The sequence below is a fragment of the Arvicanthis niloticus genome, chromosome 5 (genome assembly GCF_011762505.2).
Source record: "Arvicanthis niloticus isolate mArvNil1 chromosome 5, mArvNil1.pat.X, whole genome shotgun sequence".
Classification (NCBI taxonomy): domain Eukaryota; kingdom Metazoa; phylum Chordata; class Mammalia; order Rodentia; family Muridae; genus Arvicanthis; species Arvicanthis niloticus.
This window is the reverse complement of record NC_047662.1, coordinates 16,190,242-16,333,744: the sequence shown is the minus strand read 5'-3', so window position 1 is coordinate 16,333,744 and position 143,503 is coordinate 16,190,242. Positions and strand designations below refer to the sequence as shown.

At 48.8% G+C, this 143,503-nt stretch overlaps 1 protein-coding gene and 1 long non-coding RNA gene across 2 annotated transcripts; one reads left to right on the top strand and one right to left on the bottom strand.

Moving 5' to 3' along the window:
- Nucleotides 1-25,079: 25,079 nt before the first annotated feature.
- Vwa5b1 (von Willebrand factor A domain containing 5B1) lies at nucleotides 25,080-87,794 on the bottom strand. The gene is made up of 22 exons (XM_076933890.1): nucleotides 87,674-87,794; nucleotides 66,078-66,239; nucleotides 64,058-64,201; nucleotides 62,120-62,375; nucleotides 59,783-59,928; nucleotides 58,769-58,900; nucleotides 58,088-58,212; nucleotides 54,108-54,284; nucleotides 48,569-48,679; nucleotides 46,380-46,582; nucleotides 45,831-45,945; nucleotides 45,328-45,513; nucleotides 42,939-43,110; nucleotides 41,458-41,648; nucleotides 36,480-36,681; nucleotides 35,812-36,132; nucleotides 33,075-33,212; nucleotides 31,506-31,631; nucleotides 28,728-28,802; nucleotides 28,038-28,107; nucleotides 27,128-27,245; nucleotides 25,080-25,734 (listed from the first exon to the last, which is right to left on the bottom strand). Exons 2-22 carry the CDS (start codon nucleotides 66,214-66,216, stop codon nucleotides 25,228-25,230), a joined length of 3,654 nt encoding a protein of 1,217 aa, XP_076790005.1. The 5' UTR covers nucleotides 66,217-66,239; nucleotides 87,674-87,794; the 3' UTR covers nucleotides 25,080-25,227.
- On the top strand, nucleotides 26,430-29,554 carry LOC117709025 (uncharacterized). The gene is made up of 3 exons (XR_004606865.2): nucleotides 26,430-26,538; nucleotides 27,697-27,782; nucleotides 29,456-29,554. It is a non-coding gene; the product is annotated as an uncharacterized LOC117709025 (long non-coding RNA).
- Nucleotides 87,795-143,503: the final 55,709 nt, after the last annotated feature.

The following is a 143,503-nucleotide window of genomic DNA, read 5'->3' as shown; positions in this document are numbered from 1 at the left end:
TTCTCTGTATGTCTCTCTCTCTGTGTGTGTATGTATGTGTGTGTGTGTGGGGAGAGAGGAGAGAGAGAGAGAGAGAGAGAGAGAGAGAGAGAGAGAGAGAGAGAGAATGGCACCAGGTAGATGAGGGAGAAGATGAGGCCCACAGAAGGGATGAGAGAGTCCTCGGGTCAGCCCTGGCCCTGAGAATCAGGAACACTGGGAGTCTGACTGCGGCTTGCACCCCTTATTCCAGTCCATTGGAGAATTCAGAATTTGAGTATAGTTTGGGAGCTGCTACATGGTAAGACTGTCTCAAAAGAGAGAAGGAAGGAAGGAAGGAAGGAAGGACAGAGAGGCAGGCAGGCAGGCCCTATACTGGTTATTCTTGATGAGTTACAGAAAGAACGATGCAGCCTGCAGCTGCTGAGGGAGGGGGCAGCAATCTTCCCACTTCTTTCCCATGCTTCAGGAGTTCAGTTGCTCTGAGACCTCCTGAGCTGTTTCTCGCCGTCCAGGGACACGATCAGTCGTGGCTATGAGAGTGATTTGTGTCTAGATTTGAGTCCTATTATTGCCACGTATGGGCAGGGTGATGTTAGGCAGGTGACACATCTCGAGACTCCGGTCCCCCATCTTTAAGGGGGAAGAATGTGGTTCCAGCATGATAGGGCTGCTCCAGACCAGTGCCTGCTCACACACTTGGTTTCTGCCGGGATGCCTGGTGCCTGGGAGGATCTTTGACCTAGCAGTTTCCTCTTCAGGGAAGCCTAATCTGTCAGAAGGAGGCTGGGCTTGATTCTGCTGGCCTCTGCATGGCTAGAGTGATGGGATGAGCTTTGTCATGGTCAGAATGTGGGTCTGGGTCCTAGTACCCAGCACGGGGCTCAGCACGGAACAAGAGCAAAAGGAAACCCACTTGAAAGAGTAGGTTGAGAAAATGAATAATAGAAATGAATTAATGAGGAGAGATAAAGAAAGAGGGAGGGAGCAGGAAGGAGAAAGAAAAAATGGAAGAAAAAGAGACAACAGGTGAGGTAAGATGGGGGAGGGAAACCTCAGCTCATGCTTTCATGGTGCCCCCTACTTCACAGTACCGACACCCCCTCAAGTCTGCCTCCTCCCCCCTTCCTGTTCTCCCTCCCTCCGACATCACCCTGCCAGGGCTTCAGAGCCTCTGGCTCTTACAAAATATTCACTGTTCTCTTGCCTGCTCTGCTCTGTGCTGTGTCGTAGGTGCCATGAACGGTGGAATCATCAGAGGTAAAGTATGTCTAACACCAGGCACAGCGGGGCTGACTCATCGAGAGATGCTCTTAGCCCCCAGGCTGGGGTGCAGAAGCGGGCTTAGCTGGGCTGAGTGTGCCCAGATGTTCCTGACTTTTGGCAGAGGGTGGTGGTGATCTGACCCAGAAAGTAGTGATGGGGGTCGGAGAAGCCTTGGCCAAGGTGGAGGGGACAGAGCTCCTGGATGCTGAGGGAGGTGAGAGGTGGTCCAGCTGCCAGAGCTCTGGCTCAATTGGGAATTCTGGAACCATCGATGGGCCCATCCTCAGGCAAGGTCCAGGGGGTCTGGGTTGGGGAGGATTGGTACAGCTGGTGGGGAGGGAGAGGCAGACATTCCAGGGGAGGGAGGGAAGGCTGGCCAGGAAAGAGGCACATAGACAGACATATACATAGAGACAGGGACAGACACACAGGAAGACACAGATAGAGCGAGACAAACAGACCAACACACACACATACACATACACATACACATACACATACACATACACATACACACACACACACACACACACACACACAGCATACTCACAGACAGGGGGAAAAAACTGGAAGGTAGATGCCGATCTCGCATGATGGCCACAAGGAATCAGCCAACAGCTGCTTTTTACTGCCTACCTACTGTGTGTCAGGGCCCGCGCTAGGTAGGTGTTCTAGGGACCTCGACATATTCCGTTTTCACACAAGCCTTCTGCCGCAGACATCAGTAGCATCTCCACATGAGCAGAGTGCAGGATGGAGAAGCTGAGGGAATCCTAAAGTTCGTGGCTGCAGAATCAGAGTCAGGATCCTCCCTCTCTGCGGCCTCTGGGGCCTTCTGTGCGGGCCTTACTGACTACTGTGAAATATAATGCATGCTGCCTTAAACTGTTAACCGGGAGCTGAAGAGACACCTCATCCTTTAAGAGTACCAGCTGCTCTTCCAGAGGGCCTGGCTTTAGTTCCCAGGACCCACATGGTGGCTCAGAAACATCTGTAATTACAGTTCTGAGGGGATCCACTGCCCTCTTCTGGCCTCCACAGGAACTAGGTACACATGTGGGCACACGTATATGTAGCAAAGCATCCAAGCGCATAAAGACAAAAACCTTAAATGATAGGAAGTAGAGTTCAGGAAGGAAAAGTAGTGTTTAAGTCATGTATTTTTCCCCAGACAAACATTTATGTTCAGATTTTATTTTTCTATAGTTTTGGGGTTCCTGGGCGCAGATACAGGCTAGTCAGAGCAGGGCTGGGTTGAGGAGGTGGTGGGGGCACAGAGGACTTGGCGTTCTGCCAGTCCATCCCACAGAGGATGGCATCCTTCATAGAAGGCTAGTTGATGATCTCGGCTTCTGGCAAAGGGTCTTGATCTAAATCAGAGTTTCTGAGATGGCCTGTTGACCCCCTACCCCATGCTCAGAAGGGAAGTGGTTCTGTTGACCCCGCCCCCAACCCCCATGCTCAGAAGGGAAGTGGTTCTGTTGACCCCGCCCCCAACCCCCATGCTCAGAAGGGAAGTAGTTCTGTTGACCCCACCCCCAGCCCCCATGCTTAGAAGGGAAGTAGTGCTGTTGACCACGCCCCTGCCCCCCACTTAGAAGGATGGTAGTGCTTGAGAGGCTCTTTCTGCTTGCACCCGGAGGCATCATTGACTCTAAGAATCTGCCTGGCAGTTAGGTCATCTAGGTCCCCCAAGTCTCAGCAGATGTGACATTTATCAGGTAGCATCTGTTAAGTCCCAGTAAAGATGGGGGACCTCTGTCTGAGTTCCTCTGTTTTGAGGACAACTCTGCTCTTTGCATAATGTCGGTTGCTTTGCGCGGTTTTTCGATTCCAGGTCATATAATTCTATCCCCTGAGCATAAATAATGAACAGCAATTGCTGCTACCACGGTCTCTATGGCAACATCATCCCCAAATTTCATCCTAGAGGGGTTAGAGAGGCCTGTGGTGAAGTGGGGGCTGGCCTGGATGGGGCTGGAGTTTACTGGGTTTAGGACGTTGGGATTATATTACCCAGATGCCCTTAAGGAAGCCCGAGGGCTCAGCTCAGAGCTTGAACTGTCACCAGTGACTCTCAGCTCTGTCCCTGGGCTGATGATCCCATATGAAGAGAGGCAGGATCCAGGCTGCTTCTTTTTTTTAACCTGAAGACATGAGGCAGAGCTGAGTCCTGTGCAGACTGAGCCACCTGACAGGGGGAGAGCAGCTGCAGAGAAATTGTGTCAGGCTCTTTTGAAGTTCCAGGCAGGGAGCAGGAGAGTGGAGGCTGCATGCTGTGGGTGACGGACGGGTTTGTTCCCAGCCAACGGCACAGAAAAGTATCTGGCAAGGAGCTGGACTGTAATTGGGCTAAGACTCCTATGCTCGTAGGCAGGACCAATCTCTGAGCCTGCCCCAGGTACCCCAGAAAAGCCCTGTGCTAACAGGGTCTCACCTGTTGCTAGGAAGGATACCCATTAGCTGCTCTAGGCTGGGAGGACAAAGCTGGGACAGAAGTGTCCTGTATGCAAGATGCTAGGAGAGGCCCCTTTTAATTTCCCTCTCTCTGATTTTGAAGAGGGCTGTGTGAATCAACATGTCTCCCTCTCTCTTTTCTTTTGTGTTTTGTCTCTTCTTTCTCTATGCTCCAGCTCTGCCCTCCCCACTTCTCCTCCACTCTTGTGGCCTCCCTCTCTCCTCTCCTTTCTCTTGCCCCCATCAGCTGACCAGATGCACAGCAGTTCTCCCCGTCACATGCCACAAAGTCAATCTTAATTAAAATTAATTAATTAGTTCAAAAAAAAAAACCCACAGGGCTCCTTCTACCTCCCAGCCACCATCTGGGCCTACCCCGATTTGTCCATAATCTAAACATCAACCCAAGGGAAAATTACAGGGAAAAAAATCCATTTGCTCAAAATACCCAGAGCTAAGCAGACATGCATTTAGACCAGTGCTTCCCACACTGGCTACTGTTCTCCAAGGCCTGGAGTTGGGAGAGGAAACTGAGCTGCAGGAGGCACAGACACTGGCGCTTACCTGACCAGGTTCATATCTTTGCTTTGTAGCACACTGATCGTGTGACTCTGGGCAAGTCTTTTGTTACCTTGTGCCTCAGTTTTCCTCGATGCAAAATGGGAATAGTGATAGTGCCCACTTTTTAGGAGAGTGACGGTGTCTGGCCCTTAAGGAACGTTCACCACATGTTATATATTCCTACAAATGTTCCATGGGAGGAAGATGGGAACACTGAATACTTCCCACTCGTGTTTCAGAAATAATAAACACAACGGCAGCACATCAGAGGGTCCAGCGGTCCTACAGGCAAAGACCCATTTGACTAAGTTTACCTCAACAATCCTAAGATTTACTTTGGCTGCAAATACCCCTGCTTCTTCTTTGTGTGCACTGGTCACAGGGTGCTCCTGTTGTGGAAGTCATAGTTTGAGATAGCTCACTTGTTTGAGAACCTGATGGGTGAGACCAATGGAGAAAGAAGCTTTGACTCACAGACATACCTGGGGCCAAATACCATGCCAGATTCCTCTTGCTGACCTCAGGGCCCCCATGGGTGTCACGGCTAGGCTCAGAGAAGGGAAATAGGAATGATTTTCCTAAGGTCTCACTGTCACCTAGATGGACAAGAGTGACTCTTGTCAAGAATGTTCTGTAGGATTTCCAGGCTGAGGCTAGCCCACCTTAACACTCTTCTATTCTTTGTTATTAAATAAACACAATTACCCCTCCCTTCCTTCAAAACTTGGGCCCAGAGAGGGATATGAGAAGCCTTTCCCTGTCTGTTGGTTTACTTATAATTGAATTAATTTTTTTCTGAGATAAGGTCTCATATAGCCCAGCTGGCCTTCAATGGACCATGTAGCTGAAGATGACTTTGAACTCCTGACTTTCCTGTCTCTTCCTCTCCGGTACTAGGGTTACAGGCGTGTGCCACCACACCTAGTTTATGTGGTTTTGGGGATCAAACCCGACACCTCTTGTGCAAGCTAGGCAAGCACAGTACTAACTGATCTATGTCCCCAGAACTAATTTTATTTTTTTAAGCGCCCCCCTGAGTTGCCAGAGTGATGGATTGACCCCACAAACAAGGCCTTCCCTCTGTCCATGGTGCTGAAACACCACAGTTCTCTAGGTAAGGGTCTCCAACCCCAACGCTCACTGAAACAGTTAAAGAATATTCAGGGATGGCTGGGCCTTTGGAGGAGGGGCATCTCACTTAATGGTATGCCTCCAAGACTTCAAGTCTCACCCTATGAATCAGAATCCCTGGGGTTCAGTGCTTGTCTCTGGATGTTGAAAGATCATCTTTTGGGGGTTGTGGTTTAAAACTCCACTACCTTGATGGGTGTTTGTGCCTCTCCACTCTCCCATGGATCCCATGGATCATGGTTTGCCAGGGACATTTATTCCATATGAGTGGCTAAAAGCACAGATCTGTGGGCTTTTCCTTTAGTTTTTACAATAGCGGAAACTAACTCACATCCTGGGAACGCTTCGTCCTATGAGTGTGGTCCTCTGAGGCCCACAGGAGCTAAGGGAGGCAACCCTGCTCCACTGCTCTCCTTGGTCTCCAGGCCTAGTGATTGACAGCTGGTCCTAATTTTTATTATGTGTTCCTGGTCCCCATTGTGCACTGCCCCACAGCTGTACAAGAAGGTGCTAAGTTGGTATTGACCATAGGCTCTCTTTCCCCTGGGACAAGGAGGGAAATACTCTTTCATGGAGAAGCTACTGTGAGCAGTCAACCAAAAAGTATACCATAAGACGGTGCTAGCAGGCTTCAAGATCCTGGGAGAAGTCTCCCCATCTCTAACGCTGCAGAGAGCAGTGGATTCCACCCTTGGGTCCTGTCTCAGCCTATTATTTGATATCCCAGTGCAGGTACCTTTGAGACCATGAAGAAGTATAGAGAAATGGTTACAGATCCAAGCATTGGAACCAGGCTGGGTTCAAACCCGGCCTCTACCTTTTGCTAACTCTGTGTGGTGGTTAGAATTGAAATGGCCCCAATGGTTTCAAATTTGAATGCTCTGTCCCTAATTGGCAGAACTGTTTGGGGGAAGGATTAGAAGGTGCTTTTGGAGTAGGTGTGCCACTAAGTGTGGGCTTTGATTTTCTAAAAATCCATATCACACCCAGTCTTTCTCTTTCTGACTCTAACTTTTGGATAACATGTAAGCTCCCAGCTGCTGCTCCAGCACCATGCCTGCCAGTGTGCTGCTTCCACCAAGTGTGCATGGACTCACCTTCTGAAACTGTAAGATCCCAAATAAAATGCTTTTTTTTTTTTCAAGTTGTCTCTGACATGGTGTCTCTTCACAGCAATAGAAAAATAACTAAGATTCTCTGTGAGCTTGGAGAATTGTGTCTACTTTCTGTGCCCCGATTGTCCGATGCATTCAATAAAGACAGCACTTTCCATGGCCCCAGAGGTTGATGCATAAGCAAAGACATGGGGAGACAAAAGAGTCTAAGGGGCTCAGGATGCAGAAGCTTAGGATTGGTTGTAGATTACGGTGGGGTTTTGACTCTGTTCCCTACTGCAGCTAGGAGCTTTGGTCCCCAAGAGCCTCTGAAACCAAGTAAGAAGGGTGACAGAAAATGATAAGCCACAAACCATCATAGCTGGTACGACCATCTAAGTGAACTTTTACAGGAAATTCTTGGAGTCGCGCAAACTTTTACTGCATTTTGATGAGAACAAAAATTGGGTTCTTAAGAATGAGCTGAAGGCGGTGTCTGATGGAGGGAGGGCAAGGCTGGACCAGAAAAGGGCATTGCTCACTGTCCTATTTATGGCACCTCCCCTGGGAGCCTCTAAGTGCAGCTCATTAAAGAAGTGAGAAGGAAACTATCCTAGGGCCAGAGGAGGTGCTGAGTCTCTTCTGGTCTTTGTTATAGGGACCCTGGTCCGGCATGGGCCTTGGAGTTGGCCTGAAGGAGTAGAAATGGCTCAGATAGAAAGATGGAGGCCCAGAGTGGTCAAAATACTTCGCTCAAGGCCACAGGGTTCATTGGCTGCAAAACTATGGGGTGCTTTCATTGCATCATAGAGCTTGCTAGATGCTTGTTACCAGTCCAGCACTGGCATTAAAAAAATAAGGCAAGGGAGATCAGGGTGTCTGAGAAATTGATTGGATGAATTCTGAGGGGCTCAGGATGCAGGTGCTCTGGCTTGGCCATAAATAACAATGGAATTTTGAGCCTGCTTCCTTTCACTGTTCCCAGCTAAGGCCCCCTAGAACCTCAGTTTCCCCACCATGCAGTGAGACTATTAAGAAACACCCTTTCTGTCAGACAGTCATGGTGATACCTGCAGTGACTAGACTCCAGTGCTGTGTCCCTTCCCAGGCTAAGCTGCTGAGTGAGGAAGTGCAGGGGTCACAGGGAGGCAGGCATTGGCAGATGATATGCAGAATTGGAATGTAGACCTCCAGTGGCAGGGTGGGGGGTGGGGGGAGCTGCCTGTGGGGCAGTGAGTTTCCTGTCACTGGGGGTAAGCAAGTCCCTGGTGAGGGTGTTGCTCCGAGGATTCGGGGTTTGCAGGAGAAACAGGCCAGCACCTGGATGTCCAACAATGCCCATCTTTCCTGTTTCAACACCCTGGCACCAGCTCACTGGGGGCCTCTGTTTTCCAAAGCAGTAGGCAGCCTGCCTGGTAATTACTTTTGGACTTATTAAGTATAATTATCCCCTAATCGCACACAACTAGTAATTACTATGGCTGTTACCAGGGGCCTACCCATGTAATGCTGCCTGCAGCACCGGGGTCCAAGTCCCAGCTGGGGCCTGAGGTGGAGTTGGGGCTCCATGCCCCAGGGTTGGGGGGGGGGTCCGTAGAGATGCAGAGGGCTCTCTGCAGCTAGGACACCAGGCTGGCTAAGGAATGCTTCACACACAGCCTCAAAACTATGTCTAGCTCTAGCCAGTGAGCATCCGTCCCAGCCTTGCTCACACTGGGCACTGACCTTGCCATGCCACCTGGCCCTTGCCCAGTGTTCCCCCCTGGGAATCTTTCTATCTCGTCACCCCCTCCCTCCAACCTCCATTCTTCCTTTCTCTCTTTCCTTCAAATTTGTAAAATGGGGCTATACTGTGATACCATCTGGGGAATGTTCCAGAGAGAGGGAGCACCCAGTGCTGGAGTGTTAGTGTGGGAACAGGCTTGGCATGTTTGAGGAACAGGGAGGATGTTAGGGGGGACTGGAGCCGGAGAGGGAGGTCAGGGTTGGAGGGAGGTGAGGGTGGATCCGGGGTCTGGCCATTCTAAGGACAGTGGTTTTCCCACTGCACTGACCCTCTGAATGGAGATGTAGGCTCCAGGCCTCTTGTTTGTATAGCTTCACAGAGAGTCCATGGGGGTGGTCAAGGTGGGAGCAGGGAGCCCGAGGAAGAGCTGTTGTGACTGAAAGAGCCTGGCTAATACCAGGAGACAGAGGAGAGGGGAAGACACTGGAAGCCTGTTCAAGGCAGAGACGGCTAGATGGTGTCTACATCACCTACAGGCATGATGAGAAGAGAGGCGTCAAGAATGATTTTAAGTTTGACATCAGGCGTAGAAAGTGAAAGCTGCCCATTTACTGAACCCAGAAGACCTGGGACGGGTTTGTTGGGGGCAGGAACTGTTCATAGCTTGCAGGATAAGATCTTAGGTTCCAAGGGAGGTGTTTCTCCTCACGTCAGAGGAGCTAGATCTGTCTGGAGGGGTCCATGGGAGTCTCTCAAGCCATGGCGTTTAAAGCAAGGAAACCTTTGATAGCTAGCTGTTGAGCAAGCTATGAGAGCAGCCAAAAGCCCTGAAGGCTGAGCCCTAAGCCTCCTTGTGTGGACACTTCCTGGGCAGATGTCAATCTAGAGAGAGGAGGAGACCCAGGCAGGGGGAGGGGGAGGGGAATGCACAGGCTAGACATCCTTGTCTCCTCCAGGTCTTCCTTCCACACCCCCTTGCATCAGTTTTTTCTATCTCCCCACCCCTATTCCCTCCCACAACCCCTGAGACAAGGTCTTACTATGTAGCTCTGGCTGTCATAGAACTTACTATGTAGACCAGGTCCACCTCTGCCTCCTGAGTACCGGGATTAAAGACATGAACCACTACACCCTGGCACATTCCATAATTTTTTCTTCTTTATCTCATTTTTTTCCTCTCTTGGCTTCAGTGTCCATCTCTGCTCAGCCCCTAGCTGTAGGTCTCAGGCTTCCAGGGTTTGGGGATCCCCACAGGCCTGTGCCATTCTCTGGAGGTGGAGGCGTCACCACCGGCCTGTGGGTCCTCGTGCCTCCTGCCCGAGTAAAGCGCGCTAATATTTATTTATATGCCTTTCTGACTATTATTTATTAAGGTGTCGCTGCCAACTGTGCGTGGTCTAATTGCTCTTAATGTACCCCCTTCTGGTTCCCACGGCGACGTCTTCCTGGCTACAGAGCCAGCACTGTTCTAAGCTGGGAAGCCAAGGACAGAGCATGGGACTGCTCAGGACAGGGTACAGGAGCTCTCAGAGGGCAAAGTCTGGGTGCAATCCATAGGGTGGGGGCCCGGACAGCATTGGATGGGAGTCTCAAAGCTAGTACTCCTGACTGGGGTGCGGCTTGCAGTCTTGGGAGAGGGGCTGCAAGTAAGCCTGGGGTGGGGGGTCTAGATCCCGTAGGAGACCTTGGGATCAGGAGTAGTATGGGGAATCAGGTTGGGTCCAGTAAGGGTCGAGTTTCTGAGGATCAAGAAGTGAACTAAAGAATCAGAATGGTGCCCTGTAGGGTTGGGGGATTTAGGGAGTCAGGAAGAAATGTAGGGGAATCAGGGCTGGGGAAGCTCAGGACCTTGGGGTGACACTGGGAGGTGGTGGGGATGTGGATGGCTCCTCTCTCATTAGCGCAATGCTGGAGGGAATAAGGTCCAGACAGCAGTGCTCAGGTCTGTGGGCGGACAGAGGGACAGCAACGCATCCCCATCCTTCATCCCAGGGGCAGGCGGCTGCGTCTCCCTGCTCCACCCACGTAGGCGGCTGCCTCTGCGTTCGTTTCTCCCAGCGTCAGCAGTGGCGCTGGAGCCGGAAGGAACTGTTTAATTGGCAGGATTTTGGGTTAAAGACAGCTGTGGATTCTCTGGGTTCCGAGAGGAGCACGCGCATCGGGGAGGGGGCAGGAGGAGGAGAAACAGATTGAAAAAGAAAACCCTGGCTTGCAGTATTTAGAACAGTGGTTCCCAACTTTCCTGATACTGTGACCCTTTACTACAATCATGTTGGGGTGACCCCCCCCCCCACCATCAAATTATTTTCATTACTCCTTCAAAACTGTAGTTTTGCTGCTGTTAGAAATCGCAATGTGCATATTTGTGTTTTCCGATGGTCTTAGGCGACTCCTGGGAAGGAGTTGTTCACTCCCAAAGGGTCACAACTATATGTTGAGAAGCATTGCGCTAGAGAGAGAACAAACGGGTGGGTGACAAACTGGGAGAGAGAAGCAGATGAAGAGGGACAGCACTGAACACATGGAGGCAGTGGGAGACTCTGGGAGTGGCTTGGGCAGGCTAGCTCCTGCCCAGATTTTGTCCACTCTGGCTGGAGGCCCTCCTGTGTGCTTCTTTTGCCAGGGTCACCTGTATCCCTGCAGTCACACACCTTGGTTGGAAGAGGACATAACCTGAGAGTAGATGGCCATTTAATTATGTTACTGGGCCTGTGGTTTAAGGTGTCTACCAGTTTCCAGGCATTATCAGTTTTACCCTGAAGTCCCTCCCTCAGCTGGGAACTATATATTAATAACACCCAGTAAACTGTGTCCCCATTCCACTCAATAAAGACTGGTTGAAAGTCAGCTGTGCAGGTCCTCTAGGACCTCCTCCCCATCATCCCAGACCAAGTCCTGGCCAGGGAGGTATGATTTTTAGGCTGGACCAACAAAGTCCCTGTGAAGGACCTGTCTTGTTAGAGAGAGTCAGATGCTGGCTGGCCTAGGAGTCCTTGTGCTCTTCCCTCCAGGGCAAACCCTCCGATGGATGGTGGTTGAATTTCATTCATCTTCTTGCCTAAGGAGAGGATTCTAAGCACCCGGCACCTAGCTGGACTCTAATCTTTCTGGAATGGAACCTGCTTGGTTAGCGATTGCTAGAACACAAGAACGCCATTTGCTTTCTACCACCTGGTTTTTTGGTGCGCAGTTCTTCATCCCTGGCCCAGATGCATCCAGGTTGGACTCTGGATTCTTAAAGCTGAAGACTTTGGTCCAAGGAGGGAAGGCTTGTCCTCAGGAGAGGTGACATCACCTTGGAAAACATGAGTTGAGGTTAGGATAATATTCATTACCTGTTTAATGACAGTTCAACGGTCTGGGATAAGATGCTGAACTCACAGCCTTGAGTCGGAGGGAGGCTCAAGTCCATATTCTTCTTTTAAAAAATAGGGAAACTGAGGCTCAGAGAAAGGAAGGGACTTGCCTGGGGCATGAAGTCTGTGTACCTGAAATGCTTCATACAATGACCCTAATGACCATTGGCAGGTAAGGATTGCACCTCATTTCTTACTGTGGCATGGTAAGAATTTCAGGGCCAAATCCCTGGTTCTAGCAGCTCAACAGACAGGGCTCAGCCATGATACACTAACCAACAAGTAACGGTGAGAAGCAGAGAGATTCAGTCAACGCATATTGAGAAGGGGGCAGGTAAAGGAAGAGATGAAGGGATGCAGGGGCCCCACTTTCATCATAAAGGTACTGATGAGAACTCTGGGTTCAAACAGAGGGAGACTTGGGACAAGGTTGAGAGGTATGCATAATTAAATGCATAATTAAGTGGTCATGGTTGTGCTCTTACCCATAATTCTTTAAGTCCCAGTCCTGTAAGGAGGTCTGAGGAGGCATCCTCTCATCTTTGCTGTAGTAGAGAGGCCTAGGGTTTAGTTTACAAGCTGATCTGCTCCAGGGTGTAGTCTTTCCATTACAGATGCTTGTTCTTAACTTGGGATGGTGGGCTGTATCCAGTCTGAAAGGCATTGCTGTCTCTTACGGGCCTGAGTGAGAGTCAATGCTTTAGGACCAAACCAATTTCGAAGTGAGTTACAGTATTGCGGGTGGGAGTGGAGCGTTCCACAATTGGGGGACCAACAGGATGTCTCTGTGTGCCCCAGCCTTTCTTTCACTAACTTCCAGTTCTTGGTCCCCTCTGGATCTTTCTACCCTGAGTGTCTTGCTTCTGCCATGGCTCCCCTGAAACACCAAACTTCTATGCGTGCATGCAGACCCTTCCAGATCCTCCAACAGTATCACCATAGGGTATCCTTGGTTCTTGGACTCCATGGGGATAGTCGTTTGGGAGGACTTGAGTACATTTGGTCCAGTCCCATCCTCCCTAGGACCTCAGTGTCTCCAGCTATAAAGTGCAGTGGTGTGGGCACCTGTGTATCACCTCCAATTCTGACAGCTTAAGGCTGCCCCAGTGGGAGCAGCTAGGTGCTGAGTTCCCCAGGCCAGGGACTGTCTGTGGCTTCCTTTGCTTGGGGTAGCAATGAGAGCAAGCGCTGGGCCCCAGGGAAACAGTATGGCTAGAGCAAAGAGAAATATCTGCCATGGCTTCTTCTGTCTTCTGAACCTCCTGGCCCCAGATGCCTCCTTGTTAGGGAATAGGACATGTTGGGCTCTGTTTGTCTTCCAGGGAGGTTGTAGGGAGCAGGACTTGGGCCACTTGCGACTGTGCCTGCAGTCCTAATAGCTGATCAGGAACGTATTTCCTTTAATTAAACTTCAGAGAAAACAAAAAGCTTAAGCTGAGTACAAAAGGCCCCCTTTCTAAGAATCTCACCAACCTCGGCCCATGTAGCTGAGCGGAGGGATGCTTGCACATGGACACTTTGGAGCCTTGGAGACTGAATAACCTTGGCTCATTTAGCTGAGCCAGTAGCACATAGGAGTCAACGAATGAACACCTTGGAGGACATGGACCCAGGGTTGGGCAGGCCTGGGTTTGAATCCATCCCACACAGATTTCAAACTGGATGGCCCTGGACATACATCTTTAAACTTCAGAGTCCTCATGCATAATACCAAAATGATACTTCCTAGAGTCCCGAGGAGCAAAGGAGATGAGTGTGGGGCCATGCCGGCCCTCCTGACGTTTACAGTCCTTCAAATGATAGCTTGATTATTGTTCTTTTTAAATTTTTAATGAAGAAAAGATCATTTGGTTGGCCTTGCACTTGGTCACTAAACAGCTCTGCCTTAGTGTCTGCCACCCGGTTCTTCCCTAACAGCACTTCACCGAGCTGCCCTGTAGCCTTTGTCCTGTGTTTGTAGCGGCATATTCCCCCCCCCCAACCCCGCAAGTTGGGAGAAGCTAAGGTGGGAGGAGTAAGGAGAGAAAGAGGGAAGGAAGAGGAGGAGCCAGGGGAGAGATGTTGGAGCCGTGGATGAACACGCATGTATCGCGAGAGCAGTCCTGGGTAACAACTTTTATCTAGGTTAGTTAATTGGTTAGCACTTCCAATTGTGTGGGCATCTTGATATTTGAGCATTACCAAATATATAAAGCTATTGGATAGTCTTTAACCATTAGAGTCTCATTTCTACTGGGTACCATGTGGATGGCGGGATGGTCTGGGCTCAGCCCAGACTGTGGGGGATTGGTAGAGCCATCTCCCATGCTGGCATCTAGTTAGTGCCAGGGTGGGTACTTGGGGCCTGCCTGAGCCAGGGCCTAAGCTGAGCAGCAGCAAGAACACACCGCTGCTTGTGGTCTCAGGCCTTGTCTAGTTGGGAAGATGGCGGCTGATTAAGAACAAACAAGATCGGGTGCTGCAGATTTTAACTATTTCCCACAACATGTGTTCTAGCTTGCTCTCTGTGCCTGTGACAAACACCATGACCAAAAGCAACTTGAGGAGGGAAGGGTTTATTTGGCTTACAGGTTGCAGTCTATAACCAGGAGAAGATGGGACAGGAGCTCAAGGCAAAACTCTATCTGAAGCCAGGAACTGAAGCAGAGATCAGGGCGGAACTCTGCCCACTGACTTGCCCACCCACATGGCTGGCTCAGTTTGCTTTCTTATACTACCCAGGACTACCTACCCAGGGATGGCACTGCCCAAGGTGGTCTGGGTCCTTCCATACCTATTGTTAATCAAGACAATGTTCTATAGGCTGGGCTGATGGGGCATTTTCTCAGACGACACTTGCTTGTGTTGAATTGACATACAAAACGAGACATGCACTTAACTAGGACACTTTGGTATGTATTTACTTGACTTTGTGTTGTTTGTCCATCTCTCTTTCCTAGAATATCTGTTTCTTGGAGACAGTGGACAGGTTCAAGGCTGCTCTCTTCGATTCTAACTTCCAGAATGAGACTTGATCTGGAGACATGATCTCTTTTTGTCTTCCATTTTATATTTTTGGGGGGAGGGGTTCATGTATGTAGTATGTATGTGTATGTATGATGGATGTGTGCATGTGTGTGTGAGTGTGAGCATATGGAGGTTCAAAGTTGATGTCAGGAAGCGTCCCCATTTGCTCTCCCACTTACAGATAGTTTGTCTCAATCAAACCCAATCTGATTGCTCTTGCCAATCTTAGTACCCAGATGGCTCTGGGAGCCCCCTGTTCCCATGGTCTGAGGCTGGAGGGCCCCCGTGTTCACTCAGTACTCACGTGGGTTCTGAGAACCCAAACTCTCTTTTGCCTGTTTGTGGAACAAGTACTTTAACCACTAAGCAATCGCCTCATCCCTGAGACGGGGTCTTTAAAGAGGTATTTTAGGGTCAGCAAGAGAGCTTGGTGGGTAAAGGTGCTTGTGACAACCTAAATTTCATTCCTGGAACTGGTGCTATGGCATGTGCATGCTCCCCCATCTCTCTCTCTCTCTCTCTCTCTCTCTCTCTCTCTCTCTCTCTCTCACACACACACACACACACACACACACACACATACACACTGGAGCGCACAAGCACACACATACACATTCACACACACGTGCACACCCACTCCCACACAAACTCACACACACACTCATACACAGATGAGCACACTCTCACACACACATGCACACACACGCACATGCATACATACATGAACACTCACACACCAACTCACACACACAAACACAACATGTACATACACATACTCTCACACACGCATATAAAATAATACTAACACATTTTTCATTTTATTCAAGATTTATTTTTTATTTATTCGAGCACACCGTAGCTGTCTTCAGACACACACCAGAAGAGGGCATCAGATCTCATTACAGATGGTTGTGAGCCACCATGTGATTGCTGGGAATTGAACTCAGGACCTCTGGAAGAGCAGTCAGTGTTCTTAACCCCTGAGCCAGCTCTCCAGCCCAACTAACACATTTTAAATGGGAAACTTAGCTACAGTGCAGTCATCTGGGTGGATCGTGACTCAGGGTAAGAAAGGAGTGCGGGAGATAAGAACGGCTGGGGAGGCTGCAGAGCAGCTGCCTGTATTAAACACTCCTGTGTGGTGTTTTGCCATGACAGCCTAGCATGGCAGTGCAGGCAGGGACTTTGTTTTGTTTCTAGGTTTAGTAGGCAACATGGCTGGTAGATGGAGGGAAAGAGTTTTGGTATGACATGTAAGAAGTGACCAGAAAGCAGGGCCCCTCTCAATCCAGGTGGGAGATCTTGTCTGTCGGGCTGAGTTCAGACTTTCCCTCTAGAGGCGGTGGGAGCCCTAGAGGGTCCTGGAGATTTCCCTGGTTGCAGAGTGGAGGCTGGGTATGAAACCATCAACTGCAGTCAGAGAGAACAGCTGGCATAGGACAGCAGGGATCTGAGCAGAGTCTGGGGTGATGGTGTGAATATGAGAGGGAAGAGTGAAGGGTGGTACACACAAGAAGTCAAGGCCTCTATTCTTATTTATCTACCTACTCATTCACTCATTCATTCATTCACTTTAAATCCCAATTGCAGCCTCTCCTCCAATCCCACACTCCCACCTCCATTCTCCCATTCCCGCCCCACCCTCTAATACCAATTTGCTATGCACGTCAGTTAAGGTGCATCAGGACTAAGCTTATACTCACTAAGTCCAGACAAGGCAGCCCAGCCAGGGGAAAGGGATCTAAAGGCTGAGTCAGGCTTCATCCAGCAACGGATGGAAACAGATGCAGAGACCCACAGCCAAACATTAGGCCGAGCTCAGAGAATCTTGTGGAAGAGTCAGGGGAAGGATTGAGGGAGCTGGAGGCCGTAAGGACAACACAAGACCTACAGGGACAACTAACCTGGCCCATAGGGGCACAGAGACTGAGCTACCAACCAAAGGTCTCCACTCTTAAAATTCCATCTGTTCCTTCCTTTTCTCTCCCTGGATTTCATGATGTTTGGTTTATCTAACGTTCTATACTTAGTGTGCAAAGCTCGTGGGGGCTTGAGTCATTTCAGGTCCCTTCTTGAGAGAATGACAGAAAGGATGTCCCCAAGCTGGTCACTGCCTGGAGCCAGTGCTTAAACAGGTGTTATGGGAGCAGCAGAAACTTTGCCTTGAAGTATGTCCTGGCCAATGAAGGAGACAGAGGGTTCTATTTGAGAACCCCCTGTCTGATGGAAAACATAAAATCCCTGACCTTGGAAGACCTCCAATCTGATGGGGGCAGGGTGGTACACAATACTGGGCAGGTACACCTGTTCTGAAGGAGCACTTGAAATACATACACACACACACACACACACACACACACACACACACACACACACAGAGAGAGAGAGAGAGAGAGAGAGAGAGAGAGAGAGAGAGACAGAGAGAGACAGAGAGAGACAGAGAGAGACAGAGAGAGAGAGACAGAGAGAGAGAGACAGAGAGAGACAGAGAGACAGAGAGAGTCAGAGACAGAAACAGAGACAGACAGAGCGGGGAGCTTCTAGTCTGGTGGAAGAGACAGACCATTCCCCCCACCCCTAGTAAAATGTGAAATTACTATTGAGAGGCAGTCTGGGCAGCTTGTCTGAAAGAAATAGGCACTGCCTGAGGTTGTGGGGGAGTGGTGCAGAAATATTGGAGGAGAGGAGGAAGAGTGGGCCAAGCAGGCGAGGACCATGTGGTTACTTTCCCGGTAAAGGTGAGTCAGCCTGGAGTCTGAACACACAGCTGTGTACAGGGCGCCTGTCAGCAGGCTTCTAGGCTGCTACAAAGTGCTTGTTTTTAGCAGAGAAGAAAGCTGGTTGGTGGGAACAGCTTGGGTCGCAGGGCTCCATCCCTATGCTTGCTCCTCAGTTCCCAGATCTAGGCTGTACACAGCCCTGGTCTGGGAAGGCAGTGAACACCCACAGTGCCCTCTGCTGGATGTCAAGATGACACTGCCAACTTGAGTGCAGAAGAGGTCTGGGAAGCAGCCCCTGCTTTCCTCCAGTGAGTCCTAGGTTCCGGTCACTCATGCTGGGTACACAGGGAAGGTGTCAATGCCTGGGAGAACGCATATCTGCCCTCTGAAAGGTCTGAGGCTTTTCTGGGACCAGCTTGTCTTAGGACCATTGAGAAATCTATATCGAACAACTTCCTTACTGTCGTCTGAGCTGATTTTTAAGTGGGGTCTAGCCCACAGTCTAGGTACCTGGGATAGGAAAGGACCCTTCACATCACATGTCACGAAGGTGATTCAGGGCTCATTGTACACTAGAGGATGTGTGGCTCTTTCTTCTTCCAAGGCCCTAGATTTGGGGTGGCTGGACTTTGGGTGTGCTCAGGCTGGGTGCTCCCAGAGTCGCAGTGAGTGAGTGAAGCTGGGACTCCCAGTAGAATGATGGAGTTTGGCAGGGTGGTGCTGAAATCCTCTTGATAGACCAGAGTGAGGGGGACCTGAGAGCTCAGGGGAGCTCAGGCTATGGCATTACAGTGACAGAGGCAACAGTGCCCTGTAGGGAACAGGCTGTTATCAGGCCCAGAATCCTGGGTGTGGTCACTTCGTGTCTTACAGAGATCCTGGAGTTAGCCCAGGAGCCCCTGTTATCCTTTAGCGTATCCTTACCAGTGTGAGGGGTGGGGGCATTCTTACTGTTATCCTGACCTGACCTTTACAGGAGGGTCAGTGGGAGATGAGGGTGAAGTGCCAGAAAGGGGCCGCTGACTGCTTTAGTGCTGCCTGCTGCCATCCCTCACTATCTGTGGGAACTGGTAATGCTTCATAGCGATGTTTTGGGAGCTGGTGGGAAATTCCTATTTCAGCCAACCGCTTCCCCTGCAATCTGCAAAGGGCTTGTATTGATCACGGTTCCTGTTGCTGTGACCAAAATCCCTGACAAGAAGCAACTTAAAGGGGTGGGGTTCTTACAGTTCAAGGGGATACAATTGATCATGGGGGGGGGAGTTGTCAGTGGGTCACATGACATTACATCTGTAGCCAGGATGCAGAGGCTGATGAAAGGTGGTGCTTAGCTTACTCGCTGTCTTTCAAGCAGCCTGGGACCTCAGTCTACGGGTGTCCTACCTGAAGTGAAGTGTCATACTTAAGCTAAGCCAGTCTAGAGATCCCCTCACAGACACGCCCAGAGATGCATTTCCTAGGTGGTTCCAGATCATGTCACATTGACAATCAATATTGATGACTGTGGGGGTGACCATTTGGGGGGAGGGGGGAAGGTGAGTTTGTGATGTCCAAAGGAGCCTTACGCTTGTCTGGGGAGACAAGTTTGGTAGCTTGTGGCCTGTTGAATCAACACATTTTATGACTACTGTTTAAGTAAACATGGATATGGGGAAGGAGCACGGAGGGAATCAGGTGTGTGTGTGTTGGTCGGACCTTGACAAAGCTGCAACACCACGTTTTACATCTATGTGTCTCTGTGTCTATGTGACTCCTCAGTCCCTGTATCAGACACACAAAAATCAATGTCAAAGTTCAGCATCCTAATTTTAAACTATGTCACACGTACAGGAAAATAAGTAGTCTATCCTCTGTAAGTTAGAAAGTCTCAGTTGTAAACAGCCTTCCTGGTAACTCTCCATTACAGAAGGCTTGGGATAGCCCGCAAGGCCGATGAACTCTGCTAAGAGACCATGTGCACATCTGGCTCTGGTCCTCCACTGGATAGTGCCAACATCTGTGTTGGTTTGACTGGCGGCTTTCTCAGGCTGTTGGGCCTGCTCAACTGGTACTTGTGACGGGTGATGGAATTGGTACCTCAGGGTGGTCTCTAGCTAATGTCTGAGTGGCGCTGGTACCCACATGCCCTGTTTCTTTTAAAAGAGGTTTTTATTGCTCTAGCTCCCAGAATTCCTGGTAGAACAAAGGTACATGTCCATAGTAGTTACCCAAGCTGGAACATCCCTTTACCAGTGGCCCTTAACAGCTCTGTCATGTGGCTGTGTCCTTTGGGTTGGATATGGCTGGAGTCTTGAAACCATAGCAAAAGTGACCACCCCCTCTCTCACGAGGGAGGGAGGTGGAGGCTCGGGATCTCTTGCTAAGGTCCTTCCTTCCCTGGGATTACACAAAAAGCAAACAGTGGCCTAGGGACCATTTAGGAGGTCAGATTTTTATGAGCTTTCTGGGTGCAGAGTGCGCTCTTAGGTGGATTAGTCCCCCCAAATCGCCCCTTTCTTTCTCTTTGAGTCACCAACACTCCTGTAAGTAACCTCCAAAAAACTCATTGGTTCACTGAACTGGACTTATAATGACTATTTTTCTCCCCTATCTGGGGTGAATAGATATTTCTGTACATCTCTCTAGAAAATACTTGTACTTCTCCCAGGGTTTCCTGGGCTATCCCAATTAAACTATCTATGTCCACATGGTTTATCTTTATCTCAAGCTCTACTTCTGGGGAAGCAACTGTGACCAACTTTTCAGTTTTAAAACATCCCCAAGACCTTTCAGTCCCCAGCAAACCATCAGTCACCTTAGGAGGAACCCTTACCAAGACAGGTGCAGCTCACTTAGGAAGGCCAACCGGACCCTGTCCTGCTAGTTTGGGCTCTGAGAACAAAAGGACCAGACACAAGTAAAATCTTGCCACACCGACAGTATTTATGAGCCGAAAGCCTGTAGGAGGAGCTACTGTGACAAAGCAGCCATCCTTTGAAAATCTATCCACACACAGTTCCAGGCTAAGCGATGGAATCAGACAGCCAGCCTCTAGGACTTCAGCAACATCAACGTAACTGGCTACACCAGGCAAGGTTCTGATGTCATTTTCCAAGAAGCAGGAAGTGTCTAGGCACTGTGAGGTCACTGGGGTGAGCAGAGAAAAATACAGGGCAGCACGTGATAGGTAGGCACTTGAGGCTCTGTCTGACAGGGACAAGCACCAGCCATGCTACTTGAGCCAAAGCCTCCTGAGCAAGTAGTTGCAGCTCTACCGGGTGTTACCGCACAAATGCATGGAGATAGCAGCTTTGCTTCAGAAGCAGCTGTAAGCCCAGGAGAGCTGGTCCAGAGTCTGAGAGGGCTGCAGTGTCCATGGGGGACATCTCACACAGGCATTGTTGCATGGGGAGGCAGTGCTGGTGTGAGGGGGGAGTCACCAGGCCAGGGCAGAGGTGGACACAGGGGTCAGGACACTCCCCAGTCATGAACTGCTGGATTGTCTGGGCATGATTACCAAGTTCCTGGCCTGAGGACAGATCTCTGTGGATCAGGTTGCCCAGCTGCACAATGCCACACATGCCCCTGTCCCAAGTATCTTCAGTGGCACTGTAGAGAGCGGTGTTAGAATGCAGGGGTGTGGCTCTCCCTTGCTGCCACTGTTCCTAGTTCCTGATGGTGGGAGCAGGGGGGGACTCCCCAGTGCAGTGGCAATGAACACATGCCCCAGTGCAGTGGCAATGAACACTCTGTCCCCCACCGCAGGGTACTAAGGATTTAGAATGCACTGTTGCCTGGGTTACTCTGAGATGTTACAGTATGTCAGAGTTGAAAAAGGACTTAGAACCCCAAATGACAAGTGCTGGGGTGTCAGGCAGATTCCAGCCAGGCAGGAGAATGGGGGTAGGCAATCTGTAAGGAGAGGGCCACCGTGGTCAGATGGAGCAGGTCCTTTCCTGTACTCTCTCCTTGTGAGGGTCCCTACCAAGGGCACTGGCCTATAGAGAAATTTTGTCTCTCAAATAAAGATGTCAGTGGGTGCAGGCAAGATTTAGAGGACACTTCTAGAAATCTTTATTGGCAGTGAACCAGCAAGCGGGGTGAGGGTGGGGTGGTAGCTTGCTTTCACACTCATCTGAAGAGCAGATGAAAATCACTAGGAGTTGGCTGGTATTGGGTGTGGCCACTCTATTCATGAGCCACGCCCAGGCAAGCCCAGGTCACGGAGAACACGCATTTGGCTTCAGACCGGGGATTGATTGGAAACCAATTGATTGGCCCCATATTTACAAGTGCAGTGTGAGCCAATGCTGGGCCTTACAGACAGAGTCCACCTAGGGCAGGAGACCCATAGAGCATCCTGATGTGGACATTTCCCTGCTCCACAGGAGACAGGACCCATGGTGGGCATTCCACTCTGGCTGCTAATCGTGGTCAGCTCTCCTCACACCAGAATGTCGGAGCACAATCAGATCAGCGCCTGCGGAACTCAGAGGGTGCTAGGCTGAGGCAATGCCCACGGAAGGCAAGACCATGGGGCTGGAGAATGGTCATTCAAGATAAACCCAGCCCTGGACCAAAGAGTGCCAGAAGTCACAGAAACTCTCCCAGGACCGCTTGCTAAACTCCAAAGGGACAGGGACAGCAGCTGGTGTGTCCACAGGCGGCTACTTCACAGGCCTTACGTACATACAGCGAGCACTCCACAAAGGCTATTTAGATGTTAGTGCTAACTCAGGGAAATGCCCAAAGACAAGCATTTTCGACTGGGTACCTTTAAGGGAGCTGCTTACTAGTTACCTCCTTGGACACTGGTGGTGCCATTAACCGATCAGCACCCTAGTCTGCTTACATCTGTTTTCTGGAGGGTGGGAGCTATTCCCCAGTATGTTTGTCACACAGAAGTTTCTGTGGGTGAGCAACAGGCTTGGAAGGGCACAGCTAATAGAGTCCTATCATTCTACAAAAGGTAAGAGAGCCTTGGAGGAAGCCGGCAATCTCCTGAAAGTCACACAGCACAAGGGCGGCTGGGTTGGGGCCACCCCATAGGCTCCTCAATGTTTTTAACCACTGAAGGCAGCACAGACTGGCTAGACAGTCTCAGTGGGTAGACAGTCTCCACACAGTGAGGATGTTCCTGTCCCTTTGACATGAGCTTGAAAGCAAAGTTGGCTTACCAAACTAAATGGGATGAATTCAAGTTCACCTAGACCGCAGGGTCAACAGTATGCCCCTTGAAGACCTTTGTCCCCGTTTTGTTTCTATACATGTGCTCACCACCTATGGATCCTATGTTTTCCTTAAGGCCCAACCTTTTGGTCATCTGCTTGGTGAGCCAGGCACTGAGTTACCGAGGCTGCAAGTCATCCCAACGCCACTGGAACAATTTCACAAATGTTTCCTGTCCGGACACTCCCTCTTCCCGCCCTTGGGTTATTGAAAACCAAGGGATGTATTTCTTGGTACTATGGACCTGGGAGGGTGAGTCCATGGCTACAGAGATCAACAATTACTTATGCATCAAACACATTGAGCTCTGGCAGCTGATGTGTGGGCAGATCTTTCTAGGGATCTTGTAGTGCTAACTCTACAGTGGGTGAGAGATTGACTGCCCTGAGCCATGACCATTGTCCTGTCCAGGATCAAGCTCATGGGCAGATGTTGTCTAGACAGTCCAACTTACTCATTGCTGGAGGAAGAGAGGGGCCCGGGATACACACACAACATGTTCAAAGTCACACAGAAGTACAGCGCATCCAGGCTTACTGAGAGGCATGTTAGCAGAAGGATGCTCACTAACTCTGGGATGAGAAGGGAAGCTCTTACTGTTTGGTGGAACATCAAGACAGAGGCCCAAGTCCTTACATTCTGATTCACGGCCTTGCCATTTTTTTCCACTCATAATGACCAGTCATAGACACTACCCTTGCCACCCTGAGGAAGCTTGGGCTGCTGGCTGAGTAGCGAATGTAGTGGGTTTTTTTTTTTTTTTTTTTTTTTTTTTTTTTTTAATTTTTTTTTTTTTCCCAGACAGGGTTTCTCTGTATAGCCTTGGCTGACCTGGAACTCACTCTGTAGACCAGGCTGGCCTCGAACTCAGAAATCCGCCTGCCTCTGCCTCCCAAGTGTTGGGATTAAAGGCGTGAGCCACCACTGCCCGGCTAGTGGGGGGTTTTGGTGGAGCAGGGGAGTTGGCAAGACTTTCCCCTTATCTCTTTGGGACCTTGGGCAAGACAGTCTTAATCCCTGTCCCTGTTGGTAACACTGGTATTAAGCCAATACCCAAGAATACTGCCCCATCTGACATCAGGGGCTATGAGGTGGCTTCTCCCCAGAGGGTGAATTGAAACAAAGGAACTCAGTGAATTAGGGAAGGGATTTTGTATCTTCCAAAGGAACCCTCTGGGAAGTTGCAGCTGTGTAGTCCGAGGGCCAGGGCAGGGCGTGAGGGCCGGGAGCAGAGTATCCACATCCTGTTGGGTCTGCCTCTTGTCTCTTCACTTAGCTGGTGTTCTATGGAACTCCCTCCACCATCCTACTCCAGCTCCTACTACAGACTGCATTTCCCTTAGAATCTTTGTTGGGGCTGTGCACTGGCTCAGAGAGCCCATAAGACCCCAATGGGTTGTTTTAACCAAGATTTGTCTAACCACAGAGGAAATGTTGTAGGGTTTCATGTCATGCTCTTAGGGACTACTTTTGGAGATAAAATATGAGAAGCTAAGATCTTAGGAGTAAGAGATTTATGGGGTCCATAGCTTCTGTTGAGGGATCTAGGCTAGTGTCCTTGCTGAATTCCAGATACACTTGTGAGGGGAGAGGGGCAATGCCACGGCAGTTTGACATAGTCCAGGGGTATCACATGGAGCTCTTAGATTAGGGAGGCCCCTCCTATCCTCAGTTCCTGCTTTGAGATTTCAAGATTCTTTTGTTCCCTTCCATGTCCAGACACATTGCAGCCAAACCTGTTTTTCTGCTGCAGAGAAGTTTTCTGTCTGCCAGACAATGTGGTGTGGTCACCTTGCTAGAGACTCCACTATCCCAGAATGCAATGCACACAGACGTGCTGCTCTAGCCCCTCAATACAAATGGAGGGCGTCACTTTATGCAACAACAGAAGGTGTGTAAGTTATTTAAGTCTGGTTTCCTCACTGACTCCTGTGAGCCTACCTATTCTAGACTAATTCTGCAGACCATAGCTACCATCTTCTGCTTTGGCTGGAAGGGAATCTATCTCCCGTGGTCCTGCTCACATCTTCCTAGACAGGAAGGCAGATGTCAGACCATGGATGTGTACTCAACTACTAGGAGGGATCTCTTGCAAAGTCTTGGGAATAATGGTTCTCTGGTTGGCTTGCTAGTGGGATTTGGAGCCTCTGACTGTTACCATGGAGACACAAGCCGATCCCACAATGCAACAGACAAAGGAGGTGTCTCAGTACCTGGAGCAAGCTTGTAGTTCTTGTCTTTGATGGGTTTTCTTATCTACCTTTTTTGCCCCTGGACTGGGACATTGCTGTCCCTAGTACATATCAACATGGTCTTTCTCCAGGGACTCCCTCCCCTTCCCCCCCCACCCCCGTGTGTGTGTGTGTGTGTGTGTGTGTGTGTGTGTGTGTGTGTGTGTGTTTCTCTTGCCAGACCCCAGGAGCAGCAAGGCCTGCAGCTACTTGAAGATCTGGATGGGAAAAATATTGGGTTCATTAAAAAAAAAAAAAAACAAAAAACAAAAAACAAAAAACCTACCTCACCCTCTTGTTTTGTAGAAGGGGAGATTGAGGCCCCGATGGAGCAGTGACTGATTTAAAGTTAGTAGGTGGTAGCAGGCTGGGATTAAATTCAGGCCCACCCACTGCCAGTCCAAGGCTCTTTCTAGCAATACTCTTATTAACTACGGCTTTCAAAAAGTTCCCCTATCAACCAAAACAGCCCCTCACCCCTCTCCCCGTCTCTTACATATAATTGGGGTTGTAACATAGCATATTGAACTCCAGGTTCTCATCCCAATGTCGCAGCAGCACGAAGAGCTGGCGAGCTGTGGCCTTGAGTGTGCTCAGTGTGCGGCCCTCAGGCACCGCCTGCTGCTCCATCCAGGAGCTGGCCTTGGCAGCCACCAGCTCCCACTCAATGATGTAGTTAGCGGAGCTGTGTTCCAGCCACGCCAGCGCCACCACAGTGGCCCACAGCTTTCCCGTGTGCTTCAGCAGTGCACTAGACTCCTGGTCTGAGCTGTCTTCAGTGTCAGACTTTAGGGAGATGTTGTCACAGGGTGGGGGTGAAGAGGAGAGACCGGTGCAGTCCTGTGGACTCTGGGTCTTCGAATCATGTCGGCGGGTGACGAGGGACATTCGGAGGCAGGAGAAGGGTGAGGTCCACTTGAGTTTCTCCATGGGGATTTGGATGGTCTTGCAGAAGGCTTCGTTGAGCATAAAGGCTCCCGAAGCCAGCTGCAGAGACACCTGAGGGCCGGGAAACATGTCAGTGAACCTCAAACTATCAGCCCATGGAGTAGCCGGCCACACAAAATCCAGGTCTACATAACCTACTTGCTCATCTCCTCCTGCCCACTCTGCCCATCTGGGGCATTTTAGGATACTCTAAGCCGATGGGGCATGCCCTCACTTGATCCTCCAGCATCGAGGGATAATCTCTCTCTAAGCCAAATTCACTCACTCTCCTGCCTCTAACCTGCCTCTTCCCCTATGCAGACCCTGCTTGGCCACTGGGGTTTTTTCAGGCCTGTCCATCAGACTCTGGTCAGCTCACCCCTGTCCCTGCATGCAGACTGATCACTCTCAACTCCTAAAAGGCCCCTGCCTGACCTCCTCACACTTTCCCTATCCCCTCTCTCTTTCCTCTCCTGCATCTGCTCCTCTGCCTCCCACTCAGAGGGACCTAGTCCAGCATGTGATTTATAAAGCCTTTCACCATCTGGCCCCAATTTCCCGTGCTCTCACCCCTTGACTCCATCCTCCAGACACCAAGCTGTGTCCTTTCTAGGCCTTTGGCCACTGACACCTCAAGATTCAGGTCTTGGCTCAGCCACTGCCTTCTTCCGGAAGTCATACATTATTCTGTCAACACTCAGGTCTCAGGGGCACACCATCAAAGCAAACCTCTCCTCTCACTGTTCCCAAGGGGTAGGATTGCCTGGTTCCTTGTCCGGCTTCTGTTGGATGCTTTGTCCGAAGAACTACGTTCATCTAATTCAATGTCATCTCCTCTGCATGGAGCCTGACTCACTGAACACTGGCAGAGTGACTGTAAGTTTAAGTGCGTGGCTGCCCGGGATATCTGGGGATTCCAAATGATGCCATGCACATACCCGGATGCGAGCGGATGGAGACATGAGGGGATGTACCCAGACAGTGCTTCTCTTTCATGGACCTATGAAGTCCAAGCTCAGGAACCCCGAGATGTGGCAGGACCTGCCTGCCTTGTTCTGTGACTCCAAACAGTGGGCTGTTAGAAACAGGGTCTCCTCCCCCCCATAGCATATGGGACCACCTTCAGAGCTACTTTTGAAGCCAGGGCATTTCCTTGAGATAGGACTTTTAACTTAGCCGTGAAGCATGTCAAGACTTATTTTTATGTACTGAAAAGACTCATGGGTATCGTAGGACAGTTCCAAGGCAAGGATAGTAGAGTGCAGAAGAGTTTCTTATGGTTAATACCCACGCTGCGTGTTGGGACACGTGACAGTTCCCTCTGCCTTGGTGGCTACTTGGGTGGGGAGTTGTAGGAAACTTAGGAGTGTTTTGGGTGCTAAGACAAGAGATCCTTCCCTGGTTAGAAGAGGGGGCATGGGCAGGGACTGAGCTGGGTGGGAGGTGGCTGGGTTCTGGAACTCACCAGTGGCATGTAGTCGGAGCTCTGGCTGCCTGCGGTTGCCTCTGGAGCCTTGGGTAATGATTTGGTGAGAAAGCCTTTGGTAGCTCGGGTCAGCAGCCTGGACTTGTTGAGATTCAACCTGTGCAGATAGAAACAGGGTCTCTGGTCATCCCAGACCTCTTGGGCCACCTACTCAGAAGCCACTGAAAGGTGGACCCAACAAGACAGTGTCCTCCAGTCTCCTCCCTTGACAGCCAGGGAAATGGAGGCCTGGAGAAAGTGAGAGGTGGCCATCTCTAATTTGTCTCTTAGCAACAACGGGGCAATGAATGGGCCAGTGTTTTTCTAGGCTGTCTATAGATACCATGTTCCTCCGAGTCCAGAGATGGAAAGACTCCTAAGATAGTTGTGATCGCTAATATTGTCAGATTGACAGGATCTAGTATCAATGAAAGGACAATTCTCTGGGCTGACTGAGGAGAGAAGATCTACCCTGAATGTGGGTGGTGCCATTCCATGGAGTGGAGCCCTGGACCGAATGGAGAAAGGAAGACGAACACCAACATCTGTCTCTCTCTTCCTGGCTGCAGATGCCATGTGACTAGCTGCCTCATACACCTGCCTCCAGGCCTTCCCGCCATGATAGACTGCACCCTCAAGCCATATAGACCCTTCTGTAAGTTGCTTTTGTTAGTTTTAATTTTTTTTAACAGAAAAGAAAAAAGTAACTATTTATTGGCTTTCCCAGGGGTATTTATGTTTAAAGAGACCTTGGAAATTGTGGGGGATAGTTTGTCAGCCTGAGACCCAGTACGCTATGGTATATCTAGGCCACAGGGCATTTTAGCATCCTCGAGGTGAGACTGGCCTTGCCTTTGACATCAGGAAAAGAAAAGAAAGCATCATGTTCTCAGGAGGAAATTCTACTTACTTAGATCCAAAGAGAGCCTCGGAGGTCTTCATGGAGGACAGAGGGCTGGCAGACAGGTTTTGAGGGGGACCTGGAGAGTCACAGAATGACAGACTGAGACGGGATAGGGGCCCTGTTCACTGAGTCGCCTCCCAGCTGGGGAAGCTGGTTCTGAGTGGGGCTAGAGCTTGACTCTGTATGGATGGCACTGGGATGTGAACTGGTTGCTAAGCAGCTACATCCTAGGTACAGTGGGTCAGGTGACATAGGTAAGGGGTAGGTGAGCCTCTAAGGTTCTTGCAGGCAGCCCTGGCATCTTCTGGGAGGTGACTAAAGAGGCTGTGACAGTTTCACATCAACCACCCCATCTCCAGATTAGACACTGAGTTGACAACCCTGCTAGAGGATGCTATGCTGGGTCGAAGGCCCTCCAGCTAGAAGTAGGGGACCCAACTCTGGGCCCAGCTCTATAATAAACCTGCTAAGTGGACTTTGGAAAATTGTTTCCCCTTTTAAGCCTCAACTTCTTCATCTTTAAACTGGGGGACAGTCCTCTCCACCTTCCCCTAACTGTTCTTAGACATCAGCAAAGGTCTGGGTACTGATGTCTCTGTTGATGTTGAGACACCTACCTCCCCCTCCCGCTCCCCCGTCCCCTTGTCTCACATTCCACCATCATAATAAGAGAGTCAGCCCCAGCAGACTGCTTACCTTCTGCCACAGTCTGCTTCTCATGGCCGGGGGATGGGGTTTTATTGAAGGTTGAAGTAGGGCTTTCTTGTAGGGCTGTAACAGAGGATTCGAGTGGGGCCTGGGCACCCCATACCCTTCCCTGCATCCCACCATGCAGGTTCGAAGTCCTAACACCTCTACTCATTAAGTCATAGGCCCTTAGTAATGTCACTTAAAGGTCTCCAAAGTAAACTAGAGTTAAGGACACCTGTTTTACAGAGTTACTGGAAAAAGTCAGTGCTTAGTACTTCACCAAGTACTTTACCGAGTACTAAGGGAAACCTCGAACTGCAGACCCCATAGGGGATATGAGGCAAATGAGGAAGGGCTTTGGGCTGGGAGGAGTCAGGGTCTGGGTACAGTGGGCATCTCCTCCCCAGGTCTGTGCCCACTGGGATGTTCATTCCACGTTTTCAGGAGGCTCCAGTACATGGCCCCAACTTGTTAGAAAGCTTTGAGCCTCAGTTTCCCTGTCTTTAAAATAGACATGAGCATGGTTCACAGCCATGATTATGGTGGTCTGAATGAGATGTGCCCCCATAGACTTGTTGAACACCGGGTCCCAGTTCGTGGGACAGTTTAGGGGAGATTTTGGAACCTTTAGGAGTCAAGTCTATTGGAGAAACTATGTCACTGGGGGCGGGCCTTGAGGTTTTGTCTTCTCACCCTACTTCCTGTTCTTTTTCTGCTTCCTGTGTGGATGAAAGCGTGACCAGCCAGCTTCCTGCCCCCACCACCATGTGAAAGCCTGGAAACCCTGCTCTTGTTACCATGATGGACCCCATTCCTCTAAAACCACCTACCACAATGGACTCTTTCCTCCCTAAGTTGCTATCTTCAGGCTATTTTATCACAGGAACAAAAACACCACCAAAGCAACGCTGCATCAAGCTGACAATCACTGGGATCGTCAGTCTGGTAGGACTGTCTGGCGGGACGGTGTGACATAAAGGAGGGTCTAGATTATAGAAAAGAGGCTCAGGTACTAACATCTCAGCAAAGCCTTTCTCTTCCCAAATGGGGGCGGCTGGGGGGAGCTCGTAGCCATGAAACTCAGCATGAGGACGAACTAGAGACAGAGAGATTGAATGACTGAGGTAACCGGGAGGTAAACACAGAGCCAGTTAAGCTCACAGTTCACAGCTAAACACTGAGTCCAAGCCCTGATTTCATCACATGCTGGCTGCATGAACCTGGGTGAGTCACTTGACTTCTCTGGGCCCCGTTCCTATTTATTTATTTATTTATTTATTTATTTATTTATTTATTTTTATTGGCCAATGTCCTGGCTGGTTTTGTGTGTCAGCTTGACACAGCTGGAGTTATCACAGAAAGGAACCTCCCTTGAGGAAATGCCTCCATGAGATCCAGCTGTAAGGCATTTTCTCAATTAGTGATCAAGTGGGGAGAGCACAGCCCATTGTGAGTGGTTCCATCCCTGGGCTGGTGGTCCTGGGTTCTGTAAGAAAGCAAGCTGAGCAAGCCAGGGGAAGTGAGCCAGTAAGCAGCACCGTCCATGGCCTCTGCATCAGCTTCTGGCTCCAAGCTCCTGCCCTGTGTGTGTTTCTGTCCTGACTTCTTTTGGTGATGAACAGCCATGTGGAAGTGTAAGCTGAATAAACCCTTTCCTCCCCAACTTTGGTCATGATGGTTTGTGCAATACAAACTCTAAGGCAGCCAAGGAACAGAAACTCTCTTAAGATGCGTGTGAGGGTTCTGAGTAGTGGGGATGGAGCTGAGCACAAGGAGACCTCTCAGGCGGGCCACCAGCAGCCTTTGGTAGGGGACAGGGAGAGAGAGGCACAGTAAGAGCTGAGGAGCTAAAGATGTGGGGCTTGAAGACACCATGCTAGAAAGGCAGGGCTCATGGTTTCAGTGGAAACCACAGCCTGCCAAGGGCTGAGTCGCAGGGAAGGAACAGTTAGACTGGAAAGTTTCTGTAAGCTCAATGGCCCAGGCTCAGCCGGGGGGGGGGGGGGCTGTGGCATGGGGCACAGAGACACAAGGCGTTGTCCTTAATTCTGCAGAACGGCTCTGGGCATCCAATGCTCTTATCTTTCTTTTGCTAACTCTCTCCTCTGAGGGAACATTCTGAGGTGGGTGTCTGACTAGGATCAGGGTGTGGCCTCTAGTGTCCTCCCCGTGTTCAGTAGAGAGCCCGATGTCCCCACTGTGCATGGAGGGTTGTAAGGAAGGGGTTGGGATGAGTACAGGCTATTTATGGAGAGCCGGAAGGACAGGCATGGACGAAAGATGCAGAGCAGTCAGCCTGTACATCAGCTCAAGGTCACACAAAGGTCACACCACAGCTCTCTGGGCACCAGGCAGTCAGGTGCAGAAAAGGCGGTGCTGGGAATACAGAAAGCAGCAGATGGTGGGGACGCCCCACCCCACCCCACCCCGGCAGCTGGAATGGCTTCCTCGGTCATCACTTTCTCCTGCTCATTAGGTTTCCCAGAACTTGGTGTCTGGGGAAGCCAGAGGCTGGAGGGCAGGCAGCTGAGGGTGACCGGGATGCTATGCAGGAAAGCCAGGCAGAGAAACTCTGCCTGCTGTTTCCTGTTTCCTGCCTCTGCACAATGCCCTGTGCTGGAGTTATGCCAATCCCCTGTGCCTATGGTTGTCCTCTGGAACCCAGAGGCCTGCCGTTGCCCTCCCCTTGTTTAGGGGTCTACGATTGCAGACTCAGGGAGCAGCCCCCGAGGCCTAGGATGCAGGGGTGCTCAGGCTTCTGAGCCACCATGAGATGGCGTTTACCTAGGGTCTGGAATTTGCTGTCTCCTGCGGCTGACGAGTGTTCTCTGAGCATAGTCTGGGGCCTTCCAAAGCCACCAGAGGAGCCTTTCCACTGTCGGGTCAGGTTCCGGAAGCTGAGCATGGCACCTTCGTGGAGGAGAAGGAAGGACAGGGGATCAGGTGGGTGTGAACCTGTTGGCTCCTGCCCTTTCCCAATGCCATCAGCAATAAAGGAATGGCTCTCCTGTCTTTCAATTAACCCAAGTCAGCCAAGCATGGCATAACATAAGACTATGGAGTTGGGGGCCAGAAAGAGCTGAGTTTGAGCTCTGGCCCCATCCCTCACTAGGTGGATGGGATGTGAACATCTCTGAGCCTCAGTTTCCCTATCTGAAGAATGGGTAAATATAACTGCTGACATACTGTGAGATGTCCCATGTCCCAGCCCCCTCCTCCTTCACAGGTCCGTGAAGCCCCAGGCATTGCCAACAGAAGGCAGGTGGATGAAGCTAACTCCCCAAAGAGGGTTCGGGAGGATTCATTCTCAGAGGACACCAGTCTGTGAGTTGTTCCTTAGATATAAGCTGTGTTGTTGGGAAGATGCTCAGTCAGTAAAGCCTGTAAGGACTTGAGTTTGAGTCCTGAAGTCCATGTGAAAAAGCTTGGTGTGGTGACATACTTATAATCCCAGTGCAGGGAGGCAGAGGCAGGAGGATGCCCAGGACTCACTGTCCAGCCAGCCAGCTAGCCTGCCCACTGAGCTTCCAGCCAACAAGGCTGTCTCAAAAAACAAAACAACAAAAACAACAAAAGCCCAGCACTTGAGAAACAACACTTGACCTCTGGCCTCCACTGATATGACCACATATACATGTATGTTGTACACACACACACACACACACACACACACACACAAACACACCCCTACAAATCCACAAATAAAAACAAAGTAATCGTCTCGCTGGGGAATATATCTGAAAAGCCACAGTCCCTTCCCCCAGCCTCTTGATGTGAATTAACAGTGTAAGGGCTCTGAGGCCTTCTGCAGCAGGGAAAGCTTCTAGCTTTATTTAACCAAGGGTCCTTGAATGCACTTCCTGACTTGAAAGTTTCTATTTTTTCGCACTAGACAGCTATTTACAGGCTAAGAAAAGAGGGGTTTGTTTCTTAGCTCACATATGGGGAGTGTTGGGGCTTTAGGATTTGGAGTAAGAAGTAGCCCGGGGTCCCCTGCCTCTGTTTCCCATCTGTAAAATGGGGCAATAATGAAGTTACTTTGCAGAACTGTTTCAAGGGTTGGATGATCTAAAATATGCACATGGACCAAGTGTAAAACACAAAAGAAAAGCCAGTTCTAGGGATTGACGCTAGAGCCCCCCACACCCCAGGCAAGCAATCTACTATTGAGTTATATCCCTGACTCTCCTTTTAACTTTTTATTTTGAGACAAGGCCTTGCTAAGTTGCCAAGGCTAGCCTTGAAAACTGAGTGTGTAGCCTGTTGGGAGTCTGCTAGTTCCTGTATCTCAACCCCTCCCCTCAGCCCGTGGGGGGAGGTGCGCCACCGGCTGCATGCACGGATGCGCCTTACCAGAGTTGGGGTACTTGACTACCGTGGGCAGGTACTGCCTCTTGTTTAAGTCCACAGGCACAAAGGCCGTGTACTTGCTGATCACGCTGCAGGCTTTGCTGGTGTGCACGGCGTTCACCTGGTATCGACGATTGGATCCTGTGGGAGGAAGAGCAAGGGTCATGTCTGGGATCAGAAAGTCATGCTTGGCATGGAGACTCTGGACGCTAAAAGGAAAGCTGGATTAGCAGTCTCTGTCTTTGAGATCAAGTAGGTCTTGAAGTCAGTGGCCTGCCAACAGGCTAATTAAAGACATTTAAGACAAAAACGAACCAACAACAACAACAACAAAAAACCAAAATAATGCCGGGCAGTGGTGGCGCACGCCTTTAATCCCAGCACTTGGGAGGCAGAGGCAGGTAGATTTCTGAGTTCGAGGCCAGCCTGGTCTACAGAGTGAGTCCAGGATAGCCAGGACTACACAGAGAAACCCTGTCTCGAAAAAAACAAAAACAAATAAAAAAAAAAAAAAAACAAAATAAAACACCATTTCACAAGATAAAGGATATATATGTTAATGTAAAAACTTAAGCCATTATCTTAGGTCATTATTAAAAAGATAGCTAATTTCTTTAAATAATGAGTGTTATTTAAAAGGTGTTCTATGTTGTCTGTATTGTATATTTGAATCTTGCAGGTGACTAATAGGGACCTTGTGACAGGGCTTCGTGGGTTCCCGGACTGATGGGACCTGCTACACTCTGAGAAGATTGAAAAGCTGTGGCCTGGGAGATGCCTTCATGGGCAAGAGTGCTTGCTAAGAAAGCACTGAGTTGTGTCCTCAGCGTACAGAGAAGCTGAGTGTGGCTATGGCCACCTGTAATCCAGTTCTGGAGATGCAGGGAACCGGGAGACAGGGGGATCCATGATGCTTGCTGGCCAGGCTTCAGGCTCAGTGAGAGAGTCTTGTCCCAAGGGAATAAGGTAGAGAATGAAAGGGACAAACCCAGAATCTTCCTCTGGCTTCTGTGTGTATCTATCTGCCCTACCTCCACAACTGGCACAACATACCTAAAACACACACACACACACATGTACACACACAGACACATACACAGACATACAGACACACAGAGACATACATAGACACAGACACACACATAGACATACATATACAGACATACATAGACACACAGGCACAGATATACACACAGAGACACACACACAGACATGCATACACACACACAGACATACATACACAGACACACAGAGATACATACACAGACACAGAGACACACAGAGATACATACAGAGACACACAGAGCACAGAGACATACATAGACAAAGAGACGCAGACAGGCACCAAAAGATTCATATTCTCTGTCTCTGTCTCTGTCTGTCTCTCTGTCTGTCTCTCTGTCTGTCTCTCTGTCTCTCTCTCTGTCTCTCTCTCTCTCTCTCTCTCTCTCTCTCTCTCTCTCTCTCTCTCTCAGTCTCTCATTCTCTCTCTCACACTGAAAACCAGAGAAAAGGAGTCAATGCTTGATCACACAGCAAGTTAGTCAGAACCTGAGATTAGGACTCAGAATGACTTGACCTGGAAGTTCATGCCCTTTCTACCAAATAGTAAGCCCTCTTGATGGCTTGCTGCCTTCTGAGGGCTGTTCAAGAAGCCAGGGCAATGAAAGGGGGAGGGGTATTCATGGGAAGAAAAGAGGATCATGCATTACCCCCAAATACAAATGAAATATGAACCACATAGTATGCAAATGAAGCATAAACTTAGAACAAAGGAATCCCATAATTCTCTCTGGCACTTATCTCTGTTCTCCAAGTGTGTCCTATTGAGATTTCACTAGTCAAGTTCTGGGGAAAGGCTGCCCCAGCTCCTGAACTAAATTAGCTCAAGACCCATCCCTGCCATACAGGGCTTGGAATTCATGCATCCGTGAACAGGACTTATTTAATTAGCTGTGTAATTGTTTGATTAATGCTGGTCTCTCTTAGCCAGTGTCAGGAGCTCCTGGGAAAGGATGTGCTTACTTTATTCTATGCTAACCAACCCTCCGAGGAATCTATGGGGCCAAGCACCTGGCCTGGTCCCCAGCTGACTGTGGTGAAGTCTTTGGGGCTGATGAGAGTGGGCAGGATCTAGGAAAACGTTCAGCCACAGAGGATCTCCTACCGCTGTTAGCTCTCCAGAACCAGACATGGGTTACTGAAGAGAAATGCTGGGTATGAAGGAGCATGGGGGTGGGCAAGTGTGGTAGGAGAGGAGGAGGCAGGAAGAGAAGAGGATGGGTCACCAGGAGAGTGGGAGAGATGGAGGAGGCCAGGGTTGAGGAAGCGAGGCTGAGGATGCAGTCCCAAGCTCCATTTAATGTGGGTGGAGACATGGTGGTGTGTAAGCTCAGGAAACAGCTAGTGGTGCAGAGATGGAGACTTGGCTTCAGCAGGGGTGTGTTAAGGGTCAGAGGCAGGAGAGGACCAGTACATAGTGTGGCGCTAGTTGGTGGGGCTAACCTAGGGCTAACCTTAGGTTACTGAGACAGAGTAAGGATTTGAGGGCTTTGGGTGTAGGTGGAGTTCGAAAATTAGGGAAGGGATCTTGGGCAGTAGGTGTGGCACTAGGCTTCTGGGGGGCGGGTCTTAGGGTGTGGGCGGGGCTTTGGAAAGGGACAGGGCTGGTCTTGGGCATTGGGAAGGGCACTGTGCTGCTAAAGGGAATATACTGTCGCCCCCAATCCTGGTGGCTCACCCAGCTCGATCTCGTCCTCGCGCTCTGCCAGATGCTCGAATTCTCGGATGATGGCACGGGCTGCCAGGTGGTGGAAAGTCTCGCTCCACATGTCAGCGTTTGGTGTGTCTCCCCTCTGCAAGGCTGGAGGTTCCAGCTCGAAGCTCACTTCCCACTGCATGCGCTGGTTGTCGCACAGGCCTTTGACCAAAGCCTTGCCCAGCACAGGGCTTGGAGTGGCGGTCCTGCAGGGATTGGCCTGCTCCTCTGACTCAGTCATGGGCTCCAAGTCTAAGGATGTCTCCAGTTCGAACGTCGAGGGACAATGGGGTGGCTCTGTGGCTGGAGTGACAAGAGGGCTGAACCTGAGGCCCAACAGGCAGCCACTTGCAGAGAATATCATCCCTCCCCTGGGGGTAGTCACTTCTAGACAACACAAAGGCCATCTTGTTTAAAGGATAACTCTTTCCTAAGGCACCATTGCCACACAGGTGGCTTGGGCTTGTCCCAGGGAGGGACAGATCTATCTTTTGGGAAGCCTGTCCCTGAGGGTCTGGACAGATGGGGTGGGCCCGGAAAGGTTCTCAGCACAAGAGTTTCACAAAGACACAGAGACAAGCACTGGTACTATGTCCTTGTCATCTGAAATTGGGCCACAGCCTTCCTGTCCCCTCGATGCTGTCACTTACCCAGTTCCTCAGAGCTTCGGCTATTAGGGGCAGACTTCTGGCCGGAACCACGATCCAGCTCTCTCACAGGGCTCCAGGCCTGGAGTTCCTGGCCAAAGAACCGCATGGGCTGGCAGCCTTGAGGCAGGAGGGAAGGCCTGCGGGCTCCTGGGCCATGAAGTTTGGGGCCCTGACTCAGGTTATGGCCTCTGTCGAGTAAGGGCTAAGGAGGAAAGCAAAGGGCAGGGGAAGGGAGGGAGGAGGAGGGATGTAAGAGGAGAAGGAGGATGGCAAGGAAGGGAAAGGGGGATGAGGATGGGGGATAAGAAGAGGAAGAAGGGAGAACGGGGAGGGGGAAGGGGGACAAGTAGGATGGGAAGGATGAGGAAGAGAATAGGAGGGGAGGGAGAATGAGAGGACAAGGGGAGGGGAGGGGAAGATGGAGGGATGAGAAAAGGAAGGAGAAGGGAGGAGGAAAATTAGGGAGGAAGAAGAGAATTAGGAGGATGGAAAGAGGAAGAGGGGGAAATAAAGGAGGTGAAGCTCAGGGCGGCAAGAGCCTCCTTCTGCTCCCCCCACAGGCCCTCCTCCTCTCTCCTCCACAGCTCTTCCCAGGTCAGGCCTCTCAGGGACCCAGGGACCCATGTCTTAGTCCCCACCACCCTTGAGAAACAGAAACCAGGCCGTGGGTCAACTCCAAGGCACAGAGAACCACGTACCATGGATAATTCAAAACCTACTTTCTTTTCTGGCAGAAAGCTTAAAGCCTTTTTTGTGCGTAGTTAAAATTACCAACCCTTCCCCTTATGTCTCCCCATATGGTGTGCTTAAAAGGTCCTTCCCACCCCCTTCTTAAAATCTTCTAGAAGTTTTGTTATTTTTGTTTGTGTGTTTTAAGGCTTTGATTCATATGCAATTTATTTTCCTGGGAGGAGAGAGGAACCAGCTTTTCCTTTGATTTCCCAAATGCCTTGGGCCTCAGTGCTGCTTACGGAATGCAGTGGGGCTCTCTTAGCTTATCGGTTCCATACTCTGTGCTTACAGAACTAGCATGTGTGTTTGCCTTTGTTTGTGGACTTTACAGTCTGTTTTGATAATTTCATCTATCTGTTCTTGGGCTTGTTGTAAACAAGCATCCAAAAGCCAAGGGGTAGATGGGAAATATCCTTGCAACATGTATGATGGAGTTCTTCTTTTTTTTAAAGAAAGAAAGAAAGGAAGGAAGGAAGGAAGGAAGGAAGGAAGGGAGAGAGAGAGAGAGAGAGAGAGAGAGAGAAAGAAAGAAAGAAAGAAAGAAAGAAAGAAAGAAAGAAAGAAAATGCTCTCGGTATATTCAGGATCCTCTGAGTCCTATCAAACCACTGGTTTCTGTAAAAAGCAGGTTTGTTTAAATAATGTTTTAAAATTTCTTTACCATGTGTGTTTGTGTGTTACGCAGTGCACAGAGGATACACACGAAAGGAGTTTTTCCACGTCCCAGGACTCAGGGATTGTGATGGAGCCCAGTCCAGGCTCCTTAAATGCCACACAACTGCAGCCCAGGGCTGGGTGACAGACCATGACTGCACCATGACTGCCCTGATTTGCACAACAGAAGCTACACGACTGGGTGGTACTACCATCCTGTCTCAGATCCTAGCATTCCTAGCATCGATTACCAGCCTACCCAGACTGCCTTCCTCCTCTTCAGGACACAAACTACATGCCCAGAAGCTACACACAGGGGAAGCTTCTTCCAAGCACAGAAAGACATCCCATCCCCTTGCCTCATGTGACCCATTGTCCTAAGCTGCAGGTGGTACCCTACTTACTACCCAGCCCGTTAGACCTCTTCAGGTGTACTCAATAAACAGTTACTCTTTTCTGACCTTAAAAATATCAGTTAGCTAAGTGGAAATGTTCAGAACCGCAGCAGTTATGACGAGTTACATTTGTTTCCCTTTTAGAGACGGGCAAATATCTAAATGTGTGACATTGCTCAGTGTGTCAGGGTCTCTTATGTTGGTACAGACTGAGACAATGGGCTGTGTAGCACAGATTGAAGTCCCTGAGCTGTGACAATGATCCTCTAACCCTGCAGGAACCACAGGGTTACAAGGGTCCCTGTTGTATTTGTTACAGAGTCAACACTTGCAAGCTGTGTGTATTTGTTACGATATTGATAATCAGAGTAAAAGTCTGGAAACAGTTGAGTTAGGTGGCACACGACTTTAATCCTAGCACTTAGAATCAAGGGAAGCAGATCTCTGTGAGTTGGAAGCCAGCTTGGTCTATGGGTCAAGTTCCAGGCTAGCCAGGGATACACAGAGAGATCCTGACTTAAAACAAAAAAAGATCTGGAACCTACATCTCCATCAGCAGGGGTGAATGAGTAGGTTATGGTATATCCATGTAATGGAGTATTACACAACACTGAAAAGTAGGATTTCTTCATACCACTGTGAGAAGATATTTGAGAAAAAAAATCACCTTATACTTATGACAGATCTCAATGTCAGCCACAGGCAACTGTTCATCAGAAAGAGACTGTGATTTCACTGTATATAAAATTGAACTCAAAAGGCATCAAGAGGGCCAGTGAGATGTCCCAGTTGGTAAAGGAGCTTGCCACCAACCCTGACGTCCTGAGTTTGGCTCCACATAGTGGAAAGAGAGAGCTGATTCCCAGGAGTTGTCCCTGAAGCATGCACGCCCACTGCCCACCCAGTCATACACCCAGAGGAAACAAATGAGATAAAAATGTATTTTAAAAGCCATTAAGACAGTATGTTGGAGGACAATTTGCATAAGCAGTTATTAAAATATGTATGTGCTCTGTGTATACGTGTATGCGCATGGTATTTCTAGAAAGACCTACTCAGAGTTAAGTGGGTGTTGGCGTAGGGGAGGGAGACTTTATTTGTACTTTATACCCAACTGAACTGTTTGAAGAATTTAATTCCAAATGCCGAGTATGTATTACTTCTGTGATGGAAGACGGTTAAGCTAAAATAAATTTCCTGTTTCTTAGACCACACACATGTCTTGGTAGGGAATGACATAACTGCTTACTAGGTGGAATGAAATTTGGGGGATATCCGTGAATCTTGGCGACCTTTTTATGCCATTAAGTATGTATTGGGGTATGCCTCCTCATAAAAGGGGTATCTTCCTCTCTCTAGACCAAGGACCTATGACTCAGGGCATAGACGAAAAGGAGACTGGCCAGTTTTAGGGTGCCTCTGAGGGGGCAGGTGCCCAACTACAACTCCCTGACCCCTTCACTCACGAGAGACTGAGTTATTCTCTACTGACATCACCATCACCCACACTGGGTCAGAGAGAATTGGACTCTGCTACAGTTTCCATGGCAACAGAGGCATCTACACACTAGCCTTTCACCCAACCTTAGTCTCTGGGGAATCTACAGACACACACACACACACACACACACACACACACACACGGGGGGGGGGAGAGAGGGGCAGAGACAGAGAGAGACAGACAGACAAAAGACACAGAGAAACACAGAGAGACATAGAGACAGAGACAGACAGACACATACACAGAGAGACATAGAGAGACAAAGAGACAGAGAGAGACACAACAGACAACAGATACAGAGACACACACACAGAGAGATAGACAGACAGACAGACAGACAGACACACACACACACAGAGAGAGAGAGAGAGAGAGAGAGAGAGAGAGAGAGAGAGAGGGAGACAGAGAGAGTGAGCGAGCCAGGTAGAGAACAGGAAGAGCTAAGGAGCAAGCTTGAAAGAAGAAAGGCAACTAGCCTGTCTGAAGCATTCAGTGGGTGCAGCTGTCATCAAGGAACATCAGCTACAGGCAGACATTGGCCAGGACTGCACCCCACATCCACAAATGCCTCCTCCATCCGAAGTCAGCTCCCTCTCTTTATCTGCTGGTGGATAGTGGCTCACCTATCTGCATACAATTCTGCCCATTTTATAGACGAGAAAGTTGAGGTTCAAAAAGGTTCAGAAATAAATGAGGGAGAGCAGGCCTGACTCCAAGACTAACTACCATGTCTTGAGTACATCAGCGGTCCCTGTTGAAGCCCAGTGGAGAGCCCCCAGGGGCCAGGCAGCATGTGGGCTCATTTATATGTGGAGACTGGGAGGCATGACAAGCTGGTGGGAAGTGGGCAGGCACACCGGAGAGCATAGAAAGGCTGCTTTGATCCACATACTTAGGACAAATCCACATGGTTTCTGTCCTGAAGAAAATACTTAAATAGTGATGTGGTTTAGAGTAGTGGTCTCAACCTGGTGGTTTTTATTTCCTGACCCTGGAGACATTCTATCATGCCTGAGACCAGGGGTTGGAGCCTTGTTAGCAACGATGCTGGGGTTATGGAGGGCTGACCTAGCAGGACACTGATGACCTTTACTGTGGTTGCTCTGACTCCTATTTGCCTGACCTTGAGTGACTGTCCAGCCATGGAACTAACATCAGTGTGGTGGAGAGAAAGCAAGGGCCCGGAGCGCAAGGGCTTCCTGGGTCAAATCCACAGGCTGGCTGTGGCTCTGGGTAAGTCGACTTACTTCTTTGATCTTCAGTTGCCACATCCGTAGCAAGTGAGGGTGCTGCTCTCCAACGCCCTCCTCTCCCAGGTTCCATAAAGGCTAATGAGAAGGTCTATACAGGTGCCCTGTCCCAGGGGCAAGTGCTGTGTGCAGGGACTGGGCAAGCTCAGTGACCAGTCAGCACCATGACTGGGAATGCGTCCTTAGGAGTTGACAGATGACGGTCCAGGTAAGGATAGAGGGATGTCTTACTAAGCCAGTGATGACACAGTCTGAGGGGTCATCAATAAATAGCCTTCAAATGAAAACTAATACCATTCGGAGGTCTGACATCGGCTGGAGCTGTAGGCTGTGTTCTACCTGATTCTCAGTGCTCTCATGTGACAAACACCCACCCTTGCTGTTATGTGTGACCACAGACAAGCCGAGCTCCTCCCAGCTCCTCCCACCCTACCCTTCTTAGGTACCTGCAGATCAATCTGCCACTGCTGGCTCTCTGAGCTGCTCTCATTGGCAAGGTCTTGCACCTTGGCTTTTCGAAGTGGGTATCTCCTTGCAGTCCCAGAGGGATCGCTGGCTGTGGTGGCCCTTGGGCAAGCCTTGTGGCTGGAGATCTGGTTAGTGCTGTATGCCCTCCGCCGCCGGGAGACATCCAGACCTGGGCAAGGATAGTAAGAAGGGAAGTTATCAGGGTTGAGGGTAATGGAGAAAGAAAGGGGCTCAAATGACCTCTTCCTGTTTTGAAATGTTTTACGTTCCTGTTTTCTTACAGAAATGTGTGCAGGTGCCTCCTTTAGCATCCAAAGCCTTGCCAGGTCTATTGTCTCAGCAACTGTTCTTTCTATCCTCCTCCTCTCTCTCTCTCTCTCTCTCTCTCTCTCTCTCTCTCTCTCTCTCTCTCTCTCTCTGTGTGTTTTCACACACATGTGTGTAGATAGGACCTAAAGTTGATATCAGGGATCTTCCTCAATTATTTTCCACTCAATTAGTTTCAAATGGGGTCTGGGGATTTGAACTCTGGTCTTCTTGCTTGTGTGGTGAGCCATCGAGTCACTGAGCGGTTTCCCCAGGTCCAATTTTGTTTATTATTTCATGTTGAATTTATTCAACACTGCGGAGTGCTTCATGGATTTGCCTGTCATCTCCATGCTGGGGCCATGGAGATGAATCATCCCCATTTTAGTAGATGTGCTGTTGAATTGAGGCAGGCTCTCTCACTGACAGGAGCTCACCCATATGCTAGATCAGCTTGACCAAGCCACCCCTGTCTCTGCTTCTCGGCGCTGGTGGGTGCTAGGGATCCAAACTCAGATTCTCATAAGCACTTTACCCAATGACCCATCTTCGCAGCCCCTCCCACCCCCTTTTAGAGACAGGCAAGTAGCAAATGACCAGTGCTTTCTATGTGCCACACCTTCACCACTTTGCTTGGGTGCTTCTGCTACCAGGAACAACCTCCTCTCCCTTCCCACAACCTTCAGACTGTCCTCAGTTGTCTAAGAATCTTGAGCAGGTATGCTTTTCTCGCCTGGGGGTCCCTTCTGTGGTCTCTGTTGCTCTGCTTTACCAGAGTCAAGGTCAGCTGTGCCTCTGTGACTAAAGCAGGCTCTTAGGGGGCATAGGTTGTCCTAATCCCCACGCCCCCCACACACTATGCTCCTTGTCAAATAGCCAGTTCATGTTCTTTGAGAATAGCATCCAATTCCGCAAAAGCTGCTAGGGCTAGACTGACCAACTCTTTAGCATCCTAGATCTCAGCCAGTTGCTGAGATCCCAGTCTGTCCCTTTGTCTGTACAGTGGGCATCATCACAGCCACATCCATAGCTGCTAATTGGCTGAGAGATTGTTCTCATTGAAGGCTTAGTGCACAGTTAAATGCTCAGTATAAAGCAGAAGCCATTTTGGTCTCTGTGGAAAAGGAAACAGAACAGGAAGCAGAGGACCAACCATGATGGGGGGGGGAGTCTCCATTGCATGGATGGGCATTTTTGGTTTGCCCCTGGTTGAAGTTCTTGGCACAGTTTCCGCTGCCTGGGCTGAGCCCCTCGTCCTGAGAGTGGGAGAAGACAGAGCTGCTGGACTCCTGAGCATTCAGCATGCCGTACTTTCGCCTTTTGTCCTGGCAATGGGAGAAAGGTGAGAGAGAAGTTAAGACTCAGCAAGGACTTCCAGGGGCAGCAAAGGGCATGCAGTGGGGCTGGGCTAGGAGGCCACATCTGAGGATCTGGCAGAATAAAGAGGGAGTATTTGCTCGTTTACTTAGAGAATTGAGGCTAACTTCTGATCAAGGGGTGGTGAACATGGAGCTGGCTATCATGGCTCACATCTGTGATCCCAGAGCTATGCAACTGTGGTACAAGGCTAGCCTGAGCTACACAGCAAGTTTCAGGACAGCCTGGGCTACAAAGTGCAATTCTGTTTGAACAATACAACAGGGAAGCAAAAATTGTGTGTGTGTGTGTGTGTGTGTGTGTGTGTGTGTGTGTGAGAGAGAGAGAGAGAGAGAGAGAGAGAGAGAGAGAAAGAGAGAGAGAATACAGTTCTTCTTATATATTACAGTGATATTTAAAATCACTGACTTCATTCACTGAAAATTTTTAGAAATGTAATTCTAAATGACACTCTTGTCTCCTAATAGATAAACTATGTGGTGTTTAATTCTATTCACACACACATACATGCAGCACACTTTTGGAGGTCATGATTTATTTTATATAAAAAAAAAATCAGACCACACACATTTGTATCTTGAATTTTATGCTTAAGACATTCTTCCTGCTAACCTCTTTCACATCTGGCTTTCTAATATTCCACTTTGGTTCCATGGCTTTTTGTCTTTATCACCATAAAATCTGTGGTTGTAAATCCATCATGGCGACGCTATTACATCTCTGGGGCAATGTCCCAGGAGGGACATTTCTGGATCGAAAAATCTGAGTATTCTAACTTCACAAGGTGTTTCTAGATTGCCTCCCAGGCAGGTAAATAGCAAGTCATCTTTACACCAACAGCACAGCAAGATGCTGGTTACCCAACGTCTGCCAGCAGCAGGAGAAAAGACGGACAGTCTCATGGGTGAAGAAAACTTTGAAAACTGGTGCACGCATGTGAACACATGTTTGTGCCTGTTTGTCTGCCTGTTCACATACATGAGAATGCACATGTATGTGGAAGCCGGTGGGCAACCTTGGGGTCATCCTCAACAATATTCAACAGTGTCTATCCCTTTGAGAAAGGGTCTCTCAGGGTCCTAGAGTCTGTCATTAGGCTCAAGTGCCTGACCAGCAAGCCCCAGGGCCAGATCCTCCTGCCTTCACCTTCTCCAGCGTTGGTGGGTGCCACAATGCTTTCCGAATATGTGGGTTCTGGGTGGATTGGTCCCTCATACTTGTGAGGCAGGCACTTCATCTTGTCTGAATAATTTCACCAGCCCATGAGAGTGAATTGATGACGTGCTTGGGTCCTTTCTATGGGGATGTGTGTCTTTTGGGGGCTCCAAGCACATTTAAAAAATAAAGATGATCATTAGGAAAAGTGGCCAGTATTTTGTTTAGAATTTTCTCTGTATGGTTGAATAGCCCACCTTCCATAACACATTTGTATAAACCATTAACAATTCTGGACACTTCGTATAGCATTCCAATTATTCTTAGAAACCCATTCAATACATGGCCTTGTGTTCCAGTAGAGATGTTTCAGTGTGATGCAGGGAAGCTGTCCAGTCTAGTCAAGAAAGCCCCAGGCACCCCTCTGCTCCTTTTGCTTTAACTAGGAGTTCAGTCATGGTTGCTGTCCTTCATGGCCTCCCTCTTTCATTTTATTTTTAATGTGTGTCTGTTTTTACAAGCAAGTGTGTATGCATGTTCCTGTGTGTGGGTGCACATGGAGGTGGCATGCATGCACATGTGCACACATGCATGAGAAGGCCCAGAGGACAAGTACATACCATTGTATCTGACATTTCTACATGGGAATGGAACTCAGGTCCTCATGCTAGCACAGAAAACACTGACTAGGCCAAGCCTTCCACCCCCACCACTTCTGGGCCACGCCCTTTCACTCCTGGGCCACGCCCCTCGCTCCTGGGCCACGCCCCTCGCTCCTGGGCCACGCCCCCTCGCTCCTGGGCCACGCCCCAGCTCCTGTGCTCCTGTCTTTTGATGTACTAAGTTCATTCTATACTTAGTCACTTTAGGCATTGAGTTTGTAACTCCTTAAAAACCGACCATGATGAGTGAGCGCTTCTTAAACAAGGATTGAAAGGATCACACTGAGGATGGAGGTGGGGCGAGGAGACAGCTCCCCAGACAATCTCTCACGTATCTGGGGTACTCACAGATCTGGAATTGGAACTGTACAAGGAAGCATCACACACAATGCCATAGCCCATCAGCCGTTCCCCAGGGAAGAGGGAGCTGGTGCTGACAGGAGAGATCAGGGCCTCCGTAGTCTCGGGAAAGACCCACTCCACAGTCACGTCGCTCAGCACTGGGGCCATGGCCTTCTTCAAGGATTTGACCATCTGTTGGAGAGGGTCAGACAGAACACAGAACAGACGGATGTGTGAGGAAGATGTGTACAGATGAGGAGACAAAGGATGAGCTTGAGAGGAGGCAGGCAGAGCAGGCTTGGGGTAGTGGTTCAGCAGTAGACACCCTCCTTAGACTCTTGGGATGGATCTTCGCCATTGTCTCTGAGCTTTTATAAAGGAGAAAAGCATTTTATAAAGGCTCATTTTATAAAGAACTCGGATTCAGGGTGGCAGCTCAACTTCGTCCTCTGGACTGTCTGATGAGTTGCTGTCCAGTACTGGGGGACACTGGAGGCCCTTCTGCGTACCTTTGGCTGCAGCCGCTCCCCCTCCATCAGGAACTCTGCGCTGCCCTTGGATACAGACGCCAGCCCTTTTACCAGTCGGTAGCAGACCTTGGGTCCAATTCCAAAGCTATAGCACCTGAGGGACAGGGACAGAGGCAACCCTGTGTCATTGTCCCCAGTGGGATAAGGGACAGAGCATGGTCCGGCAGAGGCAGCTTGGAGAGGCCCTGATTTTCAGGAAAAAGGTTAGGGAGGAGGAGTTATGGGCACACGTGTGCACACACATGCACACGCATATGCACACACGCACACACGCGCACACACACTACAATCAACTCCCAGTCATCACTATAAGCAGGCTTTCCCAAAGCTGCACTTGGACATGCATGCAGAGCTATGAGAGGAAAAGAAGACAAACTTGGGAAGCATCCTGGAAACAAGGCATTCTGGGAACTATAGGCGCTTTCCTCCCCCTCTGGCACAGTGCACATTTTGTTCTGGTTTGGAATCCCCTAACCTCAGGTAGCCTAGGAGAACCGGACCCTAGATAGACCTGCAGGCTGGGCTGACCTAGTAGAAGAGGCGTGATTCCGCACCAGCTCCAGAACCTTCCCGGTGTTGTTTACGGACCCATCCGTGATCAGGAAGAGGAGCCGTGGGTGACCCTGGTGCAGTGGCTGCCGGAGGACCCATTTGAGAGGGGAGAGCATGTTGGTGCCTCCCATGTCAGCTCGAATTCTCTGGATACAGTCACAAGCCACGGCCAAGTTTTCCTGCAGGAAAGGACCACAGTAGGGCAGACAGGTCCTAGGTGGCATGGTGTCTCTAAGTGCCCCCACCCCCACCCCAAGGTGAACTCTGTTCTCTGGCTCATAGTTCAGCCACACCCCTCTCCACCCAAGGGGAGAATAGTCAGCCACTTGATGTAATTTATCCCCTATCAATGTCTAAAGTGCCACCATTCGCAGACTAATGGTAATAATGTCCTTTCTGGATTCTTCTTCAGAAATATAAGCAGCCCCCAAAAAGGTGGATTTTTGAGCTCTTAACTCCACAGCACAAACAATGTTCCCTGCCTGGTAAGGGAAGCAGGTGACAGGGTGGGAAAACCACAGTTCTGGGCACCATCAGACACAAACATTGAATCTGACTCTGACACCGACACCCGTGGCACTTTGAGAAGAAGCTTGCTTTCCCGGCTTGTGCCTTAGACTCCCTCACTCCTAGGCTGACCTTGTGGTGCTGGACTCCCCAAGTGTTACTGGCACCAGGTAGGTGGTATTGCAGTAGAAGTTGATTCCTTCTGGATGCAATCTCCTATCCCTGGCTCAGGAAGACTCTTCCTATATTCATGCTTGGAGGGGACTTGGAAGGAGTGGTCAGTACTGAGGGTAGGGGCGTGGCTTAGTTGGTCAGTACTGAGGGTAGGGGCATGGCTTAGTTGGTCGGTACTCAAACCAGGTGTGGTGGAGTACATCTTTAATCCTCTCTGGAGGCAGAGGCTAAAGGATGAGTATCTCAAGTTCACCCTCAGTTCTATATAGACAGTTTGAATCAGCCTAGGCTACACAAGACCATATCTTAAAAAAAAAAAAAGATAGCAGTCGTCAATATTGTCAACATCCAGTCTTAAGATGAATGCATGCTTTGAATGCATGCCCAGGAGACAGGCAAAGGTGCATGGGAAATCTATAAGCAAAAATGACTCACTAGAAAAACATGGGGACCATGGAAAGACCAGTCTCCAGGCTCTGTAAATAAATCTCAGTCTGTCTATATTGTGGGTCAGGCAGTCACTAAAATGATGTCATATGTGGAGGTTTACCAGCATGAAAACATGTTCCTGATAGTCTAGCAACGTAGGTTGTGTCACAGTGTGGAAGACCTAATCTCGACCTGAAATATGTGTAGATGCACAGAAGGGGATCAGGAAAAAAGATTTAAAAATTTTTCCTTTTGATTATATATATCTAAAAATTAACAGTCAATGCTCAACAATCTTATTCTTACTTGTTTGAGATAGGGTATCATGTAGCCCAGACTGGCCTTGAACTCACTATGTAGCTGAGGCTGGCCTTGAACTCCTGATCTCCTGGCTTCTATTCTCCTAATGCTGGGATTGTAGACATGTGCCACCACCCCTGGCTCAACGTGTATTTCTCTTTTATTTTAAAAATTCCTTCAGTTGCTTTTAGTAGTAAGTAGCCAATCATGTCCCTCCCTCCCTCCCTCTCTCCTGGCCTCTTCTGTGTCTCCTTTTCCTTCTTCTCAGCTCCCAGTAGAATGGCCCAGGTCTGCTGCCTTTATTCTTAATAGCAGCTAAGCCTCAGCTTTGTAAGTACCCTGCAGTCACCCACAGCCACTTGGCCATTTAACTGTTCTCCTGTCTGTCACCATCCACTTCTGTAACAACCTTGCATGAACCCATGGTCTTCAAGAGATAGAGGCTGTGGTGGGTGGCAGGTCATGGGCTTGACAGATGTGTCCTCTGTCCTCTGTCCCTGCTCTCCATCCTCCATGTCCTCACAGACTCTATTGTAAGGAGCAGAGTATTTCTGAAACCCTCAGTAAGCACAGTTTGCTGCTTCTGCTGTGAGTCAGTATCTGCCTAGGTAGGCAGCATCTCAGCATCCCCAGGATGACCTCAGATGCTAGGCAGCATCTCAGCATCCCCAGGATGACCTCAGATGCTATGCTCTCCCCCTTCCTCTGTTCGACACTGCCCATCACCCACCCAGGCCCAGACTCTCTCTCCTTACCTCATTGTAGATCCGACTGGAAGTAAAGACTGTCCTAAATGTGGATCCAAAACCAACGACATTGAAGAGGCACGCTGGCATGAGGCTCTTGAGGGCCACCAACATGGCCTCCTGCCAGGCAAGAGAGGGATTCTCAGGACTCAGATAGGGGCTCTGTCACTACGTACTAGTGCCAGTATGGAGCCACCTATCTGTCACTCTGTGTGCACCTAGTGCACCTTCTCCATGTATCATAAAGTCTGCCGGTCCCGATTAGACGCTGGCCCTTCAAAGCTATCAGCATATGCCTCTCTTCAGCTACTCTGCAATGGACTTTGAGTTTCATCCCCTCTTGCTGACTTTCAGAGGTGAGGAGAGCAGAGTCTGCCCATTCCTCTCTGCCAAAGCAAACTTGACATTGAAGGGAGATCACATGGTTGATCCAATGGTACCTGGCCCTTCTCCAAGCCCCCTGCATTAGCATCATCCTGCCTTTAACCAGTGATGGAGCCCATGGAGGTCTCTTTGGCTTGGATTTATTAGATGCTAATGATGTATTTCAAGTGTGTTGCCTTCCTAATCACTCCTCAGCAAAGAGGTCCATTGGTATGCCCATTCTACAGACAGGAAGATGGACACCCAGGGTGGGCAAATGATTGGTGGAAGAGCATCCAGTTAGTAAACTCTGCAGCTGGGATTCAATCATGCCTCTTGGCCTTCTGAGTCTGTGAGGTCTCTATCACCTGTAGCTATGCACTACCAGGAGGCCTTGATACAAGTGCTAAAATGAGTTGTGGGGCTGGAGAGGTGTGAGGGTGTTATCTCTGCAAATTCGAGGGCCAGAGTTCAAATCCAAATAAGCTGAGCATGGCTGTGGGTACCTGTCACCCTAGCATCGGTGAGTGGAGAGAGGTGGACCATGAGAACTGGCTGTCTTGATAGCCTAGCTGAAAAGGGGAACTTCCAGTTCAGGGGGAGATGCTGTGTTAAAGGTATAAGTAGAGAATGATGGAGAAAGGCACCCAGGATCCTGCTCTGGTCTCTACATGCATGAGTATAGGTGCATGAATGTTGCATTTTCACATATATGCAACACACACACACACACACACACACACACACACACACACACACACGAGAAAGAAAGCGGGGGAAATCAATGATGTTCTGTATGGTGGTTGCATGCCCCAAATCTCAGCACTGGGGAGTTGATGGCAGGGGAATTACTAGCTCATATCCAGGTGGGGCTATGTAGAGACTTTTAGGCCAGCCTGGGCTACGTATCTCAAATCTATACAGAAAACACAGAAAGGAAGCTGGCAAACAAGGAAGGAAAGCTATGGAGGTGGTGGGCACGCAAAGTCACAGTGATGACGACCAGTGCAGCAATCAGTGCCCAGAAGCTTCGATGTGCTCGCCATAGTATTAAGTACCTTCAATGAACATTCACATTCAATTGCTATAGCATGAATTATAGCACAGTGGAGCATTGACACCCAGAGAAATTAAGTCTGTCTGAGTGGAAACCCCGCCTTCCCAGAACCTCAGCCTGGCACAGAGGAAACATTAAGTGGTTGCCGTTGCCAGCCCAAGGACTCTCTATTAGCACTAATGTGTCTGTCTTGGAGAGAAGGGGATGGGGGCTCAGGAAAGCTGAGGCACTGTTCTGGGTCATCAAACCTGGATGTCTGAGCTTGGCTTTCATGAAGACAGCTCTGGGTCTGGCTGGATGGCACCGGATGCCAATCTCTAGGGCCTACATGGTGGAAGGAGAGAACTGAACCTTGCAAGTTGTCCTCTGACTTCCATACACACTCCAGAATGACCACAAAATAGGTAAAATAGAATAAAAAGAACTCCCCAGTACATATCTTTATTTGTGTTGGCTATGCTACAGTACAGAGGCAGAGATGAAAGGTTGCCCTTTAACCTCCATATGGTGTATCCATACTCCCTGTCTCCTGGCATCTCAGCACCGTTTCATGGAAGCAGACCATAATACTCCAGAATATAGACTAGTTCCAGCAGTCGCCATGCCACACAGACACTACAGCCCTGTAGCTCCGCTTCTCGTCTGTCTCCCTCTGCAAACACCCACATTAAATGCTTCCACTAATATCCTATGGCCTCTCTGCACTGCCTGTGTCAATACATTTTGTGTCTCTACAGAGGCAGTCAATATCTGCTTTTTTTTTTATTAGCCACTAATGTATATTCCTGCTGGCAGGAGACTCTGCTGATCCGTACAGATTGTCTCCACTCGCACCTATTACAATCTGAAAGCCCTGCTTTTGGCAGCAAGCGGTGGCTGAAGAATGGGACCAGCTGCCGGAAATTAAATTGCCTGGCCTTTCCCCTTTGGCGTGGGTTGTTTGCATTTGGACTCCTTCCCTCCCCCCTAAGACTTGCTTTCCCCCAAACTTCTACCCAATGGGCCATAAGGAATGACTCAAACATCCCGTGCCCAACCAGTTTTATCCTTGGCAAGGTTTTCCCCGAGTCATTTCTGTGCCTTTCTCTGACAGGGTCATGCTTAGCCAAATGGATTGCACCAGCATCGAGATGTTTGTGAAAGGGATGACCTTGAGCCCAGTGAGTGGAGCTAGGAAAAAGCAAGGGGGTGACAACAGAGGGAAAGGGGTCGAAGGCATGAGCGCTCAGGGTGGAGCAGGGCTGCAATTCACAAAGGGGCTTTTCTGCTCCTAAAAAATTTAATTTTAATGATAATAACTTCCTGGAGTGCTTGCATGAGGGGGACACAGAGACACAGTCCAGGCTTAGCAGGGATGGGGGTGGGGGTGTTGGGAAACAGATAGGATCAGTTATTGATGTCTACCTGGGCTAAGGAGAAAGAAGCGGAGGGCCATGTGACATACATCACGTGACATGCATTTGCCCTCCCTGAATTAATCCCTTTCTTCTCACTTCATAGAAAAGATGAATGAAGTCCAGCATTGAGAATCGGTTTGTCCAAAGTCACATAGCAATTGTGACAGAATCGATTCTGGACCCTGGAATTGCTCCTTCAACAATGGCGTGCAGCAGAAATGACATACTCAAACAAGAGAGCTTTGTAAAACCAGACGGCATGTCTTGCTCCTCACAGGCAATGCATATGAACTGAGCAGAGGTCTGGAAGCCTCCCACCTCTCCCCTCCCCCCCCCCCCCAGCCCTGTGATCCTGGGAAAAGCATTTCACCTCTTAAGGACTCAATTTCCTCAGCCCAGAAATGAGGGACAGGATATGAGATGCTCTCCCAAACTGTTTTAGGTTTATAATGCTAGGACATTCTTAGATGACCAAGAGGATGTCTCAGTGTGGCTGCAGAACAGGATCCAGAGAGCTGCAGGATCTGGAAGTACACAGCCGCACTCCAGCACCCTGGACAGCTCCCCTTCCACTTCTAGTAGCCCACAGGGAAGGAGGAGAAGGTAGCCGCCCACCAGTCTCATCCATATGTGTCAAGATGCTTTCAGAAGAATATTGGCTTTCATCTATGATGTCTCTGCCATTATTCACGACTGGGAGAGACTAAAAGGATAGCTGGTCTCACTGATTCCACCCCAAACCCCGCCCCCTTGCTGAGTCTGTTGCTCTGGAAACATGAGCTTGCCCCATGGGTAAAATAAAGGAACAGGAAAGCCTCAGGTGACAGGAGAGCCCATTCTTTTCTTGCCTCCCCTCCCCCAATTCTTCTCAGCTACAATCTATTACTCAGTCCAATAAATAGAATGAGGAGTTTTATGTAGAAGTACAGAGATAGACTGCATGGGGACTGATGAGGACGAGTCGGTCCTCTCTCTTAATGAGTTCATAACTCCAGATAGGGAGACCTGTAGAAGTCACAATAAAAGGGAACACTGTATAATTCCATAACAATATTAGTGATTTCCTGACAGGGAAGAAGGGTTTCATGGGCTTCATGGTGGGTGAGGAGGGCTCTACCATTCTTCTGCATTTTTAAAATTTTATTTTATTATGTATATAAATTTTTGTGGAGCTTCTGATGCAGGGAGAACAGACCAAACTCCCAGGCCTTCTGACCGGCTATCAAGTCGGTATGCTACACTAGACTGTGAACTTTGTGAGTGTATTGAATATGTTGGTATCTTGGTTTGTTTTTTGTTTTTGTCTTCCTTTTTTCTTTTTCTAAGATGGCTGCATGTAGGGCTCTGCCCACCATTAGTTGTTTGGGAAAAAGAATAACTAAATTAAAAATTTTTTTATGTGTGTATGTATGTATGTATAATATGTGTGTGTGAATCTGTGTGTGTATGTATGTATGTGTGTGTGAATCTCTGTGTGTATGTGTATGCATGTAGGTATGTATGTATGTGTGGTCTGTGTGTATGTGTGTATGTATATGTGTGTGTGTATTTCTGTATGTATGTGTCTGTGGATGTATGTATATATGTGCATATCTGTGTGTATGTATGTATGTGTATATGTATTTATGTGTGTGTGGTACGTGTGTATATATATATGTATGTGTACATCTGTGTGTGTATGCATATATGTATGTGTGTGTGGTCTGTGTGGATGTGTGTATGTATGTGTGTGTGTATGTGTGTGGATATGTGTGAGAATCTGTGTGTGTATGTATATGTGTGTGGTCTGTGTGAATGTATGTGTGTGTATATGTATGTATGTGTGTGTAGTCTGTGTGTATGTGTGTATGTATGTGTATGTGATGTGTGTGTATGTGTGTATGCACATGTGTACAAACACCTGTAAAAGGCAGATGACAACCTTGGGCGCTGTTCTCAGGCACTCCCGATCTTATTTTTTGAGACAAGGTCTATCATTGAACTGGAGATGGCTTGCTAGTCTGACTGGTCGCACAGGTCCACTCGTCTCTGCCTCCCAATGCAGAGATTACAAATGAGCACCACCACACCTGGAAATTATTTTTTAGACATGAATTTTGGGAATCTAATTCATGTCCTTGCAAGCACAGACTTAGCTATCTACCCAGAGCAAGCCTAATCTTTTCTATTGAGTTCTATTAATATGTGGCAGAGGCTACATCTAGTGACTCTATGATGTCAGACGAGAGAACAGCCAGGCAGCTGCTGGCTTGATTGCAGATTATGTGTGACCTTGGGTAGGTTACTACAACTCTCAAGAACCATTTCCTCATGTGGAAACAGTGACAATAGGAATGATCACTTAGGATAATTGGATTAAACACCAAGCGGCACTTTAAGGGTCCAGCGTGGTATTCTGCATGTTCTAGGCCCACAGCACATGGATGACCCCCAGCCCCCGTGTTCCTCCCCACCCAGAACCTAGGAGAGTGCTTCATCCAGCACAGGTTTGCAGCACAAGTTTGCAGAGAGTGAAGGACCTCACGCCTTGTAAATACACAGCCTCTCTGCCTCTGCTCTCATCACTTCAAGGGGTTTATTTTGGGAGCAAATTGAGTTTAGGTGTCTCTGCTTAAACTGATTTTGAACAAGTGGCCTTTGGAACAGACAGTCCTCTGGAAGCCAGGCAGAGGAAAGCATGGCTGAGGTACTTAAGCCCTGGCTCCTGGGGGCAGAGTCCCACACACAGTACCTTGATGCACTGGATACTGGTCTTGCTCATGCTACTGCTCCTGTCGATGAGGAAGATAAACTCCCCGTGGGTCTTCCTCGGGTTGGGCTGCACAGACTGCAGGTCAGGACAGAAGTTGAGCATGATGACTGAGTGGTGGGGAATGTCTTTGTGGAGACGCTTCCGGATGACTTCTGTCTGGAGGAGAAGGGAACACTCTCGGATTTGGTGTAATATAACTGTTTCCTCCTAACAAGAACATTTCTTTCTATGGGAGGGAGGCTCTTCAAGACTCAGGAAGGAAATTAAGTTCACAAGGTTTGGGAAGTCAACACAAGTCACAAGTCTCAGGGGGCTCCTGAAACCTACAGGACTCACAAGGCCTCTGCCTGGGGGTTTTGGAAGCAGCATTAACTGCTGGGGAGAGATTCTTCAACATGCCCAAGTTGTATAGGGAGCTCCCGGGATGCAGCTTGTGTGAGTCATTGTACATGCTCAGCTGGGCTATTCAGTGAGGCAGCTTGCCTTTAAGTCAATCATGCTCCTGTAAGTAACCCCAAACTCAGTAGTTTACTAGTTGACACTTGAGTTTAAATTATTTCTTTAGTTCATTGTTGGTGACATATCTAGGGTGCACAGACATTTATTCACTTTACTCTGGCAAAAGTCATACAACACTTGGGTAATTAAAGATTCCTGGGACTCATGTTAGCCCTTGAAACCCCATCACTCACCAACACCAAGCACTCACCAAGCTAGATCCAACTTACACTCTGTGCCAAAAGCTTCCAGGCTGGCTCTCCCTGGCTCCCATGGTTACTAGAGGGTCACAGGTTGTGACAGTAAGCACAGCTTTGCACGTTTCTGAGTTTGAACCCCAACTCTGATGCCATCCAACTGTGTGGTATCATTTAAGTGCTTTTGCTGGGTGTCCCCTCACATGTACCTCTTGCAGTGGTTGTGAGGATGATCTATATTAGGGCATAAGAGGGGGAACCCGCTAACTGAATAATGATCTTTCAAGCTCACACTGGATGTTATCCCATCTCTGGCTCACCTTGGTTGAGAGCTTGGTTTCCCCTGCTTACTAGATCTTTCCCACTGATAAACTCCTCCTTCTCTTTCACATTTTTTTTTTAATGTTTGGATGGCCTGCCCCACCCTTCCAGGATATACTTGCTTAATTTCCTTATCCATGAAATGAGGACACATATGCACACCTTGTGGAATCGCCATGTGAATGGACCACCACAGCTGTGACTCTGGCATCCTGGCTGATTGAATGCCATTGCTGTTGCCATGGCTGCCGTGGCCGCCGTGGGGGATTCAGGTACCTCGCATGCTGAATACAGCGTATGCTGTGCTTTTATCCAGCACACTAGCTACTGCACTGCCCCTCAGCTTCTTGCATCTCCACGGATTCCCATGATGCTCAGTGAGGAGACAGATCAGTACAGGAGGCACAGGAGCTTCCATCCGTCTGTTTTATTTTATCTTTGTATATGCATGTTTCCGTGTGTGTGTGTGTGTGTGTGTGTGTGTGTGTGTGTGTGTGTGAAAGTGAAGGCCAGAGGTTAGCTTTGGGTGTCTTCCGCAATTGCCCTCCACCTTAGTTTTTGAGATATCTTAGCTGGATATCACCAGGTTGACAGGTAATAGCCTATCATTCATTCATACATACATACACACATACACACACACACACACACACACACACACACACACACACACACACACATACGCATTCCCATACCTATCAGATACATACATACACACATGCGTGCATATATATGCTCTAAGCTGTACTTTATGAAGCCCTGGGAGCCTGTCCACAACTCTGCTCTGAATGTTTCAGCCCATCCTGCTATTCTGCTCACACTTCCGGCACCTGTGTTCTCTCTGCCCACGCTTCTCCCCGGGAGACTTCTGCTGCCCAGATCTTGTTCTCAGATGGGCATTTGCCTGGCACCCAGCTAAAGAGCACCTGCCATCACCCGGTCCTATTTCTCCTATGGTACCAACCCCTCTCCCAGCCAATCTTGTTCACTTTTTGGTCTTCCTGTTCTAGGAGATAAAGCCCTTGAGGCAAGGAATGTATCCTTTCCAGGGCTGTTCCTCTAGTACTGGGAAAGAGCCTGATGTCTGTTGGGCAATTAGTGTTTGTTGAATGAATAAAGGAAACACTGGATCGCTCGCCCTCCCTCCCTCCCTCCCTCCCTCCCTCCCTCCCTCCTTCCCTCCTTCCCTCTCTCCCTCCCCCTCCTTCTCTCCCTACCCCACGCTGTGTGTTTGCCTTGTCTGCTGCTGACCTCTGTGTGCATCAGTTTGGTTAGTTTGTTTCAGTCTCTGTCTCTCTTTAGACCTCCACCTCCCCCACACCATGTTCTGCCCTTTCTTTGCTAAACAAGCTATGGGCAGCTCATCCTTTCTGGGTGATGCTCACCGTCTGATGCCCTGATGCCCTGACCTGACTTCTTTTTCACCTGTGGATGCTTCGCTCCCTCCCACTCAGGGCCAAAAGGCCACTGCCCAGCTTGGCTTTTTTGAATGACAGAGCCCGAAGCAGATCCAGCCACTTCCTTCTGTCAGCTGTTAAGAACTTCTTTCAGCAACCTGATTTTGCCTTTTAGGGGGACAAGTGGGTGCTTGGCTCCAGATTCCCACAGGGCTCCTCAAGCAGCTATTATCCAATTACAATGAACTCATCAATTCAGAGCAGCTGCCTCTTGATCACGGTGGTCCTTCTCAGAAATCGTGAGAATACGGGCTATTTGCATAACTAACCCAAGGTGGCAAACTAATTCTCATTTGCCACAGTGGTCCCAGAGCTAATTGATTTAGGGTCTGGCAGCTAGGACAACCATCTCCAGGCCTTGGGGGTGGGGGTGGGGCTTATCTTCTCCACACCATCATTTGTTCTGGGAACTTGATGGCACCTCTGGCATGCCATGCCTGTCCACATCCTTGAAACCTAGCTCAGTTCCCAATTCTAGCAAATTCTTCTGGAAGACAAGTGTCTTGCCTTCTCTTCTTCTCTTCTCTTCTCTTCTCTTCTCCTCTCTTCCCCTTTCTGTCTCTGTCTGTCTGTCTGTCTGTCTGTCTCTTAGCTTAATGACAACACCAAGTCCCCTATATCTCCGCCAGCAGGGATTTCCACTGGGGTCCCACAGTGGGGTTAACGCAAGCAATCAGGTCTCCTCCATTTTCCTGTCCACTTCCCTTCTCAGTCCCCTGTACCATCGAGGGCAGCAGGGAGGCGAGAAACAGTTAAGCACAGTTGCACCACACCCGTCCCAGCTTTAACTCTAGAGGTAACACTGGGCACTAGACCTCAGACACCTCATCAGCAAATGAATCGGTAGAAAGAGAAGTGCCATCGTGGTATTCAGGGTATGCACCATGTGTGGAGGGGAGATCACTGGGGGCTCAATGTGTGGTGTGGGTTGGGCACTGTCCTGCCCTCCTGCAGCCAGAGAGTGCCCTCCCTCACCCTTCTGTGCTGCGCTTGGGGAAGGTGTGTGTGTGTGGGAAAACCTTTCATTCGCTTTTCTGGCTCTTCCCTTATTCATTTTGTAGGAGACACCCACATGTAGGGAGGACCGCAGATGGTGGCAGAACAAGGAGCTTACTTAGCAGAGGAAGGGACTGTAGGGACAGAGTGACCTGGAGAAATAAGGTCAAGGTGGCATCTGTAGTTAGCGGCAAGCGCCACAGGGCTAAGGGATGGCGGGGGTGGGGTGGGGGGGTGGGGGGGAGGGTACCAGGAAAAGCCAACCCAGCAGGGGAACAAGCTGGGGTGGCTGCTGCATCAAATCTACTCCCTCCCCCATGTGGTGTCCGGGACCCCAGAAGGAAACACCACTCACTCCTTCTCCAGGTTTGGCCACCCACCTAGGATGTGACCTCAGGGGAGTCATGTCCCCCACTTTGGGCTAAGTGCCCTCAGTGTTTCAGTGAGACCAAGTTCCCAGTGCCACCCAGCTCTGCCACCTGTGGCTCACCTTCCGCTCGGCGCTGTTGTCCTTCTTTGTCCCCCGAATGAAATCTGCTTTTCCCTTTAGGTGCTGGTCATATTCCCCCAGGGTCATGTCCCCTTTCTCCACCAGGACATGTGGCATGTGGGGCTCTGCAGAGATGAGATCTGCTCAGCACTTGCCTGGGTGTGAGGGGCATAGCAGGGGCTGTAGGCTAGGGGCAATTTCTTCATGGGTGGGAGTGGGTTTCTAATTGGAGAAGAGGGTGACATCCTTGAACGTGAAGCAGCAGGGGTCAGGGGATGGGCTCCTTAGCAGAGAAGGCCTCGCACCACCTTCTTTCCACAGGCCTCAGTTTACCCCTATGTAATGGGTACATTATGAAAATAGACTGGGGCTGAGCCAAATGCCTGGGGAATCTTTTCAGGGCCAGACGTTTTGTGAGTTTTTGAGGAGGCAACAGATGACTCCCCGAGGGCGAATTGTTACGAAGCTTCACAGCACCTACTTCTCAGGCAGCCTAGGGGTTGGAGGTCTCCCAGGCAGATGACACCTGGGGCTAGGAATTGGACTCTGCCAAATAGATACGATTTCCCTGGGGGGCAAGTCTCTGGTCCCTTCCCCCCCCCATCTCCCACATGCCCCCAACTCTTCCACTGACTAGACATCTTCCACAAGGGCAACAGTACCCCACGTGGGATGCCATACCACTGGGGTGGAGAAGGATCTCCACTGGCCGGTCAAAGGTATGTTTTTTGGCTAAGGTGATGATGATGGTCTTAGCCGAGTGTGCGGATGGGGCGGCGTCTGCTCGGATTTCATGAGTGGGACTCTCCACCCCTGAGTGGCACAAAAGACAGGAGAGAGGAGGAACAGATTTAGGAGCATGAGAGAGAAAGGAGCTCAGAGCCAGGGGCGGGGGGCGGGGCATGAGACTTGGGCTGGGAATGATTGACAGAACAGCCCTAACATGGACTTCTGCGTTGATGTGTGAGCATGCTACCCTCCTCAGCTCCCTTCAGTGTAGACTGTGTTGAAGATGGTGCCCGGTGGTCCTTCCTTTCCTGACTATAAGATGTAGCAGGGATCAGGGAGGGATGCTTGCTCTTGGGGCACCCCGAATGCTAGTAAGCAATAAGAAAGAGCTCAGGGCTCTGCGGGTGGACATCTTTTGTGTGGGTGCTCTTTAGTGGCGTCTTGCGTTGCAATAAACTCTCACTTGATAAGAAACCATGCCTGGCACCCTTGGAAAACCCAAGCCAAACCATCCAAACACAGTTCTCCACCCTCCCTGTTTGCATGTTAGAAATACCCAGAGAATTTTATAACGTCCCATAAGCAGGATGCACCCTAGACTCTTTGGGGTGGTAGCTAGGCTGCAGGGAGGGGTTTGGATATTTCCCAGGTGAGAACCAGAGCTCAACTTTATAGCCATGGCTTTCTGAAGAAGGCTGATCTACCTATCACTCTCCAGAAGGTATTTTCCCAGGGAAGTCACAGGGTGGAGCTGGGTTAAGCTGTCCTGGGGAGAGGTTTATCTTGGGACATCTTGCCCAGCCAGCTGAGTGGTTCAGCTAGACTTCTGACTTCTATCTGGGTTAGGTGGTCTTTGTGGGCTCTACCCCTCCCCCATCTTTCAGGTGACTTTGGGCCTGAAGCCATGTCTCTCCTGGTTCTCTCTCTCTCTCTCTCTCTCTCTCTCTCTCTCTCTCTCTCTCTCACCTGCGAGCAGACATGGCCCACGAATTTCCAGCTGAAATTTGAATTCATATTCCATTGGGTTGGTCACCTTTGTGTCCAGGAGAGTGGCCAGACACAGCTTGTTATAGGAGTCCTTGGTCTGGGTGCCGAAGCAGTGTGGGTCTTTGCTAGAAAGGTATGGAGAGGGAGGAGGGGGAGGAAGAGGAAGCCCAGACAGAGGCAGGCAGCATGAGAAGACTACAACTTTCAAACAGCTCTGCCTCCTCCCATCCCAGGGCCTCTGTCATCTCATCATCCAGAGAGGGCCCAGATACAGAAAGAAGCTATAACTACCTCTGAGGAGTACCTGGGATGGGTCAAGAGGCAGGCATGGGTTCACATCCAGTGTCTCAACCCTCGACATTCTCACCATAGACCCAAGAGGAAGATACAAGTGCCCAATGTCCCCCCTTGAGGAACTGAGGCCCAGTGGGCGGAGGCAGGTGGCTGACGCTAGGCTAGGGCTAGAATCTGGCAGAGCTGGCAGTTGGCCTGGTTTGCCTGGTTCTGGCATGAATGACTTATAGTGTTACACTGCCTTGTGTCAGTGGTCTGTCACACACACCTCAGTGACCTCCATACTGGTTTTCACCCATTCTGCCTGCATGGCTGTCACTTAGGGAGTTCTTGGCTGTTAACTCTATGCCAGATAGGGCCACCCATGAGCACGGGCTCACTTCCCCCCTACACTCAAAAACACCACCGCTAACATACTTGCTGACTCCTAACATACTTGCTGGATCTGCGCTGGCTGCATAAGAAACACTTCTTTGGGTTCCTGGATAATTGGCCCGTGATGAGCATAGTCAAACTGCTTTCCTGGTCTGTAGTCCAGCTCCCACTTTCCTGGCAGTGAATAGGAATCCTCTCCTTCCTATGGCCCAGCGAACAGTGTATCAGCTGGATTTCTAATTTTCCTTGGGTCAGATTTGGGCAGCTGAGAGGATCATGGGGGGAGGGGTGATATAGATTCTCAAGAACAGAGCTGTCACCTCTGCCAGCTGGAATGAGGGGCTAGTTCCCCAGGGCTCTCTGGTCTATTACCGTTCAGAATGTCCCAGTGAGGTTCTGCCTTTTAGGCCCACACTGTAGCCCCATGGGCAGTGCAGCACGTGGGCTGGCAATAGCTGCCCATCCCAGCTTTGCCACCTGCTTTTGGGTGGCATTTCCATAGTTTCCCCAGCAGCAGAGTATTTGTATAGCAAGTGTAAGCTCCATCCCCAGCAGCTCAAGAGGAAGAGGGGGAGGAAGATGTGGAAGAGGGGAGGAGGGAGGACAAAGGAGAAAGGATGAGGGGGAAGAAAAGAGGAGAAAAGAGGAAGGGGGAAAAGAGGATGAAGAAGAGGAGGAAGAAGAAGAGGAGGAAGAGGAGGAGGGGAAGAGGAGGAGAAAGGGGGAGGAGGGAGAAAAAAGGAGAAAGGATGAGGAAGAAGAGAAAAGGAGGACAAAGGAGGAGGAAGGGAAAGAGGAGGAGGAAGAAGGGGGAAGGGGAAGATGAAGAAGAGGAGGGGGAAGAGAAGGAGGAAGAAGAGGAGGGGGAAGGAGGAGACAGAGGAGGGAGAAGAAGAATGTAACCGTTTCCACCCTAGACTCTTCTAGAAAAAACAGCAGCCCCATTCATTCTGCCCAGCTATCCTGGCCTTGCAGCCTGTCACCTGCTGCCCAAGTCAGCTCTTCCCTAGGGACCCCATCCTCACTGTCATGCTGTCGGTGAAGCCTGACCTGGTCTTTGGATACCCAGGTTGGGAGCTACCCCTTCCTTATTCTCTTAGCCCAAAGGAGTTCTCCCCAACCTTGGCTTTTACACCATTAGTTATGTGTTCAAGCACATGCACAAGAAATCACATGACTGTTGCATGGCAATGATTCTTCTCTTCAATTTTTGTTGTTGGGCTTGAGGCAGGGTGTCAACCTACGTAGCTCTGGCTGTTGGTGAACTCACAGTGCAGACCAGGCTGGCCTTGAACTCACAAAGAACCATCCGCCTACCTCTGCCTCCTAAATTACTGAGATTAAAGGTGGATGCTACCAAGCCTGGCTTCCTTCCAGGTTTCTAAACAGTAAGAATCAAGTTGATGTATCTCTTCTCTCTCCTTAACACTCGGCCGTAGGGCTTACCACATAGTAAGTAGTTAGAAAAATCCCTCTTAAGTGCATTGAAAACTAACCCATGGGAATTCTAAAGCCTTGCACTTCTTTTCAGGACCAAGACGGGCTTTTCAGGGAGATGTTTCTGAAACTCTGAAAGTAAGAGGGCCCAAAAGCTCCCCCTGCCCCTCCCCGTCTCCTTCTTACTGCCCCTGACCAGGTCCTCCTTACCCTTGTGGCTGTTGGTTGGAGGAGCCTAAGCGGTGGGTACAGGATGGAGGCACGGTCGGTGCACAGATGGCCGGCAGAAGAACCCTCACGGCCCCGCTGGGCAGCGTGGGGAGTTCGGAAGAGGTGCTGATGAAGACGGTGACATTCTCCATGGGAGCAATGGTCCCCAGGTTGACCACGAACAGAATCCGCTCCAGATCCTCATCCAGGGTCACCTTCCCAGGTGCGATGGGACTCTCCTCTTCTGGAAAGTTCCCTAAGTGCCAGGTTGGCTTCAGGTGCTGTTCAGACCTCAAATCTGACCCCCTCTAAACTTGTTGCAGGGGTAGCTTTGAGCAGCCTCCTTTTGCTGATGGGGAAACTGAGGCCCAACATGGAGGGTTGCCTGCTCAGGCTGATCAGCCAATTATTAGCTCACTGGCTTGGATCTGACTGGAGGTTGTGGATTTCCGTTAGGAGACGTAGAACCACAGAGGGCCCCACCAGAGGATCACATGCCCACCCCTAAAGCCCCACCCAGACCCCAGCTGAAGCACTCCCAATTCTGCTGCTTTCATCTGAAAGGTTCATTTCTCCAAGTCCACTGGGCTAGTCCTACCCATCCATCAGCTAGCCCCCTCCATGACAACCTCCCTGGTTCCCAGTCAGACTCCTTTCCCCACCTCTAACATCATCAGGACCTTTCACAACAGACATCACAAGGTACCATCCTCAGTGCCGATAAAGAAAAAAAAAAAAAAAAAAAAAAAAGAATCCGTGTACCTCTGGATGTTCACACTAACATCTTCAGCATCATCTGGATCCAGAATAACCAATGAGCTCGTTACATCCTGTGCTTACATCATGTCCTACTTGGTATGGGACAAGCCACTAACACGCTGTGTGGCCTTGCGTCTGCCACTGTCTCTTTCTGAGCTTCAGTTTCCTCACTAGCAGGAATCATTAGCTCTGTTTCCAGAATGTACTGTGGCTTAAGTTCTTGGTATGAATCATTTTAGCTCTGGGTGGGTCTGACTGTTTATTCCATTTTACAGACGTGTGTGTGTGTGTGTGTGTGTGTGTGTGTGTGTGTGTGTGTGTGTGTGTGTGAATCTGTACACAGGTGCACGCACCTGGGAGTGTAAGGCCAGAGGGATGCTGGGTGGTAACTTCCTCTGTTATAGTCTCTCTATATTTATTCTATATTCTCTCTCTCTCTCTCTCTCTCTCTCTCTCTCTCTCTCTCTCTCTCTCTGGTTTTCAAGACCGGCTTTCCGGCTGTCCTGGAGCTCACTCTGAAGACCAAGCTGGCCTCAAACTCAGAGATCCACCTGTCTCTGCCTCCTAAGTGCTGGGATCAAAGACGTGTGCCACCACACCCTGCTTTCTACTATTCTTTCGAGACAGGATCTCTCACTGAACTTGGAGCCTGAGGATTTTTGGCTGAATTGGTTAATCAGCAAACCCCAGGGACACCCTGTCTCTGCTCCATCCAGTGCTGGGGTCATAAGTGCAGACAACCACACCCGACTTTTTATTTGGATACTGGACATCTGAACTTAGGTCTTCACGTTATGCAGCAAGCTCTGTTACTGTTGGGCCATCTCTCCAGTCCTCAGACAAGATTTGCTTCTTATTCAAGTTCATTCTACTTGTCAAAAACAGGATCAGAGCCAGCCCCTGGTGTGACTCGTTCCACACTGCCTCTGAGACAGAATGATACTTAACCTGCCCCTTCTTAATCCCGACATCACGCCCTGAAGAACAGTGGACTGCTTTAGAGACCGTGAAGCTGAGATGCATAAAAGTTTATGATCTACATACAAGGTCTACCTCAGGACCTCTGGCTGTTCAGCACCCTCTAACGTGTCCCATGCTGCCTTGCCATGTGCCCGAGGCTCTCTGCCTCAAGTGGCCTCCATCCAGGCCAGCCTCGCCATGGTCCTGAGGTCTTCTTACCTGTGACAGTGGCAGATTGGATATCCAAGTGGCTTCTGTCCAGCTTGGCTTTGTCTCTGAGCTGTATGGTCACAACACGGTCGGCAATGACTGCTTCAAAACCAACCACTGTGGTATACTCGTCCGTCGGATACACGAAGAGACCTGGTGGAGAAAGGCCCGGCATCATGGGTTACTCAGCACCATCCTACAGGCCTTGGGCCTCCTGGGTGGGTTGTACTTACTGCCCCTGAGGGGACAGAGCAGAGCTGGGCTGGGGCTGTGTCCAGTTCCCACCAGCTCTTACTCTTGGGTGTATGAGCGGCTGGGTCCAGAAAGTCTGGTTTTCAAGGAAAGTAAAAACCAGAGCTGTCACATAGGCAGTGTCTAGGCCTGGCAGTTCATGTCTGGGTGGTGAATTTCATTCACAGCCACTGGTTTGCTACTGGGATCAACAAAGGGTGGGGCTGTGGAAAAGCTAATGAAGGGTTCAAATCCAGGCCTTTCTTGTTCCCCAACTTTGCTACATTGGACAGGGCACTCATCTGGAAGCCTCTAGCAGCCCCACCTAGGCAAACACAGCAAGTCTCACGGTGCCATTTATTAAGCTATGCCCCACATACAGGTGCCACGCACTTTATATCCGATTTGTCCTCTGTGGTGCTAAGGGTTGAACCCAGGGCCTTTCAGAGGCTAAGCAACTGCTCTACCACCGACTCACACTCTCACCCCCCTGCTTAGTTTCTCCTTTGAGACAGGCTCTCACTAAGTTGCCCAGGCTAGCCTTGAACTTGCTACATAGCCCAGCTAGACCTTGAATTTTCAATCCTTCTGTCTAAGCCTCTGGAGTAGTGGGGATTTCCAGCTTGCATCAACAGGCCTGGGTATCTTTTTTAGAGCTAAACTTCTTTAGCGTGAAGAATGTGCTAGCCACCTGGAGGTCTTGCTGGCGTTTGGATTTGAGCTCATTTGGGACAGAGCCTGAAATTCTGCTTTTCTCTTCAGCTTCTAAGTGATACTGAGCTTGAAGGTCTCAAACATCTCCCTCTAATATGAAAGCTGTACTGTGCTGGGGCCATGGTGAGACCTCTACAAATCCTGACTTCTTGTCCTCTAGTGACTCAGTTTCCTTATCTGTAAAATGGGAATACTTGTCCCTCCTGCAGGAGGAAGGCTGAGGGGCTGTCTCAAAGCTGCTCAGTAACTTTGTCTCTGGGGTTCCTAGGTAGGCCCTGTTCTCAGTCTCCAACTCTAGGCTCCCTCAAACAGAAGAGGGAGGCCAATTGTTCACCCAAATCCCTGAGGAGAATAAAATTCCCCTGTGGGTTCCTTTCAGTAGTGTTGGCCCCCAGGGTGACACGGAAGTGGTGGCTGAGTTTGGGGACAGGGACAGGGAGACTGGGTCAGCCATTAAGAGAATCTGTTGCTTCAAATAAGAAGGGGATCCTGGTGGGATGTGGCGGCATATACCTGTATTCCCAGCACTTAGGAGGTGAGGCAGGAGGATTGCTGAGGGGTTTGTGGCCAGCTAGTACCAGAGCTATAGAGATATACAGAGCTATATAGTAATACACAGTCTATAAAAACAAACCAATAAACAAAACAAACTTCAACCAATCAAACATGCAAGCAAGCAAGCAAGCAAGCAGAAAAGCATTTGGGAGAGTTAGCCACTGGCTACCCTCTGTCAGTCCTTGCTTAGGGAAGGAGAGGCGTGTGGCTATCCCTGTCTTCACCCTGACAACCTCCAGTGATTAGTCACCTCTATGTTTCCCACCCACGCAGCTCGTCCTTAAACACCGCTACTTCCCCTACGGCTCCCCCACAGAACCCACATCTCCGCTCAAATCTCAATTCTCCTCGCTTTCGGCTCTCCTTCACTTTCAAGCCTGTGGGGGCAGACCTGGGAAACCCCACTTAATGGGTGAGGAGGCAGACATGGAGAGGTCACACGCTTGCCTCAGGTCAGTCAGCTAGTCAAGCACAGGACGAGGCTCAGCGTAGACGGGAATTACACGGGAAATCCACACAGGGTTCTTACCTTGGAAGGGCTGAGCCTCCAGGTTGCCATAGGTGAGGGAGGCCGTCAGGCCCAGGGCGTAGCCACTTACATAGGAGGTGACGTCAGATGCGGTGAGAGGCAGGGCTGCCCCTGTGAGGCAGTTCAGCAGGCCAGGCATTCTGGGGCTGCTTGGCTCAAAGTCTGCAAGAGACGGGATAGTCAGGTGCTGAGTCCGTGAGACCCGCGACCTCCCAAGCCTCATTTTCTCATTTGAACGCCTTAAAAACTGGAGCTTCGTGGTCTTCATTACCTTGGGACTTCAGGGTTAGTATCTTGAGAGAAGGGCATGTGGACACTTGACATTTAATGTCCCAGGTAGGAAAACTATGACGCTTCTGGCACTCGCCCACAGTCAGGGCCAGTGTGGAAGTGTCTGATCAAACAGTGGAGACCTTCTTGTCCCTCCATGGTCGGCACTTGAGTGGGAATGAGGGACTCAGCTCTCACCCCATCCCTGTAAATCCTTTGATTTCTGAGTAGCACATTTCTCTCTGCAAAATGAAGGTATCGGGACAGGTCCCCAAGTCCCCTTCCTCTGGCTGCAGAGGACCAGCTCACTACAGTCAATACTTGGGTTGTGAGGGGTCTAAGTCACCAAAGACATCAAAATCAGGAAGCTGCCGTCCCTCTGGGTGTGTCTTTCTTGCCTTCCCTCTACCCACACCATGGCTAGGGCTGGGACTTCTTTGGGGAGAGCCCTTGAGTCTGTCCACTGCCTTCCTTCTCTACCACCAGCTCCTTGATCCCAAGGTACCATGTCTTCCTGGACCTAACTCTTCCTGGAGTCAAATATACTCTTCCTGGCTGAAGCCAGGGGTCATCAGGCTCCTTCCAGCACAGGGCTCCTAAGCGCCCCCCTCAGCCGTGCAGTTCAAACATGCTTGCTGGGTTCTCTACAGCTTCTCCTTCTCACCCCTGCATTTGTCACACTGCCTGGAAGTTTGGCTCCACTCCTGTCTTTTAAAAATTATTCATTATATGTACACGAGTACACTGCAGCTGTTTTCAGACACATACTAGAAGAGTGCATTGGATCCCATTACAGATGGTTGTGAGCCACCATGTGGTTGCTGGGAACTGAACTCAGGACCTCTGGAAGAGCAGCCAGTGCTCTTAACCACTGAGCCGTCTCTCCAGCCCTCCACTCCCGTCTTTTATCTAGGAACTTTCTTCTCTTCCTTCTGAATCGTAGCGGTCAGACTATCTGTGCCCAGCATCCTTGATCCATCTCGTCTCTCATACCCCATCTTCTCTCCTATGTTATATTTCTATCAGTTCAGTAAAGCATGTTAAATTCTGAGATTGTTTTAAAAACTGCTCTGTTCTTAGGTATCGGTAGGGCCTAATTTATTCTCGCTTGGCCTCTCAGTGCCAACTGAGTGAAAGAGTAACAAATTGCTTCATTCTTTCCACACACAGGCTTTTGGAGTGCTGAGTCTTTTGGACAGCGAATGGAGACCTGCTGCGTCTCTGAGGACCTCCCATGTAGCCAGGTGGGAAGCAAAGAGTGGGGTACATGCCCGAGTCGTGGGTCTTGCTGGGTTTTCCTTCCTATGTCTGAACCAGGGAAAGCTTTTCTGGTGACCTTTTGCCATCTGCTTGCAAGACTATTTGATGGGAGCTGGTTACTCGGCCCTTTCTTAGGGAAGGTTGTGCTTGCTGTCTTGGTCCTGTCTGTGTTGCCAGTGAGATTGTCAGGTGCTCCACCTCTCCACCCCCTGTCCTCCCCCCCCACCCCCCCCACCCCCCCACCCCCCCCCCCACCCCCCGCCAGTCCAGCATCATCTTTTTAATTATGTGCTCCCTTGTGGCTGGAGCCCAGACAGCTCTCAACTGGGCTTATCTCCTGACAGGCTGACTGATAACTGCACTGACGGTTCCAGTGTTTTGTCTTCTGCCTTGGTGGCCAGAGCAGAGGCTGGCCTCTTGCAGGAGGCAAACAAAGACGACTGACTTCATTTCCTGAGTGAGACACATCTCTCCCCAACCCCTCCCCACCCTGCCCTGCTCTCTGTGGCCCTCCTTTCTCATTCTTTCCCAGTTTCAATATTGTTCAGAATGTGGGGGAAATGCAGGCAGCACCAGATGTGCAAGGAACTTGGACTTAAGTCCATTCTGGGGTAGAGTGTAGCAAGGGCATCTTGTCCTGCCCACTGCCTCACACCCAGAGAGTGGGTGTGGATGAGAGGTTCTGCCATCATCGGCCAGACTGACTCTAAAAAGACTCAGCCAATGCTGGTCTACAGTAAGGTCAACAATTGACAACCGGGACACCAGGAGATTAAAAAGCTTCAGTACAGCAAAGGAAACTATCCTGTGAAGGAATGGTAAAAAAAAAAAAAAAAAAAAAAAAAAAAGGGAGAAAATCTAACCATCTGATAGAGAGGGTTAGACTATGTCCAATTCAAAACTAAACAACCAGAGATAAAACGACCCAGCTGACAACTGGCTTAAGGAAGTTCTCAAAAAGCGAAATATAAATGGCCTAAAAGTTTTTAAAATATTCAACTCCACCAGAAAAATACAAGTCAGAACGATGCGGTGTCCATCCCTCCTGTCAGAACGGCTGTCATCTAGAGCATGTGGTGTGCAGCACAGTGGGGCATTTAAAATGCATCAAGAAGGATCAGGTCACTCGAAGGAAAATGGAGGCAGCCGGAGCTAATGACATTAAATAAATTAAGCCACTCACAGAAAGGCAGATGCCACGTCTTCTCCCACCCGGGGTTCCCAGATTTTATGTGGCTGTGTGCAGTCCTGTGTGCATATATACTCATGTACCAAGAAAGGGGGGAGCAAAATCATCAATGGAGGACAAAGGGGACCAGCGAGAGGAAGAGAGATAATGGGTGTTCAACAGTGTACACGTGTACAAACACTTGAAAGTAATAGATACGTTTAAAAAAGAACCTCCCAAGAGAGGTAGACTTTAAACCTCACAGGCCCTAACTCATACACATTTCTCAGCATTTATAAACACCTACTGTGTTCCAGGTCCTCTATCAGCCTCTGAGGATATGAAGACAAGACAGAGATCTATCTATCTTGGGGGTTGTACCAGAGAAAACTGGAAGTCACAAAGACATGGCAAGTGACAGCGAGAGTTTATTAGGGGCTGACGATGTACCAAGGATTATTCTTTGAAGCACTGGTAAAGTGCTGTTCTTTTGCTGAAAGGACATTGAGGCCGGGAGAAGAGACATGTTTGGGCCTAGACATGAGCTTGGTGGCATTAGAAGGTGTCATAATAGATGCTGTGTCTGAGGTTCTTTTGGAAGGAGCCGGTCGTTGGGGTTTGATGTCCTTTCTTCCGGCTCCTTCCCCAGCCTGGGTCTCCAGTGGGCAGCAGGCTGTAGGAAATGTTGAGGATCAGGGACAAGGCCACCCACACATCTCCAGGTCCATGTGTGTGATCGTGGCCTAGTCTGAGGATGGGATCTAGTATGGGCTGGAGGTTCGAGTTTGAGGGATTATCTTGACTAGGTTAATTTTTGGTGGGAGAAAACCTGCCCCAAAAGCGGGCAGCATAATATCTCAAGCACTGGTCCTGACCAAAATGGAAAGGAGGAAGCTGGCTTTAGACAGTACTCATGGCCTCTGTGAAGTCAAGGCTAGCCTGACCGACACAGAAAGTTCTAGGCCTGCTGGGGCTTGTGAGATCTTGTCTCAAGACAACCAACCAACCAATTTTTTAAAAAAAGAGAACAGGCTTTTACAGCAGCTGCAGAAGCAAAGGAAGGCAGGAAGGAGGGGTGTGGCCAGCGAGAGGGTGTGGCCATAGAAGGGGTGTGGCCATAGAAGGGGTGTGGCCAGAGAAGGGATGTTCTGAGTTATCATTTGCCTGCCATTTTATGTTCTGGGGCAGGGGGCGGGGGGTGGGGGAGATGGGATGGGGACTGGCTCCGGGTGCTAGACCAGGTGTCTCTGGTGAAATGCTGGATGAGATCTCTACATTAATTCTGTGTGGCTTTCTTTCTAGGGCATCAAAACTGGCCTCTGGTAGCTTAGAAATTCTGAATCTCAAATGATGACCTTCTGCCTGGCCGGGACATTATTTGTATTTATGCCTGGCTCAATAAATATTTATGAAAGAAAACGAATGAATAAATATCAGCTGTCCCCAAGCACATTAAAGGACACTTGGTGCTGGGTTTCTGTGGGGAAACAGGCAGGTGTGACTATAGTGACTAGTGCAAGAAACAGATGCTAAGACAGAACATCTGGAATCTGACCCGGTCTTGTCACCTCCACAGCTGGCATCCTATGTTTCCCTAGAGTTGATTTTCAAGGGAGCAGTCAGAATGATTTGTTGAAGGTAAGGATCCAGTCATGTGACTACCATGGATCAAATCTGATGTGATCTGAGGATCTTCAGGCCCTGCTGACTGCTCTTCTTGTGACTCTCCCGTGGTTTCTTCTCTCTAGTTATCCTGTGTCTCAGGTCTTCTGCACTGGCTGTTCCCACGCCTAGAAATCTCCTTCCCTTATGCGTCTCCATGGATCCCCCCACTTTGGGCCTTTGCTGAGGCAGGCACATATTCAGAGAGGACCCCACTGCGTGTGTCATTCAGTCTTGCAACTGCACCCCCCATCTTTCTCTCCAGGACTTTCTCTTTGTGCTTTCTGGAGCAGTTTCATCAGCAGATACAGATAAATGTTTATTCTGTCTATCCCTTGGTACCTATTCCCCCCCCCTACACACACACACACACAGAGCAGAGGCAGAGTCTGATTGTCCCATCACCAAACCCCAAGCCCCTTGAACCAGCCTCGTCTAGATAAGGCATCGAGAAAACTTTCATTATGAACTCGATCAGAATCATAGTGCCAAGCTGGCCACTGGTCTTTCTGAGGGAGAGAAGTAGCCACCAGATTCCTCCATGATTTCTCTGAGGAACCCTTGAGGCTGAAGTCATTAGGTTCCATTCTCATGTGAGTCCCTAAAACTTGCCTTTCATCCTGTAGCAAGGCCCAACTCTCTGACAACAGACCATGGTTTCTTAGAGGATGCTTGGTCAGTCTAGGTCAATCTAAGTCCCTGGACCGGCCCCAGTCCATGGCCCATCACGGAGTCTCGAACAGAGCTGCCACCACATCCTGCATCCCATTCAGCTCCAGGCACTCTCATCCTGGAGATGGGTTAGGATGTACATAACCTGTACTCTCAGGATAGGCCACTGCATCCCTGGCTGGCTCCTCAGTGGCAGGGAGAGACAGATGCTCTTCCTGGTCCCTCTTACTGCTCCGGGAACACCACTCTTGTGCCCTGAAAAACCTCTCTGAGGGAGCCCTGGTGCCTTTTGGGTATCCCTTGGCTGTGTCCAAGGTCCCAATCACACATTCTTTGGCCCCGGACCCGCAGCCTCCCTTTGCAAATCCTGCATCATCCTGGCTCCATTAGCATCTCCGGAGGTCAAGAACAGCATATCTGCTTCCGCAGTTTATCCCAACCCAGCATCCTTTGCTTCTTTCTTGCTTTGTCTCCACGTTCAGACCCCATTGGTGACTGATTAGCCCTACTACTCACAGCTTTCCAGACTCCCTTGCTGTGTTTCTTTCTTAATCCACACACCTGTTCAAATATGTTATTTTGTTTATCTTGTTTAACTGTGTCTCTGCCCTCCTCTCTGCTTAATGTGTCTTCCTCTTCAGTATGATTCTATGAAGGTGGGATTTTGCTTTAGCTTGTTTAGACTGTATCTGTTACCTAGAGAACAATGCTGGCACACAGCAGATGCTTGGTGAATGGATGAAACCTACTCCGAGTGCCTTGAACAGATAATTTGGAAACTGTCTTAGAGGCAGCTACTCTTTCTATCCTTCCTTAAAATTGTTTATGATGATTTATTGATCGTGTGTGCACATGCCCCCAGAAGTCAGAGAACAACTTGAGGGGGTTGATTCTCTCCTCCCACCATGTGGGTACCAGAGATCAGACTCAGGTGGTCGGGCTTGGCAGCAAGCACCTTTTGTTCTTTAAGCCAGCCTCTTTCTATCTATTCCTATTACAGACAAAATACCAAAGCCAGAGAGGTGAGAGGCTTCAAGATCCCACAGCTGGGAAGCGATGGGGCCTGGAGTTGAACCCAAGCAGCTGGACCGTGAAGTCCGCATCCTTAACCACGAGGACACGCCTCTTTCTGCGTTAAGCTTTCCTCTAAGCCTGAGTGTTCTCTTGTCTCTACCTCTCCCTAAACCTGTTACTTCATTGTGCTCCCTGGAACACCTCCATCACCTCCTAAGTCAGTGGTTCTCAACTTTCCTAACGCTGTGACCCTTTGATACAGTTCCTCATGGTGTGGTGACCTCCGACCATAAAGTTATTTTTGTTACTGCTTCATAACTGTCATTTTGCTACTGTAAATATCTGATATACGACCCCTGTAAAAGTCATTGAACTCCCAAAGGGGTCTTAACCCACAGATTGAGAGCTACTGTTCCGAGTGGTCCTTCAACCTAAGCCTGATTCCTTCTGGATGCTCTCCATCAGCACACACATTGAGTGTGTGCATACGCACACGTGCACACACACCTCCGTTTCTCCTGAGTTGGCCTCCATTGCTTTTGTCCAATGGGGCAAGCCAAAAGCCTTGCACATTCTTCAAGGCTTTCTCCACTGGGTGTCATCTCTGATCAGTGTACCTTCCTCTAGACACCCTGTTCTTCTCCTCACTAAAGCCCCAAAAGGCCATTTTTGGAGCTTGACCAAAATAGAAATACTGACCTCAGGCCATGGGTAATTTTATCTGCAGTATCTACCGCATCAACGCTCAGCAGAGCAGCATTCTTGAAACTCATAAGCTCCCTATGTCTCATTAAAACATCCTGAGAGGTGTTAGAATTATGCCACATACACTGCAAGTGTCATTAAACTTCTTCCTAATGATAATGACTACCACTGTAAATTGTAGAACTAACATGAATCCAATGGTGTTTGGCATGACACTCAATATGGCTCCTTACCCTTAAGTGCTGAACTTCCTTCCAGTAATTTGAATGGGATAAAGAGCATCAATCCATTCTTCTAAATGCCTATCTAAATCCTCTGGTATATTCAATACATTAGTAACATTTTTTGCTAAATGATTAACAAAAGTAGTGTCTTAACTTCTTGTGTCACAGCAATTGCAGAAGCAGTGGTGCTAGCAATTAATGTAATTAAAGCTGTTGTACCAGCAATAATCAAGCCCACTACCCTCTTGCTTCTGCTTAAAGCCTGACTCATTTCTTCCAGTACTTGCAAGCTATTTTTAGAATACCAAGGTTCTGTGATATTCAGGGCACTAAAACAAAACCTGGTTGATAGACCTCTATAACTGACATGCCGGATTTCAAAACACAAGCACAATTAGAAGGTGTACAATCAATGTGACTTACATTAAATACTGTAGAAAAAAACAAAAGTATTTTTAACTTGACAAAAGAGCCTTAACACATGTGCTAACACCTGTTTGAAATCCAGATCCTGCCCCAACTTTATCTGTTGCTAACATAACATCATAGAGAAGTGCAGTTAATTTCCATATATGTCTCTGAAAATGTCCAGAACCAGACTTCCAAATGAAGACTGTTATTTCCAATATTGAATTGATTTCTAGACCAGTCCATGATTGAGTCTGAATAACTGGTCACGTTTAATAACAATACAAGAGGCATTATAACTTCTTTTTTTGATTCTCTGTTCTACAAGGTCTAAGAACTCGAGGCAAGGCAGCTTGTCCCATCAGGGGTATAGGTAAGCAATTGTGGGCCAGGAACTTATATCCAATACAGCTTCCCAGTCACCATTGTCAGGGCACTCAGCAAGGTCACAGGTCAGCATCATTCTTTGTCCTGGCATCCTGTGGCCCCATGGGGAGAGTGACAATACCAACCAACCAGAGCTCCTTGGGACTAAACAGCTAGCCTGGGAACACACATAGAGGGACCCATGTCTCTAGCTGTATTTGTAGAGGAGGATGGACTTGTTGGGCATCAGTGGGAGAAGAGGGCCTTGGTCCCTTGAAGGCTGGATGCCCCAGTGAGGGAAAATTCAAGGGAGGGAAGATGGAAATCAGTGGGTGGGTGTGGGCACACCCTTATAGAAATAGGAAGAGGGAGGATGGGTTAAGGGGTTTCTGGAGGTGGGGAATGGGGATAACATCTGAAATGTAGATAAATAAAGTACCCAATAATAAAAAAGAAAAACAAACAAACAAACAAAGGAACTGGCTATGGCAGGTGAACATCTGAGACTCTTTAGCAGCAATTTAACATCACCCATATTACGGGGATTCCTTATAATTGTCAAGGACCAGAGACTGTGGAACGGGCCCATGGAACTTTAAAACAGTATCTTCATAAAATAAAAAAGGGGGAGATATATCCCTGTACACCACAAATTTATTTAAATCATATTCTTTTTATTTTAAAGTTTTTTTTTGTTTTTTTTTTGTTTTTTTTTTAATTTGGATGCCAAGGAACTTTCTGCTGAGTGTCTATGGCACTCTACAGCTAGGCAGACTTATGCATAGGTGAAAGGGAAGGATCCACTTACTGGCATAAGGCATGATCCCGATCAGGTATTACATATGGGGAAGAGGGCATGTCTGTGTTTTTTCTGCAGGATGCTGAAGGAGCATGGTGGCCGCCAGAGCGATGGGTGAGACATGCTGATGCTCTTTACTCTTTGAACCACACATTCTGTATTTTTCCTTTCTAAGCTTGTTATACTTGATCAAAATGTTCCTCAGAAGAGTGAACTACAGGATAAAGGCTAAACTAGGCATTTTTAAGGCTTCTTTCGCCAATGCAATTAATCTAAATCTCTTTACCTAATACTCAAGCAGACTCTTTAGACAAGGAAAAATAAAGCAGTCACATTCTTCACGTTCTTCATCAAAATATCACAAGAAAGATCTGTAGGCAACATACTAAAAATTGTCTCCTCTGAAATCTCTTGAGCCAGGCTCCCAGAGTTCAAATATCCTCCTCACCAATGCCTTCCATATTCCTACTTGGATGACTTATTAAGCCCCACTTAAAGCATACTATTGCTTTCCAAATCCAAAGTTCCCAAATCCACATTTCTCCAAACAAAAATACAGTCAGACCTGTCACAGCAATATACCAGCCCTTGGTACCAGCTTCTGAGTTAGGGTTTCATTACTGTAAAGAGACACCATGACCAAGGCAACTCTTATAAAGACAAATATTTAGTTGGGGCTAGCTAACAGTTTCAGAGGTTCGGTCCGGTATCATCATGGCAGCGTGCAGGCAGACACGGTGCTGGAGGAGTCGAGAGTTCTACATCTTGATCTGAAGGCAGCCAGGAGAGGACTATCTCCTACAGGCAGCCAGGAGGAGGGTCTCTCCTGCACTGGGTGGAGCTGGAGCACTAGGATCCCTCAAAGCCCGCCCACACAGTAACACATTTCCTCTAATGAGGCCACACCTCCTAACAGTGCCACTTTCCATGGGCCAAGCATATTCAAACCATCACACGTGGGTTCCAGTAATCAAAACCAGGTCTTCCTGATTACATGGCAAACACTCTATTGGTTGTGCCATCTCTCCAGCCTCATGAAGCCTTTCTGGACACTCTTGTCCTTCTGATGTTCTCTCTCCATGGCTTCCATATTCCATGTACCCTTGTCTATCACATCCCACATCCCAGGGCCCAGCAACCATCTATCATGTCCAAACTGATGACTTCTCACTGGCTGTGATTTCTTTGCCTATGTTCCACTGAATGTCCTTGGTTAGGCTTGGTTCTGATCTCTCAGAGGGGTACCTGAAAGGTCCTCTGTGCCAACTGACATTGTTAGGGTTCACTTTACAAGTTCAGTCCTCGTATGTCACAGCTCACCAGAGGCCAACCTTGATGGGCATCAGCTCTTTTTCCCACAGCCCATTGTCCCTGTTCCGGGCTGCTTCTCAGTCCATGCTGAGTATGGGAGACACAGTGGGAACAGAATGGAGCAGGCAGAAGACTTCTGGAGCCTGCATCTCCAGTTGCTATAGGAAGGATGGTGAGCATCCATGTTAGGTGTGTCCACACTCCCTTGCTAGGGGGAGTTTGGCATTTTAAAAAGAGATTTAGAAAGGGTTGAGGGTACAGCATATTGGTAAAGCACTTGCCCAACAGGCACCTTTGTGCGGTTCCTACCACTGCCCCAAAAGAAAAAAATATCAAGCACAAATATAGGAGTTTGCCTGGATGTGGCTAGGCCTGTGTTCAGAGCAACACTGAAGCCCTGTTAGAGGTTATAGCCCAGAGAGCCACAAACAGATCTAATAGGCCCAATGGCTCTGCTGTTCTGGTGCTGTGTGCCTTGAGTATCCGAGTTAATGCTCTGGGTCTTAGCTTTCCCCACACCTTCAGAGTAGAGAAGTTCCCATGGATCTCTGCTGAAATATAGATCTCTAGCCAGAATCTCTGATGGAAATGAAATCTGTTCAACTGCTAGCAACTTAAGCCATTACTGTCCCAGACATGTCAGTTTGGCTCTGTCCTGGCATCCTGGAAGCCTCCCACCCCAACCTGGCCAGATAACCCCCACCCTACATCATGTTTCAAAGGGCTGGTGTCCCTTGGCTAAGTGGGCTTAGCTGGGCTTGTACTAGACAGATCATAAACTCATCACATGAGTCAGGGCTCAAACCTACCCTCTTACCTCAGTTTTGAGGTCCCATTCTTCTTGTTACCCCTAGAAATCCCTTTCACGTCTTTCGGGAGCTCAAGCCCAAACCACAGACAGGCAGCCTTCCATCAAATTGGGCCACAATTGGTATGTTCCTAGAGTCTAAGTCAATTGTACCAAGCTTCTAGAACTCAAGGGTTCTCACATTCTGACTTCCATCCTCAAAGTGTCCCTCTTCCAGGGTCACACATCCATGTGCCAGACTCCCACCTTTATGTCATCTGTATTTATGATCACCATATTTATGTCGTCTTTCCTCTTATCAATTACCCCCCCAACTGTTACTCTAATCTCTGTCTTCTGGTGTTGCTGGCTTACCCCAGGCCCCTGGAGAAAATCTTAGCTGTTCTCAAGGCCCCGCCCAAAGACTCCCATTTCCACAGAGCCCTCTGCGTCCTTTCTCAGAGAGAAAGAGAGAGCGGACTGTTCTTATGTCATGTGCTTCCTTTAGATGTGCTCTGTCTTGTCAACACATGCACAAGGCATGCCTACTGCATGCTGAAGCCTGTCTCAGGCCCAGCGGACAGACAGAGGACAAGACAGACATGGCTTTTGTTCTCATACTTTGTGTCCTTTTCTCAGCCACCCATTCAGGACACATTCCCCTAGAAAACTGGGGGCAGGGGCTCTGTTGACAGGCACAAGGGCAGGGCTTCTCTGGAAAGGATCCCAATAGCACAAGACATAATTGCAAGCGCTGACCAGCAGAATTGTACAGAACAATCAGCAGAATGAAGAGACAACGTACAGGAAGGGAAAACATCTTTGCCAATTACACAGCAGACAGGAGAATTAATATGTAGGATATATAAAGAACTGGAGAAGTAAACACTAAAGACTAAATGAGCCCACCAGTACACAGACTAATGAACTGAACAGACGTTTCTCATAAGAAGAAACACAAGTAGCCAATAGACAGTCAAAAAAAAAAAAAGTATTCCATATCCCTTGCTACCAGAGAAATGCAAATTAAAACTGCTTTGAGACAGCCTCACCCTAGTCTGAATGGCTGCTATCAAGGAAACAAATGACTGCAGAATATGGGGAGGATGTGGGTAGAGAAGAACCCTCCACTGCTCTTGGGAATATAAACCTGCAGAGCTGCTATGGAAATCAATACAGAGCATCCTCAAAGACAGTAAAACCAGAATGCAACATAGCACCCAGCCCTGCCATTCTTGGAGATCTCCCTGAAGGACTCCAGGGTAACATACCACAGGGACACTTGCACACCCATGTTGAGACACTTGCACAGCCATGCTGATCGCTGCTCTATTTGCACTAGCGAGGAAATGGAACCAGCCTGGACGTCCATCAGCAGATGGATGGATAAAGAAAAGGCAGTACAGAGTCATAATGGACTGTTACGTAGCTGTAAAGTACAGTCACGTCGTTTGCAGGAAGTAATGATGTCAAGTGAAACTAGCCAGACTCGGAAAGATGGACGGACAATTGTCTTATCTTCTCACATAGGCACAACCTGAATTTAAAGTTACAGGAGGTTGCAGGTGTGAGTGTTTCTGTATGTGTGTGTGGAGGTCATGAAACCAGAAGGAGAATTATGAGAGGCAGGAAGAGATCGTAATGGAGGTGGGAAACAGAGTGTAATGGAGTGCCCACAGGATATGGAAGCAGTGAGAAGCTGGGTGTGGGAGAGTGGAGGGAGCCAACAGAGGAGTGAACAATGAGGATGTGATATACCAACTCATCTGTGTGAAGATGCCCAGGTGCAGCCCATGACTTTGTATGTGAACCTATCAAATCAAATAAGGAAAAGATCCCTGTCTTCCCTGTCCGTGTGGGACCCATAGTTCATACTAAACAGTAGATGGGCTAGATGCGGTGTCACGTATCTATAATCACAATTCTTTGGAGATGGAGGAGGAAAGATAGCAGTTTGAGGCTAGCCTGAGCTACAAACCAAGACCCCATAGCAAAAGGAGTGAATGGAAGCCATGAGTGGGGCAGGCCATATTGTCAAGAGGTTAGACCAAGCGAGGCCGTGGTTGTAGGTTCATGTAAGCAGCTGAATAGTAGAGAAAATGTTGTCTTTCAGTCCAAAGCTCAGAGTACCCCATCCCAGAGGCATCTGTAACCTTCCTTGGAGGAATAGTCAAGACAGAAATACCACTCCTCTGTCCTTTCTGTCCTCCCCTTGCCTAGGAGCATGGAGTCCAGCCAGGGCTGATGTCCAGGACAGCCAGCTAAGGAGGCAGAGGGCCCGGCTAGTCACACTTTCTGATCTTACCAGGTAATAGGGAATGACTGACCTGCTGGAGAAGGGAGAAATGGTGATGCCTGGAAATTCCAGAAGAAAGAGGCCCTGCTGCAGAGTCTCCATCAACTGTCTTAGCTATTTGGAGGTATGGCTTAACTGCATGCAAATGTTGCTGTCTGGCAGGTGGCCTGTTCCCTGGAGCCCCCCGGGGAGCTTGCAGTGCTGAAGTCCTCCTAGGAAGGCTTCTCAAACAAGGACACATGTTGCTAGGAAAATTAGATTCTGTCTCCACCAATTTAAGTCATCCTTCTGTAGTGCCTTTAAAGGTGAACTTACCAATGAGCTGCCAGAATCCCCAGAGCCCTGTGGAAAGGGGCTAAAAGGGACTACATGGAGTCTTACAGGGCTTCCAGCCTTGTCCCTGTCTCTAGATCTTGCTTACCTGCCTTCGGAGGTGTGTACAGGATGAACAGAGGAAGGGCTACTCTGAAACTGCTCTTCAAAAGCCGTTTGCACTGGTGTGCTAAAGAAAGTAGAGCAATCATTGACCTGTGTTCTCTCCAAATACCTCTGCATGACGTAAGCAAAACAAGACAGGGGAGCTGGCTTCTGCTCCTAGACCCTTCCCTTGTCTTCCTTGTCTACTTCCTGTCTGGGACTTTCTCTGAAATTCAATTTCTCTACTCAGTGCAATGGAGAATGGCAGGGCTATGGGGAGGATGCAGGAGAGGGGCTATGTATAGGATGCTCACCTAGCTTTGGTCCTCAGCAATGGCTCAAGCTGCTTTAATGTTTGTTTTCTTAGAATACTGTCTAACTCATCTGCCCACTTAGACTCTACCGGGGCCTCTGAACTTCTGGCATTTCCTATGGTGACCCCGATCATCCACAGCCCCTCCCTCCCCACTGATCTGCATCCAGCCATTCCAGGACTCATGCCTACATGTGTTGGCAGCAGAACACGTGCATTGTCTTAGTTTCCCTCTGACCTAGATCAGTTAGTGACAAGCTGTGAGGTCTCTCGGTACCACAGGCTGCCCTGTCAGATGGTACAGAGAGGCCATGGGGTTGGCAGAGAACACAGGACAGGCAGTAAAAGCCACCATGCCTGAGCAGCAGCTCGGCTACTCACTCAGTATTGACTCAGTATTGATCCCAGGGTGGGACTCCTACTGTCACGCAAACTGCAGTGACTAGAACTCTTAGGTCCACACACACCACAGAGTGCAGGGCCTGGAGATTGATGGGTTTAGTGTCTGCTTTTGTCTCATATCTCTAGAAGTCTAAGTTCCTAGGAGTAGGAACCAGGGATGTTCTTATCTTTGTTCTGTTTCCAGCATACAGAATAGTGCCCGAAACAGTTTTAAAAAATAAAACAGTGGTACACAGAAATAATGCCAGGTATTACCCCGAATACTTTCTGCAAGCAGGTAATCCTCAGGACAGCACAGGAAAGCAGGCCTGGCCACTATTCTACCACCCCCATTCTGCAGGCAGGAAAACTGAGACATGGAATGGTTCCATACCCTGCCCAAGGTGACATATCTGTGGGTGGCAGGGCTCTGGCTTGAGTGGCCACTTTCTGAATCACATCACTCTACAATGCTTGTTTACAGAATGAGTCAGTGAGTGGATTGGATTGGATTGGATTGGATTGGATTGGATGACCCCCATCAAGCTGTGGCCAGGCCAGATGACAGCCAATAGGAAAGCAAATTCCATACCCTCTTTCTTAGTGGATAGTCCAGGGTCTCAGGGACTGAGATACAGCACAGCACAGGCCAGGCCAGAAGCTATGTTCTGTGTTGCACCCCCACTGCTGGACTCCTGCTGGACTCCACGATAGTCAGAGTGAAGTTAAGATTTCTAGCTGATATGAAGCTCAGCCTGATTGCTCGCCTACTGCAGTCAGCCCTGCAGCCCTGGCCACATGACCTTTATGGGCGAGCAGCTGAATGAAGGGGAGGAAGACACCTCAGCATAGTTCTTCCCAGGCACCAAGTGGCAGAAGAACCAACCTGGGGCATGGCTAGCGGTGTCCCTTGGCTTGTGGGAACCCTCAGAAAGTTAAGAAGCACAGCCAGGGATCACTGCCTTTGGGATGTGCCCTAGGTGCTAACCAGACTTACAGAAATAGGATCTGGGGACTCAAGAGTCCCTCCCCAAACTCCAAACTGTTATGAAGCCAAGCACTGCATTAATTAGCGTACCTGAATCATCACCTGATTCCTCGGGACCCTAACTGTGGGCACTGCTTTGTTTTGATTTACAGACGATTTGAAGAAACGCAAGAGAAGTTCAGAAATCCACCTGGGTCAGAGAGCTAGTAGTAGGTGATGGAGTGGGGAGAGAACCCTGGCTGTGCCATGTCCCTCTGCTTCCTACAATGCCACAGCAACACCCCGAGCTATGGGATCCTTCATCCACACAAGAAGAGGCAGCCTTGTCTTTGAGAGGCCCAGGTACCACCTGGAGGTGGTAGCAATGGAGACTAAGCCAAGCAGAGATGTAGGCGAGAGAGGAGGCAGCTGCCAACATTCCCACCCTGGGAGCCAAAAGCCTTAGATCCCTGATAGAATTCAGCTCTGGTGTGTGCCACCCAGTGAGGTGCCACATTACTTCACTTGACTAAGTGTCTCTTTTCTGACCTGTGGAAATGGCACAGTACTCCAGCCTGCTGCCCAGTGCCATCAGGAGGAAGTACAACACACCTACAATGTATTACACACAGTGACTAGCTCACTTTTTTTTTTTTTAATGAGGTAGCATTTTTTTGTTTGTTTGTTTGTTTTTTTTAATAGCCCAGAGTAGCTGGCCTTGAACTCACGATCAGCTTTCCTGCCTTGCCATCCTGAATGCTGGGATGAGAGGTGTGCACCTCCACACCCAGATTCTGGCAAGTAGGTGGCTTCTTCCTGTGTAAGGGGTGAGAGGAGAATATGGCCAAGGTAGCCGAGCTCAGCCCTCGAAAAAGGCTTGCGAGCGAGCTCTTCGAAATGGGCTATCTCAGAAGTCTTTAGCAGCTTCAAAGAGTAAAAATGATGTGATTAAAAGTTGTCCAGGGAGCTTTTAGCCTGTGACCAATTAACATTTTCAAATTCAGTGGTGAGTCATAAAAGCACCGGCACTCATTCATAACACATGCAATTTGTAACCAAAGCCCTTCCTTCTGCATCCATCCACAAATGTTAGCACACTAGGAGCCAGGAGAGAGGACAAACAAGAAACAAAATCCAGCAGCCTCGCAATTTTCATCTTAAGGACCAGGAGACAACAGCTCAGGAGGGGGAGCACAGGAGGGCTTCTGCTCATACTAACCTGTTGCCCCACTAAGCTCGAACCAGCTGGGAGTCTGACTCTATTGGCCACAGGGATTTTTTTTATCTGCCGATTAAAGCTGAGAGCCAGTGTGGTTGCGGTTGGGTGCTAAGACCCTGGAAATGACTACTCCAGGTTAATCTCTGTGCTCTGCCTTATAGTCTGTTAGTCTTTTGAGAGAGGCTCCTTTGCTATTCTTCTGGTTAAGCCTACAGTGATCTCCACGCTGTTGAGCAGACCTGGGCTCTCCTCTTCATAGAGACAGGGCAGGCTGCATGTCCCTGCCCTCCTTGAAAACCTGAGGTATGTCTTGCTTCAGCCAATGAGCTATGGCAGTAGTTCTCAAGACCTCCTTTGAGGGTGTGTGTGTGTGTGTGTGTGTGTGTGTGTGTGTGTGTGTGTGTCTGTGTCTGTGTGGCATATCAGATATCCTGCACATCAAATATTCACATTATGATTCATAACAGTAGTAAAATTACAGTTGGGAAATTGTAGTGAAATGATTTTATGCTTGGGGGTCACCACAAAATGAGGAAACCATATTAAAGGGTCGCAGCGTTAGGAAGGTTGAGAACCACTGAGCTATGCAGTAGTGAAGTCCTTCACTCCTGGGCAGAGGCTTTGAAAGGCAGTGTGTGCTTGGTGGTATCCTGTTTCCTGCCGTAGCAATCTTGGAAACACATGTGTAGGAGGAACGGCCTTCTGTGATGACATGTGACCTGCTTTGAGCACATTGCACATGTCACCGCAGCACAGTCAAACTTGGCTAACAAAACCATGAATGTTCCGGTCTATAAGCTAAGGTGACAGATGGTCAGGGATGGAAGCCACACTACTAGGTGACAAACATAAGAAGGAGGAGGTTCTGATGAAACACACTCCATGAAGAAAGAGCTTTTATTTTCTCAACAGTGTATCTCCAGTATTCAGGAAGGGTGGCTAGCACCCAGTAGGTGCTCATTAAATGTTGAATAGATGAACTAAAGTGTTTATTACATTTGACTTTTCAGATTTCACTGTTATTTTCTCTCTTTTTTTTGGTCAGTCACTAGCCTGTCAATGACATTGTGTGGGACCAATATTGCCCCTAAATCTCTTCACTGAGTTTCATGGCTTTGATGAGACTCTGGTTCTATGGAGTAATTCTTTGACGTTCTACGGCCATTGCTTCTCCTACCCAACAGCCTCAGAGACACCAATAGGAATAGGTGCTGACTGCAGGAGTCGCCATGCGGCTTGAGCAAGGGCAGGCGCTTATGCAAACCACTTGTATAAGTACTTAGCACGTTAGTATTCTATATCTGAACTTAGGGTATGTGGGTTGGGTGTATGTGTGCATTAGTTTCATGTCAACTTGGCACAAGCTAGAGTCATTTGGGAAGAAGAACTCTTAATTGAGAAAATGCCTCCATAAGATTGTATGAAAAATCTGAGGCCTGTAGAAAAATCTGAGGGATATTTCCTTATTAATTTGAGTGATGTGGAAGGGCCAAGGCTGCTATGGATGGTTGCGCTCCTGGGCTGGATGTTATAAGAAAGCAGGCTGAGCAAGCCATGGGAAACAAGCCAGTAAGCAGCACTCCTCCATGGCCTCTGCCCAAGTTCCTGCCTCCAGGTTCCTGTCTTGGGTTCCTGTCTTGACTTCCCTCAGTGATGAATTATAAGCTGAAATCAATCCTTTCCTCCCCAAGTTGCTTTTGCTAATGGTTTTTTGTTTTTTGTTTTTTTTTTTTTTTATCACTGGGATAGAACACACTAAGACTTGTGCGTGCACACGCGTGCACACACACACACATGCAAAAGGTCAACCTTAGATGTCTTCCTCTGGAATATCATCTACCTCCTTTCCAGACAGCTCTTTCACTGGCCTGGAGCTCAACAATTAGGCAAGACTGGCTAACTGGAAAGCCCTAGCAACCCTCTGTCTCCAAAGGTGGAATTGTGAACATGTTCTGTGATACCTGGCATTTTTATGTGGGTTCTGGGGATCCAATTCAGGTCCTCATGTTTATGACTTTTCCTCCCAGACCCTGGTGAGAACAACTTTTAAGCCTAGACTCTGGCAAGTGTGCAGTCTCAGGTAACAGCTTAGACAGAGACTCACATGGTGCCTGAACAAAAAGGCAGGGCTACAGTGTAAACCTAATAGATCGCCCCTTCCCTGTAGCTATGCCTGCTCCTGGCTTTATTCTAGGCTGTTCTCTAGCCCCCTACTCTAGCCCCATCTTGGCCACTCGCCAGTAGTCTCAGGTGAGGACTGTGGTTCCCAGCATGGTCATTAGAAGATGAAAACTCTACAATAGGCCTCAGATTGGATACAAGACCAAGAGCCTTCCGATTTCTCCAGATCCTATGAAGGAGTCAGAGGTCTGATCCCACAGATCCTTCTACCAGGTTCTTATATACATATGCTCATTCCCAGCCCAGCCCAGCCATGAGTCATGACTGTGCCCTGGCCTATGCTCATCCCTCAACTCCAAGCCATGCCATCTACATTTAAGTTTCTATAAAGTGTCTTGCCCCTTCTGGGCTCCTTTAAGCCCCACCTCCTCCATGAAGCCTACTCAGATTCTTCCTCAGAGCTTTTCTGAGCTATATGTAAGAGTTGCCATTCACAGAGTGGTCCGAACATCTCAAGGTGGCATGGAGATCCTTTTTATTGTCAGCTCTCTCTGATACCCATCAAATATAGCACCTGCTAAGGAGATGCTGGGCTACCTGCCCCACCTCCAACTTCATGCTAGTAAAATGACTTTTCCATCTCCCCTTGACTCTCTAACATTTTGAGACCCCCCCCCCAATGCCTTTTTAACCTCTGCAAAGTGGAGGTGAAATCAGACACCAGAGTTAGAGCACACTAGCCTCTGGCCTCCTCTCCAACTGCTCCCTCTTTGCTTTTGCAAATTCATCTCCAGGACCAGGAGATAGTGAGGCAAGGGACTGGAGGTGAACCTCCCTCGAGCTCTTATCTCAAGTTGTTCCCCCCGCCCCCCGCCAACTCTCTGCTCCCTCCCAAAGTGGCTTGCCCTCTCCCAGCTGCAGATGGGTGAACAGATGATCTATGAGTGTATACAATGGCTTCTGTGCCCCAGACTGTCTCAGCCCTCAGTCACTTGCTTTTTGACCAGCTCATGGAGCTCAGATTCAAGAGCCCTTCTCACGGGCACTGGTTGACATAAGCTTAGGAATGAGATTTCCATCCTCTCCAGCTTGAGCCCTCATTTCCTAGAGAACAGAAACCCAACATTCAGCTTGGTACCTGGCATGAGTGGCACCCAGGGACTCAGTAGATCTTATTCCTTTTCCTTTTCCCACCCCACCCTGTCTGATCAAGCAAACTGGCTCAGCCTTCTTAAACCAATCCTTTTGGTTGCTTCTACACCGATGTACACAGCCTCACCATATAAAAGACACTTCCCGCTTCTCTTTCCCCACATGGCCACGTGCCTCTGTTGCTTCCTCCTCAGCTCTGCACTAACACCACTTCCTTTAGAGAGCCTTTTTAGTCCAACATTAGGCTCCCTTGACCTCAATCCCCTTTCCATAAAGAATCTAGATGTGCAGAGAGTTGCAAGTGTCAGCTCTATAGTTCCATAAATGCCCCAGAGGCTAAGGAGAAAAGCTGGGTTTTTAGGAAGGAGTCAATAAGACCAAAAGACTTGTGTACCCTCTCCATGGATTGGAGCCATATGTGGTCCACTGCCTCTGCTGCTTCATTTCTAGCCCCCCAGAATGTCTAACTGACATTGCTTGTCCTTGCCAAAGCCCCATCCCAAGTTTGGCCAAATAAGGGAAATTATGAAACCAGGAGAGTATATAGGGCTTGGGTGTTGGGTTCTAGAGCTAAGTCCTTGCAAGGGATCATCAGGGAAACCCTATGAGAAACAATAGCACCTAGAAAAAAAAAAAAAAAAGACGTAGAAGCTCAAAGCCATGATGTTTACCCAGGGAGCCCAGGTGCTCCTTCCTCTGACTCCCACAGAGTGTCAGTATCTCCTCAAGGCTACAGTCAGCAACACTTGTCTGGCCATGAGAGAAGAGCCAGTCAGAGAAGGTGCTCACTGGGAGGACAATAACTGTGAGAGGTACAGTCAAAGTCCAAAGCTGGCCAGGTTATTTGGGTAGGGTATCTCAGTGGGCATCCCAATCCCTCTGACCATAGCATATTGTTGTGATCCAGAGACATCTCCCCAGGATTTGGACAGCTTGACTCACAACCTGATGGCCAATGGCTGGCGAACATTCTGAGAGCATCATGGGGCCCAGGTTTTGGGATCATGGTTATGATAAGATGCCACAGAGCCCAAAGCTTTCTAACTCCTAAAGCTGTGGTTGGAAGGGATGCTCCCATCCCAAGCCACCTTCATGCCAGGCATCTTGGCCTGTCTTGGCCAGAAAAGCAGTGAGGTCCACAGGTTACCCAGGAAGACACAGTTCCCTTACTGTCTTGAGCCACAGACTATCACTTGGGCTGGGTTAGAAATGGCCCAAGCACTGCTCTTTGGAGATGAATGTGCATCCTGAAGCTGAAGGATGCTGCATTCACATGTCAGGCCTTGCGGGTCCTGCTCAGTCACCCCATGGTCGGGCTTAGCCCACAGTCTTAACAATCTTACTTTACAGACATGCATGACCACACACTTTTAATTCCCTTCACATCACATACTGTATGAGCACCTCTGAAATGTGACCATGTTTATATACATGTATCATGACCCCCTTATCTACCCATGTGGCTTGCTACATACATATCATGTCACGACTTCCAGGGATAGCTCCCACCAGAAGTGCACCTCTATATCCCTCTCCAGGACACAGCCCACATACATCATGGTTCAGTTCCTCCCTGCAACCCCCATCTGATCCCAGTTAACCACAGGAGCTCTGTGCCTTCAAGTGCCCCTCCTCCAAGTGAGAGAGCTGCGGGTCACTCTTTGTGCCCTTTGACCTCTGCCCAGTTCCCATGACTTGCTTGGTTTAGATGGGTGGACATGGGAGACAGACTTAATGTCCCAGAAGAGAAAGTGAGAAAAGGGAGGGTACTGCCTGCTTCCTAGAGGCAGAGAGAGAGAGAGAGAGAGAGAGAGAGAGAGAGAGATGCCTGTTGCTCTTCAGAGTGGAGGAGGGGCTTCTGGTCCCCCACCTTGGAAGCCTCCTGTGCCACCAGCTAGGAAAGGAACATCAAAATAAAACAAGGACTTCCTGGGACCTCCGGAGCTGCAGCAGGAGATGTGAGGGGACTTCCAGCAGGGTCTTGACATGTTAGCAAAAATCACTGCTCACAGTGCCGGGTCCCCCACCCGCTACCACCTTCCACTACCCAAAGATCCCCCTCTTTCTGTTCAGAACCTTCTTACCTCCAGGATCCCAGGACGTGAGAGCTCAAAGAAGATTGTTCACTCAGCCTGCGGCTGGCTTTGGAGACAGTCGCACGCCAGGCACCCAGAGGGCAGCAGGCAGGAGCCTGGAGCTTGGCAGGGAGGGGGGCAGCCCACAGAGCACTGACTGCCCTGGGTCCCTATAGGACAGACGAGAGATGATGGGGACAGGGAGATGGTGGAAGGGGGTGGCAGGGAGGGGAGGCTGAGACAGAGAGATAGAGACAGAGAGAAGAGACAGAGACATAGGAAGGAGACGCTCAGAGAATTGCACACAGAAAACAGACACTAAGAAAGAAAAGAGGGGGGAGAAGAGAGAGAGGGAGGGAAGAGGGGAGAGAGAGAGAGAGAGAGAGAGAGAGAGAGAGAGAGAGAGAGACTGAGCAATGTGAGCAACATGTGGTCACATCACTTCTGATGCTGGCTGGAACCTCCCGAGCCCCTCCCCACCGAGCAAGCACACAGCGCAAGTCACTATCACACGACCTCTCCATGCATGTACACTCGAACACTCGCATTCACTCTCAGCACTTGGGATAAGATCCCTTGTCCTTGTGCTGCAGGGCACGGGTTGCACCAACCCTTACCTTGTCCCAGGAGCAACATGTGTGAGGGCAAACACTTCCTCTCCCCGCAGCTGCCTCCCTGTGCCCAAAGCTACTGGAGAGGACTCCCAGGCTGGGCTCTGGTACCCAAGCCCAGTGCCTGTCTGCCCTGGCAGCTGGCTTGATCAATGCCAACATTGCGATGGCTGTTTAGGTGGCCTGCAGGAAGCAGAGCCATTTGTTTTGTCAGAGCGTAACCATGACAATCACCCCAGGCTCACACGGCTGTGCTGCCTTCCCCCCACCCTGCGCCCTCCCTTCCCCCTTCTCCTGAGCACAGGAGGAAGCAGGAGGCCACTTAGCAGGCTTGGCTAGCTCCTGCAGAGGCTGATAGCAAATGTCTGGCTTCCAGGGACATCAGGCTTTTGGGTAGACCCTCCCAGGGAGAATAAGTCACTTGCCTTGAGGCAATTCAATGCTGGACAGAGCCCTCAAGGTCCTGATTGGATCTGGCCTCCCCAGATCCCAGTGTTGTTCCTCAGCAAGTCCATTCAGTGAGATAACTAATACAAGCTGTCACTCCATCTCCCCCCAAGAGGCCATGATGCAGGCAAGCAGATGGCCCTGGATACTGTGGTCCCAGGCAGCAGATCTGCCAGTGTCTTTGGTGAGTCTCCAGGCATCACTGGCAACCCAGGGCCAAGTCAGTCATAGGGGGAATGTTAGGAAGTGCCTGGAAGTGGGGCTTCTAGGGTAGCCATTTGAGTGGCCTAGAGAAGCAAGGGCTTATGAGGATCAGGACAGGTAGATCTAGAATCTGCCTGGCCAGAAAGTCAGAAGAACTAAGTCTACAATTTGAGCCTAAAGTTAAAGGTTCCAAAGACAAGACACAGGGTGGGAACTAATGATAACACAAGGTGTCGAGGGATACAAGGTGGAACTAATAACATCTGTGCAGTCCAGCTCACTTATTCCATAAGGAAAACTCCAGCCTGTTGAATCTTATTTTCATTCAGAATGGAGAAGTGTGAGAAGCTGAGAGGAGAAATGACTGACCCGGCAAGAAAGTGATGATTCAGACTCAGTCCTCCAGAGCTCCACACCCAGTGCCTTAGGCCTCCTGCAGCCTAGAATGTGCATAAATTCTTAGTACAGTACACAGAGTCCTGGATCCCTGGGACCAGGGCTTAAGGACATAGGTGCCTAGAACTCTAAACCTTACCCACCCAACCCCAAAGCTCTCCAACCAAGTTCTCAGCCCCCAGGAAGGTCCAGGTCTCTGTTTCAATCTCTTCAGTGGTACAGTCAGTGGCAAGGTGGGCATGCTCCTGTAAGCAACCCTAAGGAAACACATTGAATCACACACAAAAAGACACGAAAGCAGAAGGGGGGGGGAGGTGGGTGGGACGAGGAAAGAATTCAACAGGAAGTGGGGGTGAAAGGCTCATTAACTCCCCGAAGGGGACCCCACTCGAGTCTCAGGATGGTGAGCACCCAACTTGAGTCTCAGGATGGCGTGCACCCAAAGGACACACGAGAGACCAACTTGCTGCAAGAACACGAGGTAGTTTAATGGCAGAGCTCTCCCGGTCGACACGTGTCTCAATGTAGGAGACAGAGACATCGACCTCGTGGCTCAGGGATTTAGGGTTAGCATAACTTCGGGGTGGGAACTTTCGAGGGGGTGCACACAGTCAGTTGTTTTCCAATTTTTGAACATCAGCAGACCAAACTGGTCCATGGGGGCGGGGTGCAGTTCCTGCAGGTGGATGTTTATCTCTCTTATCTTCATGGCGGGCTCATTCCTGGGATGACTCAGCAGCCCTTTGTCCTGTAACTCTGCATTCTTTGTTAACTGATTAACTGGGCCTCTGGTGGGCAAATCCTGAAGGCAGCGGCTTCAGCTACTCAGGTTAGGGAGAAGGGATCTACAGGGCCCCCCCCTTTTTTTTTTATTAGTTTTTCGTGGGACCCATTAAATTTTCTTTTAGGGGCAACAGGGGAGAGTGGGGGTGAATATCATCGATTCATGAAATACCATCAATAGCATGAAAATGTCATAGTGTCATTCATTGTCACGGTAATAAAAAAACATTTAAAAATGATATCCAGGCTGGGAAGGGGCCTCAGTGGCTAAAGTAGTTGCTGTGTGTGGTGGTTTGAAGGAGAATGGTCCCCATGTGCTCATATGTTTGAATGCTTGGTTCCCAGTCCGTGGAACTGTTTGGGAAGGATTGGGAGGTGTGGCCTTGCTGGAGGTTTCAAAAGCCAAAATCAATCCCAGTTAGCTCCCGCTCTGCCTCCTGCTTGTTGATTAAGATGTGAGCTTTCAGCTCCCTGCCATGATTCTGGAACTGTAAGCCCCAATGAACTAACTCTCTCTCTCTCTCTCTCTCTCTCTCTCTCTCTCTCTCTCCTCTCTCTCCTCTCTCCTCTCTCCTCTCTCTTTTTTATAAGTTGCCTTGGTCATGTGGCTGGTCTTATAGCAACTTGACACCCAAACTAGAGTTATCTAAGGAAGGGAACCCCAACTGAGAAAATGCCTCCACAGCATCTGGCTGTAAGGCATCTTCTTAATTAGTGTTTGGTGGGAGAGGGCTCAGCCCATTGTGGGTGGTTCTGTCCCTAGGCTTGGGGTACTGGGTTCTATAAGAAAGCAGGCTGAGTAAACCAGTAAGCAGCACCCCTCCACAGCCTGTGCATCAGTTCCTGCCTCCAGGTTCCTGCCCTGTGTGAGTTCTTGTCCTGATTTCCTTCAACAATGAACAGTGCTATGAAACTGTAAGCCAAATAAACCCATTTCTTCTCAAGTTGCTTTTTGGCCACTGTTTTTTGTTGTTGTTGTTGTTTGTTTTGTTTTGTTTTTTTTGTTGTTTGTTTTGTTTTGTTTTTTGCTGCAGCAATAGAAACTCTAAGACATGGGGTCTTATCACAGCCATAGAAAAGTAGCTGACCCTGTGTAAGAGTAAGGATGTGGCTTTGACTCTCTAGAGCCCAGGGGCCTCAACAGTACACTTTTATAATTCCAGTGAACCCAAAATGGGACAAGAGGCAGAGACAGGAGAATCCCCACAAGCTTACATGCCAGATAACTGCCATATACAGTTGCAAACAAGAGACTCTGCTTCAAACAAGTTAGAAGAACCAACCCGAGGGGTTAGTCTGTGACCTTCACATGTGTGCTGTGGCACTGGTGTGCCTTAATTCACAGCCAGGGACACACACACACACACACACACACACACACACACACACAGATTTAAAAAAGAAATGTCTGCCATACAACGGCACTCCATTCAGCATGGACACCTACCGCCATCTTGCCTACTCAGCACCTTAAGGCCGGAGCTTGTATCTCATGACTGGTACTAGCCATGTCTGCAAGTCCATGCAAATGACATGAGAAGTGGCCAGATATAAGATCAGAGTAACCAACTTGCTGGGGACAGAAAGCGGCTGCCTTGCAGGTGCTTTCTAGGGCTGCTTCTTCTTGAAGGGTGCAAGATTTTCTTGTCCCTTGTTTTTACTTCCCAGGGCTCCACAATGGATGACCACAGCTACCTCAGTAGCTCAAAACACGGATTTAATGTCCCAGGATTCTGGGGACCGGAGGACTGAAAGGAAGATGTGACAGGTTGTGCTGATACTGAAGGCTTTACCAAGGACTCCGCCCATTGTCTCGTGTCGCTGACCATCCTGGCCACCTCTGGGTTCAATACCACATCAGTCCAGCTTCTGCCTGTCTTTTTACATGGCCATCCCCTCTCTGTGTGTTTCGGCATATCTGTCTCCTTTCTCTGTCTTTAAAAGAAAAATATACAATTGCTTGCTATTTTGTGTGCATGTGTGTGAGCGTGTGTATCAGAGTTCGTGTGCCAAGGTTCACAACCAGAGGTCAAAGGACAATTCTTGGGAGTCAGCTTTCTCCTTTTACTGTGTGGGTTCTGGGGACCAAACTTAAATCATCAGGGGTGGCAACAAGTACCTTTGCCCCGAACCATCTTCCACCCCTCCTTTTTCTTAAAAAGAAGCTCATCAGAGTCACCCTAGTGGTGCTGCCTCATCTAATCTGAATGGTGCGAGCACATGATTAATATCCAAGCAAAGTCACATGCACGGGGACCAGAGTTAGTTACAACTTTTGAGGCAGGAGACCCAGTCCACTCACAACATCCATCTGGGGGAATTAAAAAGACAGAGCAGGCAGGATCCCAAGGGGCTGTATCGTGGCACTACAGAAATTCAGAGAGGATGGGAGGCAACGTGATGTCATAGCCATCGGGTTAAGTGTGGCCTGGTGCTGGTCTGATCAGGTTTAGCTGCTGACGCTGTCACTCTCTAGCTGTGTGTCTTAGGGAAATGGCCTACCCTCTCTGTGCAGCACTGTCCCCGCAGTAAAATGACGATACTTCGAATCATTGCTCTGATCATGAAATGAGTTACTATTTGCAATGCACTTAAGATAGCAGGACACTTAGTATGCACCATATGAATGTTTGCTAAACACCAAATGTTCCCTCCACTAATGCTACTGTTTTATAGGTGTGAAAACTGAGACACCGAATCGGAAAGAAACTCCTCCTGGCCACCCTCCCTTCTCCCTACTCTCCTTTCCCAGCAAACCAAGGTAGGGCGCCTGGCGGGGTGGCAAAGGAGGAGGTAAGTGGAGAGTGGAGATGGGGATCCCCAAAGAGCACTCCTGTGAACACACACCTCTTTCCCCACCCACCCTCTCCTTTCCAGAACGGAAGCCATGCATTTGTCTCTGCCCACACAGAGGAGAGGGAGCCTGGGGAATGTGTGATCAACAGAGGCTCAATGAGAAAAACTAGTCCCTGGGGAAGCACCTTGGTGTGTGTGTGTCGTCCAGGATTCTGGTACAGTTACTGAGAAGTCCGTTGAGTGTGACCATGGGGTCTACAGGGGCTGAGGTTCAAACTTGCAGGCAGTTGAACTGAGAAAGGTCACTTTGGGGAGGCAGACAGAACCTGTGAATCCACCCCCATTCAAATACCTTATCTGTGTGAAAAATTGCATTAAAAGACTCTGATTCTTTATCCCTACCTGTATCCATGCTCTTTACCATGTGACATAGCAGTTCTTCATCTTAAGGTAAAAGTTGCCTTCTACCCCTTGGACTCAGTGACAGTGACAACCAGTGGACCACAGGCACACACAACATAGCCAAAGCCTCATAGAACACTTGCCTGATAGGGCCTGCTCTCTCATGCCTCTGGTCCAGCTGTCATAAGAACATGTCTAGATTGTGCTCCTGGTCCCAGGAGGAGGGTAAGAGCTAAGAAAAGCAGGACTAAACCAGACCAACCCTCAGCTTGCTGAAGGCACGTTGATCAGCCTATCCAGACAAATCTGTAGCCACCCAGCAGAGCCCAGCCAAGACCTCCTATGCTTAGCTGGACTAGAGATTGGCAAAGTCACTGAGTTTGGAGCAGTTTCATAGGCAGCCCTTCCTGGCAATAACTCGTTGACACTCTGCCTTTTACAGAGCCCACCTCCCAATATTCCTTAGTCAAACTTCCCCCCTTCTCCCGTCTCTCCTAGTGGTGACTCCAGCCTAATCACTCCCTGCCTGGTCTCTCTACCTCCAGTCTAACGGACCCCAATCTAGTCCCCACGCTGTAGCTGGGTCTGTGTATGGTCCGATGATGGCTGCCTCCAATTGTCACCCTTCTCTCCAGCCTGAAACCATTCAGTAGGAATCCCAGAGACTTCCTATGAGAGAGCTTTCACTTCCTCATATACAATTCAAGGTCTTTTGCTATCTGCTTAACCATTTCTCTCTGACCTGGCTCCTGTCCATCCCCTCATGTGAACCCTTTGCTCTAGCCATCACAAAATGATGGAATTTCTGCACTCCAATTGTTTTGTGCTCCCCGGACTTCACTCATGATGATCCCTCTGTCTTGGCGACAATCATCCTTCTCTATATAGCTACCTACCATCCTTGGGTCATGCCCAGTGGAAGTACCATGTCTTCAAGGGAACATGACTGGAGCCATAGCATCTCACTGTCAGCCCAGGGGAGCCGAATTCTTAGTTAAAGGGACCCTTGAAGCCCCAGTGTATATAGCCTGGGCTTACACGCTTGCTGTGATGCTGCCTGGCTGTATGACACCATGAAGCCACAGATGAGACACAGGACACATCAGGAAGGCAACAACATAGGATCTGGACTCCCGATGGTGGGATGTCTGAATTCAAACTGTCCATCTCTCTCAGGTCCCATTTCCAGCTGGCCTTCAAGCTTGCTCTCATTGTGGCAATAGCTGGCACCTTTGACTTTGGCTGAGGATGTAGCATGGTTGTAGGAAAAGCTGGTCAGGTATGGACTAACCAGGCTGGTCACCAACAGAGCAGGCAGGGCCTTAAGATAGAAGCCAGCTCTGGCTAAGTGACACTTCTTACTCACGGCCATTCAGACCTCACTTAAATAATGGCACCTGACTTAAATCATTGGTCCCCTGAAGTCAAAACTCTCCTTCTCAAGGCTGAGTGTGAGTTCAGGCCCTATCACCTGTTACATGTGGGGACTGCTGACCTTTTGTGTCCCTGCATTTCTCTGGCAATTAGCAATCTCTCCTCACTGATGTGTGGACACTTGTGTGGATGCTTTCTCAAACTCTGCCCGTGACACTCCCATTTTTTTTTTTTTTTGTTTTGTTTTGGAATAGGAATAGTTCCTACAGTCTGTCACCTGTGTTTTCTCAGGGACCCCAAATCTCTCCACAGTAGCCAGAATGAACTCTGCACCACACTCAATAATACCTTATAAATACCCCATGAGACCTGTGCATGGTTTCCTGCTGCTCGGGAGAAGGACAAGATGCCCTTGACTTCAGCTAACAGGTTTTACTCCACAGACTTCTCCAGTCTCTTTCCATGTCACCTATTCTGGACCCTGGAAATAATGGATTCCCCTTAGGCTCCTGTGGTCTCTGGCCTTGGTCCTCAACTGGAGCTGTTCTTTCAGCCTAAATCCTCCTTCTGGCTGATCTTCAGTTAGGACTTCTATTTCTTCAGGTGTCAGCTCGACCATGTATTTCCCATGGGGCCTCAAGCTCACATCTTCCATTGCAGATACCCAGGTCTCTTGGTATCCATCCTTTGTAGATTTTTATACCCTTAATTATGACTAAAAATTAACATTTTATTATGAGATCACATAATATGGTCTCCCCTACCCCAGTGGAAGCTCACTGAAGAACACCACCTTACTTCTTGAACTGCTAAGTATCTACCATGCCTAGCTTAGAATCCTGCCAGAGTGTGAGCACCCAGGAGAACAACTGAATGAATGAAACCAAATGGACCCATGATGATGGAGACCTTTCTCAAAAACAAAGGACAGGCACTCACTTATTATTATAATTGTACCCATACTATAGATGAGGAAAAGGAAGGTCAGGAGAGTTAAGGGACTTACCTACTTCCTGGTTAGTAACAAAGCCAAGACTGGAATCCAGGATCCCTTGCACATCAAAGGGATCATTCCATGCCTACTGAGCTGAAATGAGCTACTACTAATTCCCGTGCCCAGTTGCCTGTACCCTACTCCCTCTGCAGGAGACATGCTGCCTGGGGTTTGCAGACAGTGGCTGACAGAGATCAGTGCTAGCGGGAGACAGCTGCGTGTTCCTTATTTATGATCTGTTGAGTTCAAACAAATAGACGGTGACAACTCCAGGCTTCAAAGCCGTCCTGGGGCCGAAACACAGCTGGCCTTGTGTGGGGTGGGAGCTGGCAGCTTCTTGAGGATGAGGGGATGGGGCAGAGTTGGCTGCCTCCGAACAGGTGGCTGCTAGGGAACAATTGGAGTGAGGCAGGAGGCTGCCCAGGGTACAGAGAGGGCCAATCTTTGAAACTGTCAATCTCATGCTACGGTCTACTGTAGCTTTGTAAAAGTAGACCATTGAAGGAAGAGAGAAGAGACTCTCAGATGTGGTGTGGACTTCCTGCCTCTTGTCTCTTGTGTTTCTTCCCTGGAGGCAAGGACAATGCATTTCTAGTCCCTGTAGTCTTCAGGCCATCCACACCATGCTGTGCATGTGCTGATGACCTCCAGTGTACCCAGCATGCCTCATGTCAGCTGCTTTGATCCACACTGACTCGTACCATCTTCAGACCAGATCCGAGAAGCCTTTGCTGTCTGAATTCAATAAACACAGTGCTCCCTTCAGAGCAGACTCTGGGTTCCAGCAGCCAACGAGAAGCCACTGTTCCTTCCATCATGAGCCCCATACCACCAAGAAGTGGAGTCACTAGAAAGGGAGTCACTTGAGTGAAATGCTGTAGTCACTGGAGCCCGGGGTGGCCTGTTGGGTTAGGAAGTCCTGGGGGTGGGGTGTTTAAGAGCTAACTGCATACATGATTAAATGGGAAGCGTTAGGATCTCAGTTTCTTCAAGACCAAGACAAAGAAGAAATATCAGAACCAGGGCCAGCAGGTGCAGAGGATGATGGGAGCTCTGCAGAGCCCAGCAGGGAAGGGACAAAAGAGAGGGCTCTGCAGAGGATAATGGTACCAGTTGGTGTTGATCAAAGCACCTACCATGATGTGTCCTGGGTACACTGGAATTCACCAGCTCGTAGGCAAGAAGTAAGAAAGGAGCGTAGGGGTCTTTGGGAAATTTGAAATGGATCCTTTTTTAGAAAATGTAGCTACTGAAAAGATCTGGAGAGAGCCATGCCTTTGGTTTCCCTTTATGAAAACACTTGTGGATGCTGTAGAGTAGGTTGGAGCATGGGTTGGGGGGAGGTCGGCAGGGGAGCACTGGTGAAGAGAAAGAATGGAGGCAGGCATGGCAGGGCTGAGGATGGGGATGACGGCTGACTGATGGGCTGGGGGAGGGGAATGGGAAGGATAAAGATGCTTCCTAGGTTGTGGGCTATGCACTAAAGCACCAAGGTGGATGAGGAAGGACTAAGTTGTGTGGTGGGAATCTGGGCATCATGAGTTTATGGCAAAGCATGTGTCCACATAGACCTTGAAGTTGGATGTGAGTTTGGAGCACAAAGGATGCTCTAGAGGACTGATTGAATGCCACTCGCAAGCCCCATGCGGGTAGGACGCTTGGTCTGTGGTGCTCATTGCCCAACAGCAGCAACCCAGCCCATAATAATATCTATTCAGTCATTGTGAATGCCAGTGGAGAGAGGCAAGGGCAGCCAAAGGCATGTCCCCTTGCTTCGAGGATTCCTTATTAGGTGAGGCCACACAGAAGCAAAACAGCCACGAGGCCAGTTTAGAGTCAGGGTGAGATGGAAATGTCATTGAACTTGGCCTTGCAGACCCTACCTTAGTGCATACCTCCAAGCTAAAGGAACATCTGAGGGAAACTTTAGTGACCCTGAGAAACAGCTATTTTTCAAGCCCTTATGAAGGATCTGTTAACTGGGCATGATGGTGCTTGCCTTGTAACCAGAGCACTTGGGAAGCTGAAGCAAAAGAATTATATGAGTTCAAGGCCATCCTGGTGTATATAGTGAGACCCAGTAGTATGATGTTATTAGATCACATCTGACAAACTGGGGTGCAATTTGTTTTCCTGGAGCATGCTGTACCTGCCTGCTATGTTGCCTTCTCTAGGTGTCTGAGTCAGGGTTTTACTGCTGTGAACAGACACCATGACCAAGACAACTCTTATAAGGACAACATTTAATTGGGGCTGGCTTACAGGTTCATTATTATCAAGGCAGGAACATGGCAGCAACCAGGCAGGCATGGTGCAGGAGGAGCTGAGAGTTCTACATCTTCATCTGAAGGCTGCTAGCAGACTACTGGCTTCCAGGCAGCTAGGATGAGGGTCTTAAAGCCCACACCCACAGTGAGACACCCACTCCAACAAGACCACACCTCTTAATAGTGCCACTCCCTGGGCCAAGCAGATACAAACCATCACACTAGGTTTGGTGACTTGTCTTAACTCTCCATCTCCCTGCCCCTTGCCCACCACTCTCCGAACCTCCAGCATTGTAAGGAGGATGGGGGCTGTGTCCATTTTATGTTCCTGGCTCCAGAGGCTGGCCAGTGCTTCACAGGCAACATATATCACACAGCTGATGCCCTTGAATAGACAGTAGAGACTTGCTGGGCTTATGGAATTAATATATTCTTAGTTATTTATTGAAAAGAATTCTCTAAGGATGCCTCTTAGGTAATGCTTCTTGGAAGTGTCCTGTATGACTGAGTGGTTTTGCATTTGTAGCTTGAAAATCCACTGAATGATATCTGGAGTCAGTCTCTGGGCCTCTTGGGGTCTTGACTTCTATACAAGGAGTAGAAGTGGTTCTCAATGTCTGTGTCCCACTCCCTGTGGCACGTGCCCATACATGTCATGAGGGGTAGGTGGAGCAGTAGGTCCAACCTCTACTCGGGAAAGGGCAAGTACATTGGCCCTTGGGGGCCAATGCCTGGGTTCAGAAGGTTGTAGATTGCCTGTCCTGAGCATTGGCACATGGTCAAGGTCTGCTTTGTGCTAAGAAAGGCCTTGAACTAACACAGGCATGTATTTCAATAATTATTGCATGTGTAGGTGTGTGTCATATGACATGTGTACATGTGGAGGCCAGAGGTTGACATATGGTTCTTCTCAGTCACTTTCCATTTTGTTAAGGCAGAATCCCTTGATGAACATGGAGTTCACTGATTCTACTGGCATAACTAACAGCTGGCCCAGGAAGACGTCTGAGTACTGAGACTATAGTGGGCTGCCATACCCACCCACACATGCCTGGCTTTTCATATGGGTGGTGAGGATCTGGACTTTGGTTCTTAAGTTTCCATAGCAAGTATTTGTCCATTAAATCATTTCTCTACCCCCTATCTTATAATGATGATGATATAAAATAATAATACCAAGTTGCCTATGGTTAGTCCATAGGCAAGCATGGTTGGTTCACTCTCCAAACTCCTTTAAATCCATGCTCTTACACGCTCCTCACCCCTGGCGGACTGAGCCCTACACGGGTGCCACCTCTTCCCTGGACCATGGTGCAGAGACTCCTTGCTGTTCCTCTGGTGCTTCCCCACAGTGTGCACGTCTCATTCAGCAGCCGAGAAATATTTTATCACCATGAATTAAATCATTCCCCTGCTCCATTAAAACCCTTTGGGAGATGAAATGACACCAAATAAAATCTCTTACCATGGTCTTGAAGGACTCAGCCCAGTCTCCCTCTCCAACCTTCTCCGATCCTCCTCTCCTCCCTCCTCCTCTCTTTCGGACCTAGGGTCCAGCTACTTCCTTCTTGGCCCTTCAGGTCTAACATACAGGTCTTCCTCTGACCTTGTCTTCCCGTCTTGGAATGCTCTGCCCTCCCTTTTTTTGCATGGATGGCTCCCTGAGGATTTAAGCATCCGGCACCACTTCCTCGGAGGATGAAGGTGTGTCTCCATGGATAAGAGCATTTGGGTTTGGTTCCTAGCATCCATACTAGAAGGCTCACAACTACCTGTGACTCCAGTTCCAGAGGAATCAAATCCCCCTTTCTAGCCTCTGCAGGTACTGCTTGCATATAATGCAATCCAGATAAGCAAGCACACAAAATAAATAAAATTCATATATAATACATATCATTATATATTTAATTAATTATAATATGGAGCATATATAATAAGTTATTTTATAACATAACATATAAAATATAGTTATACAATAATATAAATGATATATATATATATATATATATATATATATATATATATATATATATATATATATATCACCTCCTCCCATCCCTGACCAAGGGGGCCCGTTACATCATAGAAGCTTAAGAACTAGGTATCATGTGAACAAATTCTTCTATTCCACATTGTCTCAGCAAGGCATCTCACAGTGAAGAAAGAAAGGTGAAACACATGATCTGAACATCCTAAGCCTTTACCTTGTGATACCAAGGCTATAGACCCCAATGTTCGTTCAAGCCTAGTTTAAGTACCCACAAAAAAAACTGCACACATTCCTCTGTGGGTAATCTAAGTGTGTGCTGCTGTCCAGATAACATGGGTAGACTAACCCCCATCTACCCATCATGCACTTGCAAAAATAAAGGAAGGGATGCTTGAGCATCAGAAGTCTCTACCACCCACTTGTAGGGAGTCCAGGTCTCTGGAGGATGGGCATCATATTAATGACATCTTTGAGTGGCCGGTCAGCTTTACCATGATCCTTTTCTCTCAGTGGCAGTAAACAGATTGGTTTGTCTTCCACGCTTGCATCCTGAAAAAGTGATTTGGACTCAGCCTACACTTCTGAAGTTGGCTTAGACAGAGACAAGGGTCCCCAGAAAGCCTTAAAAATTCCTTCTGGAGAATAAGCATAGGCACAGTTGGCCCTCACAGCAGCATATGTGGGCCGAAAGCAAGACTATTAGCTAGCTGTTGGGGGCTGTTTCTGGCCTGTGCTGAGTCTTAATCCCAGTGAGGGCAGGGAGGTTCTCAGGAGCATGGGGTGACTGTTCACCTGTATGTTGTCCTGGCACATTCTGCCAGCAGCTCTTGTTTGTTTAAGGTTCCTAGTCCTTCTGGAGACTTGGGGGTGGCACACAGGCCAGCCAAGATAGGTATTCAGGCAAAGGTGACCAAGCCAGAAGCACTTCAGGCTAACGGTGGCTCACAGTGGCCCTTGGTGGCAAGTGGGTGAGTGGCTTCACTGGCACCTTCATGGTTGATTTGATGACGATGTCTGACTTCATGGCCTGGCAGCCCAGGAAATTGTTTGAGCTCTCTGGTCCTCAGCATCCTGCTCTGGAAAGTGACTGTGAAGAAGAGCTAACCACCTGCCCGGACCCCCGCCTGTGCCAAAACTTAAGAAATGTAATTGGCTAGAGTCTTCTCTTCTTCTAGGCCATGTGAGCCACATTGGTCAGTACCCAGAACAGCAGTGTTTGGTCTCAGTCTTTTGAGGTCACCAGGCACGGAGCTCTTGGGAGGTTGCTGACCTAATGGAAGACTCCACAGAAGAGGTCACAGGGTCCATTTTCACAATGTCCTGTTCACACCAGCAGCACCCCAGCCTTGAAGACAGTTGCAGACTCCTGCCCTCTGTGCTCCAGGGTGCTCATCTAAGTAACAGATCCAGGCCTCACAGTGGGCTCACAGGAGTCTTGCTTTTGAGATTCCCTGTGTAAAGGAGGACCCTGGACACAGGCAGGTAGAGGGTCATACGGCCCTGTCTCCATGACCAGATCTGCAGACTTCAGTCTTATCTGTATGGAGAAGGGGGACCTTTCTTGACCCACTCTAAGATGTGACTCCCCATCACCCAGTGAGGAACCTCAGGGCCCTGAATGAATGTCTCTGTTGACAGTCTGTGGGTCCTGCTGGTGCAATGGTGGCTTCCCCTGAACTGTCCCAGGCAATTTGTGGCAATGATGTTTTCCCAGCAATTTAAAAGCGCATTTGCTCCCTCAAAGACTTTTGTCTTTCCAGAGAGCAGAGAATCCTGATTGGGCATCCCTGGGAGCCTTTAGCTGGCTGTTGCTATGGTGTCTGCCTTAGCTCCTCTGAGACTGGACCCAGCCGGTATGGGCCAGATAAGCATCAGGTAATGCCTGGCTGCTGTTGTTGTTGCCAGGGGACACCAGACCCCAAGAGACTCTGGGGCAGTCAGTGTGTGTGTGTGTGTGTGTGTGTGTGTGTGTGTGTGTGTGTGTAGCAGGGTCAGGAGGTGGTAGGGACAAAGGTCCATTGTGATATCTCTGTTCTCAAGGCTAACCTCTGGTCCTGAGAGAGTCCCTGCTTGTGTCCTCCACAGTGTTAGACACAGAGCTTGTCTTTCAGTGCATCCCCTGTGGCCCCATCCACTCACCTGATGCGTAGTGCCCAGCACTGTGGCTATGATAAGAGAGTAAGAAACATCCCAGGGCCTGTCATCATGGAGTTTCCTCTTTGGTAGAAGAGGGAACTGCCCATTAATGCCAGAATTACTTAGTGCTGGCTGGCCCAAACTGAAAAATCTATTAGAGTTGAGATCCCAATGGGTGTGTTTTAACCAGAGGAGGAGAAAGAGCAGCCTGCAGAGAGGAAAGCATATGCAAAGGCCCTATGGTCTGATGGATGGAGGGGCAGTTTGGCTGGAGCAGAAGAGAAAGCATGGGGTACACTGAGGAGTCTGGCTTTACTCTCAAGGGTCATCAGAAAGCTTCTAAGCAGGGAGATGTGGTTTCATCTCTTAAAATGATCGTGTGGCTTCCAAGGGAAGATGGAGGGATAGAAGGTGGGAGCAACTCTCAATAAATATTCAAAGCCTGTCTTTCAAATCTATCCCCTTAGCCTTTCCCTACTGACCCTGCCTCCCTCAGACCTCTGTATTGTGTTGGCACAGCTCTGATCAGCCCCGGGACTTGAGACATCCGATCTTGCCAGACTATCATATCATCAACCATGCCTGCAGCTGGCAGAGTTCCAGTCTGAAGCCTGGCTTTGATGGAGCTCCAGGGAGTACAGGCTGTGACTACCTTTTTACAGCACAACGTACAGACTGAGTAAGTACAGTTCCCCTCTCCATCCCCTGCCCCTCCAACTTCTGGAACACAGTGACTTAATTCCCAAGGGCTGCTTTTTGTCTGAAGCCTGTGCCCCATTCTGCAAGATCCACCTGAGGGAAAAATCCTCTCTGGCTGCACAGTCCTCCTTGAGGTCTCTCTCCTATACTTTGGCCCAAATCAGTATTCACTTCCTATTGCCTTTTTAAGGGCAAAGGGCAGGCAGACTGGAGCATCTACCCAGACCAGGGTCTTGATTTAATTAGGAAGTGACAGTTAATACTGATTATCAACTTGCCAGCATCTTGAATTGCCTAGGAGACAAGCCTCCAGGCATGTCTGTGAGGGTGTTGCTTAGATTTGGCTAATTAGATGAATTGACCCACCCTAAAAGGACAGTACCACCTCATGGGCTGGGGTCCTGAGTTGAATAAAAGGGAGAAAGTGAGCAGAGCACAGACATTCATCTCTCTCCCCAACTTACGCTCCCACCGTCTTGCTGTCCCCACCATGATGGACTGTACTCTCAAGCTGTGATCCAGAGTAAACCCCTCCTTTCCACAGTTGTTGTCAAGTATTCTGTGATAGCAACTAGAGAAGTAACTAGTCCACCAGCTGGATTTGTCAACTAGAGAAGTAACTAGTCCACCTGCTGGATTAGTCAAGGTTGTCTAGGGGGGTGGGCCGAGGCACAGAACCAGTAGAATAAACCTGATGGTTGCTGAATCCATGAAGCCGGACACTTCCAGTGTTAAAGACCTGGAATGCTGCTGGTCTTCAGTCCGTGTTGGAAGCTGAGAGAAGCTGGTTCCAAAATCAGTGAAGGGATCGGCAGTGGCAGCAACAGGGTAGATGGACCCTCCAGCCAGAGTGAAGACCATGAAAGCAAAAGGAGGTTTCCTTCTTCTGTGTGCATTTACCTCATAGGACCTGAAGGTGCCATTCACACTCACAGTGGGCCTACCCACAGTTAAGGCAATCAAGCAATCCCCACATCATCAGCCTGATGTAGGCGATCCCTCAACGAGACTGCCTCCAGATGATTCAGGGTTGACAAAGCATACCAAACTCCTGGTAAAAAGCATCATATTGAGAACACGATGTCATTGTCATTTCTATTTTATAGATGAGGAATCTGAGAGGTTCTAGTTGACTCAGCCAGTATATTGCTGAGCTGGGATCTCTACCATGGTTTTTTTTTTTTTTTTTTTTTTTTTTTTTTTTTTTACAACATAGTCACTTTTACAGTGTGTCTTCCCAAGATGGGTAGGATGGTGGTGCCATTTGGTCCTGGGGTTCCTTGGGCTCATGAAGGGAGTGTATCAGGAAACCATGCAAGGAAATAAAGGCAAATGCCCTGTTCTTCCTATATATGCACTTTCTAGAAGGTTCTCTGACCCAGATAATGATATCAATAATGGGTGTTGGTGTGTTATAAATGGAAGGATATTTTGATCGAGCATGGGTGCCTGTCAGACTACACAGACTGCTTAGCTGGCAGGATCTGAAAAGGATTCTAATATCTGCCAGGCAGGGGCCATAACTGTATCATTGTTGTGGGGAAGAAACCAAGGCTCAAGCCCTCATTTAGAGTGAACCAGATGGGAGGGACTGGGCTGGCCTTAAACCTGCAGTTAATACCCCTGTGATACACATCTTACAGATGCACAAGCAATGACTTATCTGGCTCTTAAGGTTGTTAGTGGCTCACCTATGTTACTGGTACTTACAGTGTTTCTCAGAGCCTATGTCTTACTGTGCCCTAAGGCCAGGTTCTTATGTGCTTATGAAATTCTTTGGCGTGAAATAAGCAATTTTCATTTATATCATATTCTCAATACTCTGACCATTAATTCATCCACTCGTTCCATCCACCCGCCCACCTATACATCTATCCATCTACCTACAGAACTACTATTCACCTTCCCATTTATCCATCCATCCATCCATCCATCCATCCATCCATCCATCCATCCAACCCTCACACTCACCCATCAACCTGCCCATCCAACCGTCTGTCCACCTATCTGCCTACTGATCCACTTAGTCACTACTAAGGCATCCACCCATCCACCCACCCATTAACCTAACCATCCATCCATTTGTCTATTCAGGTATCTATCCATCCATCTAGTGTTTGTGAATGCTGTGTGTCACTCTCTACTATATAGGAACAAAACAGGAAAAAGGGTAGAAACCTTATAAAGCCTGAATACCAGAGTTGCTCCCTAAACCAACCAACCAATCAACCAACTAACCAATCAACCAACCAACCAACCAACCAATCAACCAATCAAACAAATTACACCAGAACCTCTTGGTGCATCGGCAGAAGGCAGTTATAGAATCTGACTTCTAGAGGCCCCATTATCTGGTCAAAGGATGGATGTCTAAATGCATGTCTCTCCGCGCCCCCCCCCCCCGTGTCTTTTTTTTTTTTTTTTTTTTTTGCTGTTGGTAAGGGACGGGCAGATGTTACAAAATGACGGGAGGAAGCATGAGCTCAGCTGTTCCCTGTCCCTCAAGAACATTAACATGTAGGAAACATCTTGCAGGGTCTGGGCAGATCGTCAGGGCTGGATTCCCCTGGGCCAGGCAGCTTGCTGAGAGTTTTTCTAGAGGCAGACTGTCACAGTTCCTGTCAGTGTCAGCTCGGTAGGCATCTCTCAACACTTTGCTCTTTCTAGTGACACTTCAGCCAGTGGGGTGGCTGAAAGACAAGCTCTACCTCCCTACAGAAGCTAATGGAACAGCTGACATTTTTTTCTGTGTCTTCTGTGGACTGGTTTTCCTTATATATGATAGCCCTACTCCCCACAGGCATCCAGGAATGTATCTAGTGTAAACCCATTTTACAGATCAAAAGACTGAGGCTGCTGGAGTGAGTTCAGACACCCAGGCAGTGCTGGTGTGGGGGTGCCTTGATGTCACAACACAAGCCTGTATTTATAAGTGTCATAGTTTTACAACCAGGCTGCCTGGCTTGGGAGTCAACACTGTATCAAAAATCTAAGTTTGTGGTCTTTTGGCTTCTGGGGAGAAAGATGGGCTCAGGGAGAGGCAATGGAAAACCTCCAAGTACAGCTGCCAGTGTCCAGGGCTTGGGATATGGTTTCCACTGGCCTTCTGTAAGATATTGTTTTGCTTTCCACACTGGTCATCAATACTCGTAGATAATTGGGGACATTAGCAGTGTGTCAACCTCATCCAGCAACTCTGCAGCTGCAAGAGCTTGCATATAGGGGCTTGATCATGACACCAATGTCCCTCAAACAAAAGCTGCACTTCAGAGTACCACCCACCCAGGTGGCCAGGGTAGAGGCTTAAATCTCTTCTCCGTGGGAACTACGCCCTATGGTTAACTGAGTTAACTTCCACGGTGGCTACCACTTCCACATTTATAATAGATTCTTAATAGATGCTTGCAGACAGCGAAGGGGCAGGAGAGGAAAGTAGAAAGGAATAATGAAGACCAGAGGCGGGAGGAAATAATAAAACTGGACAGGAACCAATAGCTTTGTTCATTGTTTGGATGACTTGAGGGTAAATGGAGGCGTTCACAGGAAACAGCAAGGCAACCCACGGCTGCCTGTGTGCCTGTGTGCGACATGTAGTTTCCACCGATGTAATTTAACCTTTTCTTTGTAATTTTATTTACCGTAGGCTCATTTGTCCCTAAGATGAGTTCTTCTGGGCCAGAGAAGGTGGTCCTGGCTCTTCTAGGGGCACAGCCGCAGGTTGTGTGAGCAGCAGCTCCCCGGGCCCCAGCTGCAGGGTAGGAGACCTGATGCTTATGCCTTGGAGATGCTCTTTTTTTTACCCTCTAAGCCCCTTTGCCCTTTGCTGATGGCAGAGACTCTGTCTGGCAGACAGGCATCGCTGGGTGTTGCCATGGTGATGGCTATGATGTCATATAGGAGTAAATCAAATTTCAGATCTCAGAGTGGAGCAGCTCTTTTGAGAAACACTAAGAGTTGAGACAAGACCTTACTGGTGCCAGTGTCCCCAGCCTCCCCAGCGTCCCCAGCCTCCCCAGCGTCCCCAGCCTCCCCAGCCTCCCCAGCCTCCCCAGCCTCCCCAGCCTCCCCAGCCTCCTTCAGCTTTGCTTCCTCATCTGGATGAGGCTCGTTTGTTTGTTCTTTCGTCCATTAAGTAATTAATTCATTCACACTCATTCCCATGATGTTTGGGGCGGGGAGTACCTACTATGTGCTGCACACTACACTAGATAGACAGACTGTGGTCCCACAGCCAGTGAGTGGCTGTGTAGAATTTTTAGTCTTATATGAGCGACAGGAACACACAATTACATAGCCACCATGATGGCCACTGTGATCTAGGCTCTGACAGAAACTACTAGAAGTGTGTTAGTTTGATAGGGCTGCTATCCCAGAGGGCCATGGACTGGAGGACATTAACAGAAATCTTTGTTATGCTTCTAGAGGCTTGAAGTCTGAGACTAAGGGTCAACAGGGCTGGCTTCTTCTCTCTGCTTGGCTTATAGATGGCCTCCTCTTGTGGCACACCTGCTGACCCCGCAGCATTAAAGCAAGTCTGGAAAATGAATTAATTCTCTCATGTAAAGGAAGCCAAAGCAAGGGCCATGCAGAGGGAAGAACCTCAGGCCAAAACCACCACCTCCAACATCTGGGCTGCCATGGTAGCCCAGAGGGCGGAGGACGTTCTTCCTCAGAGTACTAGAATAGCCATGTTTCAAAAGAAAGTTTTGATCAAGTTGGTCTTCTGCTTAAACTGTTTGGGATTTTAACTCAGGGGACAGCCCAGTTCCCCACTGCCACCTCCAGGGCTCTGTGCTCACACCTAACCACTCCATTCCCGCCATGCCTGTCCTCTTGTGATGACATGAGCTCACCAGGAGGTGTCGCTGGACTCTGCTTGCAATTCTGTTCTTCTCCCATCATGTCTGCCTCCATCCATGCCTCTTACCTCCTGGAAACCATGTCTGCCTCTATCCCTTCCTTGAACCCCTCAGAAACCATGTCTGTTGGGCACACAGTCTGTAGCTAGTGGCACCTCCTAAGTGCCAGGTGTTGAATGTCAGAGCAAACGCTGAGAGTTTCTTGAGGCAGAAGGAGTCCTGTCATCACCCATGACCGTCATTTGTCAAAGCAAAGGGTGAGGACAAATCCCATACCTTGGTGGCCAAGGGGTATGGAGAACGGGAGGGACACAGTACTCATCTTTGGATACAACCTCTACAGGAACTCTGAGGAGTGTGACTAGCACCTCCCAAATCCTCCCTGTCCTCTGTCACCACCAGGGAACATGGCAGTTGTTTGGGGACAGAACCACTTACCTCTCACCTGGTCTCCTGTTGCCTGAGAACAGACATACTGGGGGCTTCCTGGTCATCTAAATTTTTTAAAGGAAACCATCCTTGTCCTGAGTGAGAAAATGAAGGACCTTAATGCACATCTTCGACTCTTTGGAGGCTCCCGGGAGGTGACTTGGGTATCCGTGTTCTGTGTCCCAGTTCTGTTCCCGCCTTGTGATGATGGCGCAATTCCAGTGAGCCTCATCCACTCCTGCTTCTGTGCTGGGTGGCGGGGGCAGTTGTCACTTACAGGATCCTGACCACCATCCAGGCAATGGGTGGGCACAATACCTGAGATTGTGCTCGAGTTTAAATCTAAAGGGAAGTCACAGGATGTGAGCCACCACTGGGCGAGCATTGTTCATCCACAGGCCTGGGTGCTTCCTGTCTGTCATGCTTCCTGGACTCCAGGTTCTTGTTCTTTCTAAAGTCTGGTTGGCTTGTTTCCCTTTTCCCTTTGATCTGAAAGCTTCCCTTTGACCTGTGCCCTCCCAGTGAGTTCTCTTCCTTTTATCCTTTCCTTATGTCACAAGCTCCAGTTTCTATGACTAGCATATACCCACTGTAAAAAAAGAAAATTGGTAAGCTTCACCGTGATGTAGCCGTACAGACATACCACAAGCATTGGTCATAACCTCCCATCCTCTCTTGTCCCCTAGGTCTCTCTGTTCATCTTCCTCTGTCCAAATCACCCCACTTCTACTTCTAGGCCACGGATAAAGTCCAGAGTCCACATAGGAAAGAAAACACGTGACATTTGCCTTTCTGAGTTTAGCTTAATTTAACACGACGATCACTGGTCTTGTCTACCGTTCACAGGTGACGTAATCTCGCTCTTCCTGGTTGGCTCGGGTTCCTTTGGGTATGTATTCAGGAACCACGTAGCTGGGTCATGCGAAGTCCTATTTTTACTGGTTTTGATTTTCATACTGATTTCCATAGTGGCTGTATCTATGTTCCTGACATTAGTGTATCAGGATTCCTCCTCCAGCGGTGGCACCTTCGCTAGCATCTGTTGTCTGCTTCTTTGACGCTAGCCCTTCTGACTGGGCTGAGGTGGAATCTCACTATAGTTTCCATGTGCATTTTCCGGATGGCTAAGGATGTAAGTTTTATTGTTGCTGTGGTTTGGGGGTTTTGTTGTTGTTTGTTTTTTGTTTTTTGTCTTTGTCATTGTCGTTTCTTTTGACTTTTTTTGTTTTGCTTTTGCTTTGTTTTGTTGTTTGTTTGTTTGTTTGTTTTGGCATGTGGGTACTGTCCTCAAGTATCTACCTTGCTTAAAAGGCCCAGCATGGATTCTACTTTGTGTGACTAATGGTCTCTAACACTGTCTTAGCTGAAGGGGCCTGGTGCAGCAGTTTATCTGGAGGTGTGCAGAGGCTCCGAATTGGGAAAACCTCCCTCCACAATGTCCTTTCTGGAACACAGAATGTTCTGGGAGGGTGACTTAGTGGGTGACTTAGTGAGTCACGTGTCATGTGAGCATGAGGAGCCGAGTTGAATACCCAGAACTTACACAAAAGGCCAGTTGTGGTAGTGTCTGCAGTCCCAGTGCAGGGGCAGGGGGATGGTGTGGGAGGTACAGCAAGGACAACTGGAAGCTTACCAGCTCTAGGCCCCAGCATTTCAACAAAACAGTGTGGATGGCTCCTGAGGAATGACAGTGGAGGTTGACCTCTTGGTTTCTACATGTTTGTGCGTGCGCGCGCACACACACACACACACACACACACACACACACACACACACTTAAAAGGAGAAGATGTGCCCCTTGAAGACGTGTGACATGCACCATGTGGCTTTTCCCCTTACACTGTCTTGACTATGCAGACAGAAGACAGGGTTGTCCAGTCTCCTCCTAATTTCCATGCTACAGGGGGCAGTTTCCAGACCATGTATGATTGTGTCAGACATGCAAGAATACAGGAGTGTCTGACAGAGGGGAGGCCACAGCCTTGCTCCACCCCCCACCTCAGTTTTTTTCAACAAGATGTCTCTGTGTTGCCCTGGCTGGTCCCAAAGTTCTCTATCCTCCTACCTTGGCTGTCCAGGTCTATATCATTACACCTGACTTAGCCAGTTCTTGAGGTTGCCTCAGCAGAACAGTGATCCTAGGAGATGCTCAGGTGGCGTTAACCTTAGGTGAGCTTCTTTGAGTCTGTTTCTTTTTTGCCAAACTGAGGGTAATGGTAGCCTTCCCACTCCAGAATTGTAGGATCCATTTCTTAACCAGTCTTAGGCCAGAGTTTTCTAAAATCTGATAAATGTCACTACCCACGGTTGTGTGTTTATTTCTGTGGATGGCGGTCTGGGTAACAGCATAACAAAGCCATCATTTTCTGGCTATTATTCTTTAAAGTAGGGCCAGATTTTAATGGTCACCAGCGAGGAAAACCTCAAGCAAATAATAGGACAGATGCTGAGGAGATGTCGTGAGATGCGGTGAGCAGGTACCAAGGGCTGAAGGAGCTAAGTGTGGGGAAGGTAGACACAGCTGAAGAGGTGAACGGGGCTTAAGGGGACCGAGGCCTGGTGGGTCTGAGTTGGAATCTCCCTGGAGTATTATGCTGCAGACCGCAGTGAGTGGACACAATGAACCCCCACACACCAGAGACTTCTCTCTATCCTCTGGTGTCATAAAGGCAGTGTCCGCTGTGCCTCAAAAAGAGGCAGTCTTGTCTCCATCCCTGGGGACAGATAGAGAGTTGCGGCTGCCAAAGCTGAGGTTTTCCTCCTAGCCCAAGGCTCTAGGGATGATGCTGAGACTCAAATACATTTACCAATACCTAGGTCATGAGCTTTGTCTGTTCTCCAATTAGATCATAATATCCATTTATTCTAATCTAAGTTCTGCCATGTGCCTGGTTACCTCTGCTCAGCTCCCGTGCTTCTGACCTTCTCTGTGTTCCTGGGCAAATCCCGCTCGCTTCTCTCTATCCCAGAATGCAATCTCCCTTCCTGATGTCCTGCCTTCTATCTCCTGCCTGGACTTTAGGCCAATTAACATTTTATTGACAGGTGCTGCATCCATACAGGACACAAGAGATTCTCTCTACATATGGCTAAAGGGTCAGAGAGAGTGAGTTGCATCTGTTACATCTACCTCCAAGACTCTCAAGTGTGAGGTAGCAGAAACCCCACAGTTGAGATCAAATAGAGCTAGTTTTTTATCCTGGCTGTGCCATTTCCTGGTCCTGAGGTTGTGAACAAGTAAGTCTCCCTTCTCCCTCAGTTGCTTCATCCATAAAATGGGGCAGTAATAAGATCTGAAAAACATATTCTTCACCTAACTCACAAAGACCGGGAATGGCAGCTGAAAGAGAGGTGGAGTGCATACGTAAGATGCTACCCAAGATCCCCCCCCCAAAACCCACATCCCTGCTTGTTTAACTGTGGAGGAGCAGAGGAAGTAGCCCACCATTCCTCTCTGTCCATGCACACTCTTGCCCAGATTGTTCTGGGAGCTCTCTGGGACCCTAGTCCATGGAATTCCCTTCTTATGTTCTGTCTTTCCCTGTTTTGAACAGGAGGAGGCACAGGGTCAGTCTTAGGGGTCTCCCATCTCCAACTTCCATCTCATCCTGCAAAGAGCAGAGACGTCCGTGTTGACATCCTTCTATCGGTAGCTAGCCTGGTGGACTCACACCCGCACTTTCAACACCTCGGATCTTGGTTTCCTTATCTACGGAATGGAACTAACTATATACTGGCTCTTTTGAGCCACGTATGGCAGCCAATCTGAGCTACACGGGGATGAGTCTCACATCAAAAGCCCCTGAGCCCCAACAAAGAACATGCGAAAATGAAACAAAGTAAAACCTCAGTAACGAGCTTCACAAACAATGGCTTCTTCCTCTTGCTTTTTTATTCCTTTTATTAAAAAATACTTTTTTTCTCACCTAATATTCCCTGATTACGTATTCTTCTACTCCTCCCAGGCCCTCCCGACCCTCATATCTGGATCCACCCCTTTCTGTCTCTCCTTAGAAAACAAACAGGCTTCTATGGGATAATAATACGATAAAATCTAATGAGATCCAACAAAAAAAAAAAAAACCTGTCCCATTGGAACTGGAGAAAACAGAAGGAAAAGAGCCCCAAAGAAAAGCACAAGAAGCAGAGACCCACCCATTCACATACCCAGGAATCCCCGGGAAAACCCTGAACTGGAAGCCCCAATATATACACCAAAGGATCTGTAGGGTAAAAAGAGAAATATAGTATATAAATAAAATAAAATAATCCCTAAAGGGGGATAGAATTTTGATAAAGAAGGGAAGGAAAAGGGTGCCCTGAATTAGGGGACCCATGAGCAAGAACACAGAGGTAGAAAAGAAAGAGATCCTTTACCAGATACTATTGCAAAGCAGTGCAAGCATGGGCTGGATGGTGTCTCCACATCCCCATAACAGAGTCCTAATGCCTCAGAGTGTGACCGTGACTAGAAAGTGTCCTTGCAGATGTAATTAGTATTACTGAGTTCTTTCTGGGGTTGGTGGGTTCCTAGACCAACATGACCGGTGTCCTTATGGAAAAAAGACATTAAGGCACAGAGGCGCTTGAATCAGGAGAAGGTCCATCAGTCATCGGCACTGTAACCGCCCTGGCAAGCCCAGGCAGGGACTCTGTGGGTCTGCACTGTCCGATGGCCCCAAGGGAGAAGGGCTGCCATGTGCCTAGGAACAGAACAGTCTTTGTAGCCACAAGTCACAAAGGGGAGAATGAGCTTCCCATGGGGACCAAGGAGCAGCTCAAATCAATCGTTGCCAGGTGTAGAGGCGTACACTGGTGGCCCGGCACCTGGGAGGCCGAGGCAGGAAGATCCCAGGGCTTAGGGTCCCAATGGAGCTGGATAGCAAGACCCCACCTCAGAGGGGAAAAGAAAGAAGGAAAGAAAGAAGGAAGGAAAGAGGAAACTGTGACCAGGCTAAGGGGCCTCCTTCCCACTGGCTTAGAACAACCCCCACACAAAGCTATACCATGAACTGAGTACTCGTAAGTACTAATGCTGGCACCCGGAGCTTCTCTCGCTAACCGAGGAGGCTGTAGGAGGGAAAAGTAGGCCATGAACCCCAAGGTGCCGAGTACCGCTGTGCAGGACTGTGCCAGGCACTCCGTCTTCACTTCAGGCCCTCTGCACTCTCAGCAGGAGAGTATTCTTGGAATCATTTCAGAGGAAAAGACTGAGAGTCAGAGTTTAGTGCACTTTGCCAAGGGCCCCCAGATGGGAGCTAACACAGCAGACACTGGAACCCAGTGATCTAGCTTCTGACCCTTCTACCTCTGGAGTATGTATGGCTATAGGACAGGTGACCCGGGGCCGAACCATGTATCTAGCACGGGAATAAGCCCAAGATGAGGAGGAGGCTGGAGAACAAATTTACCCACAGAATTCTTACCACTTGAGATAACAGCCCCTTATTGTTCACGCTACTTTTAGATGGACCTTCTGTTCTTCATAAGTGAGAGCAATTTAGTTGAATTGCTGCTTAAAATGAGCCAGGCCCTTTGGGCGTGAGAGCTTTCTCCAGGGCTGTAACTGAGAAGAGTCCCTGAAGAATAACTCACCATCCCAGGCACATTGTGAACCAGTTGAGAAGCAAGCCCAAGAGGAAGGCAGAGGGAGCCCTGAGCATCACCTCCAGTAAGAGAAAGCTGCCGGTGGACGAAACAGCTCTCTGTGCAGGGAAGTGGGTTGCCTTCTGTTGGACTCAGAATAGGCAGACTCGCCCACTGCGTGTGGGCAGCATTGGGCCATGGCAGGGACTGGAGGAGCCAAACAGAACTCAGCTCCCCCGAGGGGAGCTCCAAGAGAAACTGGAGATGAAGGGCTACGGAGGCCCACTTCCTTATCCCGGGCTTCCCTGTGATGGGAGATGGGTGTTTTGTAGTGAGGACACAGAAAGGCTGCAGAGACATTGACAGAAGAGTGGTCACGGCCACATTCAGGTGTGGAGGCAGGGGTGAGGGAAGGCTCAACAGGAGCAGAGGAAAAAAGTGAGAAAGAGGGAAGGGAAGAAAGAAACTAGGGAAGGGGAGGGGAGGGAGAATGGATGAGAAAGCAAGACACTAATTAGATATTAGGAAGTCATTTCTCCTTAATAATGAGGAAAAGCCAGAGCCAGGTATTGGGGAGTCCGTGGCAAGGCTGTTGGAGGGGAGAGCACAGGGAGGAGAGAAAAGGGACTGCAAGGCCTTTGGCCACTGCCAGCTGCTTGTCCTTTGGGATGCTCTGCCCAACTTTTGGGATCTCTCCTGGGACCTGAGACTAGTCAGGAGACGAATCTGGAGGTTGAAGATGGTGTGTGTGTGGGGGGGGGCGGTTCACTGAGGAGACATGTAGGTCGAGAGGCTGAGAGTACAGACAAGGCTCCCTGGAGTTGCAGGCAGTCACACCCTTGCCCACCCCCTGGAAACACTAGAGGCACAGACCCTTCTCGGAGCTCCACGGAGGCAGAGGGGTGTGTGTGGAGTCAGAACCACATGGCTCAGCTTCTGTATGTCTGTGGCCTTGAGCATCTCAGGCTAAATTCTGTGAAGCTTGGGCTCCCTGTGGGAGAGATGGAGGCTTCACTCCATACAGAGATATCAAGGCAACTCCCCATGCTGAGATTCAGAGTCGAAAAGTCATGACCTATGGCCAGAAGCAGTCCGTGGCTTCCAGTTAGAGCCACTGTGCAACGAGGCCCTTCTACTATTATTCAGACCTCCTCTGGATGTCATCTCACTTTGGGAGAGCCCCATGACATCAGTCAAGCCAGAGACCCTCCTAGCTCGGCCCCCAGCGTCACCGTCGCTGGGATTAGAGGTGCGCCACACCTCACGCGGCTTTTTATGTGAGTTTTGGAGTCCAAACTCAGACCCTTGGACTAAGAACTTTAGCAGCTGAGCCATCTTGCCACCCCCTCTGTCTCAGTGTGTCATGTGGCCATTTATAGAGGCACCCTCCTGGGTTCATGCAGATTACCCTTGGCTGGTGAACTCCCTGGTTCCCTGATGAGGAAAACTGTTAGACCCAACCAAGGGACATGACTGGGCTCTAAATCCCAAGGCCACCTCTTGTGGGACTTTATTTTTGCCCCCCAGGCCCTTTGATTGCTGGATCTGCTTCCCAAGCCGTCTGTCGCTCCAGGACCCGGTGCGGGAGCTGGTGGCCCAAGCTCCATGGGCTCGCTGGGACTGATTGATTGGCTGATATTTGTGGCTGAATGGTTAGATGTTTTTTAGAGCAGCTGCTGGCAGAGAGAATGTTCTAAGTGTAAAATATTGTTATTAATTATCCCAATTGCTCTGTTCAGCTGTAGGCACTGTGTCTGCTCAGAAGGAAGAGATAAGGTAGCCTTGCCAAAGTCATTAAAAAAAAAATACTGATCGGCACTGATGGGCTTTCGTCCTCTGAGAGACGGTTGCAGACAACTATTCTCTTCTTAATGTCTTCTACACTAGGACTTGAAGGGAAAAAAATAAGCTTAGATTTAATACCTGGCTCGGCACAAGGCTGTGTGACCTTAGGTGAATTATTTAACCTCTCTGAGCTTCAGAATCTCCATTGCTTAAATGAGTAACATCTATGATTCCTCTAGCCATTCCCTGGAAATTCCGAAGGGGCACTGGGCAGTGCAGCAAGCAAGGCCTCTGCTGATTGGCTGCCTGTGTTCACCCATCCTTTCTCCTACCAACAGAACATTCTTTTTTCCTCTCTCTTTTTTTTAATTTTTTCTACATGTAGCATGTATGTGATATGTGTGTGTGTATGTGTGTGTGTGTGTGTGTGTGTGTGTGTGTATGCATAGTTGCATGTGTGGGGGTAGATGTATGTGTAGGGGGCTGTCGGGTGCACTTGTGTGCATGTGCGTGTGAAGGTCAAGGCTGATGAATTATCCTCTATCCCTCCTCTACCTTATTCACTAAGGTAGGGTCTCTCAATCAAACCCAGAGCCCATCTAGTCTCACTGGTTAGCTTGCTCTGGTGGTGCCGTTCTTCCCTTCTGAGACTGGGATTACAGGGCATCTACAATGTCCACCCAGTATGGCTTCTCGTGCTTTAAAGACGGGCTCTTTAAGAACCTGGCCAAATCCTCAGCCTTGTACCTTTTTTTAAATATTTATTTTTATCCTATGTGTTTGCCTCTGTGTGTGTGTGTGTGTGTGTGTGTGTGTGTGTGGTGTATCCCATACATGCAGTACCCATAGAGGCCAGAAGAGGACACTGGTCCCCAGAACCAAAGTTACAGATGATTTGTGTCGGCCATAGGGAGGCTGGAAATGAAAACCTGGATCCTCTGCAAGTGCAGCCAGTGCTCTTAACCACTCTCGCCCCCCAGAACATTCTTAACTACTACTGAATGCCTGCCTTCCTGCCTCCATAGAATGTAGGGTTCAGTTTGTCCCTTTTCTGTTGCTATAGCTGACGGGACAGACCACAGACTGTCCTTCCTTCTCCCCAACTCCCATCTTCTGCTTCATCTTTGAGATCCCAAGAAGAGCATGAACAAAGATAGCCTTAGCAAACAATAGCTCCCATTGGCTGAACCTTGGCAACAGTTAACCACACACACTTTACGGAAATGAATCTTGTTACCACTCAGGACACCTCAAGGAGGGCCACCCTATTCTCGCAGCACTGGTAACAAATTGGACACAGAGTGGGCATGCTGTTTCTCTGAGGTCATACAGCTGGGACGTAGCATGGAGCCTCACAGTTGGAAAGGATGGACAGGGCTTCCTATACTGCTACACAGAGTCCCTGGGGGGGGGGGTTGAAAATGCTGACACCCACATCTCACTCTCTTTGTTCGGATTTCATTGGTTGGGGTATAGCAGTAGAATATTTGGGAGCTCAATTCTTCTGGATTTTAGTCTATGCATTTCACAAATGAGGGAACTGAGGGTCAAAGAAATGGATTTATCTAGATTTCTCTGTCTCATGTGGCTCTGCCCGGCAGCCAGGAGGTAGGAGATCTGGGAAGGGACACCTGCGTTTGGGGATAATGTCCTGCTTTTTATGACCTTTCCCAGCCTTACATCTCTCAGGGAGGCAGCTCATAGCCCCACCCCCACCCTTTATCCCGAATTAGCTTCACTAAAGCCTGAGGTTTCTGGAGATGGTGTGGATAGCACACTCCAGGAAGAGAGCCTCTGCAGAAGAGACGTGGACCTGGCTGGGGTCAGCCCTGGGGACTTAATTATCCTTTGACTTCGGTGATGGCTTTGTTCATATCCTGCCCAGCACAGGATTTCCTGAGCAGATCTACACAGGTTTGAACCAGCAAAGATCAGCAGCCATGCCCCTCCCCTCTTGAGGAAGCACCCAGGTGATGTCAACTAGCAGGTGACAAATCAGAGCCCCTAAGCCAGACCACTTGCCAACCTGCCACTGTCTCTGGGGAGATTCCATGGTCTGCAGGGCTCCCCTCTCCAGGTAGGTCAGCATTCCACAGTGCTTGTGTGTGATACATTGGGTCTCCCACTAGACCTCAGCTTCTGGGGTTTGGGAGAAAGATGTGGCGGGGGGTGGGGGGGAGGTTGTCCTTGTTCTCTCAGCACCACGGCCACAGCAGGGCAGACCAGTAGCTCTTCAATTAGATGTTGAAAGAAAGGCAAGACACACACCACAACAGATCTCACGTCAATGCCTATACCCAAACTTTCACAGATCCCCACCACCCCTCCAAATTCATATGAATGAACTAAGAATGCATTCCAGAACCAGCTTATTCCAAGAAAGGAGAATACTCCAAATTGGGGAAGGGCTGAATCTTTAAGCATTAAGCACGGTGGAGGAGGAGTTGGAGAGAGGGCTCCGAGGGTACAGTGCTTGCTGTGAGGTCATGAGGGCCATCGTGAGTGATGATCCCAAGCCACGGGTGATAGCATGTGTACACAACCCCAGCACTGGGGTAGGGACAGCAGGTCCCAGGAGCTCTTTAGCTGGTCTGTTAGCTAAAATTCAGCTTCAATGAGAGACCCTGTCTCAAAAATAAAGTGGATGGGCTAGAGGGATGGCTCGGTGGTTAAGAGCGCCTGATGGGATTCCAGAGGACCCAGGTTCAGTTCCCAGCACCCATGTTAGGTAGTGCACACCTGCCTGCAACTCCAGCTCCAGGACATCTGATGCCTTCGGCCTCCTTGAGAACCTGACTGACTCACACACATACACAGACACACATGTACACATAATTAAAAATAATAATAAAAAACAAATCCCAAGAAATAATGTTGAGAGAAAGGAAGACGCCTGAAGCTGATCTCTGGCTTCCTCATCTACAAGCATACACAGAAGAACACACACCTGCATGCACACATATACACATACATGCATGGTATACACACACACACACACACACACACACACACACACACACACACACACACACTTTAGCCTAAGAATAAGAAGCCTAATGAGTCCACTCCAGCATGTTTTTCCTAACCTATGAGAGGTCACAGTGTCCAAGCTGAGCAGGCAAGAGATCTGGCCATTGAACTGGGTCATCACAATTCCCTGAGAGCCACTTATGCCAGGTCATAGCACTAAAGATTGCATTTAGCCCAGGTGCTGGGTCATCTCTGCTGGGGGTTGTTTTTACATTTAAGAGACATCTAAGGCTGTTACAGTCACACACTCAGCTCCTTCCTAGTGTTTGCTTAGCTGTGAGTCCTTCATCTCCAAGAGCATGGGAAGATGATCTTACTGTGCCCACACAGCTCAACACTGGAGGTGGAGACCAGCGAGGATGAGTGGGAATGAAGGACCAAGGGTGACATACCCATAGGCTTGGCCCTTTATCAGGAAAACCATCATTCTCCCAAGAGCCCACCCTATGAAATTCAACTTGATCTCATTCTGCAAAATTGCATGGCACTGGAGCTTCCTGAGTGTCTGGGGATGTGACTATTTTTAAATGAGTTTGTCACTACATTTGGATTCTGTTAGGTATGGAGATGAGGAGAGTGGATGCTGGGGTAGCCCCTGGCAAGAAGTGCTGTGTAGACTCCGTGCTGGTCACGAAGAACAGGAAGATGAGCAATATCTGACCTCTTTCCTGTCACACAGCACACTGCCCTATGGGAGAGGCAGGTTCAAAAGGACCTCCATAGAACAACATGCATTTATCAGGAGAGCGGTGAGGACTCAGGAAGTACAGAGGACAGAGGACATGGTTTGATGGAGGGTGGTCCCCTAGACATCTTAGAGAAGGTAGTGCTTGGGTTCAGTGTCAGTTAATTTGGGGTCTTCCTGTCAACAGAACAAGGACCAGGCTTTTACAACCTAGACTCAAACACTTCGTGAGGCCTGCTCTTGGAGATACCTGACTCTGAATACTTTGTACTCACCCATAGCAAAGCTCTATTTTTTTCTTCATTGGGATTAGTCTCAAAGGATGTGTAGCAGATGAGCAGAGAGGTGAAGAGAGAGAGCCTGGACCCCAATGTATCTCTCAGCCTCAGGCCTTGGGTTGCTACACCCTGTGTGTCTAGCCACCCCATCATCCCCACGTGCTCCATTCCCCCCCCCCCCAACTGCATCTCAGCATCCCCCACCTCGAGCCTCTCCTTTCCCTCTGTAAGATATGCCTCTCCTGGGAAAGTGACTTATCCTTGGCCAGCTGTTTAGAGGGTGAGAGAGGACATCATCAGAACAGGCAGAAAGATAGATGTCAGTCTTGGCAGCCACAGAACCTGACCTTGCGGGATTCAGAAATAAGGGGGAAGGGTACAGTATTTTGTGAGTCCTGACCATATGTGAGAATTCACCATAGACGACGCCATGTCAAGACATGGTGATAGGTAGAGTTTTTTATGCCCTTAGAGACTGAGAGTCTGGAACTCTGCAAGGCTAGGTGATCTGCCCACATTCACATAGCAACAAGTGACCTCATCCCTGAGCCTTGCTTGTTTAGCGATGAACACATTCTCTTTCCAGCTTCTCACCTTTACTCTGAGCTGTCAGTCCAGGCTCTCAGTCAGAATAGAGGTGGGAAGTAGGTTGTAGCAGGATATTTATTCTGCTACATTGTATTGGCAGTGGAGCTCCGTGATTAGGCAGTTGAAGAGGAGGTGGAGCTGGGAGGAGAAGAGAGGAAGGGGAGGGGAGAAAGACAGGAAGGGGAGGGGAGAAAGACAGGAAGGGGAGGGGAGAAAGACAGGAAGGGGAGGAGAAGGAGGAGGCTATCAGACATGGAGAACCACGAATGGGTTGAAAGCTGTCCTGGGTAGCAACTTCTATCAAAAGGTTAGGTATTGGGTAACAGCCCTAATTGTGTGAGTGTCTTGTTGATTGAGCATTTCTAAATATATAAATCCTTTAGATAATCATTAAGCTTTAAGAGTCTCATTTCTATCGGGTACTGCGAGGATGGCAGATATTGTCTGGGGTTCAGCTGAGCTTTGTGGAAGCAGCGTGGTGGACTGGCAGAACCATCCCCGTGCTGGCATCTCATGGGTGCCAGGGCCTGTGGATCTAGCTAGCTGGAGCCCAGGCCAGAGCCAAGGAGCAGTGGGAACATGGTGGCTGCCCCGGGACAAGCCAGACTGAGTGTCATTTTCTAAATATCACCCGCTACAGTAGGTGGGGAGGATAGTAGTTTTGTAGACCAGGCAGTTATCTGGGGAGTGTGGAGACACTAAGGGTTGCTACATCAGGGCAGGTAGATTGTTGCTAACTCTTATGGTCATTCAGTATCCTCCCATGACCACCTGTATCCTCATCACAGAGTTACCCAAGAGCAGTGGCAGCAGTAAGGAGATAAGAATCTCAAGCTAGAGTCACTCTCCTACATCCCACAGAACACTGAGAAAACAGATTCCTTTCTGGAAGGTTCCATGAGCAGTTTATGCCACACAAACCTTTTCTTTTTTGTGTCTCATACACCTGAGAGCTTACCTGCAATGCTCGAGTTTCTCACACACAGGGAGGAGGTCTTCCCTCTCACTGCGTCTCTGACATTCTGATTCAACTTGATTCTGTTCTTGCTTGCTCTGATTCTTGGGGAAAGCCTGGGTGCCAGACTTGGGCTGTCTAGGGTTTGAACTGTGAACCTGTGGCTTACCTAGGATACTCATTTAACCCTTCTGAGTCTCAAAACCTTCATTTATTTTATTTTATTTTATTTTTCAACATCTGGCATGGAACTCAGAGCTTCGACACACTAAGCAAGCACTCCATCAACACCAGGCTATATCTCCAGCCTAGTCTTTATCTTTAAAACTGAGCTAATGAGCCGGGCAGTGGTGGCGCACGCCTTTAATCCCAGCACTTGGGAGGCAGAGGCAGGCGGATTTCTGAGTTCGAGGCCAGCCTGGTCTACAGAGTGAGTTCCAGGACAGCCAGGGCTATACAGAGAAACCCTGTCTGGAAAAAACAAACAAACAAACATACAAACAAACAAAAAAACCCGAGCTAACTTGTGCTGGAGAGAGAGCTCAGTGGATAAGAGCACTTGCTGCGTAAGCTTGAGAATCTGAGTTCAAATCCCCAGCTCCTGGAAAGAAAGACTGACGCAGCTGCTCACATATGCAATCCCAGGCACAGGAAGCAGAGATGAGTATACTACTGGCCAGCAAGCCTAGCCTAAATGAGAACTTCCCCAAGTGCTGGGGGTGGAATGCAGAACACTGAGTGCACCAGGCAAGCCCTCTTCTTTTTACTCATACCCCAGCCCCTATGCTAGCTCCGTGTGCATGCCTGTGTGCGTATGCATGTGCAGTACACACAAATGCAGGTATGCACGGCATACATGGAGAAGCCAGAAGAGGCATCAAGTGTCTTCCTTACTCCGCTGTCACTTTCTGTCACATTGTTGGAGAGTCTCATATTGTAGTCCAGGCTAACCTGGAGCTTAGTACGGTGCCCTCAAACTCAAAGCAACCCTCCTGCCTACCCTCACAGTTGCTGGGATTCTGGGCTTGAGTCACCACATTCAGCTTGGAGCCTTTTATGTCTTTGAAAAGCTTTTCTTCTGGCTTGGTGGACAGGATGAGGATGCAGAAGCAAGCTGCCTGCAGATCTGATCTTGGTTCTGCCCGCCTTCTGGCTGTATCACCTTAGTCACGTGACTTCCCGAGTCTCTGTTTCCTTATCTGCAAAGCTGGTGTGACTAGGAAATGCTCCCTTCTGGCTCGTGTTTTAAATGCTAGTTACTTAGCTAAGAAACAGGTGTGTGTGTGTGTGTGTGTGTGTGTGTGTGTGTGTATGCATGTGAGTGAGTGTGAGAGAAAGAGTGTGTTTCCATGTGTATGCATGTGTGTTAGTATGTATGTGTGTGTGAGTGTATGTGTGAAAGAGACAGTGCGAATGTGTGCATGTGTGAGTGTGTGTGTAAGAGACAGCATGCACACACATATGTGATGTCTCACTTTGCTTTCTGGTCTGCTGTGAAGTGACCAGTCTGCCATACCTTCCCCCGCCATGAAAGAATGGAACCATGGGTCAAAATAAACCCATTTTTCTCTCTTTCTTTGTTTTGTTCTTCTTGAGACTAGGCCTCAATGCTAGGCTAGGCTAGCTTCGAACTTGCCATGTAGCAGAGGAATGACCTCGACCTTCTTATCTTCTTGTCTCCTCCTTCTGAGTACCAGAATAGCAGGTGTGCACCAGCACCATACCTGGTTTCTACAGTGCTGAGGATGGAACTCCAGGGTCGTTTGCTTGCCAGGCCAGTGCACTACCGACTGAGCCACAGCCTCACTTTCCTTTGAAGTCAGACATTGGACAGAACAGCGTGACTGGGACAGAGCTGGGATATATCACTTGCCATGCATGTGAGGATTGGCCTAGTTACCTGTCAGATGCTAGGAAGACACTCAGTGCATGCAAGCCACCCATTCCATCCATTTATGAATTGCTGGACATTGAGGAGTGAGCTTCTCTGAAGCATCTCTCATAGAACTTGCCAGAGACCCGTGTGAGAGGGCCATCTCTGTGCTAATGCCATCAAAGAAGCATTGGGAAAGCCCAAGGCCCACTGGGTGTCTGTCTGTGAAGGGTCAGCACTGACAGGACATTCTGAAACCACATTCTTAGACTATGTGAGGTGAGGGCCGAGTGAGTTAGCTATACATAGACTCTGTGAGTCTTCCAGATCATAAGTTCTGTGGGAGGGAGACCTAAGATGGGCTCTTGCTATCCTGGCCCTTGTAGCTTCCTGGCAGGCTGGTCACTTCTCCAAAAAACTACAGCTTTTATTCTGGAATGTCCCTATACACAAGAAGTTGTCTCTCTCCAGCTTCTTGCTAAATGCTTCCTTCTCTCTCCCTGGCAGCTCAGGGTGTTACAATCTCTCACTGTGGCCTCCCCAGGGCCCCACACTCTACAAGACATTCTGCTCCCACTATATGTCCTCGGATTACCCACTGCGGGCGCCCTCCAATTCTTGGGTTGGGACTCAAAAAAGTGTCGCAAAAGGAAGCTCTCAGAGGTCATTGTTCTCCATTGTTCTCTCTTGTCCCTCCTAATCCCCCAGTGCAAGCACAGAAACCAGATTCCTCTTCCCCAAGGCAGGTCAAAGGAACTGGAGTCCTTTCTTAATGCTAGCTGTTACACCTGAGAATCAAGAGAAGAAAAGACTAAAACCACGACTGTCCAATTAAAGCAGGCTGTGCCCCTGGGACTGACCAGCAGGCTGCCTCTCCCTAAATCGGGTTTTTGAGGGCAGTCCCTGCTGACTCTTGAAGTCCCTTTTATAGGAGAGATAAAGTGTTCTCAGGAGAGAGAGTCAGCTGCCATACACTGTTAGAAAGCTACAACAAAGTGGGAGGGACAGGGTAAGGATATACGTCATGGGAACGGGTTCTCGGGTTTAGTGTAGGTTGAAAAACATGTCTTATGGTTTACATTGGATCTAAGAACAGAAACGTACTTTTAATTGCAAATAAAATCTTAACTTGCAAGGGCTTAGCCCAGGACAAACAGGAACCCGTTCTTGAACTGCAAACAGAACCCTTAACCCGCATGGAGTATTGAAACTGTTCCGATCCCACGGTAACCATAAGGTGACTTATGGTGTCACTCGAACACTCCCTGTCTGCGTGAGACTTAACCATAAAGAGGTCCCCATATCTATCTTGTTTGCTTATAAGTCATAAGACCTTATCCCAGGGAGATCCCGTCCAACACCAGGAAAGAGGAAATGCCACTCAGATGGAAGAACCTGGACACGCCCTGCTGGCCCACCCTGGTCTGTCATCCTTAGCTCATACATTTTTTTGCCCAATCACGTTCCTATCTGGATGTCCTTGTTACTTCACTAACCACAAACATTCAAATAGACAGCTCCTGTGGGTCTTCTGGTCTCCCAAATCAGAATGCTCTCATGTCATATAAAGCCACAATCAGATAGATTTATTCTGCTTCCTTTTGTTAACCTGGTTTATGTTATAGAGTGTCACTGGGCCCCTATACAGTTGATGGAGCTGTTCAGATGAAATACCCCAGACTTAGGGCTCTAATAACACAAATTTAATTTCTCACCCTTGGGGAGGCTGGGAGTCCAAGGTCAAGGTGTTAGCAGAGTTGATCGTTCCCAGCACAGATGGAGAAGGAATCACTCCAGCTCTGCCTGTCTTCTTGGATCAAAGATGGATGGCTTCTCCTGCATCTTTACAGCTCCCATCACTACCGGTCGTGTTCCAATTTCCTCTCATGAATTCAACAGAATGAGGCCCCAGTCTAATGGCTTCATGTTAATTTAATCACCTCTTTTAAGGCACTATCTCCAAGTGCTGGCATCTTCTAAGAAAGTGTGCGGGGGGGGGGGGGGGCGGGGTGCACAGTTCATTCTTTCATGAGGCTGAGAAATGGGAAAACAGAGTTATCAGGCATGGTGGATACACAAGGAAAGAGCCAGCAGCACTCAGAGGAACTAGACACAGCTTCCTAGGGTTTTACATAATGGAGCACAAATAAATTGATGAAGAGTATTGTCCCAACAATAGCTTGACCGCACAAGTAACGGGGCTTGGGTAAACTTTCCCTAGCAGGCTGGGATAGCCTCTCTGAGAAGGAGGTTTGAAAGCCAATCCTTGGGGGTGGAGAGATGTCTCTAATACAAAGAGTGGTCCATGAGGTTTGGACTTCACATCCTGTTCTTATACCCACATAAGAATCCAAGGATCCTATATGATTCCACTCATACCTGTAATTCCAGCCCTGGGGGAGTAGAGAGAAAGGAGGGTTGCTGGGGATGGCTAGCTGACAGCCTAGCTCAATGGAGAGTCCCTGCCTCAAAGAATAAGGTGGAGAGTGACAGGTAAGGGTACCTGATGCCCTCCCATGCCTCCTCACATGTGCATAGTTGAATGCACACATGCACACATATGTACATGTACACCACACAGACACAGAGTGATAGCATTTGAGTATTCTGCTGGGGGGTCATGGAGACACTCCTAGCAGAAAAAATGTATGGGTGACCAATCAGCCATGAGATGGTTGCATCTTTAGAGCAGCTTTTCCTGGAGTGGAAGAAGTTGGGGAAGAGGCTACACCTTTTCTTTGGAAGTTAGACGAAACTAGATATACCAGGGACACTTGTTTTGGAACTTTGTCTCTCTTGCCTCTTTCATGACCCACCCACCAGGTGGACATCCAGAAGAATTGAAGGCGGAGGGTGAGCAGCAAAGCAGAGCTGGCTCTATTCTGTTTCAGCTCTCCATGATGCTTGCATGATGTAGCCATGTAGCTATGTGCCTTTGTGGGGGAGATGACTTGTGGTCCCCCCTCAACCCCCTCCCTCCCACACACATATCACCACCCTGGCCACAACCCCACACCCAAACCAGCCTCTCCCACTCAGGTCAGCTTCAAAGCATGGAGGATTACTGCAGTAGAGCCAGGCTCATATTGAAGTATTAATCTGCATTTTAAATGTTGCCTCTGAGCCCTTGGGGATCTTGCTTCCATATGTTTGCAAGCACTCCGGGGCTGGCAGTGGTTGACTTTGAGTGCTCTCTAATGCAGGCTAAAAGTGACTCATAAGAGAGAGAGAGTAAGCAGCGGCTCAGAGGCGAAGCCGTCTTGGTAAATATTGATTTACACAGGCTCCCTTTGCCAGGAAAGGCAGCAGAGGCTGTTGGCTTGTACAAACCCCAGAGACCAACTTCTTCCGCCAATGGGCTCAGCCTCTCCCTGTCTTAAGGTGTCCCTTCCCCTCTCTCTTCTTCCTTTTTTCCCCCACAAAAATGCACTGAGCTGATCACCTACATGTTTTCTGTTGCTGCTGTAACAATGACCACATACTTGTCCAAGATGGGTCTCCTGTTGGCTATTGCTGAGGTATCAGTGGTTATCCATGGCAGCTGGATGGAGACTCTGTGAGCAGACATCCCCTGCTTCTACTATTCCCGTATGTGTGCATTCACCCGTGCATGGTCATGTGTGTGCAATTAGAGGTTAGAGAACAGCCTGAGGGTCATCTAACTTTTTTGAGGTTGGGGGCAGGGTCCTTCACTGGCCTGAAGCTAGTCAAGTAGCTGGCCAGCAAGCTTCAGGGCTTCACACGTCTCTGCCTCTCCAGCCACCATACCCAGGTTTATTTAAAATGTGGGTTCTGGGAATCGAACTCAGGTCTTCATGTTTGCAGAGTGGGTACTTTATTGGCTAAACCCTGTCTTCAGAGCTTCTCCTATTTCTAGATGCTTCCCACCTTCCTCAGGTATTGGCCTATCTTACAACTTTCAAAGCCACAATGGCCATCCAGGTCTTGCTCATGTTTTGTCATAGTGACTGGGATTCTCCTGCCTCACTCCTCCATTCACAAGCCCCTGTGATGACATCAGGTCACCCAAGGACTCCAGGGACAGCTCATCTCCACCTCACTGCTCTAAGCATAATCACATCCATACAGACCCTTATGCTGTGTGGATGACACTGTCACAGGCTCCAGGGGTAATACATGGACATCTCTGAGGCCTTTGCTGTGTCTACTGTGTTCTCTATGCACTTTCATTCTAACACCCACACTCCCTCATTCAGAGACGGAAAACCAGGGTCAATGCCTGCCCATTTGCTATAAAGGTGTGTTGGCCAGCTCAAACATTTTATCAGAACTTCCTAGCAGCCAGGGCAATAAATAAATGAAGCATTTTGAGAAAGGAGGAAGGAAAGAAAGAGTAACTGGCATGAGCCCCTAGCTCTGTGCCAGCAATGTCCTGAGCGCTTTAAAGCTATGGAGTCCACAGTCTGTGAAAGAGTGGCTGTCATCTGGTGCAAGAATTGCCATAGCTGGCCTTTGAAAACCCTGGTTTTAACATGGCTTCTACAGTATAGAAGCAAAGACTTTGAGTAGGACTCTGTGCTGTGACAGAGGTCTGAGAAGAAGAAGAAATTAAGAGCAGAGCTACAAAGCATCAGGCGAGATTTTGTAGAGAAGACAATGAATGGGCAGGGTCTTCATACTTCTGGTTGTGGAAAGGAGAGGGGTAGCCTGTGGTGGGGTGGGGGAGGAGGAATAGGCAGAGGAGATAAACATGAGCAAAGCCCAGGCAGTAAATGCTTTCTAGAAATTGAAGGCATCACAATCTGCTGGTGCTCAAGTGGGTTGATGGTTAACCTGACAGGATTTAGACTATCCTAGGGGACACATCTCTTAGTGTGTGTCACAAGATGTTTCCAGAGAGGTGATGCCATGTTCCCTCAGCGTGGCTGGTATCTTCCCAGTGGGCAGTCCAGATGTAAAGAGATCTGAGGAAGAGGTCGATGTGTGTTTCTATCTCCCCGTCTTCCTGAGAGACCAGCTGCAGCTCCGTCTTCCACCCCGTTGGCCTCCACCTTCTCTGGTTTTCCAATGTGGGTTCCTGGGTTCTCAGCCTCTCTAGTGTGCAAGTGGCCACTGTCACACTGCCCAGCAATGCCACAAATGGCAGTCTGACACATCCCTTTAACAACATACGCATACTCTACTAGTTCTGTCCCTCTGAAGGACCATGCCCCCCAATGCAGATGGTGTGAGACAGATCACGTGAGAGGAAATGGCCTGAAGAGGGAGGTGGAGGCACTATCTGTGGAATATTGGGATGCTGTTGCCAATGCCTGGACTCTAAACAAGATCCTGAGGAACATGGGAAGCCATCGAAGGACTTTGAAGGGAAGGATTTTATCCAAATAAATTTTCTTTCAGGGAAAGGAAGCGCTGCAACGTCTGGCTGCTGAAGGCAAAGTTGACAACGGAGAGTGTGCGGCTGGGAAAGCAGTGACCGCAGGGCCCTGGGCCATCTGCATCTGGAGATTCAAGGGCCTTCCAAAGGTCTCCCCACAACCTACAAAGGGGGTCTGAGTGCAATGCCCATAACCCACAAAGAGTTCGATAGCGAGCCTTCTGCTGTCTGCAATGGAGAACAGACTCTGCTCCAGCAGGCGGTTAGAAGCCAGCCAGGCAGAAATGCATTTACACCTCAACTTACCAATCCTTCTTTTGGAAGGTTACCCTGCCTAACACTCTCAGAAATCGCTGGGTCCACCAATGGATGCCTCCTACTGATGCCTATGCACATTCATTCAACCAGCAAGTGTTTATTGAGAACCTGCTATGTGCTGAGCACCACTGGACTCTTCGTTGGAGAAGAGCGATCTTGACTTGTTCTTTATCCTGTGCCGTTTATTATACAGTGGAAGGAGAGAACCAATACAAATGAACGGATGTATTTAAAAACGGCTTTAAGCGTGTTCTGCTACAGATCTTGTATGCTCAGGCTTGTCACGTGACCATGAAGTTTCCTCTGTAACAACAAACTACATTTTCACAGCCCCCTGACTTTTAGCTTGGGCTAAGAAAGAACTAACTCTAAACCTAAGCTTTAAGAGGTCTTGGTATGTTCCTCTTTTCTTCTTGGGCCTCTGACATCACCTTGAAAATATTCCCCACCCACTCTAAATAAGAGGAGACACAGGCCTAGGCTAGCTACACTCTCAGTCCTTGAAGATGGGTTAGGGCACACAGATGACATCAGCAGAGCGACCTAACTGATCTCAACAGCTGGCTTCTGGAAATCTATAAATGTACATCTGTAAATGCTATAGAGACTGAGAAATGGTCCAATTGGTAAAATGCTTTCTGCATAGGCATAAGATCTGAGTTCAGGTCTCCAGCATCCTCGTAAAACAGCTGGGCACATAGTGGTGCACACCTATAATCTCAGTGCTAGAGGAAGTGGAGACAGAGGACCCCTGGGGCTTTCTGATCAGCCAATGCAGCTGAATCACAGTTCCAAGTTCAACAAAAGATGCAATCTCAAAAGATAAGATGGAAAGCATAGAGAAAGACAGGTGATGTCAACACTGGCTTCCAGCCATGCATATGTATGTGTGCATGCACAGACACACATGCCTTGGTGTTCACTGCTGAGATAGCATGGGCCTCTGTTTTGCAGCATCTTGGTTTTTTGTCACCTGGTGCCCTGACTCAGTCTGTGCAGGCTATGGCAGGTTCTCCAGAGAGACAACATCTCCATAATGGCGGAGTCAAGCTGGTAAAGGAAGCAATGAGCAGCATCCCAAGCTGGGAGAGCATAAGGAACAAAGGTCGTGAGGCCGGAAGGACATGAAGCCTGAGAATAGGACGTGAATACAAAACTTCAGAGGTAACTGCAGAGAGTTGTGAGGGCAAGAAGCCACAGGAGAGCTTATGGAAAGGTGAGGGACCCCTTCACACTTCCTTTATCTCATGTGTTGCTAAGCATTACCACGTGGTGCTGGGAAGGGACACTGTGTGCTTTTATGTTCCTGTCTGTGTCAGTCCCTGTGTGTTGCTGTGACAAAGCAACATAGGAAGGAAGGAAGGGTTTACCTTGCCTCACCGCTGGAGGGCATAGCCCATTGTGGTGTGGAAGGCATGGGGGCAGGAGCATGAGGCGGCTGGTCACATGGCATCTGCATGGTGTCAGGAAGAAGAGAGATGGATGGTGGCACTCAGCTCACTTTCTCCTTTTTGCTCAGTCCAGAACCCCAGCCCATGGGATGGTGTGTCTCACTTCATTTAACCTAATTTAGAAACTCCATCCCAGACATGCCCAGAAACTGACCTGATCTAGATTATTTCCCACAGCCAGAGGCCGACTCCTGGGTGAGTCTAGACACCTCAAGTTGACAAGAGTAACATCATAGTAATCTCTTTGAGAAACAGCCAAAGGCTTTATCGACTTTATCTCCTGTCACCTGGCCAGGATAACACCTTGTGTTGCCTGAGATACCCATTAGTTACGTGGGTGAAGGTCCTCAGCCAGTGCGTGGTGCTGAAAGGACAGCTCCCTGTGACGTTGTGAGTCTAAGCGATGTGGTGGCCGCGTACTTTACATCATTCATAAGATGGTTATTTAAAATGGGAAGCCGTCTTTTTCCACATCGCCGCAGTTTTCATGTTAAGACTGCTTATTCGTTGCTTTATACCTGCTTGAGGTTATATTTATACAGCTATTTGTTTTGTTGAAAAACAGATCTCACAAATCAAAGTAAGATTTTTCCCCCATTGACTGTTTTTTTTTTTTTTGTACAAACTGAGGAAATATAGGGAGAGCCCTCACCAGACAAATTTCATGTGATAGCCACGCCCCAGTTCCCTCCAAACCTCACAAAACAAAACAAATAACAAAAACAAAACATGTTTTCTTTTATATAAAACAAAGACTTAGCCCCACTTTGGAAAAACACCCTCTGGTCAGCAAAGTAGAAGGAACGGTAAGCTATTCAGGTAAAGAGAGACGACTCTGGAGAGAAGGGGGACAGATCTCATAACTAGCCCTTAGCAAGATCAAACACGCCTACTCAAGAACAGAATTGATATTACCTTTCCAGCAAGGTATTTACAATACTTACTTTACTTTTTGCCTGTGTTTACCTTATAGGCCAACCACTAAGCTGCTATAGATGATTTACATCTATGAATACATTTAAGTCTCATATTAACCAAGATTTAATGGCATCATGTATTAAATATCAGAATTGGTATCTTAGTTCAGCAAATTTGGCTCCTTGAGTCAACCTTGAAAGTGTTAGCATTTTCAGTGTGATTGAAGATGTGTGTGTGTGTGTGTGTGTGTGTGTGTGTGTGTGTGTGATTCTTTCCCCCAGCTAGCAGTTTTAAATTTTAATTGAAAAATCTGCTATGGAGGTTGCTTTTCATAAGAAGTTATGGCAAATCCCTGCTCTGACCAACCTCAGATAGAGACTCAGACAAGAAGGCAAGGCATTTGCAGTGACCCTAAAGCTTGCCTGCGGAACATAAGTACAGAGCTTGGGTTCCCACCCAGGCAAAAATGCACAGGACTCTTACGCAGGCGCAATGTTCTAGTTAGGGCAGCAGCTGGGTCTGCGCCTGCGCAGAGTAGCCTGTGAGCCCAGCAAACTGATTCTCCTGCTGGGCTTTCCAGGTTCTGGATCTTAGCGGTCCTTAGTTGAGAGTGGCGACAGACAAGCAGAGAGGGTCTGCAGAGGGCAGACTGGCGAGGAGGGTGGGGTTGAGAGCTGGCCTAGAAATCTCTAACCCAAAGGGCCCCACAAGTCAGAGAGCGCGGCAGGATTCCAAGGTTTGAAAGAAGCCCCTCCCCCGCCATTCTTAGTTAGGTAAACTGAGCTTCAACCTCTTCTAGAGCCCTGGAGTGAGCTTCTATTTCCTTCTCTGAGCCAGGCTTTTTGATATGTGAAAAGAGATCACGAGCCCTGCTGGAACTTTGTTCATCCAGTCAATATATTGATTGCACTCTAAACGGGCCTGCGCTGGGTGCTTCTTATTCTCAAGTTTATTGTGGAGGAAATCAAACGACAGGATGAGCTAGCAAGCCCTTCGACGTGCTTTTAAACATGCTATAAATGCGAGCTCTTATGAAAGCGGAACCGTATATAATTGTAGTTGGCTTTTATCAAAAAAGAGGTCAAGCTTTGCCAATTTCCAGTCCCCAGGTCCCACCCATTCCCTGGGGCCAGATTTCTTGCAAATGGGTCCAGTTAGTCACTGGAAGAGCTGAGAACAGGACAGACTCAGTGTGGACAGGTGACCGTGGTATTGCTCCCGTTATTGCAATAGATCTTTAAGATTCCTTCAGCGGGAGCGGTGGGAGCCTGTAATTTGTAGCTGCTCTCTGGATCTCTGGCAGGTTCAGATTGCATTTCAATTTACTAACTAATTTGGAAAATTGGACATTGTTAATGTTGAAAATGGAACACTTGGCAGCCGCTTCCGTCCCTGCACCCCCCCCAAATGGTTGATTTAAAAAAAAAAAAAAAAAAAAGTAAGGATGAGGAAGGAGCCTGGCATCCACATTGCTTCCTCTCTTCATTCAGGTTGTTTGGGTTTTGGGCAAATGTTACAGGATGTTTCTTTTCTAGTAAAACATACGAAATAATTAACATGGATGAGACAATGTTCCAAGTCTCCGAGTCAATAGAAATGAGGTCATTTGAAAGACGCTGCATCATGGAGACCCCGTGGGTCCTCTTCTCAAGGATCTCACAGTATTGAAGGAAGAAGACTGTGGGGGCGGTACGATGCTGGTAGAGTGAAATCAGGAGTAAACGAGAGGGTTGCAGATCATCTCCTTTTCCTTATTAAAGCCTGTGGGGATTTCATTGATTCGTGGCCCATGTCACACCTTTCGATCCACACCAAGTCACAAGCTTTGTCAGACCATTCAAGCGATCATGCAGAAGACCTTAAATGATTTACTTGTTTCTGATGCAACATTTGCTGTCACAGACAGGCCACATGACTTTAGGAACATATTCTTTGAGACCCGTGTGACACCCATAAAAGAATTTCTGAGGCTCAACTCACTTACATTTAGTATTCTGGATTTGGGATTACTGCCCTCCTCCCCCCAGAAATATGCACTCTAAACTCTTAGGTTCATTTTTATTTGAAGGTCTAGTTAATTCTCCCTACTTCATGACTACTGGGTCACTTAGATGGTCCATTGCTTGGCCACATCAGAGCAGGTTTTTAAATTATTATTTTTACATTTAGTTAATGAGACACCCTGAGTTTATCATGTGCACGATACGGCCATGAGTTCTTGATGGTGGCTGAGGGACTTTGTGCATTAAGAGTAAAAGTTCACCGACTTGAGTTCTCATCCCAATGTTTATTGCCTGCACAAATGAAGTTTCGAGGACCTTGGTGTCTTCAGCTACCATATGTAGCTTTAAGGATTTTTCTTTGAGGGATTTTTTTATTCATAGTCATGTGATAAGAATTTAATAAGCAAGATTGAAAGTAGCCTCTTGCTCGTCCCTTCAGACTCAATTCCCCAGCCTTAGGCAGTGTTTGTGCCGACACCTTCTGTACACTTCAGTTGAATGAGTGAGGGTGAACCTGTCATAGCCGGTTAAATTATGAATGGGAACTAAAAGTGTTCTTTTTCATCCAAAACCATAATGTTTTAGAATTCATGGCCTCTAAATCTCAGCCGGATGCTCTGGTCACATTGGGCTATTTGGAACAGGGGTTCTTTGTGTAGTCCGGGCTGTCCTGGAGCTTGCCTTGTAGACCAGGCTGGCCTTGAACTCACAGAGATGTGCCTCCGAGTGTTGGGATCAAAAGTGTGTGCCACCACCACCCAGCGTACTGTGTTTTTAAAGAAATGGATGAAGCATGATTTCTCTACTCGGGAAGCTGCAGTCTGTCTGGGAAATGGCAGTTTCCACTTCCTTTCTGCCAATTTGATTCAAACAAGTCGACCTCTTAAATTGAAATTTACGAAGGTCGGTCCAGTTGATCATTCTGATTTACAGTCTCCTTGGTTAGACATCCACCCCCGGTTTTAAATATTCTGTATGTGCCAGAGACTTCAAAATTTATATCTAAAGTCTAGACTTCCAAACTTTCAGCCCATATATCTGTCTTTGGATAAATGCACTTCGTCTACAATGTAACCCATCTGGAGTAAGCCTCCTTAAGGCTGTTCTACCACCTACAGTGGCCATCTGCATGGCGAGCCTGAAACCAGAGACCCACAACTTGTTCTTATCTTCTATTTTCATTCGCTGGGTATGCTGCTTACATCTAGAAAATCACTAGGTCATATGGTTGCAGCAAACACCTGGATCTCATCCTTAAAGGCTGAGATTCAGGGGGGGGAAATAAGGCCATTAGCTCTCCCGGATCCTCTGGTGACAATCATGGAACTAACTATGAGTAGTTGGCACAGCCTGGCTTTGTACATGTGCACATCCTAGGACCTGTTACCAGGAGGATGCAACAAGCCAAGTTTAAATTCATCATCCACCCTCCGAGCCAAGCATAGACACAGTCCCAATCAAAGACAGAGGATGAGGGACAGTGTGGAGTGGCTTTCCAAATGATGGGATTGTTGCTGGAATTGTTACAGAGGCCTTGGAGGCTGCGCCTCAGAGAAACAAATGCTCATTGAAGAAAGGAAGGCTAGCCTGGCAGTGGGTAGAACAGGCTGGAGCTGAGAGGGGCCACTGCTAGGGGTGGGGCTGCTTGAGTCCTGCAGCAGCCTAGGAGGATTGGACTCTGCCACGAAGTTCTTCATTACTATCAAAGCCTCCTCAAAGTCCTCTGGCTGCCGAAGGGCCTGCTCAGCACTGGGGAGCTACAGGAGAAAGGGAAGATGGAAGCAAGGTGGGTCAAAGCTCTGGGATGTTCAGCTCTCATCTCATGTCTGTACACTGGTCATATTTTGTTGCCAAAGAGAAATCCTCATGGCTTCAACTTAGCATCTCTCTTCACAATGGACTTGGGGACAGAGAGGTAGACAATTAACTTGCCCAGGCTGGTGGTGATTTCCTTGGTTTTGAGTTTGTGTTAGAAAAAGAAGAAGAAAAAGAAGAAGAAGAAGAAGAAGAAGAAGAAGAAGAGGAGGAGGAGGAGGAGGAGGAGGAGGAGGAGGAGGAGGAGGAGGAGGAGGAGGAGGAGGAGGACCTGATTTGGTTTCAGCTTTCTGGTTTTGTTTACTGGACAGATTCTATCACAAGAACAATAGAAGAGGAGGAGGGGCATGGGAGGGAGGAGGAAGAGGAGGAGGAGGAAGAGAACAGTAGAATGCTGTAACTGTCTTATTAAGAAGACAAACGGCCCCTGGGAGATGTATAAACACTGTCTTCAATTTATCTTGCATCCTTTAAATGTGTTCTTGTAAAACAACAACAACAGTAACAACAACAACAACAAACCTTCTTCTGAAACTGCAGACAAGTGTTCCAACGCAAGGGCTACAGTCTAGCTCTGCTGAGGGTTTTAAATCAGTGTTAGCTTCCCCGTGCAGCCCTTACTTTTAGAGTCATGATGCAGGAGCTTTACAGACAGTGAGGCCAAGAGGACAGAATCTAGATGCGATTTATTTCCTTTTTACCTGTAGCCATTTCTTCTACTGTGGTCTTTGGTGTGTGTGTGTGTGTGTGTGTGTGTGTGTGTGTGTGTGTGTGCGTGTATCCAGGTACATGTGTGTGGAGGTCAGGGGTCAACTTCAGGTGTTTCCCCTCAGGAGCTTTCCATCTGTTTTCTGAGGCAGAATCTTTCACTGAGACCCAGGGCTCATCAATTTGGCTAGACGGACTAGCGATGAGCCTAGACCTGCTGGTTAATGCTTTTTCTTAGCTTGTCGGAAACTGTGTCATCTGAGAAGGAACTTCAACAGAGAAGACAGAGAAAGTGCCTCCATCTGATTGGCCTGTAGTCAAGACTGTAGGAGTATTTTCTTTATTGATGATGGATGTGGGAGGACCCAGCCCACTATGGGCGGGGCCGCTCCTGGGCAGATGGTCCTGGGTTGCATAAAGAAGCAGGCCAAGCAAGCCATGGTGAGCAAGCCAGTAAGCAGCATCCCTCCATGGTCTCGACTTCAGCTTCTAACTCCTGGCTTCTATCTTGTGTTCCTGCCCTGGATTCCCTTCATGATGGACTGTAAGCTGTAAGGCAAAATAAACCCTTCTCTCCCCAAGTTGCTTTATAGAAAGCAAATTAGGACACAAAAGATCTCCCTGCCTCTACCTTCCCAGCACTGGGCCCTTTTAAAACAATGACTTGGGGAGACTCAAACTCAGGTCTTCATGTTTCAAAGATGAGCACTTAACTTACCAAGCTGTCTCCTCAGTTCTGTTCTTCCACAAATGTAAAATAAATGTAGCTTCTAAGCCACTGTCTTTCTTCCAGCATAGAAGGTACGGTTCTGAAGGCCTGGCCTGATCACTGAGGACCTGAGCATCTGAAAATCCCCATAGAAACTCAGAAGGCTTTTCAGAAAGGGTGACAATTTACTTTGCTGTGGCTTTGGCTGAGGGTGACTGACCAGGGGACTGTGACCATTATTATTGATTATTATGGTAAGATTATCATCTGATTGGCTGATCTATTTTGATAGGCCTTTTCTTCTCTCCCCCTCCTCTCTCACCCCCCCCCCCAGCCCTTTCAAGTGTTTTAAAGAATTCATGGTCTATCTATTAGTTTAATGCGGTCGACACAGATGTTGAATGCTACCATCTTAAGACTGTAATTGAAAGAGCATCGCTTCTCTAGGTCCTTAGGGAAGACTAGCACGCGGAGCCCCTGGCCATCAGTAGCATCTGATGGACGCGTGGGTGGTAAATTGAATGAGCAGGCTCCATCATGCGTCGGAGAGTGGCTTCTGTAAATAGGAAATTAATGTGGCCCCCAGTGAGTCAGATCTGAAATAATGGTGGTTCAACACTGTAGACTCCCACACAGGTATTTAAGGAGGAAGCCAGCCATTCTTAACCCCTTTTCAAAATGTGAGACACTAGAATATGACAGGTGGTGACCCTGAAGCATTATCTGTCCCCTTCGGCTCATTTGCATAATGCATGCAGCAGCCAGGACAATCGACATTTATCAGCTCATGTCCTTGAAAATGAAAGGGGCTGGTTCATGAACGCTGAGGCGCAGTAACTCTCCCTCCTCTCCAGCTCCAGCGAAGCCGGGGGGGGGGGGGGGGGGGGAGGGGGGGAATACCTAGAACTGCAGGGAGAACCTCCCCCCTCTCCCCTGCATCCTTTACTACTGGATACCTCCCAAGCAACCCACAGTCCTTTCCTAATAGAAGACACCAAACTCCTTCAGCACATACAAGTTTTAACACATTCTCTTTATGGCTTTTTAAAAAGTCACCCTACGGTACCAAGCTGGTTATAATTCTGTCAGTTCAATGGCCGGGGCATCTGGGAAGAGGGAACTCAATTGAAGAAAGTTCCTCCATCAGACTGTCCTGGAGGCAGGTCTATGGGTGCATTTTAGTGATCGACCATTGATGTGAGAGGCCCAGCCCACTGTGAGTGGTGCAGCCCCTGGGCCAGTGGTTCCAGGTTATATAAGAGAGGGCAAGCTGAGCAAGCCCTGAAAGTCAAGCCAGCAAGCAGCACCCCTCCATGGCTTCTCCTTCCGTTCCTGCCTCTGCCTCCAGGTACATGCCTTGAGTTCCGGCCATGACTTTTCTCAGTCCTGGACTACAGGCTGGGAGATGAGATAAGCCCTTTCCTCCCCAAGTTGCTTCTGGTCATGGTGTTTATCACGGCAACAGAAAGCACTCCAAGACAAGTGCTGATGTAACTGACTGAACAGTGCAAGCTCACGGAGGGGGGACCAGCGGCTGAGTTAGGGAACTTGCTGCTTCTGTAGTTCATGTGTGAACTCGAAGTCCCTTTCCCCTCCCCTTCCCTCTTTTTCCCTCCTGTGCCCTCCCCCTCCTCTCCCCTCCCTCTTTAATCCCCTTCTCTCTGAGTGTGTCATTGTTCTTGGGGGCAGATGGCTCTAACTGCAGCCTTGGCCTGGCCCCCACTGTGCTTCTCTGTCTCTTCCCCTCCTTGGCTTTGAGCTCTCCTGCCTGCTCCCTAGCCCAGGTCAGGGGTGAGTCTTCCTTTCATCTTCACTAGCCAATCCCCAGGGGAACACAAATTCCAGTGCTGTTGCAAGTACTGAGAGCTAGGTGTTTGCTGGCTTTATCCTTGTTCCCTGGAAGTAGCTGCTACCACCACCATCACCACCACCACCACCACCATCACCACCATCACCACCATCACCACCATCACCACCATCACCATCATCACCATCACCACCATCACCACCATCACCATCATCACCATCACCACCATCACCACCATCACAACCATCACCATCATCACCATCACCACCACCATCACCACCACCATCTCCACCACCATCATCACCACCATAACCACCACCTCCACTACCACAGTTACACTTGAACACCCTTTGAGAAGATAGGGGTCCTTGGTGTCCCTGCCTGGAAGACCTAAACTGACTAAGGAAGAGCCACTTAAGTGGCCTGCTGTGTGGGAGGCATGTCCTCTCTGCTCTGCCCTTGGGGGGCTATAGTCAACTCAGAGGTGAGTTTGAGTCAGAAAGACCTGGGTTTGAATGCTGCTGCTGTATTCCCTGGCTGTGTGAAGTAGCTACGTCCCTGAGGCCACATGGCTGAGTGTGGGAGTCAGTGTTGGAACTAGAGTCCTCAGGGCTGCAAGAGCTCTGTGGTATCCAGCTAAGGTGGGCACAGGCCTGGCAGTCAGAGAACTTAAACCTGAGTATGAGTTTGTGGGGGATTGTAGACTAAGGGAATGTGAGACCTGAGTACCTAGGAACTATCCTGAGTCACACAAGAGAGAGGCAGGATGCATGGGGCCACACCAATGTAGCAATGTGTGCCTCTGAGAAGGAGCCCTTCCCTGGCTTTAGAACTCTAAAGGGACCTCTGAGTTCTATTACCTGACACTGTAATGTTGTTGACTGTCGCCCTGTCCACTGCTGATACAAAAGTCCTTAACACTGGGCCTTGGATGCTAGATACTGGAAGCTGTAGCCAGAGAGAGTTTGAACTTGGCCCTGTGAGAGTTTTATTTTAATCAAAGCTAGTTAGCCACACAAACTCCACCCCCCCAACCCCCCCCCCTGCTTTGTACCTATTACCCAATCATGCCAGATTCTGAAGTTGAGCTCCCACCAATGGGATGAGACGCAGTCACTACCAACCAGAGATAGAAGGCAAAGAGACTTCGCTTGCCAGTGAGGCTGATTCCAGTTCTAGTAACTCTGTTTCAACGCTGGGGAGAGAACAGGAGAACACATCCTTGTTTTAAATGGCAGTGGCTCTATTAAATGACTTAGCACCTCAGTGCTAAGTGTCTTAATCCTATGTGATGCCTAGGAACCCAACACTCATTAGATGCTGTTCCCCTCCTCAGCTAGGCTGTACCTGTTGCCTTAAACCTTCCTACTTCAAGGAACATCAACATCATCCTTCAGAGGATGTGAAGGATGACCACTATGTATTTGAGCTTGGTGGTAAGTGTGTAAGATTTTGCACGTATTGGAGCTGAGGTCTTTATTCCTATTGCTGAGGGTATTGGTGACTGATGGCTGTCAGTGGGTCCCCTCAATGACCCTTTGTCTCACTCAGTGCAGTGTAACTTCAAGGCCATTCCATCTCCAGGCTACTAGCAGGGTTGAATGAGACATTCCATGGCTGCAGGGCAGTGTGGCTTCTCCTGTGCATTTTTGGGGCTCCTCTCTCTCACAAGTATGATCAAGGGCACGCTGTCCCACGAACCCTGAACAAATCAGTCCCAGGGAGTCTGACCTTGGAGAAAGCCTCATGTTGTACTCTGGAATCCCAGTACTTGATGCCTAAGTGTGAGCCTGCTCACAGGAGATGGCAGAGAAAGGTCCAGAAGCCACACAGCTATTGGGATTCTGCACGTGTCTGTGTCGTTTACAGCGGTGTGGTGTTTCATACTAGTCTTGGGATCTCAGCTTCCTTATTTGGAATATAAGTGTAATACTATAGCCGGTGTTGACGGAGTTGACTTCCATCATGTCCTGGGATAGATTCTGGCACACTGTGCAGGGCAGTGGTGCTTGTGGGTCAGGAGTAGCAGCTGCTGAGTATTTCTCTGTTTACCAGCTTTCCTGGACTCCGTGAAATCACACTCTCTTGATGCACCCACTTTTTTTTCTAACACGTATTCTCTGCTCTGTTGGCTCCTCTTCCCTCTCCACCCCCTAAATTTAGACCTTCTCCAGGCTGTGCTCTTTTCACTGTCCCCCAACAACCACCCCCCCACACACACACATACACACCAAGGCTCCTCCACACTACCACCCAGCAGCCACCCTGTCCCCGGGGCCAGCGGATAACCCTGGTGGGTATGTGTGTGTGGGAGAAGTGAAGCAGCTCCCAAGATGGGCAAGCCCACTTTGCCATTTGCATAAACACCCATAGCATTTCCCTTTTGGGCTACTGCAAAAGCCAGCCTTGCAGAAGCTCTGGGAGGGTGTCAGCAATCTCATTTGCAACCCTTGCCCTTGAGTGAGGGTGCTGGGCAGCCCCTGAGCAGTGCGGCTGTCTGTCGTGAGGCTGATAATGGAGAGAATGTAAGAGGAGGCAGAGAAGTGGCAGCCACTGGTGAGGCCCTGTAACAAGAGGCAGGTGACGGTGAGGGGATTCTGGGGACATCCGGGAACAATGAGCTCTCAGGGTTTTGTGTCGACTCCGATGAAGACCTTAGATGTCAGGTGCTGACATCTATACTCTAAGATCTCAAGAAATGCACAGAATCTGTGGAAATGACAGATGGAAATGGTTATTAGCCAACGCCTGTTACTATAACAAAACGCCTGAGATCAACAACAAACAAAGCTTTGTTTTGTCTCCTGGTTTCAGAGGCGTCATTTCTTCCCGTTGTGACACAGCAACCCATTGTGTTGGGAGCATTTGGCTTGAAGAGGAGGCCTGTTCACCTTATGGAGCCCCCCAGTGATTGTGACCTAGTTCCCTTCCAGAAGGGCCCATCTACCAGAGGCTCCACCTCCTGCTGATATTGCCACAGGCAGGGCCAAAGACCAAGGCTTTTTTTGGTTTTTGGTTTTTTTTTCTTTGTGTTTTTGGACATGCCTCCAATTTGACACAAGGCCACACCTTCAAATAGTGCCACTCTCCCCTCCCCCCAAGCATATTCAAACCATGACAAAGGGTCTGCCCCAAAGCCTTTGCTCTTCAGCTGAGTTCATCCCACTAGAGAATCTGGGTGACAGAGGTAGGACATTCCAGTACCATAAATGTTTTAAACTTATGTTTTGGGGCTGAGGCACATATTGTCATGGTGCCCCTATAGGAGTCAGAGGACACTTCTGGGAGTCAGTTCTCTCCTTCCACCACTTGGACTTCAGGGATAGAACCTGAGTCATCTGGCTTGGAGGCTAGACCTTCCCCTCCCACCAGTCCCAGATAATCTGTAACCAACCTAAGATTTCTACTCTCACAAGACGAACCCAACAAGGCATGCCACATAGTAGTGTTGATTTGTTTATAACACAGGCCAATGAAAATGTCAGAATGAATTCACACCCTACCCCATCTCTCTAATTCTTTCTCCCTACACATACAAACACACACACACACAAACACACACACACACACACAGAAAGAGAGAGTGAGACAGAGACACAGAGACAAAGATACAGACAGAGACACAGACAGACAGACAGACAGACAGAGGCAGAGTTAATTCAGACAACCTCATTTAAGCTAATTTTCACACTGTCATTCAATCCATTATTGACAAATAAATCTCTCTGACTTTCAGTTTATTTGGTGGGGGAAGGGAGCTAGAAAATTCTGGAGCTGGGGTGAGATTATAATATTCCAATGCTAAGGTAAGACCTTGAATTGATCAGTCAATGGAATCCCTTCATCACGTAAGCATCCGCACTCTGGCCTATGTGCAGAGCCACCCCATGTAACTCCTTGTTTGATACCCTCTGGTAACTGCTTCAGAGAAGATAAAAGAAGGTGAAAAACTTTAAAATTGTTGTATTTATTTAGTTTTATGTCTATGAGTGTATGTGCGTGTGTGTGCATACACCATGACAGAGGACAGCTTGTGGGGTGAGGGGGAGTCCACCGTCTTTCTTATGTGAGTTACAGAGATTGAACTCAGATTACCAAGCTTGGCAGCAAGTGCCTTCCACTGAGCCATCTCTCGTTCCAGGAGAAAGTGCTTTTAAAGAAGTGATTAGGCACTCTTCCCTTCCATGCTTGGCTTTAAACAGTCTTCCGCCTGTGGTCAGGAGGATCAGATTCCCATCTGTCGGCGAAGGGAGGCACCTGCAGCTGAGGAACCAGCAGCAGTAGCAGTATATCCCCAGAGTGAGGCGCTCTGGAAGACGAGACTGAGGTAACATCAGGGCCGGACTCCCTCTGGTCTGCAAGGCTTGCTGCCAGGCTTCGGGAACCTTAGCTTAGATTACTTCCCAAGCAAGATTCGAGAAGTTTCCAGGACTCTTCTTGGTCACCTGCAATCCGAGGGTTTCACAAGCTCAAAGAACACCCACCATCCTAGAGCGCCTACAAGGGCAGCTAGAGCCCAAAGCACCCGTTTCTCCCTTTCCTCTTGTCTGCTAGGTTCTGAATTGTTCTTCATGCCCCCCTACCCAGGCTTTGTCCGTAAGAGGTTGAAATGTTTTCATCAGAGACAACCTGTCTGAAAGACTCCTTCTCTGTGGAAACCCACTGGCAAGCAAGAAAAACAAAGTCTGAAACCTGCCCAAGGCTAAGAACCATGTTTCAATGTCCTGCCCAGGGGACCTCAGACCTTTCCACCCCACTGGCACCTTCACTTCCCGGTTCACACCCTTCTCAGGTTCTGATGGTAAAACACTTAATTAGGGTGTTAATTAGAACCCAGTCAGGTTGCTAATGCAGCCGCTGACAGCCCCGATCAATTAAAAGAGAGGAGAAGAGAAAAAGTCTCCTTGGCCTTTTGTTTGCGCCTTGGACAGGACATGGCATTTTCCTTTTAATTGCTCTGGAATGGGTTTCGCTGAACAAATCGGAGGCCTGTCGTTCATGTTCATGCTCGGTTCCTGGTCACATTGTCTGAGCCAGGCTCTGCAGCAAAAGAGTGCTGCCTTTTTGTCCTGCTACGCTTGGTGCTTGTTAAGGGCCCACTGATCCCACTTCATAGCATTGAGCAGGTTGATTACAGCTTATAAATGCTGCTGGAGATGAATTATTTAATCTCTCTCTCTCTCTCTCTCTCTCTCTCTCTCTCTGCACGCGCGCGTGCACGTGTGTAAAGGTGATGGTAGACGCCTATGTAGAATGTTGCCCCTCCCCCTTTCCTTCTGTTCACCTGTATGCTGGACACTAGACAGAACTCTAAGGTTGAAATTCTTATTTCTGTATTGATGACTGTAGTGGGAGTTTTCTTCCACAGCAGGGATGGTTCATCAGCACACGAAGTTGCTTTCCAGACTGTGATGGGCGTGAGGGTCGTGGTGGCAGCAGGCTTGCTCGTGGGCAGAAGAGAAGGGCCTTCCTGGAACCCAACCATAATATAGGGGAAAAGAGGACAAGGGAGGGTGGGGCCTGGATCTGAGGGCAGCTAATGCGTGTCAAGCTAGGAAGCAGTCCAAGCATAGTAACCTAATGGGCACTTAACGGTATATATCAA

What these genes read in the sequence shown, in the direction of transcription:
- Vwa5b1 (XM_076933890.1), bottom strand. Translation starts at nt 66,216, where the DNA reads ATGCCTGGCCTGCTGAACTGCCTCACAGGGGCAGCCCTGCCTCTCACC. An exon ending in CCAGTATCCAGTGCATCAAG is followed by an intron (nt 48,680 to 54,107) that starts GTACTGTGTGTG and finishes CTTGCCTGGCAG; the next exon opens with GAGGCCATGTTGGTGGCCCT. An exon ending in ACAGTTCCAATTCCAGATCT is followed by an intron (nt 43,111 to 45,327) that starts GTGAGTACCCCA and finishes TCCCATTGCCAG; the next exon opens with GACAAAAGGCGAAAGTACGG.